The 144,179-nt window shown below is 40.1% G+C and overlaps 3 protein-coding genes across 4 annotated transcripts; 2 read left to right on the top strand and 1 right to left on the bottom strand.

The window, feature by feature from the left end:
• Positions 1 to 26,279: 26,279 nt before the first annotated feature.
• Positions 26,280 to 41,388, top strand: CLUL1 (clusterin like 1). Of its 2 annotated transcripts, none has more exons than XM_057397597.1 (9): positions 26,280 to 26,480; positions 27,699 to 27,808; positions 29,296 to 29,444; positions 31,949 to 32,116; positions 33,960 to 34,404; positions 35,635 to 35,772; positions 37,633 to 37,847; positions 38,890 to 39,060; positions 41,169 to 41,388. In XM_057397597.1, exons 1-8 carry the CDS (start codon positions 26,407 to 26,409, stop codon positions 39,055 to 39,057), a joined length of 1,467 nt encoding a protein of 488 aa, XP_057253580.1. In that variant the 5' UTR covers positions 26,280 to 26,406; the 3' UTR covers positions 39,058 to 39,060; positions 41,169 to 41,388. The 2 variants fall into 2 exon arrangements, with proteins under 2 accessions (XP_057253580.1, XP_057253581.1); XM_057397598.1 differs by lacking the exon at positions 26,280 to 26,480 and adding an exon at positions 26,643 to 26,804.
• Positions 41,389 to 43,487: 2,099 nt separating this feature from the next.
• TYMS (thymidylate synthetase) lies at positions 43,488 to 51,913 on the top strand. The gene is made up of 7 exons (XM_057397599.1): positions 43,488 to 43,822; positions 44,547 to 44,620; positions 45,831 to 46,005; positions 48,166 to 48,267; positions 49,389 to 49,564; positions 50,404 to 50,475; positions 51,380 to 51,913. The coding sequence occupies exons 1-7, from the start codon at positions 43,672 to 43,674 to the stop codon at positions 51,515 to 51,517; spliced, it is 888 nt and encodes a 295-aa protein (XP_057253582.1). The 5' UTR covers positions 43,488 to 43,671; the 3' UTR covers positions 51,518 to 51,913.
• Positions 51,914 to 67,869: 15,956 nt separating this feature from the next.
• Positions 67,870 to 118,861, bottom strand: YES1 (YES proto-oncogene 1, Src family tyrosine kinase). Its single transcript, XM_057397595.1, has 12 exons — positions 118,656 to 118,861; positions 86,571 to 86,843; positions 81,568 to 81,667; positions 80,343 to 80,441; positions 76,829 to 76,932; positions 76,301 to 76,450; positions 75,929 to 76,084; positions 74,475 to 74,654; positions 72,116 to 72,192; positions 71,612 to 71,765; positions 70,944 to 71,075; positions 67,870 to 70,161 (listed from the first exon to the last, which is right to left on the bottom strand). The coding sequence occupies exons 2-12, from the start codon at positions 86,833 to 86,835 to the stop codon at positions 69,953 to 69,955; spliced, it is 1,626 nt and encodes a 541-aa protein (XP_057253578.1). The 5' UTR covers positions 86,836 to 86,843; positions 118,656 to 118,861; the 3' UTR covers positions 67,870 to 69,952.
• Between the last annotated feature and the right edge of the window lie 25,318 nt (positions 118,862 to 144,179).

Below are 144,179 nucleotides of genomic sequence, written 5' to 3'. Positions count from 1 at the left end.
CTTACACTTAATGGTATGAGGCACATTGGATTCAGCACTAGGACTAAGGTTTAGAGAACCTGGCAAGCTTTCCTCTTAAAAAACCCAGACATCAGGCTACACCTAACAAGCCAAAGCGTACATCTTTGGGAGTTTTGCATCACACTCAGAATTTGGTCTCTGAATAAACTGCACTGGTTTAATGGAGCATCTTGCTGGAGTAATTCTGCTCACAGGCTTGTGCTTTTCATCACTGGAACTTGTATGAGCTCTGCACCCATTTTCAAGCAGGCTGTGCACAGTGACTGTGATATTACAGAAAGAGATGTATTCTTTCCATGCTATGTTAAGCAAGAGCTACTGTAAGCAGTACTGATGGAAATGAAAAAAGCAACTACATTAACCGCAGCTCTTAAAAAGTTTCACAAAGGGAAATATGGGTCTGCATCTTCATGCTGGTGATGGAAAAAAGAAACATCAAAGTAGTTTCTTACATTCAAAGAGTGAGAGGTGGGAATTTGGGTACCCTCGTTCCCCAGTCCAGCACCCTTCCTATTACTTGGCCATGATATTCAATGTATATGTATGGGTTTGTAATCCCTGGAGGTGAGCCTGCACTTCAGATACACCACATCATCTGCCTTGTCCTGGAAGTTAGTCAGTCAAGTCCTCTGTGAGGCTCAGAGGTTTGAAGGTTAGGGCTCTGAGACATCATGGGCCATGCAGAGTGCTACACCTATGATGCTGCACCAAGGTTGGTGTCCCTATTCAAGAGCATGATGAGCTCTTCAAAGCTTGCTAGTATGCCATATTGCTAGGTCTTGGTTTCTACTGACAGAGAGTTGTGACATCTCAGCTAAGCAAACCCTTTCCTACATGCACTTGTCCTAGTGCCACTACTATGGCATTACATTCTAGAGCAGTGAGGCTGCTAGACCTTGACTCCCTGTATGGTCCTAGCCTGCTCTGTGAGGGTCTCAGAAGAGCCATGGTGGGACATACTTAGGCTGTCCACTCTAGGCTTTTAGCCTGAGTTTCATGACTCCTTCTACCCTTGAATATACAGGATGCAAAGGCTTGTCAGGCTCAGGTTGTAGGTTATCCAAAGGGCTCATGAAGCTCTTGTACTTTGACATTACAGTGGCACCGGTGTCCTTCTTGAGCACTCTAATAGCATCTCTGAATGTGGCCCACATGTCCCTTCCTAGCAAAATGATCTGCAAGGGTAGACCTTTTTAATCAACATTATACATTCACAAAGAAACTAGTGGGGCTACATGTGAGCTGAAAAGTCTCAGCTCTAAATAGCTAACCCTTATAAACCTTCATAGCCATTGCGGATGTTTGTGTGAACATAATACTGCACCTTCACAAGGAAGGCTTCTTTTCCGCCTTTACTGTTCTGAACATGTGAAATACTTCAGATCATCTGTATCATATAGCAGGGTCAAGCATTTTAATTTATAGAGGGTCACAGTTGCTACTCCTCTTAAACACCAATGGAATTTTTCAATATCCTTGAAGTAAATCCCTTTTGCAAAACAGTAAATGTTAGTATGACAGTATGTCAAACATGGATTTGTTCCGAGATTATTTACTTACAATTAGACAACTGTGCTGGCTCTCAGTGAGACTAGTCAGCAAAATCAACATTATTTGAAAGAGCAGCGGGATGGCCAGTGTTTTAGAATCCAAGGAATGTGGTTTTCATAAATTCCACAGCCTGGTGAGATGCCACAAAACTAATTTGTTCTTTAAAGTTGGAGGAGGTGCATTTTAAAGGGTTTCTATTTTGTCAGGAAAAAGCAAATAGTGATTTCTCCATTTTAAACTTTGTGAGATGAATATTTTCCCATTAGGAACAAAATATTTTCCATTGTTTTTATTTTATATTTTTTCTTGACATCTGTGTACATCTACACACTTCTTGGGCAGGGCAGAACAGGGAATTGGCTAGCAGCAGCTGCCAGGGGTAAGATTACTGAACACAGCAAAGCAGTTAGTCTGTTTGCAACTCCAGTCTGCTTAATGACACCATCAGTACTTGTGCATGCTGCAGTTCAGACTCTTCTTTGAAACTGCTCTTTCTTAATCAGCATTCCATGTAAATCCTTGCGGTGTGGTTTGCTCTCTCCTGAGCTGAAAGCAAGAGGTAGAGCCTGACTTACACACAGGGAGGCAGTTTTTAAGTAGTCATTCCTGGTGTATGTTTTTAATAAAATCTTAATTATATTATTTACTGAACTGGTATGTTTCTCTTTGTGGACACACTGTAGTTCAGCACATGCTTTTAAAGCAGGGCAGGGACAGCAGAGAAGCTATAAAGCCCACTTGGGAGTTCAAAAATGGCTGTTTGGACATCTTTTACACACACATTTTGGGGCTGGCTTTTGGTTTAGCTCAACTGGACAGGGTGAGGGCAAAGCAGATGTGGAGCAGCTCTTTGCCTGTGCCAGGGAAAGTAGCAGGCAGCAAAGCTGAGAGCTGCTGGGGCAGAGCATCTGCATGGCACAATTATGGTTACTTGGGCCACAGCTTAGAACAAGCAGACTTGAAGCTGACTCTGATACAGGCACCAAGGAGGCAGTTTTGGCAGGGACAGCCCTCCCTCCCAGGGAGCCCCAGTAAGACCCCTTCCCCTGGTTGCATAGGAGCAGCTGCTTTTCCATCCCCTTGCTCCCCACACCAGCCCTGTTCTTCCTCCCTCCATTTTGGGACCATCCCTGCCCTCTCTTTTTTGTGGCAGGCTTGCAAAGCCCTCAGTGCCTCTGCTTGGTGCCACGTATTTGCATGAAACAGCTAAAGGTGCTGGTATGACATGTCTCTATGAGGAGGGGGAAGCTCTGCACGTCTGTGCGGGATGCAGATAATCTTACAGGGATGCAAAGTTTTGAAGGCGAAGGTCATCAAAGAAAATGTTTTAAATGTCAACCTACCCATACTACTGTGCTTGGATTATCTCTGCAGAACAAGGAGCCTGTATCCATTGCATGATCGGCTCCAAATATAAGCTTTATTCTGGGAGTTCCCACTGTTTTTCAGCTTAATTTAAAATAATCATTGAAATCCTTGAAGTCTGTTTACAATATCCCAATGAATTTAACTTGGTCTTTGCAAAATTTGCCTGAGAATTAAGATCTGACTTCTTTTATTTCTGGTTTACCTCTTAGAGATGAATTCTGTGAGGTGCCACATTCCCTCCTTTCCTACAGCCACCACCATCAGCAAGGACTGGAATCCAAATGCATATAAATAAAGTATCAGACAGCAATGCTTCAAATCAGGTGTGTCAGGTAAGGAGTTAAAAAAAGGGAGAGGAAACCATGAGTTTTTCATGCATGTTATGAGGCGCAATTCAAGCTCATCCTGAAGGGGAAAATGGTCAAGGAAAAAGACAGTAGATCTTAGGGATTTACAGATTCATATTTCCTTGATAAAGCTAGGTAGAGTCTTGCTAAAACATTAAAGACATTTTTGCACTCAATGTTCACATAATGATGTGGAAACAGATGCCAGAAATAGTCTCCAGGGGGGACAAAGAAACAGTGAACTAGGAAACCAGGCTCCTGTTAAGGCAGATAATTAGAATATCTAAAGAGTGACAAAATTCCAGTGCCAAAACAGCTCCATTTCACATCATGGAGGAGGTGCCAGGAAGACGGAGCATAACTGAGACCTCAGAAAATTTCTGCTGGTTGCTGTTAAACCTGTTGCAAAGAGCCCATCCACCACGTACTTTGCATCACAGGCATACTCCCTCCCTTCCTAGTCTATTTATTCAGTTTGTGCCTTCATTCCTTTAGTGTCTGCCCTTAGAAACTTTGTACGTAGCCACTGCCCACCACCAAGAGCATGTGAAATTTTAGGTGCACCAGAACTAAGGCACGCAGAAGAACCAGACTCAGACCAGCACCGGAGCCGGCTGTAGATGTGGGGAGAGGGTCAGCACTGCTGCAACCTGCCTGACATCTACTCATACAAGTCCAGTATGTTTTGCATGAGGAGACATGGGGGTTCAACAACCATAAGGACTTATTTTGCCTTCAGGACAGAGAAGCCTCCTAGTGCTGATACTCCTCTTTACACTTGGTTGTGTAAGTAAAGGGGGAGGAGGAGGCATCTGGCAGCAAGGAGCACAAAAGCAGGAAAGAACAGGGGATGTGTTTTGCTCTGCTCCATGTAGTAGCCCTGCCCTGATCCATTTGTTGTGCAATTTAAAACTGCCTGTCAGCAACATTATTTATGGCAATGCACAGGCTGAGTCTCAGAATCAGGAAGCCAAATCCAGCTTCCCTGATGTCATTTTCCACCCAGGCTATTAGATTTTTAGACTTATTTCCTAAGAAAATGATTCCTACGTGATTTTTGCAGCCTGTTTGCATGACAATCTGCGTGTCTTCTATCACTCTTAAGAGCTTTGCAGCACAATTCCAGTTTCAATCAGATTCAGCAGAAGGGCAGAGGGCTCAAAGCTGTTCAGTTTCCAAACGTTTGATTGAACCATTTGTCTGCACAGAGAAACAAGAGCCAGAGGAGCATCTGTTCCTCAAGGGAATGCAGACAGAGCTTTGCCTTTATTCGGACTGAGGGTGGCCACCCGACCCATTCCCACATGCACATTAGCTGGCCAGCTGGCATGCAGGCATGCCCCAGCCAGCCACAGCTTGTGCTGCCAGAAGATTTAGGGGCACTGAAGGACACTGGAGAGGGTTATTCGTACTGCAGTGGTGGGAAGCATCAGGGACATGAATGGAAAGGAAGGCATGGGGCAGAACGGTATGCTCATGAAGACACAAAGAAGAAATGAGATGATTCACAAAGAAGACTAGTGGTTATGCAGTGCAAGTCTGTGGTAAGCTCCTTTCAGCCCTTGCAGAGCACCTCAGCCATTGCAGGGCTCCTAGGGTCAAGGTGATCTTGCACACACCTAGCTGAAGTCTGAGAGAAGTGACACATTGAGAGCAGAACCAAGCACTCTTCATGACATTCTGTGTATTTCTTGGCCTAGACAAAGCGCTGGAGATAAACCAGATGATGCATAAATTCACAGATCGTAGTTTAGAAACATTAAAGAAATAGGGCTTCATGAAAGACTCAATGGAACCTTAAGGGTGGAAATGGAAATAGAAATAGGACAGGTCCAGAGACATGCTGATAGCAGAGATGATTGCATTCCTAATAGCAAACCAAGGGGCTCTGATTTTACCTATGGAATGACCAGACACAAAAGGAATTCAAGTGGAATTTTCTGCCTGCAGAGCAGTGGATAGAACATGCAGGAAAACTGAAAGAAGAAAAAGGTGTCATATGCAAGTATGGGCTAAAAAGTATTGTGGATTTTATCTAGAGACTCAGAGAGGGCCACACTTAATTAGAAAGGACTCCTAGTTTCTTTCTGCCCCACAATGTCTCTCATTTGCTATTAGCAGCTCAGCAGGGGTGGTATGATACAATTACTCATTAGGTAAAGGAATTTCAAACCTTTGCCCTAAGAGGAGTCTAACCTTGTCACTCAAACTCAGTCTTGCATCTTTTCATGAGCCTGAGCAATACTTAAACAAGGATCACAGAGCTGGGCTTTATTTTGGTTTGTTGTGAGTGCTCAGGGTTTGAAACAGAGGGTTTGCTCCTGGCTGTATGTGCTGTGCTATACTGCAGCTGTCCTGCACACCCCATCCTCCTGCCTGCTACGTGAGGCTGAGACACCCTGGTCCTATCTGACTAAACTCATGTACCTCATGAAATGTACCAACTACAGCCTCTCCTTTCCTAACAAAATCATTAGGTGTGAGTGCAATAACCATATATTTTATTCTGGGCAGAGGGGAAGATGCAAACAATGAGGTTACACAGCTTCCTGGCCATGTCTGCACGAATGATTAATATTTTGTACTGTAATACTGGTGTTGCTGTAGCTTTTGTGGTTTGAGGGTACTATCTTTTATTAAACTGAATGACTTAACTGGAAAAATGGCCAAAGCTTTTAGCTTTATGTCCCTTCCTCCCCCCCCCCAGCAGCTAAGCTAATAAAAGATATTTCCTCTCACTACAGATCTTGCTTTTCTGATAAAATCTCTACAAACTAAATACTGCACTGATGTACAGCACATTCAGCATTATCCGCGTGTCACTCTTTTCAATAACTAATAAATAAAAATATCAAGTGAGTGTACATCAAAGGCATTTAGAATAAAATCTTCGAATTAAACAGGAACATATGTAGCTCACATATCTTTATTTGAATAAAGAATATGGAAAAACTAACAAAGTGTACTATTTCAGCTGATCTGTTTTCCTCAGAAATCTTTGCTGAGTAAGACACTGAAATGTTAAACTTTGTTTCTCTTTCCATTTCTGTTGCTTAAGGAATTTTCTACAATACTGTGGAGCGTGTGTGTGTGGAAAATAACATGGCTTGAACTTTTTTTTTTTAAGTCACTTTGATTCTCTTTTGTTATGCCAGAGATTTACTGTTTCTTTTGACATCATAGCAGCTGTTTTTGCAAGGACTGCTTGGGACAGCAGCAAAGAAATCTTGCTTGCTTCCGTCCACATGTACAGAACAAAGAGCTATTACACACCAAGCAGTTTTGGTTGCTTGGTGGATAACAAGGAATGAGCAAAATCCCACAAAATTCTCAGGAAGAGACTGGAAAAAAGAAGCAAAGTTATGCAGAAATAACACCATTTAGTTTGTGACCAAACTGAAGAGCAGTATCTTGGGTTTCTTTGGGAGGCCACTGCTTGGGATCAGGTGCTCCTACAGGATGTAATCTGCAAGCCAGATCTTCTCCCTGATGCTTGTCTGTGGGACTGCCTCTGCTCTCCTCAGTGGAAATACCACCCAGCCTGTCCCAGGATTTAACTTACTACCACTGATCGTTTAGTGGGTAGGAGAGCTATTTCCCCTAAGAAAGCAGGTTATCTGTCAGCAAGCAAACCACCCCTTCTGCAAACACCTGCCCTTTCATAGCAGGGCTACTTCTGTATGGATTCAGATGATTTCCACAGAAATCTGCAGCAGGGTATTTCCCAGACAGTGGACTGACAATGCTCTTTGCTCAATATATCAAAATCCAAGCCCAAGCCTGGAGAGCAGGTACTTTCTGTTCCTAAATACTTCCTTTTGTATAACTAGTTGCAGAGACATTAGGATTCAACCCCCTTATGACTGCCCTGCAAGGTTGTTACAGTTAAAGAGATATACACAAAAAAAAAAAAAAAAAAAGAAAAGAAAAGCAGATCTTGCTTTTTAGAAAAGCAGCTCAGTTTTCAGCTAAAATGTATTACCTCCATGATCCGAACAGACAGAAAGCAAGCACATATAGAAAACACCATGAAGAAAGCAGTGAAGCAGGTGGCCTTAAACTTGGAGTTATGGAAAATGCAACAATAAGCAGAAATACCTTTATTTCTGGCACTTTAGACAGTGTAACTCCTCCTGTTCTGACTAACCAGGAGGAAGCTAAAATTAAGTTGGAGCTGGGTATACTAATCAGTTATTGATGTGTCACAGCTAATACTCCAAACAGGCACTCACTACTGGGATAAATACTTCTAGTCCTTACTTAGATTTGTTGTGTTTGGTGTTTTGCTTGTGTAGGATTAAATAAAAATAATATGCAACATAATACACCACATACCAAGTGCTTTCGAGGAACAGAAAGCATCTGCCTTACTGTGACTGTATTGCCAATATGCAGCCATTGCTGTGTACTAGCATCAACACAAAAGCATTTAGAAGCAGGATGGTGCAGAAAACACATTGTTCAATGTAAGAAACCAACCAAGCTAGGCAAAGACAATATATTTACCTGTATAATGGCATTTGGTCAAAACTCCTCATCCCTTGTGAAGACTTCTCCTTCACAGGTGAGAGACAGCACAATCTCTCACAAAGTGGGTGATACTGCCATTGCTGCCACCTTGACTCAAATCATTTTATAAGGGTTAAAGGTAGGAGATCTTACAAGCACTCCTCCCAGCCCCAGGATTTCTCCAGGGAAGCCTCCTTCCCCAGGCAGTCCCATCTTTGCCATACCAACATGATCAGCACAGCTTCCTTTGGCTGGAGCTCTGTGTGTGAATCATCCTGCCAGTGAAATTGCAAGATGATTTATAGAGAACATTTGAGGAGAACTTTCGATTGGTAAGCTATGGAGATATCTTGCAAAATCTGCTTTGGCAAACAGCCACATAATTGGATGCCTCCAGTTGCATACGCAAATAAGGTTTTTCTATAACCATAAAGTTAGAGCTGTCTGTCAGTCAATCTATCTCTTTCATTTTAACATCAGTTTCTTGGCTACTTGTAACACAATGGAAGATCATGACCATAGAGGACCCAGATGAAAAGTAAGAAATAGAAAAATTATGTGCTAAGGATACAGACCTGGTATTTCTGGAAAATGTCCACATTTAAGTGGACTTTTCCCATGATATGGATAAATGGTGTGAGCTGCTGACAAAATTTAACTTTGCTGTTTTATCCATGACATGAAAAATCCCTTTTCTGTTTGTGCAGTATGTCCAAAAATAAGGCTTACGCGTAGCAGCAAATGCTATTGAATTACAAGCAAACATTACAAACTTGACTAAGGTTTACGTGGAATTTTTTTGTGCAAAAAGCAACTGCTTTAAGTGCATGTAACAGAGTGAATACAGCCCCCAATGCAACATCAATGCTCACCTGCTCCCACTTGGAAGACTGCTGGTATACATTTTTCTTTAATATTGACCGGTGTTGAATTAAGTAGATTGTAAGGCTTTATTCTCTAAATTGCTCCCTGCTCTGACAACAGTTATAAGTCAAGATGTGTGAAGAATAAGTGAGCACTTCATATGACTATTTCAGTCCTAAATAATGTTTGCTGGATTGCTAGAAGAGCATACTGCTGGTGGGGTTAAACATTTCAAGATTCTCCTGGTATAGAAGATAAACTCATGCTGGTTGCTCGTGGCCTTTAGGCAGAAGTAAAAGCATTTTGTTGAAGAACTTTTTGCCAAAATGTCTCTATACTCATTTCTCTGATCAAAAAAGAAATATCATCTATTAGCTCAGAAGCTAGAAGAGGAAGGAAGCTCTTGCTTTAGCTGAAAGAAAAGGAAAGAGAACTTCCTCATATAAAATTAAAAGCAGGAGGTAATAAGGAGAGTACTATCAGGAACTGTGAGTATAAAAACATAAAACTTTTAAAAATTGGAATGTTTTATTTTTATGCCTGAACACTAAAAACATCTACAGGATCACTTTGTCTGAACGTGTTTGTATCTCTGAACACACTGCAAAAGGAAGTACATATCTTTCATTACTAAACCCACTTCCGTTCTTCAAGAAAACTGGAAGTGGGTTTTGGACACAATCTGACAATTAAAACAACTTCTATTTTCTAATACTGCTTTATGTCACAGAGCATGAGTTTGTATTATCCTTTCTTCGGTAGCTGGTCCATTCTGAATTACATGTGAATATGTGCACTTATTTAGTGACCGAAAAATCCTAAATCTGTTTGTACATGTAAGAAGTGAAGCCTGACTTAGACACTACAATACTTGCCATGTGTAGTGAGAATAGAGGTTAACTGTGATTTCAGTAGTGGTAAGTCCTGTGTTAACACAGTAACCTGTAAGAAAAGTAGGGAGCTGCTGCTACTCACTTATGTGGTAGCATCTCTTATTAATCCACTGTGCCCTTACACATGCAACTCTTAAGATAAATATTTCAGTCAGGTGGGGAATTGTAGTCTATTTTTTTCTCATTGATGTTACCATGAATTATGTGATGGATCTGATCTCCTCAAGGTCTCAAGTCATGGAAATTTAGACCTGTAAGAAATCATTGCAATAAGTGATTATACTACTAAAGGGAAAGTATAGATGCCAGGAGATGGCAACAAAGGACTGTGGCAAAGATTGTTACATGATTTTATTGAAGCAGTGAGATCTGAGTGCCCTATAGCTTTACAGTATTATGACAGTTCTTGGGAAGATGGGGATTATTTGTCCGTTTGACACTTCCATGTTCCTAACATGAGGAAATGTTTCAGTGGTAAAGTTAGCATTTTTGAGGTATGCCGACTAAAATACAGACTTTTCTCTTATGTCCTCATACTCTGGGTGGCTTAAGCAGCTCTTACATAAACCCCAGATACTTGTGACCGCAGGATGTTTGTCCTAGTTGTTTATCTCTATGGTTTTGGCAGTATATTGATAGCAGCTCTCAGTTGCAGTTTGTTTCCTCAGCTGGCGGCTAAAAGCAATGCCTAAATGTCAGTCTCAGGCCTTTTCTCTTAGGTAAAGATTTTGTTGCATTATTGTTTGTTGGGCTAAAGATGCAGAGATGAACACATTTTCCTGGGAGAGCTGAGAATGCTCCTGGGGAAGAGTTTTTATTAATGAAACTGGGTTTTTCAGTAATGCTGATGATCACTAAGAGAAACTATGCACAGAAATATCTAAATTTCAACTCCCTCCTGGAGCCATAGACAAACACACAGGTTAGAGCTGGAGAGAAATCAGTCACAAAAAAACCCCCAAAGCCCAAATCCTGTCAGTGGATGCTGTAGTGCTGACTCAGCTTCTTTATACAAGGCACTGCTGGATTAAGTGATTCATGTTATGGATGAAGGAAATGGTGAACAGCAATAGAATAAGAGCTCTCAGGTAATAAAATATATCTTGGGTGTGGCTGATAAATTTGCATTTACTTAATTTAATAAGCATAATAAATACGACAATATTAAGTTATATAACAATTTAAAGGCTTTAATTTATTAAGTAAATTTGCATTTACTTCATAAGCCACTGTCCATCTTATTTGAAAAATCATGGCAGTCAGGTGAAGCTCCTGATGACTGGAAAAAGGAAAATATAGCCCCCATTTTCAAGAAGGGGAAAATGGAAGACTCAGGGAACAACAGTCAGTCTCACCTCTGTGCTTTGCAGGATCATGGAGCAGATTCTCCTGGAAACCATGCTAGAGCATATGAAAACCAACAAGGTGGCTGGCAACAGCCAGCATGGCTTCGCTAAGGGGAAATCCTGCCTGACCAATTTGGTGGCCTTCTGTGATGGAGCTACAGAACTGATGGACAGGAGCAGAGCAGTTGATGTCATCTACCTGGACTTCTGCAAAGCGTTTGACACTGTCCCACACGACATCCTTGTCTCTAAATTGGAGAGACATCAATTTCATAGAAGGACCACTCGGTGGATAAAGAACTGGCTGGATGGCCGCAAGCAAAGAGTTGTGGTCAATGGCTCAATGTCCAGCTGGAGACCAGTAACGAGTGGTGTCCCTCAGGGATCGGTGTTGGGACCGGTCTTGTTCAACATCTTCATCGCTGACATGGACAGTGGGATTGAGTGCGCCTTCAGCAAGTTTGCCAATGACACCAAGCTGTGTGGTTCGGTTGATACCCTGGAGGGAAGGAATGCCATCCAGAGGGACCTTGACACACTTGTGAGGTGGGCTGATGCCAACCTCATGAAGTTTAACCATGCCAAGTGCAAGGTCCTACACCTGGGTCAGAGCAATCCCAGGCACAGCTACAGGTTGGGCAGAGAAGAGATTCAGAGCATCCCTGTGGAGAAGGACTTGGGGGTGTTGGTCACTGAGAAACTTAACATGAGACAGCAGTGTGCGCTTGCAGCCCAGAAAGCCAACTGTATCCTGGGCTGCATCAAAAGGAGCATGACCAGCAGGTCGAAGGAGGTGATCCTGCCCCCCTACTCTGCTCTTGCGAGTCCTCACTTGGAGCACTATGTACAGTTCTGGTGTCCTCAGCATAAGAAGGACATGGAACTATTGGAAATGGTCTCTAGATAAAAGCATTTCTCGTAAAAACTCAGGGTAGACACAACAGTGAAGCACCAGATATTTATTAACATTGCAAAAATGGGTGTCCTAGTAGGCACATACAGCAAAGGCAGAGCTTTGATTTATATTTCCTACCCTGTCTGCAAGTTCCCTCTCTTCTTTCTCCATTGGTTGAGTACTCCAAGGTTTACAGCTTGTCCGACACATATAATCTACATGCTAACTGTCCCACCTCTGGTTACAGCTCCCTTTACTCAATTTCATAAGCGCCTTCCTCTTATTTATTTATCTCCTTTTATGGTTTGATTTCATAACTGTCTGGCATACATGTGGTACCCCAACTTACTATTTAACAACAGAACCAGTTTTCACCAGCTTAGTTTCATACGTTGTACAAATACAGCATTCTTTTTTAACCACAGAGTGTGTCTGTCGCCCAAAATTGACATTGTCTTTAATTACAGAGTGTATCTGTTTAAGTCATGGTATTTTAAACCCTTTGTTTTGTTCTCTTAGTAACCTAGCCCCAGCCCCAATTGCAAAGTCTTAATATTGCAGAGCCCTATCCTCAGTGTACAAAACCAGCACTGTTTCTCTCAATGGATCTGTTGGAAGAAGTCCACAGGAGGGCCACAAGGATGATCAGGGGACTGGAGCACCTCCCATATGAAGATAGGCTGAGGAAGTTGGGGCTGTTCAGCCTGGAGAAGAGAAGGCTGCGTGGAGACCTCATAGCAGTCTTACAGTATCTGAAGGGGGCATACCAAGGATGCTGGGGAGGGACTCTTCATCGGGGACTGTAGCAAGAGGACAAGGAGTAACAGGTTCAAATTTAAACAGGGGAAGTTTAGATTGGATATAAGGAAGAAGTTCTTTACTTCAAGGGTGGTGAGGCACTGGAATGGGTTGCCCAGGGAAGTTGTGAATGCTCCATCCCTGGCAGCGTTCAAGGCCAGGTTGGACAGAGCCTTGGGTGACATGGTTTAGTGTGAGGTGTCCATGACCATGGCAGGGGAAATATAAAACCTGACTTTACCTCTCTCTCAATTTTATGCCAATTTTATACACATTTACTATCAGATTGCATTTAATAACCCAGCTGAGGCATGATTTGTCTGAGAAATAACCTTAAACAAGATGAGCAGGGCACATAGTTTGACTACAGACATGATCATATTCCATGAGCATGACAACATCAGACTCCACCTAACCAAGTCATAACAAAGCAACTGTCCTCTTGCAGAACACAAAATAACAAAGTTTTCTGAAAGTCTCAGTTTTTCATGTCCTATTTTGTTCAGTAGGCAGAATACTCCTTCCCAGAATGAAGAAATATGAAGTAAATGGCAATTATTGTATTTTCATTTTGGAAAAATTAATCTACTTTAACAGCTTCTGTATGGATTTATGTACCTGCCCCCAATGTTCTAGACAAAGCTTAATGGAAAAATGATGCCATCTTGGCTATTAATAGAAAGAGTTCAGCTGATTAGTCAAGCTTAACCTACTTGTTTTGACAAGGTCTTTGAGTTTACTTCTGTTTAAACAAGAATAGAATGCTTCTCACTATTAGTATGAAACCATGTGTTTCAGTAACAGCAGTGAAAAAAAATAAAGAGTTCAGAGGTGCCAAACAAACAGTTTAAAGTATACTTTGCAGAATAAGTGACTCTATCTTGTTTCTTTCCTCAGATGTACTGAGAATGCTCAACCCATGTAAAAATAGAAGGCTTTCCAGCATCAAATTCCTTTGTTAGGGGGTGAGAAAGAAATACTATTTTATGTATTTATTAGGTAAAAGAATGAGTATTATTCACTGTTAAAAAATGTAGTTCAATGTGAGAATCTGTATTACAATGGGGAAGGTATAAGTTGCAACACTTTAGTAAATCTTAACTAAATTTTACTTGATCTTGAAGAAAAGAAACATAAACTTCACATGTTTGTCAGGTCAGATGCAAACCAGGCATTTAAGAATTCAAACCGCCTTTATCTACTGAATTAAATGTACTGGCCAGATACTTTGTTATCTACCAGGTTTTCTAAGACTCTTTCTCAGCTATAACCTTCTCCCTCAGACAGTGACAGCTAAGGAGGCAATTAACCCTTAATGGAGGAATGTCACTGAGGCAGGAGAGGACAGGAGCCCTTTCATTTAGTAATGCAGAACAGTGGTTGCAGAAGACAGATCCCCCTGGAGCTATGGCTCTTAAACTCAATCTGCAGATGAGTTTCTGTGAGGCTTCTGCAGCTGTTCCTCATCTCCTTTGGGATCATCACCCAATTAGTGAAAGTTTTTGTGGTAAATATCATGATGTGATACACCATGCTTCCCCATATGCATTTTAGTTCACACCTGGGCACATATCCTAGGTGACAGTTCCCTGGTTGTGTAGGCTGTTTAGGTTGTGCAGGCATGTCAGGGCTGGGTAGACAGGGAGCATGGCTAGCTGACGCACCCCACTAATGTCAACCTGGAAACAGAGCCTGGACTGAGAAACTGGAAGTGAAGACAGCTCTGATAACTTACATATTGCCCAGGCATCCTCATCTGCAGTGAAAGCATCAGTTATCAATCTGAAAAGACACATAGCTCCATAATGATCTAGTTCTCTTTCAACCACAGCACTGAACTATCAGACTGCAGCTTATCTGTCCTGACTCATAGTAACAACCAGTCTGGTGGGGTGGCACCAAGGACCACGGGGGACTGGCTTTCAGGTCTGGTGGGACTGGGGGGAGGGCAGAGGAGGAGCTGTCTGCAGAGTCAACCACAGGCGACTCAGCTCGTGGGAGAAGCTTGCCAGAGGCAGTTTCTAACATCTGGTTTGAGAAACAGCTGTAATTTGCTGATCTACATAATTGAGATGCCTCCCTGGAATTAAGTGTCTCCAGAGGAAATTCAGCATCTGAGCAAATAAGACAACCGGGAAGGACATGGTATTAAGATACATGGAAGTTGAGTTTCCCATCTCTTTATCTGTGTGCTAAACATCTTTTTTGGGTACCTTGCTTCTTCACAGGAGATTGATAATGGGCAGTGTCAGTGCTGCAACCTCCCAGGATTGCCATGTGGAAGTTAATAGCTCATGACTAATCCTGTGTCTCTGCTTACGGTATTTGAGCTGACAGACATGCATCCTCTCCCTGACAGTGCAGAGTTCTTGCCCAGGAAGTGCTTCTAGTCCTTTGTCCAGTTTCTATCTTCCAACACCAAAATTTCCCTTTAGACTCTATTCCAGTCCAATAGAGCCAGGATATTTCCTCTTATATTTAGGATAATTTTTTTGCTCCTTTGATCTCTTTTCACTACCCCACACTTTTCTGCTCTCTCCTCAGCTGCCAGCCCCTATGGCTATGGTCCAGCATTTCTCTCCGCACTCTGGTATCAAATGCTCAATTTCTTCTGTTAAGCCTTTTTTGAAAAATCCTATTTCCCTTAGCCTCTAATCAATGCCTATTTTTCATGAAACTCTGTGGGAAAACTTTTTATACGTATTCCTGATAAATGGCTCCCCTATCCCAAATGCTGCTTTGAGTAGTGAGGGGAAAAGGAGACATAGAGGAGGCAGGGATCAGGAAAAAGGCAAGAAACAGTAATAGAAATATTTTACATTCCCCCAAATGCATGAAACTGTGCCTATTATTTCACAGTTAGAAGAGGAATTCAGCTGCCTTTCCCCAGAGCATTTTGAAATGACAGGCACAGTTTTTGCAGTTTGGAGAGAGCCAAAACATTTCTAAAATATATCATATAGCAAAAGCAAATTTTGCTGGATTTTTTTACCAAGATAATTTCCTGTGGCAGCTAATTTCTTATTAAAAAGCAAACACATCACTTCTAATTGCCTTGAGTGCATGCCTCAGACATAGATGAACACTGGTATTCAACTGTGTGTGCCAAAGTCATAATTTTTCAGGAAAAAGCAACAATTACAAATAATATAATTGAAAACAAGTGCAAACAGAGCACAACTTACCAAAAACCAGGGGAAAACAATCCCTTATGAAAACAGGTTATTATCTTAGCCACAAGTAAATTTTCCAGGTCAACCATCTCTCTCAAATACACACAGCCCTGCTTTCTGAGCAGCTACTGTATTTTACACCATATGTACATACTTAGTCCTTTGTGTTTTCTACTGGTTGCTGTCCCATCACACCTGATGGCCATGAATGTGGTCTCTGCTTGCCTGTCCACAAGGCTGAGCCAGAACTTGGGCTCTCGCTTGTTCTTTATACGAGGACCAGATTTTCAAACTATTTGAGGTGATGCACCTTCAACCTCTGCTAGGGCCAGGGCAGGCAGCTCCAGAAGACGATCCTGGGTGCATCAGTACTTGTTAACTCTGGGGTCAGACTTGTGCTTGAGCCTGACTATCAGATTGCACACACTGCCTACATGAGTTTTCAAGCTCCGGCTGATGTCCCAAGCAAAGTAACAGGCTGACAACTAGAAAAGCCCAGGAGCCAGGGAGGAACTGGCCCTTTCATGCAGACAAGTGTAGAAAACAGCACTTTGAGTCACAGTTCGGTAAATTAAAGTCCAAATTTTGGGGTGGCAGAATAGATGGAGCCAAGGAAACTTAGACTCTGGAAAAGAAATTTGAGGCGGTTAGCACATCTGATAATTGGGTTCTTTGTTATGATGCCTGGCTAACCAGCTACCTTCCTAATTTAATACACCCACATTGAGAAAACTGACCCTAATCCTTATATGCTTTAAATTTCTTGGTCTTGTCTATGGGAATTTTGAATTGCCAAGTAGAGTAAAGTTATATCTCATAAAGTCCTGAGCTTGTTATATTCCAAGAACAGAAAGTGCAGAAGACAAATCCACCCACAAAGACACAAAACCATCATACACAAATCTCCCTTCTTGTGACTATGCATAAAGTCAATAATGCAAAGCTGTCGATATGTTTGTGTCACCGCTGTTTGTAAAAAGTGAAATTTTCCTCATTCTTTAATTAATATTCCTAAATATCTTATTTAAATGGGGTTATTTAAATGGCAGACACAAAAATGCTATATAAACACCTCTTACGATAATGGTGACTTAGTTTTGATGCAAAGACGCATCTATTTCTAATTCTATATCATTGCATAAACAAACCCATCCTATTATTTAGCAAAAAGCCTAAAATTTAAAGCAGGATCATCTCTGCCATGAAAGACATAGGCATCTTAAACTCTGATATTTTGGGGAAAAGTGCACAGTTAAATATTCCCAGCACTCTGTTACGCCTTGGGTCTAAAGCTAAGAGCTGTCATACTGAGACCTGCAGGAGCTCTGGCTTCAAACTGCAGAAAAGTATTACTGCTATGAACTAGATCCTTAGGGTTATACCAGCTGTGCTTCTGGCCCAGAGCATGAGCCTTTTCTCAGCCAATACTCATGTAAATTATGTGGCCTGATCTCAGTTTCATTTTGGGAAATGGACAAACTGTGGTGAAACAGCTTTTCTCCAGTGGCTGAATCCTGCAGGGCCCTATAGCCTGTGCTAAACTTCTGTAAGTAACTTTAAAAGCTTTTAACTTCAACAGACCTTTCATAGAGAAAGCTGAGAAGAATCCCTTGTGCAGATATCTTTAGCTAACGGAGCATTCACACATTCAGTTTCTGTGAAAGTGCTATTACTAGTCCTTTCTGAATAGCTCGGCTTGTGGTCATTTTCGCACGTTTATTTACTGCAAGCTGAGCTGCATTCTTTCTGGACTCCCGTTGACTCGGACAGGGGCTGTAGACTGAGTTGAAGTCTTGTTCATACAGAGTGAAGTCAGTAGGAGTATTTCCAGGGACTCACTCAGATGGGATTTGAGAGGCCCTAGCCTAGGACAAAAGTTTATGGTGCTTGGAGCCAGAAAAAAAAAAATAAATAAAATGAATGAGATCATCTGGTCTGATCTGTAGCTAATCACAGGATATGTAAGTTTTATCCAGATATGCCAGTAATGAAATAACACTTTCTTCCTTAGGAAACTAGATGTGCCATGTAGAGGAGAAATGGAGGTCACTTCCTCACGGCATGGCACCTGGCTGCTGGGACCTGCTCAGGTAAGATGCTCCTGGGTGACTCCAGCTCCATTGCCAGCCACTGAGATCCAATCAACTCACTGCCCAGCACAGCAATCACTTCCTTCCCAAATCCTGAAGGAAGCTCAGGATTGTCAGACTACTGCAGGAAATGTAATCAATGCTGTTTCATATCAAACTCATGAACAAAGGTCATAAGCAGAAGTCAGGCTGACATACTTTAGAGCCAAAGACTGCAAATACCAGCCAGCCTAATCCTCTCATGATATGGGTGTATGTATAACACAATATTGAAAAGAAATACAGTTGTACAAGGTTTAATAAAAAATATGTCTAGACCAAACTACTTTCAAAAGTAGATATGCTTACAAGAAACACAAAATGTGGGGCAATAAAAAATAATCTGTCTCATAATCAGTCCTTTAGGAACCTTTTGAACCGGAGGTTGGACTTGGACCAGGATGCTGCAATAAACTGGTGGAGGGACATCTCCTCCAGGAACTGGCTATAGGGAGGTTTTTAAACCATTGAATTTACTCTCAGAATCTAGATTAATCCCCTCTTCCTTTTAATATATTTTCTGCAATTATAAGAAGTCTGTGTGAGGGTAAATCCACTTCCTTCTCATAAACTGTCTCAATATTTTCCTCACAGCTATGAGGAAATGTCTTATTTCAAGGCTGAATTTTTCCAGCTTCCTGGTGCTAGATCTTACCATGCCTTTTGTCAGCGCACTTAAAACAGAGGATGGAAAACAGATTTTTCTCATTCCCTTCCTCTGTTTTACTGTATCCCATTTTAAGTAACAGCTACTCAGATTTTTAAAATCCTGATCCACAGGACCATTTAATCTCATGATTTACTTTAAGTACGTAAGTAATCCCATTGACTTCAATGGGACTATTCTCAGGTTAAAAGTTACATGCATGGTTAAGTGCTTTTCTTGAATAGTATTTAAGTTCTTTCTAATTTCTCATATGCTCTCCTTCCTTGCTCATGATACTTGATCTGTACAATGTGTTGGAAGTGCAGACTTTCAAGTAAATTGTTCAGCATGGAATCACATAGGTTACAACACAGCAATTTCCATTGCAGCTTTTGTTTAGCACTGAAGGAATCCTGACTGATGGATACCAAGGGCTTTTTTGATGTTATTTTCTCTGAGGAACTAATGCTCTTCATTCCTGTTAATTCCCTCTGCTGCTTAGTTTATTTGTTCAGCAGTGCCCTAAACAAGAAAGGTTTTCTTTAAACAATAGGCTGCTTTGCACTCTGTGTGTGTGGTTTACTGAATCCAGACCTAGGAAAATATACTGGTCTTCAGCTGGTATGAATCAGAGTTGTCTGCAGAGATGAAGGAGCTATGCTTATTTACATCAGCTAAGGATCTGACCTATTGTCTACTGTGTTAATGTATAAATATGTGTATGTGCGCAGTTAAACATGTAAGACCTGGGCAGAGGAATAACCCTTCGACATTCTGTTCTTGGGATATGAGATACAGTATTAAAGACATGAGGGTGAAAGCCTAAAATGAAAGCTTATTTCCTCCTGAGGTCAGGTATGAAAATACATAATATGCGATTGTCTCCCAGTGCTAATAGCAAAACACTTTTCAATAATACTTATACATAATTACATCTGTACTATGGACCTCCAAAGGCTTTCCACCACTTAAGGTGTTTCAAATGAATCTGCATTATTTCAGAATGTTAAGTATTAGCCACTTACCATTCTTGTGTCCTACATATGCGTGACCAGGGGACTCTGGCTCCTTTTGCAAACAATGTGAAGAGGCCGTTTCAGATCAGGCAAGCTAGGAAGTTAAGTATTGCCTAACTCATGTTTTCAATTATTTTCTGAAGGCTTCTATAGCTGTCTGTTGACCAGATGTGGAGCCAAACTCCTTCTGTAAGGTGTTTAGAATATACAGCGAGACTACTCTTTAACATAAAGTACTACTCCAATACTCCAGATTTTTGCCAATATTCCAGAGTAAAAACCCTTTGTCATTAATTTTGTCAATAATTGCTTACTAGCAATTATTATATCTACCTTCTTTTAGTTTAAAACCATTACCCCTTGTCCTGTCACTGTAGCTCTGCACTGGACAAATAAAGCGTCTCTTTTACAGGGGAGCCCAGACACAGGTGTGGCCTGACCAGTGCTGAGTAGAAAAGAAGGATCACCTCACTTGAGCTGGTAGCACCTCTCTTCTTAATGCAGCTCAGGAAGCTGCTGGCAAACACAAACAAGCCACATCTTGCTGAAAACTGCATGCCACATCAATGAGATTAATTTGTCCCAGCTTTAGAGATCTACATTTAAGTTGGTTGGCTCTGTTCACTTTCTAGTCAGGGGAGAAAAACAGGGTCTTCCAAAGTGAATTCATTAACTCTGAGGTCAAGGTCTACAGATCCAGGTAAAATACAGCTTAGCCCAGAGCTCTTCTTTGGCTACAGAGATAATCTACATCACTCATTACCTGAGGTGCACACACTGTGTACACTCAGATCTGGATTGGTAAATCCCACCATTCTTTTCATAGTATTCCACAGTGCCTGCACATGTATTAAGCAGCTTGAAGTATGTGCAAATTACGCCAAGTGCAAGGTCCTACACCTGGGTCGGAGCAATCCCAGGCACAGCTACAGGTTGGGCAGAGAAGAGATTCAGAGCAGCCCTGCGGAAGAAGGACTTGGGGGTGTTGGTTGATGAGAAAATGAACATGAGCCGGCTTCAGTGTGCGCTCGCAGCCCAGAAAGCCAACAGTATCCTGGGCTGCATCAAAAGGAGCGTGACCAGCAGCTTGAAGGAGATGATCCTGCCCCTTTGCTCTGCTCTCGTGAGACCTCACCTGGAGTATTGTGTGCAGTTCTGGTGTCCTCCACATAAAAAGGACATGGAACTGTTGGAACAAGTCCAGAGGAGGGACAGGAGAATGATCAGGGGACTGGAGCACCTCCCGTATGAAGACAGGCTGAGGGAGTTGGGGCTATTCAGCCTGGAGAAGAGAAGGCTGCGTGGAGACCTCATAGCAGACTTCCAGTATCTGAAGGGGGCCTATAGGGATGCTGGGGAGGGACTCTTCATTAGAGACTGTAGTGACAGGACAAGGGGTAACGGGTTAAAACTTAAACAGGGGAAGTTTAGATTGGGTATAAGGAGGAAATTCTTTCCTGTGAGGCTGGTGAGGCACTGGAATAGGTTGCCAAGTGAGGTAGGTTGTGAATGCTCCATCCCTGGCAGTGTTCAAGACCAGGCTGGATGAGGCCTTGGGTGATATGATTTAGCATAAGGTGCCCCTGCCCACAGCAGGGGGGTTGAAACTAGATGATCTTAAGGTCCTTTCCAACCCTAACGATTCTATGATTCTGTGATTCTATGTGCATCTTCATGGGCTTCCTACATTACTGGTTTTTTGCAATGACTATTTAGCTGATGGTAGATAATATGAAAGTGTATTACACTTCATAAACTTCCAGTTGGAGAGACTGTTCTCATCAATGTCCCCTAACATTTTGGTATTTTGTAATCTTTCCTATCTCACCTCCATTTCCCTTTCTGCCTTTTTGTCTAATTTCCAATTCTCATTTGCTCTGAACTCAGTTTTTCGTTTTTATTCTCCTCCTATTTGTCAGGTATCCGTAACTAATGTTTTTCACAAGGCTTTAAAAGCTTTGAGTACTGAGGCAGATGCATGGGGCAGTGTACTGTTTATATAAAAGGACAGCTGTAAAAACATGTGTGATGGTAATTAAGTGAGAACTCTTACAAGCATGAAGTCATTAATTCTAATTGCAGTAAGGCTCTTCTTAGAAATTGTCCCTAATATTTGAAATGGAGAAAAAGTCAGCTTCAGGCAGCATTCCAGCTTTATTTCCTCTACTTCCATGCTACAGCAAGCAAGGGGATTGCATGTGTCTTGTTATTGGCTACATTGAGGAACCTTTAACTTCAGACATACGTCTTTGGGCTTGCTGTCCTACAGGCACTGGAGCAGGTTCCTCTTTAAATACAGCAAAAGCAAGAAGCCAAACTACCAGCCAGAGAATTATTCCCCAACAAAGCAGTTTCCAGTTTCTTCATCGAATATTATCAAGGCTGTATCCTACATGATTCAATCACTTTTCAAGAAAGCAGCAGATCAGGGCAGTTAGCAGCATCTTCAGGAATTGCTCAGCACCTCACAAACTAATAATTCACCCTTCTTAATTTCATTAAACTCCAGAGTTGTTTCCAACAAGCAGCCACTCTTTTAACTTGCTGATATAGAGCTGAATGATGGAGATCCGCTTAAACAAACCAGATGAATACACACAAGGAACCTGTTCCTTTCAGTTGCAGGCTGAAAGCTGATATATTACATGTCTGCATGCAATAAAATTTTTTGTTTTAATGTTCCTAGGGAAGCTTGAAACTAAATCCTTGCAAAACATCTGGTTCAAAACTGCAGCATTTTAATATTAAATGCTTCCTTAAATGTTTGTGTAGCTGTACCATGCAGGTTTGCTTCCTAGCTTTGTAATAAATTGTTTCTAACTCATTTTGTTATCCTTGCACTGACTTTGATATCTCCTGCTGGTAACATAACATCAGCGATAGTGCTACTCCAAGTTCAATAGTTAGTTGATATCCCAAGCACAAATTCTGAAGACAAACACATAATTTTTGGGTTTCAGTTTTGTATTGTGTTTTAGTCAACTCCAAGTTTTTAATATTCTGTTCCTTAAAATTCACTAAATTTCTTTATGTCATAGATTTGTCTTCCCAGACTAGCTGTTCAGTATCACAACAGATCCTTCTGCAAGGTCTCTGGATGAGGTGTGAAGATACTCTGCATGCCCCTATGAACAACAGTTGTCACTACTGGGACTGGTATTTAGAAGTTTGTGACAAGGCCCTTGAGGGCTTGGAAAAAAAAATAATCAGCAGTGAAGTGGAAGATTTTTTCCGTACTTAATTGTCATCCTGACGGTCCATGGATAGACAAGCAAAAGGAAATCAGAAAAGGCTCATCATTTTAAAGCATGCTAAGCCTTGTGAAAATGATCTTGCTGACCTCAAATGCTGTAGCTTCATAGTTCCAAATAAAGCCACGTAAAATCTTAGTGTGATGCTCTAGGTTATGCAGGCTGACTTCATGCCTTCAGCTGGTTTCATGTTTGTGCTGAGCATAGTGCAGAGTCCTGACCTGGCACTGCCTGACCATCCATCAGTCAGGGTAATTGTGTCAGCTGCAGGGCTCACGAACTTTGGGATCCTGTCACACTAACACAGCTGTGCTACTTTTGGGGCCTGAGCTGGTATTTTTCAAGCCATGTAGCTTAGACTAACTATCCAACTTAGGGTAGCCTCAGCTCCTTAGTCTGAGGCCTTCCAGCATTGACTGAGAGCATCTCAGGAGCTTGCCTCTTTCTCTGGGCTAAAGAAGGAGCCTTGGTTCCTAAGTTCAGCTATTCAGGTAGGGCTCAAAGACAGACTGAATACAGATGGAAGAAGGTCTCCAAAAGCCATTGAAATACAGGGAAAAGCAAAAACCAAGCAGGGGCTCCTGAATTACAAGAAAGGATTAAAACCAAACCAAACCAAAAAAACTTACACAACAAAAGTTCAATTCTATAGCATAAAACCCATGCAAACTGTCAGCAAAGCTTTGTGCATGCTTCAGATAAGCCATGCAATTACAACATAAACCCCCACTAGGATTTAATTTCAATTGGAACCAGTGAAACTAATGGTGTGCTTACAAATAAAGCTGATTAAGATTTTGTAGGACTAGGAACTATTTCATACAGATAGCAAGAGATTTAATGCCAATATGTAGCAATTTGCATGACTCGTAGAGTCAACAAAATATGCACAGGTATTTTCAGACAGATCATTATATGACTGGCCTAGCTCAGAAAGAAATGTGTAAGTACATAGTATGAAACAACTCCCCAAACAGCAAATAATTGTGTAAATATATAACTGGAACAAAATCCTACAGCTGATGTATAACACAGGAAATTCCATTTCAGCATATTTCTTGATGCTTAATCCTGCCAGGTGGAATGGATCAACAAAAAGGGAGAAGTCGGAGTACATTGTGAAAAAATGTTATACATTTGTGGGGGTCATCCAACAGGACAGAAGAAAACTCCATAAAGCAGCTACAACTCTCATTGCTCAAGTTCAACTGGGGTCAAGCTCACTCTCTATCTGTATCATTATAATTACTTATGTTCCAATTTATCTGAGCCTTGCAAAAAGCCTATTTTTACTGAAATCTGTTTTCAAGGTATTTCTTTTAATTTTTTCCTTGTTTTTATATTTCATATATACATATGAATTTCAATTAAAATATAACAGCACTGGAATAACAGTTGGGATGGGGAAAAACACACTTTCTACAACTTGCTCACAAGTTAGACTGTCTCCAATATGATTCAGTGTTAGAAGAGTACCTTATGTTTCGCTACAGCATTAGTGAGCACTGAATCATACTGCCTGTGTTAGACTGTGAAAAAATGAACATATCAGCATAATGTCATGACAGGGTAATACTGTAGCTGATTGAAGCACTCAAATTCAGAGGAAAATAAAATATTAAGAGGAAACTATTGAAATGGCAGCTGAGATAAAAATTGGAGATCTCCACAAAAGGTCACTGCAAATCAGATTTGGAATGTTAAAAGAAAAGAGAGTGGATATTAGATATGAAACCTGAAGGTATAGTTGGTGATATTTTTGTCTAATTAAATTCAAAACAGAAATGAGAGAGGAAAAGATTTCCACAGTGAGCACAACCACTGTGTCTTTCAGGAACAGTGTTGGGTGCTTAAGTACACTTCAGAGGTTAAGCTTAAGCCCAAACTTAACAGGCATACTAGCTCTAGACAATTTTGTCCTCAGGTTCCTTAGACCTCTTCTTTCATTCATTAGATGAAATAACATTAGAGCAAAGAACTAGGGTTTGGTGGTTTTGTAAAAAGAAATAGATACATATAGCAACTATACAGTATATATAGATATATACATAGTAATGCCTATTTCCATGTGGTTACACAGTGGTCATAATAAAATGTGAGGAATAACATCTAAGACAATGCAACACACATTGCAATGCTCAAAATCAACTGAATTGAGAAAAGCCTGACATACACCAGTGTGACATGTCTCAGCATTAGCTTCAGCACAGATTTCCCTTAAGGACTGGCTTTGCCAGGTGTAAGAGTGTGCTTGAACAGACCCCCACCAAAGGCACTCAGAAGATGGGCAATTCTGAATGCAAGTATTGGGATCTGTGCCAGAGGCAGCCTTCAGCCTCTCCACCCTGGGGTAGGGGTACTGCTCTCCCTCCCTGCAGGGCTGAGGCTGCCTGCTTTCTTGCAAATCCCTGTGAGCTATGTTGAAACTGCCCTTTATGCTCTGGATCAAGTAAAGCTTTGTCTATATTGAGTCAGGTCCAGAAAGGCCAGCAGTAACTTTTGCTAGTAAATGACTATTAGCAAACATGAATGCCAAAAGAAGGGAGGCAAAGCCTTGCAGTGAAAGATTAAAGTCTTTGTTAGGATTCATTACACATGTAGCCCAATAATACGCACTTCACAAGTGTCTGTAATAGATTTGTCTTCCTTTGTTCAAATGTATTTTCCATTTACTCTCTATCTCTAGCCAAACATGAGGCCCAGAGAGAGAGACTACCCCTTTTACTTCAGCCCAAGCCCCAAGGGTGCTTAACAAAGAGTCTGGCCAGGGGATTGTGAAGTCTGCAAGGGTGCCTGCTGGATATTGCCACAAAAGAGAACTTGAAAGGTTTTGCACAGGCAGGAGTCTTGGTCAAGGAGTTAGCAGCATTTTAGTGAGCCAGCAATTCATATATATTAAAATAAAATACATATTCCACTCCCATCCACCATTTTCAGAAAATGAGAGTGGAACTATCTTAATTTTTAATGCAAATTGAGGATTTGCAGTTCTCATTAGAGCTAACAGGTTCTCCACTCTTCCCGATAACGTGTTTAAAAATAAACCCTTCAAATCTCTTGCCTAAGCAGCATTAATCATGCTAGATCTTAACCACCAATCATCAATTGGCTTTTATGAGCTATGAGGTAAACAAAAAAGAATGGGTTGTTTTAAAACTGCTGTTACAGACCACAGGCTACAGACATCTGCTTTCCCCCATCTCCTCTTTGAATTCAAGGGGATATTATTCTGAACATCACAAGGTGGGATATGATTTGCTAACAATACTTGTCTATATTTTATATCAAGCATCTGTTAGTGTTTAAATATCTCATTTCAAAGCATCTAAAACTTCATGCAGGTCAAATTCCAGGCATATTTTGCACACGTGGATTAACTGAAGAAAATCTTTAAAAGGGCAAACTCCCAAAACATCAGCAAGTATAATGATGTACAGAATGCCAAAATTTGCTTATCTCATTTCAGACTCTAGTCATATGCCAGCTTGCATCTGGATTCCTGATTTTTTTTCCCCTGTATCTTCAGAAGATAAATGAAGAAGGCCATTATGTAATACTGTGCTTTTTATAGCAAACTAAAACTACACTGAAGAGACTCGATGTTGGAAGCTACTTTTAGCCAAACTAATTGCAAGAATTTCACTAAGAACATAAGCTGCAGATGTCTCCCAAGGTAAAAAGCAAAGCAATGGAAGAGCTGGTCAGCGGAACGGCTACCGACTACAGAAAAATAGCAGAACCAAATTACGCTAAATGATGCAATTCTGCCCAACGCTCCCTCTAGTGGTTTTGCCCACAGGCATGAGCATAGAGTCCCATACACTCAGAAGTCCTCCAGCTTAATGACAAAACGTCCGTTTAATAGGATTAAGTACGTTCTCATCAGATAAGTAGAACATGGCAAAATCCCTGACACTCCAGCAATTAGATCAGACACAGCCCGACCCCTTCCTGACGCGGGGAGCAATTTTGCAGAGGAGGTGCTTCAGTATTAATGGTAAATGTACTGGGTTTTTTTTTAACTTTTCTTTGGTGATGGGTCTGTATTTCATTGTAAAGTTAAATGGTCTTTTGCTATAAATGTAAAGATACAATATGCAAGTAATTTACTATGGAAGTAAATCCAGGCTATAAATAAATCCAGGCTCTTAATTTACATTTGCACTTGCAGCTGGTAACTGCATTTCCATGAAGGCTATACTGGTTAACAAAGTTACTTAAATACTGTGTTCACTTAATCAGATGAGAACTATGAAATAGAGTTGCATGGTTTCTAAAAAATAAACCTTTCACTTCTAATTGTTCTTGGGTGGCAAATAAAGCAAAGGGCATTTCTTTCCTTTATTTTGCAGGAATTTCTTCCAGTTGCTGATGTGTTTGCTTACAAAACTGATCTGCCGTTTCTTTGCACACCTATTATTGCATCTGCTACATTAAGTATTATCCTGAAGTATAAGGAATGGAATTGCATGTATGGAGACAAGGAAGGGAAAAACAATCTAGAAATTTGCCTTTTCAAATTTGGCAGTAATATTTAACATGGATGCATTTATAATATGAAATAAGGACAAAGTGTGAGAGCAGTACATAAGGAAGAAAAGGGACAGATGAGATGCATAAGCTTTTGGTTTTATATATATGTCCTGGTTCTGTTACACCATTGTGCAAACTCAGTGGAATTCATCTAGTTAGTCTGAATAGATAACTACAAATGAGGTCAAGCTTCTTACTTATGTGTTTTCACTAACAGTAGCATTTAGGTGCATGTCAGAAATCTCAGAAACCACAGTTAAAGTAAAAATTAATGGTATCTTGTATAATACTCAGTAAACATTTCACCTAAGCATATGAACATCATGAAGATGCTTACATTTAACTGCTTCTTTAACAGAAAGAACATGAAGTCCTCTTGGTTACTTATAATATATGTGCTATGGCTGAATGGTCATCAATGTGCACCGACAAAGCAGGAGGAAATGAATCTTCGAGAAAACCTGAAGCGTATGTATGCTTTTCTTACCAGGGGTGTGCTGGAAGCCCCTGAGCCTAGGTCTCCAGTCTCCTGGTACATTTTGACCTCTGTCAAGAGGACCTGCTTTTATGTATGGAGCTTAGAAGCCATCATAGAGCTGACTACATGCATCCACACACACACAGTGCGGAGATAAGAACAACTAGGATGAGAAAGTAATGGGATTAACAGATAAGCATCCCCTTGCAAAAAAGTATTAAAGCACTTTCATAAGTTATTTGGTCTCTTATAGATCATTAGAATATCAACGCAAAATTCAACAGACCTTGAATTATTTTGTTTGTTTAAATAATCTTTGAAAATGTTTATTGTACAATTAAATAAATCACTGGAAAAGATGGTTATTACAAATAATTGAAGCAAAATTACTTAATTTAGAAAAAACCCAGCTATTCTGCATATAGTCACCTTTAAGCATGGCTTTATTTTGTGGATAAGAATTCCAAGAGGATCAGCAATGAAATATTCCTTTGTTTCAGTCCATATTAACAATATTTCCATAACAAAAAGCTAGGGGAGGGAAAAAAAGTTATAAAGGAAGAAATGACTGGCATGCTTTTGGCAGTCTCAGGGTGTTGGGTTTTTTACTTGTTTTGTATAGCCCCGGTGATATTCAGGGTATTTCTGGAAAGGGAACAGATACAGATGAAAGACAGGTAATCACAAAGAGCTTCAAGGTGCAGCATATGGGCCAATCTGGGCTTTCACCAAAAATCTACAGTCATTACTTCACAAGAAGTCTAGAGACTGTATTCTTATGAAAGCAGCTTGAAGGCACCTGTAATCTACATTTTCTAAATGTAAAGGAAAATTATCACGGCTTTTAGATAAAGATAAGTATAGAATCATAGACTCATAAAACGGTTAAAGTCAGAAAGCACCTTAAGATCATCTAGCTCCAGCCCCCCTGCTATGGTGAGGGACACCTCACACTAGACCATGTCCAACCTAGCCTTGAACACTGCCAGGGATGGAGCATTCACCACTTTCTTGGGCATCCTGTTCCAGCCCCTCACCACCCTCACAATAAAGAACTTCTTCCTTATATATATGTTACGTCATCAGAAAACTGATGAGTAATTCTTGGAGACATCCAAAAGCCAGGATGAGGTCCTAAGCAACCTGATCTAGTTGACCCTGATTTGAGCAGGGGGAGTAGACTCAGTCTCAGGAGTGCCTTCCAGCCGCAGTTGTTCTGGGATTCAGTGATCAGCAGCGGGACAGCTGGATATATAGCTTGAGTTACACACAGCTGATCAGTGGCAAAGGCTCTGGGTCAGCTTCTTATCTGATGGCAACCGTCTTGGCTCTGTGTTATTCAGCGTTCACTATCTAAAGATTTGGCTCTGCAACTGTAGGGAGACACAGAGCTGTTTCATTCTCCATCATCAGTGCATGACAATTTGTGATAGTGTTAAAATCTGATTAAATCACTGTATATTCTGGCTTTTTTTAGTATTATCTGAAGTTGGAGAGAAGTATGTAGATGAAGAGGTAAAGAAAGCTTTGATTGGTATTAAGCAGATGAAAATTATGATGGAAAGAAATGAAGATAAGCACATAGATCTGATGAAAACCTTGAAGAAGAGCAGTGAAGAAAAAAAGGTAACTGAAGCGCATCTGGAATTTTTTTGCTTGTATTTCTGTTAAGTTGTGGCTATTTTTAATCAAAGATGAGCCAGGTTGTATATGGGTTTAGTCTGCCTCCTGGAAGTAGCAGGGCATGCCATTGTGCTTAGGCCAATAAGCAAGCCAGCAGGGATCCTTTGGTGTCTTCCCTTTTTTTGGAAAGAATGTAAACCACAGTGTATGTACACTCTGAGCAGCATACATCTCTTTATGTGGTCACAGATCAATAGGAAATCTGTTTCTGCCCCTTTCTCTCACTAGCTGAAGAAAACTCTCATGGCATCTCCACAGAGGCTCTCACTGCCTGTATCCTGGAAACAGGAGCTGGGCCAACAGACATTCTTTAATAGCCTATCAGGAACCTACATGTTCACGTTTCAGAAGTTAAAACATTAGTTTATATTTGCCAATTTCTTAAGAAAGAGCTTGCCTGCTGCCAGGACCCTGGCAGACTGATGCTTCAACCCTAAGGGAAGCTTTCAGACTGTACTGGAATTAAGCACTGAACAAGAGCACTGCCTGCCTCACTGGTGCCTCTTCCAGATTGTGTGGTTCTTTTGAAAGCTAGAGGTGAAGAGTTTCTGTCTTTCCTCAGAAATACAGCTTTCTAACAAAGTGGAATACCGTTAATTCTTCCCTGTGGCAGAATGTCTAAGCTATTTTTTAAATGAAACAGAAAGAGTGAGCACTAGACAAAATACAGCTGATTTACCACTAGTTAGTGAGTTACCTTCTCCCAGCCCATCCTGGTTGCAAAGTAAAACGCATTATCTGACACAGCCTTCCTTGAGATTTGAGCGCTCTCATTTTATTCAGCAACTGGGAGGTAACCAGCAGCAGCCTAGTCAAGCTGATGGTGACCACCATGTAGAGGTACAGAAGTTCTGCAGTAAAAGGAGATATTAAATGCTGTATGTGGACTCAAACATTACTTTGGAGAGAGAACCTGAGTTTTGTAACATCCGGGTGCCAGAGCTGCTGTAACAGCAATGTGTTACTTCAAGTATTGCACTCAGTGCTTATTTCTAGAAATCCCCTGCTTCACTGAATTCACACCAAGGCAACTGCAAGCAACCATATAAAGGTATTTTGTACAGAAGCTCTGCCCCGCATGTCTTTATACACCTCAGGCCATAAGATACTTCCCAGCTTGCTTTGCAAACTTCAGACCTGACCTTCAGAAAAATACCAAAGCCACAAGTGTTAGTGTGCCCTAGAGAAAGTACAGGGTATCAGGGGAATTTCCAGTGTCCTAGTGCAATGCCTAGGCTCAGAGCCTTGTGCTCAGATGATCCTGAGAAATAGATATTACTGTATGTTTAAAAAAATACAAAGATCCTAAATCTTGCTTTCAGTGAAGCTGAAGGAAAATTCCTTCTTGGCCCACCATGTGGTAGTTTAAGCTATTTGTATTAGCAAGCCAAAAGTGACTGATACAGCTTTCTAACATCTTTAGGAACAGTAGTCCACTCCCATGATCTATGCTGTTGACAGCTCTTACTGGATGATTTCATTTACACAGAACTTACAACTACAGCAAGAGTTCAAAAAACACTGAATAAATGTATTAGAAAGATCAGAAAATAATTAAACATAGACTATGAAGCCCAAAGTTACTGTCTCCACCAAGCACATTCTGAAAGATTTCTCTCTTGTGAGCCTCTTCCCTATTGAAATGCTGCCAAAAAGGAGCAAGACTGACAAATTAAAAGGTTTCTCTCACACTTAGGAACAACTTGGAACACTGTTTGGAACATTTTTAAACTGGTAAAATATGTTGTATTTGCAGAAAGAAATTCATGATGTGCAATCTACTTCAATGGGAAGAACTCTTCTTTCTATTGCTGAGTCATCTAAGCCATGATGTTTCTGAGTTGTTCAGCTTTGTGCTCTACATGACCCAGTAAATAGAAGCAGTGTTCCAAAATGCATCTTGTTTCCCTTCAGTATGGTGCCTCACACCTCCACAAGACCAGGAAGAAATGCCTTCACTACAGTCTTTTGATTAGTATAATCCCAGAGGAAATGCTGTACTTTTACGTATTTCTGATCATAAGAATTTATGTATGACAAGTCCCTAGCCTCATGAAATACCAGTCCCTTAATGAATGGAGCAGGAACAGATGAATACTGCAGATATGATAAGGAGGAAAAATTATATGAATAGAGCACATGACCCTGTGAGAGGTTCAATACTTCTTGAACGGAAAGATGTGTAAAAAGGTTTTTTCTTAACCTCAAAGATCCAGGTAGAGATCCATTTGGTTTTGTAGGCTATGCCCTCCGACATGAAAAAACCCTGTAACAAAAAGGTTTTCAATTTTCAGTTCCCTCCATATGTGACTCAGATGAGAAGACTATCTACCCTTAACAGTTAATGATTAGCAAAACCAGGAACCAGAATGAGTGATCAGCACTGGGATAAGTATTTAGAATATTAATCTGCAAATTGCCCTCAACTGAATCTTTTTCTTACTTAGCAAGCCTTGAGACTTATGGATGAAGTAAAGGAAAGATTAGAAGAAGAAGAAAGACAGTGTCAAGTAACCTTGAAAAATCTATGGGATGAATGCGAATCTTGTTTAGAAAGTACCTGCATGAGATATTATACAACTTGCAAACATGGTTTGTCAACATTTAGAAGAAAGGTAGGAAAAAAATTTGTATCTGGGAAATGTTCCTGGATTTACCTAACAGTTTTAGTGAGAACATGTCTTACTTTCTCAATACCAGTATCTGCCAGTTGTTATGTGGTTACTAATATTAATTTGATTTGGAGGGTCTGGAAATGTTTCATGTTATATGGCAGAGATTACATGCGACTATATTCATTGAACAATGAACCAAAATGAATTTGACTGCACCCTGGTGTGACTTCATGGACATTGATTATTCCCCTGATTCCAAGAGAGTCACATCATATATACAATGTTGTCTCTCACATTAAGACTTGCATTAAGATGCTGAAAAACTGAAAAATGCCACATAAATTCTTTATGGTCCATCTGAAAATCAGCAGAGTTAAAAGTGTGGCTATAGTTAGCAAAATTCCATGGGGAATAAAAATCACCTGCTTATACAACATCATTCTTTCCTGTATTTATTTTATTTTAAATCTTTCCTTTGAGGAACAAAACAGCTTTAAAAGGTTTAACTTTTTATTTAATAAAGCAAACTGTCAACAAAGGAGAGTCCCCTAATTCTACCAGAAAGAAGATACGCTTTCCTGGCTGGCACATTATTATTTCAATATTTAAGAAAATTGTAATCACACTTTTTATTTGGGCATATGCTTGAAGTGCAGCTTAAAAAACGAAACTGTGCAATTACAAAATATAGTAACTTAAAAACTAAACATGGTGTGTTTCAGGAGTGACAAGGGTTAGAGCAAAAGTGTTTAACATTTGTGTGTATTCTTAAAATTATTCAGGTAAAAATGTTGAAGATATTAAATTTAAGACAATTGATGATAGTTTCAGCTTTTTAGATATGTCTCATGGATACCTCAGATGTATCTCTTGGGTCTTTCAAGGGTCTGTGGATGTCAGGTTGAAATCACTGCAGTAAAAGTTATACACTGCACTGTCACTGTCGTTGACCTTCTTGGTAATTTCCTCAGTGAGCTATATGGTTTGTTTGAAGCATTCAAAGTAAAAAACGTGCTGTGACCTAAATTGTTTTGAAAAAAGAGGACAAAGATGGTAGCTGATGACACACAGGCATCAGGGGCAATACTGGCTTACTTAGGCTGTTCCTGCAGCGCCATTTCACAATTCACCTTCCCTCTGAGCTGCACTAGTGGTCAGATCAAGCAGCTGATCCAAGTAAAAAAGAATAAAAAATAAGCATATGTATATCTATATGTGTGTTTGGCAGGGTGCTTCTTAACACTTACCAGTTTTCTAATGCCAGGAAGCGTGGCTCCACAAAACACCATCTGCTCACACAAAGGTAGTACACTGAAGCACAGAGTAGGGAACCAATGGCTGAGACCGAGGAAGTGGGAACTCTATAAAGCAGAGTCGACACTCTGTCTCTTCCATCATCAAACCATGGACTCGGAGCCACTGTTTCATTGAGTGTCAGATTGCACAAGGACATGAGGGTGTTTACAGGTCACAGCAAGAACAATCACCTTCTGTTCCCTAAACTGTGTATAAGTACCACAGAAATGTTTCCAAGATAAAGTCCAAATTGTTTGTTGGAAGAAACCCAAGTGCTGATACTAACTTTGAGCCTCCACAGGTTAAAATACAACTGGGCAATGCTTTTACTCCAGATCTGGTTTGGAGCTAATGATTTAGACTGAATGCACTTTCACTCTCTAGAGTCTAGTGTCATAAATTACTCTGTAGACAATACTGTATTTGCAGTTATTAAGAGGGCATTATTTCTATGGGTATTTGAAGGAGAAAAATTAGAGCCACCTCTCTGAGAGATGAAAAACTGATAAATTGTCGGACAGCTCATCCATCTCCTTCTTATATACAGGTTGAAGATTTCTTGAGGAAAATACCTCCACTCATTTTTCCTTTTCATGAGGATCAAGGAAAAGACATCCAGTTTAATGAAAAGCCTGAGAAAGAGGATACCCAGCTAGTAAAAATGGAAGATTTATTTAGCCAACTGTTATCAGACATGGGCTCCATATTTGACAGAAGTCTGATTTTTTTCAAGCGGATGCAAAAAGAATTTGATCAATCTTTTCAGACGTATTTCATGTCTGAGCTGGACTTGACTGACTCCCCCAGCATGCCAGCTTTACCTGAGGTCACCACCAGAAATGACAGCTTACAGAAAGGCTGGGATATACCTGTCTTCTTACAGGTAGTTTTTGATTTCAGTAAGACGGTGTTTGAAGGTGTCAGCGAGGTGATTACTGAAGTATTTGATGAATACAGAGATAATAGAAGAGATGTGCCAGAACAAGCTAAAGGTAAGTGTTAGAAAATGAAAATCAACTGTCAGTGACACCAAATATCTCAGAATTGCTAAACTATAGCTAATGATTCAGTTTGCTGTATGTTAGTGAGATACTGTATGGAAGATCTGGAGGCTTTCTTGGTTAAACAGGCATGGGTCAAGGATAACTTTATCAGTTAAATGAAAAGGTACAAATCACCTAGAGATCAGAGAAATGTCACATGGGGACTTATAGGTCCTACACAGCCTGATCTTCATGGCAACTCTCAAACTATTTCCAGGAGTCCCTCAGGAGCACTTGAATTCATGATGGATGCAGGTTTTCATAAGGCTGACTGACAGGTCTGACTTCAACACCTGTCAGGATATTATCTGTATTATGTCATTGACATGCCCCAAATTATAAAAAATTAGCATAGGCATATCCCTGCCCTTGCCAAATGACATTAAGCACAGCCAGAGAGCTACAAGCCATGTTCCAGGCTACTGCAACAATGCAGTGTACCAATCAAACACAGACCAGCCATCGGGTTTTCCAGTGACCAGAAAAATTCTCGGCATAACATTGGTTTCAGGTGATAACTCTTACTGGAGTAAAAAACCCATGGTCAACTTTTAGAATACAAATAAGCCTTATTGTTTTTATCTTACTAGTGCAGATAAAACCCAAGCATCATTCAAATACATGCTGGTGCCTGTCTATAAGAAGATCACAGTAAGCATATGGCATAATTGAGTGGCAGGTGACATAACCATTATATGGTGATCAGGAAATATGAAGTTAAGTGATTCAGTGTTTTTTTATTTTTTCCCATGTCATGACCCATGTTACCTCCTAAATAAGCTGTGATACTTGCTCTCATTTATCTGTACATGATTCCGAAACATCCTGACTTCTAAGGGCCAAAAAGATCCCACCAGCACTTGCATGTTGTAGAAATATCATGTAATAATATTAGCAATTGTTTGGCTGTTACTGTGGAATACACTACTATGCCTTTATGAGGGAATATACTATAGTGGCATGAATTCCTTGAAAGAAAGCATGATTTGTATCTTCTCCTGACTTCTATTTTTTAATGTTTTATTGCTTTTGGGGTGAGGGACAGAGGGAAGCATTTAGGCCAGATATTCTGGATAAAGAGCAAGAAATCATATTCTAGTACACAGAGCAGGTGACAAACATGTATTTATCAAGACCCTAAGCTTAATGGCAGTCTAAAAAAACTGTGACTTTTTCTAGATCCTGACAGAAGTGGCATATTCTCAAAAACTGTGCCAGGGCGCCAGAAACCTCTGTGCAGGGAGCTTCGGGAGAACTCCTCTGGATGCCCCCAGTTTCATGAGAGATGCCAGAAATGTCAAGACAACCTTTTGCATGGTAAATAGCTATTTTCTGATTATGTGCTTTTTTCTGTAATGCACTAATCACTGGTTTGTGGATTTTGAGGCTGTCACTCTCTACTGTGCTGTTTCCACATTTTTGGAATGAAATATTCAGTAACTGAGTTTTCAATGTAACTGTGGATACAAGCACTATTCCTCATTCCAGATGAGTTCAACTCCCTTTCCCCACTGTCTCCACAGAGGGTCAGTATAACTCAGTTGTTAACATACCACTGGAGGTCCAGTGTTCTATATCTGTAACAAAACACCTATTTTGTTTGTGCTGCCGTCCTGCAGACAAGCAAGACGCTAGGCATTAACTGATCCTGCCTGGGATCAGCAGAAGTGCGAGCAGTAAGTAAGAAGCCCAGACTCCTGCCACTTGCTTCGCCTGCAGACAGCCAGGCATAACTTCAGGTAGCACTGAGCTACCTCACAAGGAAAGCAAACACTGAAAAGCCTGTAATTATTCTTTGTTGAATTATGTCAGGAATCAGGCCTGACATGAAGGACAGAAAGGGGTCTGCTTGTCAATACATAAGGAGATGGCAAAACTCTTGACATTCACCCTCCATGGGCATATGGAAAAACAATCAGACTGCATCAGCTAGAACGGGTCTCAGGACACCCACAGCAGTTTAAACCATCTGTATTTCCAGAATTATTTATGTCTTAAAAGCCACAGAACATGCTTAAACCCAAACAGCTTCAGAATATCTACAGTATGGCAAATATTAATGATCCAATGACACATTTTGAAAAGAGTATCGGACCACTTCCATCTCACTAAAAATATCTTTTTGTCTTAAACTGAGTATTACAGATAACAGTTTGTATCCGTGGGTACTGTACTATCAGCCTGAAGGTGTCCCTTGATAGTTCTATTTGACAGAGAATAAACTGAATTTTTCCACAGCAATTTGTGTATGTTTCATGTAATATTCTTGTTCTAAATACATATTTCAGTAACGAAAAAAACAGCCATCTTCAGTTCTGAATTCATGGCAGTTGATACTAGTCACAAACTAATGTCTAACTGTTAGATAAATACTGGGCCTTAACATTCGGCAGGAAAACTAATACAGACTGTGGACTTCCCTCTTATAACCTATATAATAGAATCATAGAATAGTTTGGGTTGGAAGGGACCTTTGAAGTTAGTTAGGTAGCCCAATCCCCCTGCAATAAGCAGAGACATCTTCAATGAGACCACATTGCTCAGAAGCCTGTCCAACATAGCCTTGAATGTTACAAGGAACGGGGCATCTACCACCTCTCTGGGCAAACTGGTTGCCTTCGTGGGTTGTGAGTGCACACTGCCAGGTCATGCCCAGATTTTCATCCACTGGTGTCCCCAGGTCCTTCTCCACAGGGCTGCTCTCCTTCCCTTCATCTCCCAGCCTGTACTGATACCAGGGGTTTGCCCAACCCAGGGGCTTGTCTTTGCACTTGGCCTTTTGGAAGGCCTTGTAACTTTTTAAAATATGAGCATTTAAAAGCAAAATATAATGTATAAGGAGATTATGAAGTTGTTATATGCAAAATCTACAAGTTCTTATTTAACATAATAGAAAATATATTGCCATGAAATATAAAATAAGCTAAAAGTACTTGGTAAGTTATTGTACTACGACAAATATGATAATTAATCCATTTAGTCATTATGAGCTTAAACTAAATCTACCAGAAGAGGTCAGCAAGAATTACTCTTTTTTTCTTTAGCATTATTTAAACACCAAGCCAAAACATGCCCCTTGCCAGACTTTTTACAGTATTCTACATTTCAGGTAGAAAAGATGAAGTACAAGATTTACTAGTTTCATATAAGCTTCATGCTGGCTGTCTTTTCTAACAGATTGCCCAAACATTCCCGAACTGCATATAAAGTTTGATGAAGCTTTTAAGCTGGTTAATCTCTCAGGGGAGCAGTACGAGCAGATTCTCCAGGTGGTTCAGCATCATACAGAAGACACTTCCTACTTGCTGAACAAAATGAAAGAAAGATTTGGGTGGGTGTCTGAGTTATCCAATATGACCATCGGACCAGAAAATGTTTTCAATATAGTTAAGGTAAGGGCTGTCTTCCAAACAGTGCTATCTTTGGTCTAAGGTTTGCTCATACACATGTTCCTGGGGACTGTGGATGTCTGTACATGTATAATGTTTGGTTTCAACAACACAAAGTTCCTACTCATCTTGAATCTGAAACTCCAGAGATTAGAACTGTTTTCCTCTAAATCTTTTTAGTCTGATGGATGGCTGACAGGCTAACTTGAATCACTGTCTGATAAGAGTAAATTGACACTAGCAGCTTTGATTGGCCTCAGATTACCTTCACAGATAAAATTCACTGTACCAGTTAGTAACACATCCTTATTAGATCACTGAACACCTACCTAGATGTCTATGTCTGCACTTACATATCCAAAAGCTCAAAGAAGGCAAATGTTATGCACATTATTGCAGTGGAAGCTGCATATCTTTAAAAGCATTAGTCAATATTCCAATAAATAACTTTATCTCTCACACTAGAATATATTCAAAGTAAATTAAATCTGGTTTCTTGGGCAAGAGACAAATCCTACCCTCCCTTCCAACTCAGAAATTCAAGGTACTACTATTACTACAAGAACTTTATACAAAATGATTGTGCAATCCACCAAAAAAGCTCAAAATCAGGAACAAGGTAGCAGGCAATATTTAAGCACACTGTCCCACCTGAGGCTATGCGCTCCAGAAAAATAAAGCTACTAAGTCTGGTTTACAAAAACACACAGAAATTAGTAACTTCAAGCACACAAACTCTGTCTTGACAGTAGTGGGACGACTCACACAAGTTTTCATTAGGAGAGTAGAAGTTCTTTATAGGTTTAACATGCAGTTCTTTAATATGGTCTCACAGTGCCATGTCAGCTCTTCCAACCACCTACAGTAAGCTTTGGCATAAATGCAGACACCCACTGTCTTTACAGAAGAAAGTAAGGAAAGTAGATAAGCTTAAAATATTCCTTTAATTTTCTCTTATTAAAGACAGTAGGCACAGAGGGTATAAACAAAACTAAAAGCACACAATAATTTGTAGCGTCTAAAGTACTGATTCGTTCTCTTCTAGGTGGTACCTGGGGATCCCTCTAGTAAAAATGAAACTGTGGTAGACGTGAATATCCTGACTTCACCTACTTTCACCATTAAAGTTCCTCCCAACTTAGACCCAAAAAGTGCTGAATTCATTGAATACATAGCTGGGAAAGCACTGCAACTATATAAGCAGAATTTTTAAGTGGTAAGTTCATTCTTCCTCTTTTCATAGAAAATTCTTTACGTTTCAATACCCTTTAGTTGGAACAGGATTCAGTCATGTAATATACAAGACCATCTCCTCTGCTGATTGAGACAAACACAAGTGCAGGAAAAAAAAACAAATGCTCAATGTTCTAGGCTGTGAAACACAGACATGACAGTATTAAAAGACTTATTTAGCTGTGAAAAATTCGATCTTGAAGTAACATCTGGGATCAGGCAATGTGATCATAAATATTCCTTCAGAATAGAATTGCCTCAGAACCACAGTCGAGAGCCTTGGCATGTCTCTGTGCTCATCATGTTTCTGTGCTCATCCATCATGAACGAATTGGAATTACCACTATTATGTTTTTTATTTTTGGTGGTGTTTAAGAACATGTTTAAGAGCATGTTCCACATTATTTTGATGATAAAGCAGTGCAAAATTAGAATCGGCATGAGAATTTACGAGAACATTTTCCCATTAGCTGCACTCTGCTTAGATTAGTGGTGTTAATAGAGTCTGCAGTTTGACTCACAGGCACAGAGACAGATTCTTCTCATGGCCTACTAACCATTTTTGTAGAAAGGGCCCACAGAGGGCTTTCTCCATGCTTGACAGATTTCTGGATGGAGATGGAAGAACCAGACTGAGAGGCGGGAGAAAATGGTGGTTCATATTCTCTAATCTCACAGAGAATCTCCAGGAAATACAGGGTGGTTACAGGTGGCATCACATTGCTGTGATGCTAGCCAGTCATCCAGGGAAACCAAGGGGGCTCTAGGATGTGCAGGTCTGGTGGCCTCTAACTCTCACAGTTGGCTCTCCCAGGGGCCAGAGCCACAAGACATACGAGACCTACAAGAAAATCACTGCAGCGTCCCCCTAATCTGAGTAGCACTAGCTTCGGACACAGCTCCTCTTTAGGTCACGGGTGTCTGATATCCTCATCTCAACAAATAAAGCGTGACCTGAATGCACACAGAAGTCTCAGGAAGGCCCTATAAAGGATTCAACACTAACAAAGTAGATGAAGAAAATTTTAGCATTTTCATAGAATCATAGAATAGCTTGGTTTGGAAGGGACCTTAAAGCTCATCCAGTTCCAACCCCCCTGCCACAGGCAGGGTCACCTTCCACTAGAGCAGGTTGCTCAAAGCCCAGTCCACCCTGGCCTTGAACACTTCCAGGGATGGGGCAGCCACAGCTTCTCTGTGCCTCACAACCCTCATAGTGAAGAACTGCTTCTTAATATCCAATCTCACTCTACCCTCTTTCAGTTTAAAGCCATTCTCCCTTGCCCAGTCATTAAATGCTCTTGTAAGAAGTTTCTCCAAATTTCTTGTAGGCCCCCTTTTTTAATATTATTTTACATTTACTCTGATTATTTATTTGAGGTCAGACTCATAATTTTTAAACAGATGAAAGAAATCATTTCCACCAGAGAGGCTGAGGTGGGTTGCACAATTTAGACAGAATATAATAAGCTTCACCAGGAACCTGGTGAATATTTACCTGCTTAGGTAAATATTGATGAAATTACGTTTATATTGTATTTAAAATATATATGTATTTATATATATATTTATATCTACATATCAAAATAATCATCACAGTTTCCCTAGTTTTTCTTCAAAATCCTCTGTAATTTATACGCAGTTATTGACGATATATACTCTTTTAGATAATACAAGACTAATCTTTAAGGCCAAACAATACGATATTAAGTTCCTTAGTCTGATTATGATTTTTGGCCTAAATCTTAGTCTGATTTTCCTGGGTAATGTATCTCATGTAGCCATTCCATACCTGAGAAAAGTAAGTGACATTAATTTCCAAATCACAATACCATTTTACATTCAGTTCGCACGACAGATTTAGGGTACATGAAAGTGTGATGAAAGTAGAGTTAATACTCTACAAGGAAAGGGAAAGATCTTTAAGAAGGGAAAAGGAAAAAAACCAAACTGTTTCAGTCTGTTGTTTTGTTTTTTTTTTGTGTTGTGCTTCATAGCAGGGCACTTATACATTCCACATATACTTATTTTTCTACCTTGTTTTCTGTCCAAATACAAAATACTGAATATTTTTCTTCTTTTTTATTTTAGGAAAAGATGTGTGAAATCTTTCTTCCTGTAATCCAGTATATATTCCAGAGGTGGAATATCCCTAAGCTCAATATACAGCTAACTGTTAAATGACTGTGGTTAAAATAGTTGTATATCAATAAAATTTTGCTGAGTAAATATTGTGACATATGAGCTAGCAACTGAAAACTGTAGAAACTTTTAAACTAAAAATGAAATCAATTTTAATGTTCATTTATTTTAAAAAAGATTTTATGTTGCAAATTGGGCAATTTTTGATAACCAGATATGGCTCTGGTTATGCAAATATTTAAGAAAATAATCAGCTATAAACACACAAGTAATACTATTTGCATAATTAACTCCAAGCACATTCTTAAGCCTTTTCAAGATTGGTCCCTACAGATGTTACACATTCAGCTAAGTCTGAATCAGCCACATTTCCATATACAAGTACCATATCATTTTCCAATGAAAATGTTCCATTTCTTTTTCCATTTGCTTTTGATGTTTATCACATACATTAAACGACTTTTCTGAATATGCAGTAATGAGCAAATCTTCTGCCTTTGGAATTTCTTATTTGTAGTTCACCTCTGGAATCAACTTTTAAATTAATTAACAGGGAAGCCTTTATCAGAAAATGTTTATTCTTTCCTAAATTATACATATTAACTTTCAATGGTATCTGCAAATCACAATAAAGGTTGAGAACTGATACATCTCTCAGAAGCAGAACAGCAGGTAATTCAGTTTCATTTGCTGTGCCTGGCATTTCAAAGTATTTTTTGCACACAGTTATATTCATAATTTCCAACTGTATCTCTGCTAAATAAATTGTATTAATTTCAAAGTGTACAAACCATCTATATTAGCTGTGAGTATAGAAAAATAACTGTACCCTAATTATATCACACCTTTTACTTCTATACATGCAAGTGAGGATACAGATTTATATAAGAAAGAGGCCATTTCATTGTTTTAATTAGTGGGAAAGATGTTTTCCTGCCTGCTGTAAGGGAATGTAACTTTTCCTAACCCACAGTCCTCTGTTCCATTCAACCTCCACTATATATGCCTGTATTACAGGCTCCTAATGATAGATTAGCAGTCATAACTCTTGCAACCACACCAGATGTCAGATAGGCTTTATCTGAGAGATAAGTGACTCCTAAAAATGCCTGACTTCTAAGATATAGTAACAGATAAATATTCAGAGAAGAGTCAGTTTGTTTCCACTAACAAAGAGAGTATACCTAGAAAATTTTCAGATGACACCAGAGTGGGAACAGTTGCAGTCAGTGTTGAAGACATGTCAGGACTCAAAATGACACTGAGAAATGGGAGAGAAGCTGAAATCGACAAGATGAAACTCAATAAAAGCAAGTGCTGACTAGTACCCTTAGTGAGGAAGCCAATGTGTAAATAAAATATGAAGCAGTCTGCAGCTGACAAGGCATGGCACAAAAGGATCTCATCTTTAAAAGAGCAGGTCACGGTAACACTGCTGCAACAAAGAAGGTGAGCCTGTGTGTAAAGGTGAGCCATGGCACTGCAGGAGCACCACACCAAAGATGAGGGAGGCTCGCATTAGACTGCATTCCGGGCTTCTGCATTTCAGGATATCCTGGCTGCAGGGATCCCTCTCAAGACATATGTGGTGTGCTAGGCCCAGCCACAGTCTTTGCCCTTTTTCAGCTCTGAAACAGGATGATTGAGGTTGCAGAGATAAGAAGGAAGATCACAGAATCATAGAATGATTGAATGGTTAGAGTTGGAAGGGGCCTTAAAGACCATTTAGTGCCAACCCCCTTGCTGTGGTTAGGGACACCTCCCACTGGACCAGGTTGCTCCAAGCTCCGTCCAGCCTGGCCTTGAATGCTGCCAGGGATGGGGCAGTCACAACTTCTCCGGGCAATCTGTGCCGGTGTCTCAGCACCCTCACTGTGAAGAATTTCTTCCCAATAATCTAATCTGAATCTCCCCTCTGTTTAAAGCCATTCCCTCTTGTCCTATCACTACATGCCCTTGTAAAAGTCCCTCTCCAGCAAAGTTTAAAAATGACAACAGTACTTTCCAGCACGAAAGAGGCTGGGGGGGGGGGAGGTGGGCAGATGAGTTGCCCTTGGCAGCAAGAGTCAGTCAGTATGGAGTGGAGCATGGATTTAGGTTAGGGGATCGGGCCACCCCTCCGTCAGGGGGACAAGCCCCATAGGGTGCCGCAGAGGGTGGCTGTGGAGGATTTCCAGCACCAGGCCAGGAAGCTCACAAGCGCAACGCAGGACCAGGCATACGCCACCCGCTCCCCGCTGCTTTGAGGAACGGGACTGTCGCAGCCAGCAGGGAAGAGGGCGGGAGGGAGGCGGTGGCTTCCCCCGCTCTGCCCGCCCTATTTTCGCTGCTTGGCGGGAAAGGCAGGTAGTTGGCGGGTTCGCAGGAGAAGCGCCTGGCGGGAGCAGGACAGCAGGGCAGCCGGAGCACATCCCAGCCAGGAGGGAACCTCTCGGGGTGTTTCTCGGCCGATATGCCTGCCGAGGGGGAGCTGCCGGAGGTCGGTGAGCTGCAGTACTTGCGGCAGGTCCGGCACATCCTCCAGCACGGCCACCGGAAGGAGGATCGCACTGGCACCGGCACCATCTCCATCTTCGGCATGCAGGCGCGGTACAGCCTGAGAGGTCGGCACCGCTGGGACCCGCGGGGCGCCCCGACCCCCATCCTCCGCGGCTCCGCCGGGCGGGACGCCATCTTCTCCCCAGGGCTGTTCCCCCACTCGCCCGCGGAGGGCGATGCTTTCCCCCGTTCGGGGCCTGGGCTCGGACACGCTGCAGGGGCTGTAGCGGGGTTTCAGCCCCCCGTCCTGTCAGCTATTTCTCCCTCTCCCCGCTGCCAGCCTGCGGCAACTCCTACCCCTCTTCCCCCTTCGCCTAACGGCCTGGCTTGGCCAGGCCCTGCCCCGCCCCGCCCCATAGACGTTACCTGGTGAGCAAACGGGTTAGATCTTGGGAGAGCCTGACCTGGTACTTCCTACCGTTAAAACATACTAGGAAGGATGGTTGTGATTTGCCAACAATTTTATCTTAAGCTCCCGTTTCCCTTGTGAATGCCTACTCGTACATCCTCATGCTGCACCGTGGCGCCCTCTCGGTAGAGTTCATTCAAGTCTCCACGGATAATTCATCTTCCCCTATTGTCCAGGAAAGTGATCAGGCTCTTGCCTTCCTTGCTGTGAATATGGGAATTACACAGTCTTTTCCAGCTTCTTTCTTTATATCCAAAACTCTGCATGTCAGGTGGTGGCATTACCCTCTATGTGGATAAAAACCAAAGGCTGTTCACCCTTCCTTATGAATGGCTGCTTACCTTTGACACTCCGTTTACACTCCGACAACTGTTTTTCAGATCAGTTTCCACTGCTGACAACAAAGAGGGTATTCTGGAAAGGAGTGCTGGAGGAGCTCCTGTGGTTCATCAAGGTTCAGTATTGGGATGGCTCTGTGGGTGGTGTGCCTGAGTGGTATTAACAGAATGGACTAGTGTGAATTAAGGAATTTGGGGTAACTGCAGATGTTTCCATTTATACAACAGAGCAGAAATGCAGCCAAATAATATTTTGACTACACGTGGTAGTCCATTATCTTCAAAACATTCTGTGAATTTTAGTGGAGACTATTGCATTGTTACCAGTCAGGAGAGTTTTTCTGCTATTTCTTTTTAAGGGAAGTAATGTGAAATAGAGAGTTCTTTTGCTGATCTGACTATATCCCACAGTTACAGAACCTTGTACAGTCTTTTATTAGTGTTTGAATAAGAAATAATAATATGAAGTAGACTGTAGGCAGCTTAATGATCTGCTTTTTAATACCGAGATACCTTGTATTGATTTGAACAGAAATAAGCAGTGCAGAACCAAAGGTGAAACATAAGACTGATTTAAACACTAGGCTTTTTAGTAGCAAACCCCCGAGATCTAATAGAGCTAATAGCTGTATTTAGAGTATTAAAATTCAATGGTAGATAACACATTATGAGGTAAGTGTTCCTTTTATATGTAGTGGCGTTATGCAGGTACAGGAAAATCTGTTAAACCATTCACTAGACTGCAGGACTCATATACACATTCATGTTCTTAAAAATATAAAAGACTAGACACTCCCCAAAACGGAACGCTTTCTTGTGTTGGATTTTTGAGTGTGCTGACTTGGACACACTGACTTGGAGTGTTGCAGAAGCCAGTGAAATTACTCAGGGTCATTTTGTTGTTTTTGTCATTTTTGTCATTTTAACAAAGGGATTTTTAAGACCTTAAGCTCATTGTAGATATCTTGGCAAAGGCAACATTGAGGCCATAAAGTTTTTTGTCTTTTTTCATCCATCTGTAAAGTAAAATTTTGTTGTCTGCAAATGTGCATTATAAGTTGACCTTTAGGCTGTACTGTTTGTGCATTCACAAAATTAGAAGAATCCCAAGTTGAACATAAGCATGGCACTTCAAACTTTATCCTAGTATGTTGCTCCTAAATTTTATTCTATCGTGCAGTATCCTCATCCTGTGCATAAATCAGACTGTTCATCCTTTATAAGCAGAGAAGTACTGTAGACCAGCAAAGCTGAATACAGATGTTTCAGGTCATGTCCTTTGTGTTGGAATTAGCAGATAGACTTCTTACTGTCTGTGTTTTGTAGGGCTCTACAAATGCCAAAGAGCTCTCTGCAAAAGGTGTGAAGATTTGGGACGCTAATGGGTCACGTGAGTTCCTGGATAAGCAGGGTTTCAGCACCAGAGAGGAGGGGGATTTGGGACCAGTTTATGGTTTCCAGTGGAGGCACTTTGGAGCAGAATACAAAGATATGCACACAGGTAATTACATACAAATAAAGTCTTGATTGCTTAGTGAGACAACTGTGACACATCAGTTCCAGAGGCCTCGGTGGAGTGGACTGTGGTTAAAGGGACTGTTCACAGTGTGAATTGATAGCCAGAATAAATACTGTTGGAGAAGGGTAATTTATTTTTTATTTTTTTTAATTCAGTCTAGCTGTCCTGAAAGATGTAGCTTTGTATATCGTAGTTTGGAATTTATGGCACAGATCAGTCACAAGGCATACATTACTTCTTTTACTTCAGTCTAGAGCATGTATGGTCACTGGTAGCTGGAAGGATGTGTGTCTATTGCAGTCGAGAGATGTGAGCTAGCTCTGTTTGATAGCAGTGGAACGCAGGCTGCCATCTCTGAATACCAATGCAGGGTCTGAATTTCCATGATAAATTGTGCTGGCAAGAACTGACATTTGTGCACTACATTCATTGAAGACTGTGAAAGAAAGATTTTTCCATTCTGCAGCTGGAACAAACTAGGATGTATCCATAGCTGATGATGCTGTGGACAGAATAGCTGTAGCAAGTTATGATGTGAGCAGTACCTATTAGTATTATTTTCAGTAGAAGTGGCTCATTAAACTTACTCTGAAGTGTCTTGACTCTTTTCTAACTCACTGAAGGAGTGGACATACGAAATGTTTAGAGGACTGCTGTTAAAAAAAAAAAAAAGTCAAAAATAAATGTTCGCTATTTGGTTGGTGTGATTTTTAACTGAGATTAGCAACATGCTTAGTTATATTTTTTCTGTTGGGTTTTCCGTATAGTCTCAAAGTTCACATAGGTTACAGATGTTAGACTTACTGGCATGTTGACTGCTGCCAGAATACAGTTCTGTACTAACACAAATGATGCAAATTGTGAACTGACACATCTAACAAAGTTACTAAAACGTTTCACATTCCCAAACATAAAAGGTCTGAGGCATAACATAATTTGGAAAAAATGAACAACATAAATTCCTGTAGGTTTCATTACTAATAGATTTCGTTCGGTTGCATTACCAGTGGTTAGGTAATTAGCTTCAGAAGCCAACATAACCATTTGACAAGGCTTCTGGCACAGTATTGCTGGCAGAAAAGTTCCCTGAGATGCTAATTGAGTATTAGCATCCTTTGTTGCAGCTTGGGTCTTCCTGTGACTTATTTGGTGTTGCTTTGCTATAGGAGTTATTAGAAAAAGTTAGTTACAAGCCATGCTGATTCACTGGCATGACTCAGAACAATGAGTAACAACTAATGACTGTTATTCTGGAATCCATTCTAAGGTTCAGTTAATTCCAGTGAGTTTGTTATATAACTGGTATTGAACCTAAAAATCAGACTGCGAACGTCATCAGGTGAAGTGTAATATCCTGTGCTATATGTGATTAAAGTTCCCTTCTGGCACTAAATGCCATGGAAATTTAGTTTTCACACATGACCTTGTAAGTGCTAGATGAAGGTGTTTATTCATCTGCCAAGAACTTCCTCCTTTTGAGCATGGAAAGGATGCCAGCACCCCATGTTAATGGTCTGGGCATATTGTTTTGGTTTTTACTTTTTGAAAGAAAGAGCACTGTAGCAGACACGTTTAAAATCTAGGAAGACATCTTAATCCAGAAATGCATTGAGCAAATCAGTTTAAATACTATGAATAACTAAGTAGTAATACCTTGCCCATTCCAATACAGCTTTTGTCCTATCTAGGTAACAAGTCAGCATGAATGATAAAGTAAAATACTTCGTCCAGCTAATTTTTTTGTATTGCAGCTTTTGTCTCCTGGGATGTAGCGTTTATGCAGACTTCTTATTTGGTCTTACAAAATGTCAAGTTATTGAGGCTTGGAATAAAATGTTTTAAATAGGAATGGTCCTATTTTGGAGAGTGCTAAAGGTACTCAAAACACACAAAAGAAATGGGGAACATACAAAAATACCATCATGAAAATTTCACAAGCCTTAGAGTATGCTAAGGAAGGCCAAGAATAGCTTACATTTGGAGGGTGCCAACTGATAAATTCAATCACTTTCAAAGTTACAGTAAAATCTTCAGAGGTTGTTGTTTGGGTATCACTTTTCAGTGGGATATGGGCTGGGCTTTAAAACCAAAAATGTGACTTGAATCTCTCTGGCTTAGATCTTACTTGGTATCTTTCTTCAGATTACTCCAACCAAGGAGTTGATCAATTGCAAAAAGTGATTGAAATGATCAAAACCAATCCAGATGACAGAAGAATCATTATGTGTGCTTGGAATCCCAAAGGTATTGAACAGCAGACATTTAAGTAAATGCAGTTGCACATTATCTTGCTTTATGCTAAACTATGTTCTAATCCTGTGTCAACAGTCAGTTCCAGTTGGTGTCCTTGCTTACTCTCAAAACTTTTGGACCATTACTTCAAAGTTTTTCTCCTCACATGAAAGTGAGGGATATACCAGGCTACCAGCATCTTGGACATACAGTCTCTGTTTAAAGACAACAATTATTATTTTAAAAAGGTTTAAAAAAACAAAACCAAAAAACAATATACCAGAGCAGTGTCTGTTTTTTAGCCATATAATAAATTGTAAACTTAACAAAAACCTTAGAAGTAGAAAACTATTATTTGTGTTTCAATCATCTCCTTGAAAATAGGTTGTCTAGGTAGCCATTCACTGTATTTCTTCTAAATAAGAGCTACTGCCAAATAATGTTTAACAGCAGCAGCAGTAGATCTATGCACAAAAAAAAAAATCATCCAGAGGCAGAGCAGACTCGTGTCTCTGAAAAGGGATGCCACATATCATTGCTGTGATTTTTAAGGTTAAATATTGTCAGATATAAGGAGATAGCTGGATAAAAGTTTTTCTTACTAAGCTATAATTGTAATATTTTCACTTATAAGTGTGGCTAAACACACAAAAGATCTTTTGTTTTCTGATTATTATTTTTATATTGATCATTACTTTTATGTCTCAACAAGTGGTAAAGGCACATGGCAATAGGAAGAGAGTAAGATGAAGCAGTTGGAAGTTGCTTTAGGGTATGTGCTTAATTTTACCCTCAGTGTCCTCCATTAGGGAAATCACCTGTCTCACTGAGGTGAGTGAAACTAAACTGCTGTGCAGCATTATGGCATAAATCTGCTCTGTGGAATATCTGTTTATGACTTTTCTGGGCATATAGCCCAGGAGACAGTGTGTCATGACCCGGACTTAATTGCTTAGGAAGCAGGTGATTTTAAACAAGAGAAGAAGCAACAAAATGATAGTGCAGTTGGATTTTTGCTCTACTGTCGCATAAAGTGCTTTTTCAGGTTTTGCATCTCCTACATTTATAACACTAATGCTGTTACAATATTTTTTTTTTTATTTTTACTCTTCTTCCTGTACTGCAATTGCTAGATATTTCTCTGATGGCTTTGCCTCCATGCCATGCCCTTTGCCAGTTCTATGTTCTCAATGGTGAATTGTCGTGCCAACTCTACCAGAGGTCTGGAGATATGGGACTAGGAGTGCCTTTCAATATTGCCAGCTATTCACTGCTTACTTATATGATTGCCCATGTCACAGGGCTAAAGGTATGCTATTTAATCATTTTACTTAATCTTGTCTGAGAAGTGGGGGACTTAAGGCTCTTCATGCCATCCATGTCCAAGAAAACTAGAATAAACATACTGTTCAAAATCTTGCTAAAATATGTGTAAGAGAGGGCCTCATGAATTTAATGTGAGTTGTCTCGGATTTGTACAGGTGGTTAAGATTGGTAATGTAAGAATTCGTGAATTCACATCAAGCAGACAGAAGATCCTCCATGTCTTTCTAACTCAATGTCAAAACTGACCTGTTCCACTAGTATACCTCTTTTAGAAATCTGAACTGAGCACTTGTCCTTATGAGATAGTAACATGTGAGTGATTAAATTTTGTAGCATGTGTTTTTTATTGGAATCAAACAGTAGCTCAGTGATTGCTGTCAAGGTTCCAGTTTGGATATGCTGCCCATTTAACTTCCAGCTATAATTTCAGCTAAGTATTTTTTGCATTTTCTACTGTATATGATTATGTAGAGTGGTAGTATATGCTCAGATATCTATTGTCCTGACTCCAGAGCTGTATTTTGTAATTTGGAGGAATAATTTAAATGCACCACAGTCTTGTATAAGTGAAACCCCCTTTTCTTTAGAGCATGTAAAATAGATAAACTAGTAGAAATTTCATGACATTTTTCATCAATTATGCATTAATCTGGGAAGATAGTGTCCTTCAAAGCTTGCAAGGTTATCTTGATAATTCAGTACAGAAGCTGCAATTCCACATTAGATGTAGGATGCTAAGAATCAATACTGTGAGCACTGTAATGTTTTTCTTTCTTGAAACCTGACTATTTGAAAAACACATGTATTCTCCTTTCTCTTCAGCCTGGAGAGTTTATACACACATTAGGAGATGCGCACATATATCTGAATCATGTGGAACCTCTGAAAGTTCAAGTAAGTACTTAATCTGTATTCTTGTATCTTTCTGTCTTCCACAATGGTTATCCAATACAAAGTTATCTTGATACATATCTTATATAAATATTACTTTTGCAAATGTTTGTCAGGCTTTTCTTCTTATTTCTAGCCTAATAGTTGCAACACCTTAACCTCTGTTCAACTTGGGTTGCAAGCAGAAATACAATACAAACATGACTGAAATGTACATCAGTGTACTATTCTAGAACCAAATTAGAGATCCAGAGTTTGTACCCCTACTTTTGACTTCATCGTTCCAAAACCTTACAAAACCACTCTGCCTAACACAGATAAGCACAAAATAAAATGTCTTTGTAGTATATCAGAAAAGGATAACTTATCGATTCACAGAGTTAACCAGTATTAGTATTTGGCTGAATAAGGCTACATTTTCTTCACAAAGTAATCTGTTGCATTAGGAGCAAATCAGATTTGGCTCACACTGAATGTCCTCACCATTCTTGTGGTTCAAAACCACCCAGAGAACTACTTGCTGGTTCAGACCTGAATGTTCCTTTAGGAAACTGCAGCACATCTGATACACATCTGGGTCAGAATTTCCTGGGAATTTAGTTTCCTCTGGAAGGAATCTAATCTGTAACCACCAGAATTGCTCTGCAAACTGAATATGCTTGCATTTGGATGATTAGGGAATCCTCTTTAAAATTATGCTACTGCTACTGCTCCCTATCAAAATACTAAAGTAGATTCTATTTAGCTGTTGCTGTGGGTTTTCTTTTTTTGAGTATAAATCTTCTTGGGAAGGAGGGAAAATCTACGTAGTGTAATCTGACTTGAGAGATTATTGAGATCTAGTGTATAACATAAAATCTCTGCCTTCAAGTATTGGTTTTATACAGTAAGCTTGCTTTTATTTCAGCTTCAGAGGGAGCCAAGACCTTTCCCCAAACTCAGAATTCTTCGTAAGGTTGAAGACATCAGTGACTTTAAGGCAGAAGACTTTCAGATTGACGATTATAATCCTCATCCACCTATTAAAATGGAGATGGCTGTTTAATGCTATAAACCAGCTTCTATTAATGTGAAAATGTACCTAAGCTATTTACCTTTCTCTGTTTTTAAAGTTATAGGGTTTTTATATACTTCAAAAGATACATATTTTATTACTGAAAAAGAAACAGAGTTCTGCCTTCAGTACCAAGCTGTAGTTGTACAGAACAGATGATTATTTATTCCTGCTGTACATTTTCAAGTTGCTAGTGAGATCATCTTCTACACATTATTTCAGTTACCAGTGGCCACCTCTGTTGCCATTCAGTTACTGTGTGTGAGTAGCATTTACGTGCTTTATTTAGTACTGAAAATGAGAACTTTTACATATGATTCCTTCAAGGTTGTGTAAGTGTTGAAATATGTTCTAAAGAGTGTATCTTTAATAAAGCTTAAAAATCTTCTGGAGGGATGATGCATACTTAATATAATGTTTGTTTATAGCAGTTGTAAATGGGATGCATACTTAATATAATGTTTGTTTATAGCAGTAGTAAATAAGAGTTGGAAAGCAAAGGTAAATGCTGTTTTACTTTAGGATCTTAGAGGGTGAGAGCTAGCAGGGGAAAAGAAACTTAAAACTGCACATGGTCTTCATAGGTGAATCAGCAGGAAGAGGAAAGATGTTAATGGAGCCTTGCCTGAAATGCAATCTGCATAACATCTCTCTATCAACTTTTTTTTTAATCATTATTTCCTAACCCTACATGAATGATGAATCTGCTGTAAATCAAACAGACCTGTGGTTAAACAGCGGTTATCAAGTAGTGTTAGTAACAGTCTGCCAACATTTAAAACCAGATCCCACAAACTTATGGACTAATTTTGTAGCCTGGAGCAGTACAAGTTAGAGATAGTAGTATTTGTAGGATTGGAGCCTATTAATTAAATCTTGCCAGAATTCAGTTTTCATCTCTCCTTATCCTTGCAACTTCCCCAGTAACTTCAGTCCGTATAAAATTCCTCTCCCGGAATTCAGTTGTGAATAGATCTACGGTTAATATTGACACATAGCATATTCAATACGTATTTGAACACATGGAGAAATGCATGGGTTTTTTTTATTAATTTTGAAGTCAGTAAACTGGTATAACTGAACAAGATGTCCCAGCAGCTGTCTGTCCCATGCACGCACCAGCTGATGACTTAAAGAGCTCTACAGGTGGCATTAGAAGTCAGTTCCTTAGCAGCTCTGCCTATCCATAGCATTTCAAGTCCTTGCTGTTTGTCCTGCTGACTGCTACTCATTCTCTCTCATGATTTGGCCTTGAAGAGTTTCCTCCTCTGAATGCATCCTTTTAGCATTTCCCGACTTCCCAAGGGCAGTTCAATAGACTTGGAGATAGCATAGAAATTTCTTACCACTATGCTCAAATATCAGCTCCCTCTATGATCTACTTTCTTAGACAAGCATTCCTAACCCACATTATTTCTGACATGATAAGTTGCAAAATTTGCCTTACTTCCATACCAGAAAGAATATTAGTTATCTGGTTATGATAGATGAGGGGTCAGAAAAGAAAGAACTGTTTCTGAATTTTGAGATGAACACCCACCTGATGAGCCATTAAATTCAATAGTCTCTTAATTAATCTGATTTGGTGAGCTTGCTACCGTAGTGACTGCCATCTGTGAAGTGTGAACGTGGAATGCAGCCCAGGTTTCAAATACCTTTATCAAACCCACAAACTGTTCACTTTCACCTGCTTGAAGTTTAATCCACACGTCTAACTTTCCTTTGTAGCCCACAGGTAGGTGGGCTTATAGGTTAAGACAAATGCATATGGTGACCACCATGTAGCAACACCTTTTTTAAAACAAAAAAAAAAAAAAAAAAATCACCATAGTAATTTGCTACAGGAGTATTTTGTGTAACTAATCTGCTTTCGAGGCTTTCAAATACTGGGATATAATCAAATATTACCAAGTGCTGGACTGATTCACAGAGAGCCCCAAGTCCATACTAGAGAAAGACAGTGCTCAAAACCAAGGCATCCAAAGCCCTTAGATGCAGCCCTAGAGCATGACATGAAACAAAAAAATTACACAGTGCATGCAAGCTTATGCTCAGAAATCACAAGCATGACAGCTGAAGAAACTATTATCAGACTGGCTTGGAGAGTGGAGAGAGAAAGATTTTTTCATTACTGCTGTATTTTGCAGAGCCTTACTCTGGACCATCAGCAGCACAGGCAAGTTTTCGTTCACACATCCCAGCTTGCATTTGTAGAGAACTCAAGGCCTTAGTGTGTAGAAGCTGTGTTAAGTATCACTCTGTTGTGGCAGTGTAAAGGGAAAAAGAAAAAAGACCTGAAGTCTCCCAAATTAACATCTTACAAGAGCTGCTCACAACTCATATACAAACATTTGTACAGTGTCCCTCTTGTGTGTCTCAATAAATCCAAATGTTTTAATCTACAGAATCACAAAAATTGTTAGGGTTGGAAGAGACCTCTGGAGATCATCCAGTCCAACCTCTCTGCCGAGGCAGGGCCACTTAAAGCAGGTTACACAGGAACGTATCCAGGTGGTTTTTGAATGTCTCCAGAGAGACACATGAGAATTTGGATGAAGTGAAATTCAAGAATGTTGCCAATATTAAAAGTAATCAGCTTATACTTGTTATGAGCACAACACCTGACACAATGAACTGAAATATCCTCTGTGCAAAATGGCATAGTTGTACTGGAATGAGTTTGGAAATTACCGCCCTTTAATTGAATGTTGAACAGCCTGGATGAAAGTGAACCAAAAATGGCAAATGAAAATGGCTCTTCCGTTCCAGGACAAGGACAGGAGCTTAATGCAAAGGTGATGGAATTTGTAGTGAAACCATTGTATAATGCTCACATTAACTGATTGGGCAGCTCTGCCAGGTAATTAACAGACTGCCTCAGAATCTTGATTTAGGCTCCTTTAGGAACCAGCTCACCCCTTTTTGGTTCCTAACCATGTCCCCAGGCAGGGACTTGGGGTACACTGGGGACTGGACTGTCTTAGCTCCACTTCAGCATGCTCGGGACTACACAGCTTTGGGATGTGCTTGCTTGTGGGATGGGCAGCTATTCCCATTTTGAGACAAGCTAAAGTGATTATAGCCATGATGCTGATGTAGGAAATCATTCCTTCTTCTGGAGGCCTGTCCAACCATATGAGAGATGGCCTTGCAGACAAGACACACTTGGATAAGAGTCAGGATTCAATTTCTAGCTGTGCTACAGATTTTGTATCTGGAGCTTGGCTAAGTTGTTCAGTCAGTTCAGGGTTCATACTAATTTCCTGTGTTTGTAGCACAGATAATAGTAATCCCCTTATTCATGGGGGAATTCTGTAGATAAATACATAAATCTGTATGTGGTTCTCAGATGTTATGGTAAAAGGAAGAAAAAGGTTATACAAACCGTGAAGTAATGCTAATATTCAGGACTGGCCTTTACTTTGTAAAGCAAAGCTATGCTAATGGGTAATTCAAACATAGCCTAATAGATGTTCATTAAGACATCAAATTAAGTGTCCTGTCCACTGGTAGACAACAGCTGAGAGCGAGAAGCACAATAAAATATGTTGATAGCAGGGCTTGGCATGAGGAACTGGCAGCAGAGAAGCTATGTTGTATGCTGTCACTGTTGTCTCCAGTTGCTGCAGAGAACTGAGAATTTGTTAATTCACATTGTTTGGCTCTGTAGATTTGGTGTCAAGTCTTGGCAAAAAGATGGGTGCAATAAAAAACAGTTTAGGTTAAAGGCTGGTATTCTAAAATGTGCCAGCCTGTCAATTGATTTGGAGAAAACTCCAGGAACAAACTTGCCAACAAAGTTTTCAAGTTGTCAAGCAGGTATTCTTTATTGCGGTGTGGGGAGACACGGGGGATAGCTCCTCCTAACGCGTGTCCCCGTATTGCTACACAAGCCGTCCTTATATAGTCCCTGGGCATGCATACATATTCATGAGGCTACATACGGATTACATCATTTTCCAGAAAGTTCCCCCCATGCGTACAGAATTGTGGTGGTGGTCTCTGAGGGTCGTTTACTTCTTCCAACAATCTTCATCACTTCTGGCTGCCTTTGGAGCACGCGTAGTAGATGCTTATACCAGCTTAATTGGTTCATAAACACCGCAGACATAATAATCCTCCTGTACTCCCACTTATCAGTTAGTTTAACTGTAGCCCATCCTGGACACCTGCCGTTCCCAGATACTCCTTATCCCTGTGCCTTGTCCTTCCAGACTTTTTTCCTTAAAACTATGTCAACTGTAACGATTTCTCTTGTACAAGAATTCTCAGTATGTTCTCTATCTGTAGTCTACATTTTTTTCTGTGTATCATGCACCTCAGTAATTTTCCATTGCTACTGTTACAAAGCCATCAAACGTAACACTAGTTAAAACTGATTCTAAAGGTTTATATTTCATTTTGTAATTTTGTGCTCCCCCTTGTCTCACTATTGACACCTCAGTATTTATGATACATCTGTGAGTTAGTTCTGGTCCTTGGGCTCATTAAAAATATTTCATGTGAAAACTATTTAAATATAGCTGATGGCAGTGACTTATTACTAATGCTAACAATGGGTTTCCCTGGGGGAAAGGAAAGGTTTCAGCCTTATAAAATAGCTGCATACACACCAGCCAAATTCCTGATTTCAGACAGGGCACTGAGTGTATTGACAAGTCTCACTGTGTCCAGTCTCACCTGGGGCCCACACCCTCTGCCCATCAGCCTGAGTTTCTGCCTGGGCTGCACTGCAGTGTACCTGTTGGTCCATGGCCAGACACGGCTGTGGACATGTCTGGCCATGGACCAACACCCTGGCCTGGCCTTTTGACTATGGCCCTGCTCTGCCATGTCCTGCCTGGACAGCCCCTGCACTGTGCCTGACCTTGGTTCCCCCCACCATGCCTGATCCTGAGCCATGCTCACACACTGCTGCCTGGCCTGGCCTCAGCCCATCCCTGTCCTTGTCCCCAGGGGGGTGCCCAGGGCCTGGGGCTGGGGCTTGGGTCCCCTGTCTTCTGCGGACCCTGCTCCTGTCTGGAGGTGGGTCAGGCCTGCCTGGGAGCCTTCTGCCCCACAGCTCCCGGCCCCCTGGGAGCAGTGGCGCCTGTGGCACCCTGCCAGCTACCTCTGGCTTCTCAAGCCATAAGCCAGAGCCAGGCACATGGCTACACAAGGCCTTGCCCTACAAACCTGGCCTGGCTCTGGGCTCTGACCCTTCCACAGCACTAACCCAACTAAACCCAAGTTTCTGAGTGAACCCCTCACAGGGGGGGTTTGGCATTCTTCAGGGACCATCTCACATTGCAACTGTGCCGAGACATGGATGTCACTGATCCAGACCCTGCACAGCAGGCTGATGGCCCAGCTCAACCTGGTCTGGGATCACCATGGACAGGCTGGCAGTCACTGGGCTGTGTCCGACCCTGGTTCCTGTCACTGGGCCAGGTGGTGTCCTCAGAGCTGTCTCCTCACCATGAGCTCATCTGGCAGCCTTCTCAGCTGGCCCTGGCTGCTGCCCCCAGACATGCCCTGCCAGCCACGCTGTCAGCTCCTGGCTCCCCAGCACTTCCTGCACCACTGACAGTGCTGCTGGTGCCACGGAGAGGATGAGCTACAGCTTGCTAACAGACGGTTTTATGGGGTTTTTGATGCAGAGTTGGGCACAAATAGAATTGATGCAGGAAGAGGAGCCAGGAACCTCACCACTCTCAAACTCACTCCTTCATACAGCCAGTGCAAGGTCATGTCTGCACATGAGCTGCTGTGCTCAGCAAAACACTTGCTTGAGCACCAAACCTGCAGAGAAAAATAGGAGCTGTGACCATTATCCTTGGGCCACAGGGGATATCAATTTCAGCAGCCCTGCAGCTCTCTACAGACCACATTGTCCACCCTACACTGTTCTGCACAGATGTTATCCAAGTTGTCTTACAGTGGTACAGTGTGCTCTATGGAGCAGTGTGGAATTCTTGTACCTTACTTCTCTACATTTCATACAGGCAATCATGATCATGGGTGCATTCTTTTATATTTCTCACTGATGTGACAATATGAAATTTTAGCAGATACTCTCATAATAATAATAAAAAACTCCAGGTATTTCCAGGTTGTTCACAGAAATTGTGTGTGGGAAGAATGAACCAGGGAGACAACCTAAAAGGAGGTAACCTTAGCAGGGAATAGCTGAAATAGAAATCAAGTAAGTTTTGTCTGTAGTATTCAACTTTAGTGAGAAATGCAAAGGAGTTTCGGCAGCAGCTCCACAAGTTATGCAGTAGTTGCATTAAACAAGCAGTAATTAGGAAAAAGCCCAAAGCAGTTATACATGTTCTCTGATTGCCACACCAATTCCCAGTAGTGCTAAGACCTGCAAGAAAACAAAAATTCAAGACTTGCTTCTGTTTTTTTAATTCCCAACAGAGTTACTCAGTGGCATAAAGGCTAAAATAACGCTTGATTCAGCGTACTGTTTTCTACGTATTTTATAGAAAATGTAACACGTTATACAACTTTTTACTGATTTCTTTTTTCTTCTTTCTCTGCTCTGGAAGCGATGTGAAGAATTACATGCCAGGGTGTGCGAAGCAGTAAAGAAACGCACATACAGTATCTCTGTGGCTTTAACGGTGCATGTTGGGAGCACAACATGCTTGGAACTGAATTTCCAGTTTCACTGGAAACCACACATCTTTTTTTTAAAGTTCATTCTCGTTTCATACTAAATGTTGGCTGCCTTCCTCATGCAGGCATTACAGTCCTTTCACATGTTTGGGGTTTCTTTAGAAGCAAACTATTTCTTTAAACTTAAGGGAATACAGGTGCAGAATCTGTGTCAAGGTCCTGTAGGAAATACACTTAATGGCACTCTAAATGTTCAAACTAAGCTCTGAATATGTGAAGGAACAGCATCAACAGTGCACGACAGTACTGAACAGAGTCACTGTATTATCACTGAAATAAAAAAAAAAATAACTGTCCAACCTTTGAAATAGTTGCATGTCCCATCTGGAAAACTTGGCTCCTTAATCCATCGGGGTTTAAACTCATCTGGTTTAGTGACCCACTCTATTGCTTCCTTTACTTCCCACTGTTGGTTTGCATCCAGCATCTGGGGACAAGGAAAATAAGAAACAAATATCCTGAATACTGAAGGATTCCATTAACTTTTTTCTGTCAAACTCTCATAAAAAGAGCAGAAAAATTCATATGAAGTGGTAGAAATTCAGGAAATAAAAAGGAAATGAAAAGCTGGAATTGCCATTCTGTATGTTTTGTGTTTTCGGCCACTCTTAACACTGAGTTGCAATGGCTATAGAAGTATCCAGACTAAGTTTGAACCAAGCAGATCAGGAGCTGTAGGAAGCAGAGCAGAGTCTTCTGTGTGAATGAGTATATATTGGCAGCAGATACTTGAGTAAAGCATCCTAAACCATGGACATGGCTGCCTGAAATTTTCTGCAGGAAAACTTCTTGACAAAAAAGTACAGTAGTTTAAATAAGATGAGTTTCTCAAGCATCAGTTCTTTCCCACACATGGGAGAATTCTTGCCCCTACAAAAAGTGAAACATCTGAAAAGAACACTGCCATTCCACTGCAGGCTCTTGCCATCCTGCATTCACAGAGACGGTTTGGCAGCTCATGATATATGGCATCCCATGAAAGCTCCGTGCTGCACTGCCATACCCAGAGTAGGTTGGCAGCTGTGGCCATGTCAGGGAACACATGGGGCAAAACATCCAGCCCATAGAAGTAACATTTCCAAATCAGAATGTATGACTTCCAATTAACTATTCCTTTTCATTCAAATATTTTAGTTTGAAAAACTTCTTTTCCAGTTTATTTTTGGCCAAACACCAGAGTAAAATATTAACAGGCCTCCCTCTGGAAACCTCCCTGGACATTAGAGGCACTTAAAATTTTCTAGAAGACAATCCTGGAAGTGGGGTTCCCCCAAAGACTTACATGGAGGCCTGGCACAGAAATATAGGATAAAATTCTTAGTAATGCATCTACTTGGGTCATGTCTATACTGCTTTTGTTGGCATATGTCAACATTTGTTGCCATCATTATTTAGGATTTGAAAAAGGAAGAAGAAAGTATTTGCCAAGAAATTTATATAATGAGAGATACTTCATCTAATAGTTTTAAATAGAAAATAACATAGTACAATAGCAAAAAGTGATATTCACCGTTATTTTCTATAAATCTGCATCTGCAAATATCATCCTACAGATCTGCACCCACCTTTACTTTGAACCTAGACGCATATTTGGAACAAGATATAGATCTCTTCTGAATGATTAATGCAGCAGTAAACTGGAATCCATCCACTGGATTGTAAACTAGAATATACAACTTCAGCATCACTGAAAAAATATTATTACTTCTCTTCCCTTGTGAGCAAGCTTCATCCTACACTGAAAATAAAACAGCAGTGTTTGGTGTTTTTTTTTTTCATAAATCAATGGAAACATATTTATCTTCATTTATGATCAGCCCTCAGCTTTGCCATACCATTACTGCTTTCCTGCAATGCAGCATTATGCAGTAGTAGAAAGGGAAGTGTCTGAAAGAGAGATGGAAGCGAAGTCATCACTGTCCATATCATAGACCTGGAAAAGTTTGACTAGGTCTAGTCCATCTGTTCAAAGCATAAAACATAGAAGAATAACACTCAATACAAGTGCTTACTATACATTGCCCAGCCTTCTCTCAAGGCCTATGTGTGCAACAGCAAGCCAAGTTACATCAGTGATACATCTCCAAATAACTACCACACTGTATCTAGAATAATATTAATTTGCACATTTTCACAGTAAGAATAATCTTTTTTATTTCTTCCTAGGAGGTTGCAGAAAACCATCAGAAAATTGTATCAGGTATATCAATAATATCCAGCTGAACCAAACTCCTCAACCCAACTAACTGTAGCATATGATCAATTTTTCTAGTGCAGGTATATCCCATGACTTGGCAACACTATTTCTAGATAAACCAAGATATATATTTCCCAGAAGATAAATCCCAGCTGATTTAACTAAATCTGACACCAATAAACTGCCCAAAGCTTTCACAATATTTCACATAAATATTTCCTGGTGGAATACAAAGGGATTGGTGGTGTTATGAATTCTTTTTTGGTTGAAAGCCATAATTCTAATGAAATAGATAAATTTTGCTAAATTGGAGAATTTCCCAAGAGAAACAAGCATAAATATCAAATTACTGAACAACAACTTCTCCTCACCCTCAGATTTCATCATTACGATTGTCCCTTGGTCTTTCAGGCTTGTGGTGTATTCCTGAGTGAGCTACTTCCACTAAAACTAATGAGCCAGTTTAAGGATTAGGAAGATAGAGGGTACCAAAGTCAGATTTGAAGGAAAGAAGACTTACCGTAAACTTCTTCATTTGTTAGCACATCAGTGAATATATCTGAAATCCATGCAGAATACAAATTGTTTGGCATCCTGACTTAAGGAAGATATATAAAATTAAAAAAGAATAACATAATAAAACAGAGTTTAGTCTCTTCTTCCAAGTAACAAGCAATAGGACAAGAGGTAACAGCCTCAAGCTGCACCAGGGGAGGTTTAGATTGGATTTAGGAACAATTTCTTCACCAAAAGAGTGCTCAGGCATTGAAACAGGCTGCCTAGGGAAGTGGTAGCATCACTGTCCCTGGAAGCGTTCAAAAACCATGTAGATGAGGCCCCCAGTGACATGGCTTAGGGTAGACTTTGCAGTCCTGGGGTGATGGTTGGACTTGATGACCCTGAAGGTCTTTTCCAACCTAGTTGATTCTATGCTTCTATGATGAAAAAAAGACAAAGTAATGCTAGTCACTTGAGGAATGGCTGTGAGTCTTTCTCCTATTTCTCTGAAGTGAGCAGGGATTTGAGAGACTTTGTATTTCTAACCTTTCCCCCTAGCAGCCCGCACTACCAAACTTAGGTGTGCCTGATTTCATTGCTGTAAGTAGTCGATAAGAAATTCTTTTCACCTTCCTTATAAACTCTATCCAAGCAGGAGTAAAAGATTAAACAGGAAAGCCAAGTCACACTTTTCAGCTGTCAAATTAAGACAGAGAAGCACCCCTGTTGTCACACCTCCTGCTCTCAGGAAAGGAAAAAACAGGTTATTTTAGAACAGGCTCTTTTAGATCTTAAACCGAATAGAATTCTCTTCAAATGACTCATCACTTCAGCAAGGAGATCAACACATAAGGCCTAAGCATTTGCTAGCAGACAATGGTAACATATACAGTTCAATTGCTGAGATTTTAACTGATTAAGGAGTTATTTTTGAGAAAAAGCCCCCAGCGACTGAAAAAAAAAACAAACCCAACCCCAAAAAACCAAACCCTCAGTTATACAGATTTAAAGGAAAGCAGCTCCTTGGCCAAATCATAAGCCTACAGATGAAAGCAAAATCTTTAAGTACACAGCTTCCTATTAGCAGTAGACATCGGTTCCCACTGTCCTCTGTGACATTAGAGCCAGACAAGACAAACAGTACAACTTCTCCAGAAGTTCATGTGGGATTCTACCAGGAAGGTCTCAGAAAGAGAGAGGCTCCATTTCAGATAAAAACTAAGTCGTTTTTATATCACAGACATTGGAGGAAGTAGGACATTGAGAGCAGCTAGAATATGCTATTAATTTCTGCTTTTCATCTGTAACAGACAATAGATGATGCTGTTTTCTGTTCCTTCAGGGCAGGGTTGTTTTTTTTTCAGACTGTTTTCCACCTTCTCAGGTGATAAATTGCTGTTACAGTCTGTTGTTTTGCACTTATCAGTGGTATCTGGATGCCTCTAGTTTCTAGGTACCCTGGCTGTACTTCAGAGAGGCCACCTGCACTTTTCAGGGATGTTTTCTTTATGGTTCACAGGGCTAGTTCCCAGCCTCACAGTTCCAAGGCAGCAGCCCTTTCTCTCTCAGTATTTTTGAGCAGACAATATCTTTTGCTCAGTAATTTCGCATTCTAACCAGGCCACCTTTGTGGCTGCTCACATCACTGCATAAATCAGTTATTTTTAATATCCAGTAACGTGTTAAGTGTATAAGATTTGGCTCCCAGATCAACAGCATGTTTGGTAAGGAAATGGTTAGAAGATTAAAAGCTCAGGTTAAAACCTCCAAGTCAGAAAGATGAAATCAAGAGAAGGACATACAGAGAAACATCAGATAGGCAAGGCTAGACAAAAATCTTTTCTTTCAGAAGTGCCATAACTCCAACAAAATGACTCTGAAAGGTTCCGACGAATTCCAAGCACTGTGCAGTTGCTACAATTTTTCATCCTGCAAAAATGAAGTGTATGCAGCATGTCCAAGAACTCCGCAATGCCTGTGCTTTATTTGATACTTTAAAGCTAAACATATGTATAAATTACTGCAAAATCAAGACCAGATGTGCAAATGGGAGCAACCAGGAGAGGGAATCATTCACTTTGCACCCAGGTCTGGGTGGTGACTGTCAGTTTAGTTGCATTACCATCTATGTTTCATCTTATACTTTCCTGTTTCCAGATGCTGATCCCTTCCTCAAAAAAAAAGAATTAGAATGGGTTTTCAAAATGAAGAGTTGCTCCTGCATCACCTCCGACTCCCTAGAGGAAATAAAAAGCCACCCTAGACCAACAGCCCAGAACACTGTCAAAGATCAGCAGCCATCAGATCACATCTCCTCTGCAGAAAAGAGCATTTCTATAAATGAGAGAGCCTCTGCATACTACTCCTTTCAAGCAACTGCTCTGTCTCCCGGAGTTGTTTTGGTACCTGAAATCATGTTCAGGTTCTCATTACCTCCGGCAGGGAGGTAAGCACTTGTGGTCCAGCTGTTTAAAGTCCCCAAGACTCAGGGCTGAGGCTAAATTCTGCTGCATACCACTTACTACCCAACATGAACATATAGTCCCAGCAAGGGTTTTTGTTAGGGTAAACCATACGCACATCATGTCCAGCAAACTGCAGAGTGCCAGAAAGAGGACAGACACAGTATGAAACCCCATGCCAATTGTGATTTTTTTTTAGTAACATGGAATAAAGAGAGTCTTCAGAAATATGAGACCATGAGTGCAGTTCTGTGAGGTCTCCCCTGCGCAGGGTATTTGCTTGAGATCTGAGAAACCAGTGTCTGAGCCTCAGTTTTGTAAGAACTTTTTTTGTATGATTCTAGCTAAGACACTTGCCTGTGTCTCAGGTCCTCTGCTGTTCCTAGCTACACTGGGTAAGAAATTCCATCCCACTTTCCTTGGATGTCATAAATCACATACTGGAGCGGCTGAGGTTAATTGTGTATCTAGGCAGGCTGGACCAAGCACATTTCAATCATGACAACAGAAGGGCATTCAGCATCTTATAACAGACCAGGTGATACACAGACTCCAGTCTTAGGGTGACTAAAGATAATGGCTTATGCTTAGAATAACTGAGTATGTAATTTCTGGATTGCCAAGTGATATAAAAAAAAAAAAAGGAGAAAGAAAAAAGTAGAGCTTTCTGTGAGAAGCACTTGCAAAGGTAGATAAAAGGAGGAAAAAGCATGATATCAAGTCACCAGTTTTGTGCGTGTTCAGTTGACTGCTAGAGGGTTTTGACATATTCAGTTGCCTTGAATGGCAAAGAAGGAATTGCTCATTCTGTGGTCTAGGGCACTGGCTGGCTGAAAGGGCACTATAAAGCCGGTCTGCAAATGTATGGAAGTTACATCTGGTATGAGAAGGGAGCAATGAGAACCACAGAGGAACTCGTGCATGTGCTCACTGAGCGCTGCTCATAGAACACCATCACAGCCACATCCTGCCATGACAAACGGCTTTGCCTAACAAAACGCTCCTCCCTGCAAGGCCGGTGTGTGCCATAGTGCCTGAGATGCAGCTGTCCGGCGAGCTGAGAAGGTGGATGCTGCTAACAGTTCCTGCCATCCTTAGAGGCCGAGGTCAAGCACTTACCCACACGTGTCTGCGTGGTGTCTAGCTGCACTCCTGGGCAACCTGGGCTAGCCCCAGGCTGAGCACGGTTTCCCAACTCAAGCTCCACACTGTCTGCACATAATGGTTGACACAGCAGTTTTGTGGGCCCACGGGTTTTATCCATGTTTTTACATTTTTTGGAGTAGCTCAGAGGTGGCCATTGTGTGACATAAGAGGAAATAACTGCGGACTTTTCTTCGGAAATCATGTAGACCAGGAGTTGAGGTTGCTAAGCAATTCTAAAAGCTGCCCATCCAAAAAGAAATTTCAGAAAAGATTCTGGCTATGGCTTGGTTATGGTCTTCCATTTCATCCTTAATGAGTCAAAATACCTCTTCTCCTCTTGCCTTAATTTGCGATCCAGAGATAATGAAACTGATCTCATTTGTGAGGAATTTGAGAGTGAGAAATGCTATATATTAGGCAAAACGAATTGTTAGGTAAGACAGCAGATGCCTTGGGAACCCCAAAGAGAGATGCTGTGCATCAGCAGGTTTCTGCCTATTGTCTGGCATAAGAATGTCTGTCTTGGGACTCAGAAGACATTGAGCTATTTTGTCAATAAATCAAGAGCACTTGCACAAGGCAGGCTGGCCTGTCGAGGTGGGTATGTATCCCACTACCTTCCTGAATGCCATTTGTCATTCCCAAGCTAGGGAGGGTTTTCCTTCTTACCTTAACAATCAGTTGACCTCAGGGAGCGTATCTATTGCTAAGTATACATACACTTGCTTCTCAAAACACTTAGTAGTAGTCTGAAAAGGCTCAGCCATTCTAATGGCAGTGGCGCCAGAGATTATATTTAGCCTATTAGTAATCTACTTATTATAACCTTAAACCACTGAAGCTATTGATTGAGATTCAGGTTCATATTGGAAAAAAATTTACCCTTGCAAGTGGCAGTCCTTAGATAAAGGCAGCATGATTAAATGCACAGACTTTGATGCAGTCACCTTAATAAATAACATTAAAGTGTAAATGATGGAAACTATTTCTATTATACTTGCAGTCTTTCAGCACAAAAGAATATACATTTTATGCTAGTCATAAGCCAAGAAAGACAGAGCCATTCCAGAAGTGAAGACAGTAATACAGAAGGAAATCAAAACTCCAGTGGAAGCATATGGTATGCATCTCACCTTGCCCTAATAAGGCTGCTCTGCTAGGAACCAGTTAGGGTGAGCTGACCAGAACCACCACAGAGAACACTGTAGCAGCGCTTGGCATTAGCCTTGCTCCATTTCCACTGTTCCACAAGGGAACAGATGTTCCTCGGTTCCCCTGCATTCCTACCTCCTTTTCAAACTATGACAGAGAGAACAGATGACACATGCTATGCCACATCCCACCTCACCACCTGCTTCCCTCTGCCCAGTGTTAGCACCTCAGCTGTTTACCTCCATACTCCTGTCTTTACGCTAAGGGAGAAGCAATGAAGTTGTTTATGTTTCTCCAGCTAATGCTCTCTCTGTGTCAGTATGGAAAAGTGCAGAGGAACCCCAAAACACAGCCCTCAACCAAATGCTTAAGCCTTTGTCCTGCAATGGGTTCTGTTCCCCACTCTCAACAACCTCTTAAGGGTCTCTCACAGATGAGAACTGCCTGTGTAAGACCCACCAGCTATCCAGGATTTTTGATCAGAGCCCAGATTTTACACCAAAGGCCGCTGTAACAAAACCAGATAAAACCACCCCATTGCCATCTCCTGACTCTTCCCACCCTGCCCTGAAAAGGCACAGAGATGTGCATCATGGGGGTTCCCAGCCCTGCACTGACCTCCAGGCTCCTGCCATGCCAGGAAGCACAATGTCAGTCTCATTCCTGCATTAGGATGAGGCTGAAGGAGAAGCAAGGTGTGTGATTAGGAAGGCACTTGCACTTCTGGGCACTTAACACAAGGAGTCTAAGTACCTACTGCACAACACAATAGCTATTGGATGAATCACAATTCTGGACTCAGGCAGTTACCCACCCAGACCGCTTATGGCGCCCAAATCAGTTACTCAGATTTAGTCCTAAATTCCTTAGCAAGGTGTGAGAATATGAGTTTCCCATTTGCAATGTACTGTTCAGCTTAAATGAATGCTTCTGTGGTTTAAACCCAACATGACTGTGTAGCTCTAAGCAGTGTCGCATTTTGGAGGCAAGTTGGCACAAACGTCTAGAGCTTCTTCACAGAAAACTTAAAAACTAAGTTTATTGGATTGAACAGATTAAATAAATAACAAAAGTGGGGGCTCATTTAGTTGCTTATATTCATTTATACTCATTTCAGCTATGAATATGCATTTTAAAATAAACAGTATTGTAGGTGACGATGGGTGACATGGCATTCTGGCTTATTTCTACCCATCAGCAAACTCTAGGAGACTGAGGAGAAAAAAACCCCAAAACCTTTCCAAGGCTACTTTTCAGTGGCAAGAGCTGTTCATGAGCCCAGTGGCTGCAAGGGTAAGAACACATAAGGTTCTTTTCATGCTAAAATAGAGATGTATTCTATCTAAACAGTAGGATCATACACATTTTTATGTCTGCAAGGTTACTCAAAAACCAGTATGAAACAATTCTTACAGTACCACAGCTTGAAACAACACAGGACAGAAACAATCTGCAGGCCTAGCATGCAGAATGGGCATCACAGGGCTCTGACGGACACGGGAAGAGCACAGATTACCAGAAATAAAATGACTGTTGCATTAAAAAAATATGTAAAACATTATTACACTACAGGAAATACTAAAAATACAGTAAACTTTGCAGTCTGTAGTAAGAATGGTTTTACTGTTGTACTAGTTATTACTGAAACTCAAACTGTTCTAGCTTCTTAATCTACAGTGGCAACGTATATACACATGAGGATTTGCAGTTCGAGTTGGAGTGGTCACCGAGACAGGTTAACATTCAATGAAGATAAAAAAAATCAGCCATCAGAAGAACAAATGTGTAAAATTCCCTGAAAAACTGCACAGAAAAAGTCAGCAGTGTCTGCTAATGCCAGATAAAGCAAGAGGGAGGAAACGTGTCTGCCCTGCAGCATGGCACCGACTGCCAGCTGAGAGTCTATGTTGGACTTGCTCTCACAAGAATCTCAAGTCTGTGTGTCTGCCTGTCCATCATGGGGGTTAGTTCTAAGTCCAGACAGAATTGTTCTAGCCCATTCCTGCCAAGGACTTCTGCTCTAGAAAATGTCTCCCTTTTCACAGCAATAATACACCACAAACTCAGCATCTTGTATGGAAGTACATTAAAATAGTTTACAGAGGATAAAACCACACCCCAAACTCATGAAGGTTTAATTTCCCCCCTTTCCCCCTCAATATGAAAGCTACTCTGCTTTTGTCCCCCTCCCATCTCCCTCCTCCACCCCTCAAATAAGCAGATGCAATCAAGGAGAAATTTATTTTGAACCAATTCTGCAAAACAGTTCAACAATGCCATACTTTATAAAAATACTTAGTTACATAATTAAACTTATTACTATTTATATAAAAAGTGTGAATGTGAATTTTAAACTCTGTTAGGGTAAGAACCACATCAAGGTCTTCAGGTGAAACAAATAAATTTTCATAAACATACAAACTCATTTGGAGCAGTTCTATAATACACAACCATTTACAATGAACACGTTCATTAAGTTAGTGTTTTATTCCTTTGCTATACAAGTGTTATTACAATGAACTGTTCCATTCATTAATTAAAAATCCAAACAATGCCAGTGTCATTTTTGGCATTTTTTGTTATAACTGTATTAATACATAAACTCATATGAATGTGTTATTAATTTTAAAATATTTAGAAAAATTAAAATTCCATCGTATTTTTGGGTTGATTTTTTTGGTGGGGTTTTTTTTTTGTTTGTTTTTCTTACATAAAGCCCTTTGAAAATGTGATAACCACAGATGTACAGGTGATGAGAGATGATGAAGGAAAATGACAAACGATGGCACTGTTCTCACAAAGATCTGTTTGGTAGTTGGATTCCACATAGTGTAAACCCATGAAGAATGTTAAGTTTAGTACCAGAACTATATTACCAGCTTTTCTGAAATTCATTTGTAGGATAGCTTTACGATGATAATATGAATTCCAACCTGGTAGCTAAGTAAGAGTTTAGTGTTTCAAAATTAAAGTACTTAAGCTTGATCAGAAATTCAAGAACCTCATGCAAATCATTGAGTAAAAGACATGATGTTATTGCTTGATATGTCAGTAGCCAAGGAAAATAAATCTAGATGTAGTGTTAGCTGGGCTGAATACCAGCAAATTTCAATGTCAGTATATTTGGACAATATTAAATACATTTTATCCCTTTAGTTTTTAAACTTTCACATTTTCTTTTGCTTGTTTTTATTTAAATAATTCCGTAGGAAGGGCAGAAGTGGGAAGAGCAACTGTGTGTAAGTGTGTCTTAATAGTCAAGAAAAGCAAAAGTGCAATCAAATCCCTGAACTTGTGACAGCTAGCATTTATGGCACCCACCCTTGTTAACACACATAAGCCACTTAAAACAGTACCAAACCTGTCTGAAAAAGGACCTTAAAGTGGCTGTTTACCAGCTTCAATCTTGCTTCCCTGGTGAGCTTTGTTCAGGTAGTCTTCCCATACAAAAGCTCGCTGTTGGACTGGAGCTTAAAAGTGAAAGGCTTTCCCCCCCTGATTGTATTACATAGCTTCAAATATCATCATACTTTATCAACACAATTTTATAAAATATTACCTCATTTTCTAGTTACCTTCATTATTCTTAATTAGCTATGCAGAAAGAATAAAAGAATATGCTACTTTCCAGTTACATTAATACAAGTATTAACACAGTGCATTATGCTCTCTAATTTCACTATTGAGGTCTACCATTTAGATCAAGTTCGTCATTCACTGTTCCAATTTCTCTTTTAACCTGCCTACCCTAATTAAGTCCATGCAAGAGGAAGCTTAAAGATCAAGACTATGTATCAAATACAGTGGTACCATCTTTTCCTGGGGGGTGGGGGGCACATATGTGTAATTTGAGCACAGGGGGTTTTACGGAACTGGAATAGAATTGCTTGGTCCCACAAAGTTCTTCTGCTTTAAAAATGTCTTACCCCAAGACGACCCATTCCAGACAATTCCCTCTTTAGTAGGATGATTATCAAATGTCAGCAACATAAAGGATTTGAAACACTGTTTTTTCTGCTATTGTTCACACCAACACTGGTTTTTCTACCCCGTATTTTCAGTAAGCTTCCTTTGGACCCTGAAAATAAGTTGGGAAAGAGGAAAAAATAAAAACATGTCATTGGTAAATTAGATTATAACACTTTAAAAGTGGTTTTGTGCAACTGCATTATGAAATTCCAGTTTGCCATTAAGAGCATGCAAAGTAGCGAAGATTTTCTTTCCTTTGATTCCTTATAGATGTCAGGAATTCTTTGCAAGTCTTTTACATTTGGCAGATTTGTGCATGTTATGTAGACTGTTGGCTTATAAATTGTCTCCAGGCTGGTACTGTGGTTCTGTAGCAGTAAAGTAGTCCTCCAAGAAAGACTGTATATATTCAAATGTTGGTCTCTCATCAGGGTCCTTCTTCCAACACAGTTTCATTAACTCATGGAGAGACTCTGGGCAGCCTTGTGGGCAAGGCATCCTATATCCACGTTCCACTTGTTCAAGAACTTCCCGATTTACCATCCCTAAAAGAAAAGCATTTTAGCTCTGAATGACATCATGCAAAGAACAGTTTCCCAAAGTAATGCAATGCACATGAATCTACCAGAACAGAACCTTTAATGAACGCACCTTATAGCAAATTAATTTTTCACATTTTGCATTAAATACATTTCTGAAAATTATTTTATCACACTGGTAATGCTTCAATACCTGATCCTTTGTCCATTTGTATGTTACCTCATTCATTTACTTTCCCACTGCCTTGGGCCTGTCCTTTCGAAAAGCAGACTCAAACAGAAATAACCTTCTGCCTGCCTCAGGTCCCATTCAAGGACTACTTAATTTGAAATCAGGCCCAGAAAAAGGCATTATATGAGCCTATCAGGACTGCCCTACAAATTCCATCACAGCAAAATATTTGACAAGATAGGCTACGTATGTTTAGTTCAAAATCCGGTCTAGCAGGTTCACTCTACTGATGCTCACTGTAGTCTGGGAAAATATCAAAAGCAGAAATTTCAGGGAAAGACAGATAGGAAAACATAAGGATACTTAATGACTTGAAGTGAATTATCAGTCACATTTACAAAGCTATTATCTTAAAACACTTATAAAAATATATATAATAGTTAATCTGTAAATAAACCAAGTAGCTTTGTGAACAAAGGAACCAGTGAAGCATGACTAAGTTTTTGTCTCTGCCTGTCAACTGTGGGCTCTGAATGAAGGCAAGAAGCACAAAAGGTAACCTCAGAAGCATAGAATACGACAAAGAGAAGGAAAAGCTATTACATTTGCTTCTTACCTGGATATGGCACTCTCCCTTTTGTCACCAGCTCTGTCAGTAAAATTCCAAATGACCACACATCCGACTTGATTGTAAACCGACCATACAACGCTGCTTCTGGAGCTGTCCATTTAATTGGAAATTTAGCTCCTACAAACATTGGAAAGACAGATACTTAATTTTCCCTTGCTTACGCTTCAAAATATTTCGAGAATACTGCACTCAAAAACTTCTTACATTTTGCTTTGTTGATAAAATTCAAGGTGGTTTAGTATTTTAATATTTCAAACTGGAAAGATGTTTCCAACTAGGGCAGCAACTACTGGCTACAATTTATGGAAGCACTTAAGCCATCTGGGATTCATAATTAAATATGTTTTAAAGTGGGATGACCTTCATAATGAGCAACCTCTCTGGAATCTGAGCTCTCTTCAAACTGTAGCAAGTTTTACCCTCCCAAAATACCTGATAACATTTTCTGAAAACATAAGCATAATTTTGACCTTTAAAAAGTTTACTAAAATTTCACTTAGGTGAGGGTGGCACCTAACTATAGCTGTAAAAGCAGTTTTATGCATAATCTTTATTCATGCCGCCAGAATACAGACACTTTCTGCTAAATGTAATAATTCTAAGTAATCTGAAGGTAACTGGTCATATTTATTCAGTAAATAAATAGGTCTTACCTTGTCTTGCAGTATACTCATTGTCCTCTATTAACCTTGCTAAACCAAAGTCTGCTATTTTACACACAAGATTGTCTCCTACGAGAATGTTAGCTGCCCGGAGATCCCTGTGGATGTAGTTCATTCTTTCAATGTAAGCCATGCCATCAGCAATCTTAAAAATAAAGTTTTATTAAAGATTACTTTTCATCACTATATCAATTTCTCCCAAGCATTAAGCTGTACCCCTTTATTTTAGCTCTATTCTCACTGTATAAGTATAGGATGTATAGCACAGCAAGAGCTTGTGACAGCAATGATTAGAGTGCAGGTGGCTATACAGTATCTCTAATTGGGAACTATACTGTTTCTTTTTGACAAATTCCAAACCTACAACAGAAAATGTTAGTCAGAACAGCACCCAATAGCCAGAGCATTCAGTATTTACATTTAGTTGATGTCTGATATAGTTTTAAATCTCTCCTCTAAGGACAAAATAAAGTTTTCTTGGTTTATACAATGTACCTGAGCAGCCATGTCGACCAGCTGTGGGAGTTTTAAGTATTTCCCTTCTCCTTCTTTAAGGAAGTCTAGCAAGCTGCCTGTAAAAGAGAACACATTTTGGGAGAAAAAAGAAAAAAAAAAAAAAAGATGTGATCTGAAAACATGAATGAGATTTCTTTTCTTCGTAGACGTATGATTTACATATTCATCTCTCAAAGACTGTATTTGAAAAATCAGTCATTTACCAGAATACATGACTCAACGACTCCTGGTAGTTGTCTCTGTCCTGTAACTGTAGTGACTGTAACTAGTCAGTGCAAGTTTTATCCAAGTACTTTGAAATCCATTCCAATAATTCAGATAACTAAATACTAATGAAACAGACTGCTGCTTGATGACTATATGGCAATATGTAAGGATTGTTCCCAGTAGTCTTGGTATCAGTGCTTTTCCTAGCTGAATTTCTTTCCACAGTGAAATTTATAATTAAAGAACAAATAAACCTCCTATCTGTGATTTATTTCATTTCCTGACAGTTCCAATTATACAATAGGAAAATTATTCTTAAATTGTTGCTTTTATTTTATTGCAAGTGTATTCCATTCTTTATGATATATTATCTTTTCCCATTTATATAATGCAATCATGTCCAGAATGTTACAACATAAGCAGTACTTGAAATCAGTTCCAAGGATCTGCACTTCTTTCAAGACAGTAAAACTTTGATGTAATAGCTTTCTCTACAGGTGCTATTCTGCTATAAGGGTATAGGAACATGATCTCTTTCTTAGGAAACTGATGAAGAGTGGTAACTAATTAGTCTCATCTCAGTCATAATTACAATGACAAAAGTTACAAGTGTGATGCTGGGGAAAAAAAACAGTGATCTGCATACCGTGCACTGGATTCATAGCTGTAGCTGTGAATTGGATACCTCTGATGTGGTTACAGTCACTTGCTGTATTTTTGCAATGAAAGTTAAAGTATGGCAGGCCAGACCAACACTGATGCTGCTGTTTGACATGCGTGTTTGCACAGACTTTTCCCCATCTTGGCTCATGAGTTCAAAGGAACAAAGATTTCAAACTCATCTCTAGTAACCTGTTTATACCAGAAAAAGATTTTGGGTGCTGTGCAGTTTTCACCTCTTTTCCTCGTAAAAGCAGAAAGAAAGACAAAGAAAATACTTGTTCTACTAGCTTTCAAGTATGAACCACCAAAGAACCAAAGAGGTTTTGATCTTTGGTAAAATGTGAGAAGTTTTTCAAATTAAAACAGAGGCTTCCAATCACATTCTGAATTCATCATTTAGACAAACACTCAACTATTTCTCCAATTTTTCACTTCTGCTTTCGGAAGGTAACGTCCTGGTTCTGGTTTCAAACTTTATTTTTTCTTAGACAGAAATCTATAAAGCTTTTAATTATTTTTTATTTTTCTGATTGTCCTGCCAAACTTGATTTACGGACAATGAAAACTGATTTTAATTGCAGCTTTTAAGAGCTGACAGAAAAAGACTGTCTAGTGTTATTCAGGAATACCACCACCACAGAAGGAACTTCTTGGAACTTCTATTCTTTTCTACCTTTTCAAAAGTATACAACACCTAAAAAACCCCATGCAAACAGGACACCACCCCAGATAATTTTGGCAGAATACTGAACAAAAGTAGCCACTCTCTTTGGACTTTAATATTGCTTCTATTTCTTACCAGGATAGCAGAACTTCTCTGTGAGGTGAACAGAAGTCTGCATTTTTTAAAAACTGGAATAATTGACTTGAAAGTCTGCTGTTTCTTAACACGAATATGTTTATGTTTATTTCTACATTAAGTCTAAATCTCTGCATCTGTTTCAGCAGTGAGGGGAGAGGGAAACAATACAGAGCAAGGAAAGAAGGATGAAAGACTAAAACCAAGGAAATAAATGAGGTAGTCTGGGAAAACCCCTCCACCTTCTTAAAATTTACTATTACACTGATGGAAAAGGAAAATTAAAACCAACAACAAACAAACAAAAAAACCAAACCCTACTGATTCTGCCATGGTGAGCTTGACCTTTCTACAGGCAGGCATATTCTCATATTACCAGCTATACCATCCAATTTAAATGTAACAGCGCACACTAAAATTGAGGACAGAAAAAGCCCAATCTTGTAAGATTAGCAAGGGTGACACAGATGTGCAAAAAAATCATGCCTCTACCCATGATCTAAATCAGATCTGCTTCAAGTAGGTCAAGCGTTGCTCATTTTAATTTAATCAAAATTACCACTTATACTCCAGTCAGCTTAAACCTAACATTAATTAAACATTTAATTTGCATCTGGTATCTTAAATAATATTTTAAATGTAGTATCTTCAAACTATTCTGTCACACACCTTTTGTCATGAATTCAGTGACGATGTAGATTGGTTCCTCGGAAACAACTGCATAGAGTGGAACAAGCTTGTCATGTCGTAATTTCTTCATTATCTGAGCCTCCTGCAGGAAAGCTTCTGGCATCATTGTACCAGGTTTTAGTGTCTTGATTGCTACTTTTGTGGTTCCATTCCATGTTCCTAGGGAAAAAAAAATCATATTCTAGTCTTCAGTATAATACCGAAGAGATTTTCTACTGAAACGTTTGCTTTTATTTTCTTAGCTAACGAAGTAATTACAATTATTTAATTATAATAACAGAATTATAATAACAGAATAAACTAGAACTATATTGAAAATTAATTTTACCTTTACATCTCTGATCATAAGCATCTGCCCCCTCCTCAATTCTTTATCTTAGAATCATAGATTCATAGAATAGTTAGGGCTGGAAAGGACCTTAAGATCATCTGGTTCCAACCCCCTTGCCATGGGCAAGGACACCTCACGCTAAACCATATCACCCAAGGCCTCATCCAACTTGGTCTTGAACACTGCCAGGGATGGAGCATTCACAACTTCCTTGGGCAACCCATTCCAGTGCCTCACCACCCTCACAGGAAAGAATTTCCTTCTTATATCCAATCTAAACTTCCCCTGTTTAAGTTTTAACCCGTTACCCCTTGTCCTATCACTACAGTCTCTAATGAAGAGTGCCTCTCCAGCATCCCTATAGGCCCCCTTCAGATACTGGAAGGCTGCTATGAGGTCTCCACGCAGCCTTCTCTTCTCCAGGTTGAACAGCCCCAACTCCCTCAGCCTGTCTTCATACGGGAGGTGCTCCAGTCCCCTGATCATCCTTGTGGCCCTCCTCTGGACTTGTTCCAACAGTTCCATGTTCTTTTTATGTTGAGGACACCAGAACTGCACACAATACTCCAGGTGAAGTCTCACAAGAGCAGAGTAGAGGGGCAGGATCACCTCCTTCGACCTGCTGGTCACGCTCCTTTTGATGCAGCCCATGATACGGTTGGCTTTCTGGGCTGTGAGCGCACACTGAAGCTGGCTCATGTTCATTTTCTCATCAACCAACACCCCCAAGTCCTTCTTCCGCAGGGCTGCTCTGAATCTCTTCTCTGCCCAACCTGTAGCTGTGCCTGGGATTGCTCTGACCCAGGTGTAGGACCTTGCACTTGCCATGGTTAAACTTCATAAGGTTGGCATCAGCCCACCTCACAAGTGTGTTGAGGTCCCTCTGGATGGCATTCATTCCCTCCAGCGTGTCAACTGAACCACACAGCTTGGTGTCATCGGCAAACTTGCTGAGGGCGCACTCAATCCCACTGTCCATGTCAGCGATGAAGATGTTAAAACAAGACCGGTCCCAAGATCTTCTCAGATCCTGATACTGATTTACTTAAAATACTACTACTGTGACATGTGCATCAACAACTGAAATGTGTTAAGCTCTTACCCATCCATACTTCACCAAAACATCCTTGGCCCAGCTTAACTTCCAGCCTCAAAGATTCTCTAGGGATTTCCCAGGCATCTTTTGCTAGTCCCTGTGTTTGTGGTTTCACAGTGGGACACACAGTTGTTAGCTTATGACACAGCCCATCAGCATGTTCTGGAAAACAGAAAAAAGCAGCTTAATTGTAAAAGAGGGATAAGACCGTGACAAAACTAATATCCTAATGCTGATAAACAGAATTAGTCCATTTACTGTTTGTCAAAAATCAAGAGAAATATTATAGTTGTGAATTCTAAAAATAAGCTATGTACACAGTTTTTCTTCCTTTCAATAGGCACAAGGTAGCATTAGGACACTAGAACTTGGGCTTACCTCTGTAGTGTTTCACAAGCTTCTGCAGAGATTCAAATTGTGCTCTGGTTGTGATATAGTATCCACCATTGTCAAGTTTTCTGATTTTGTAGTGTTTCACATTATCACCTCTGACCTCATCCCAGTCACGTATAGAAAGGGAGTAAGCACCTAGGAATCAAGTCATACTTGGTTCTTCACCAAAAATTTACAGATCTATTTAACATATCATAGAATCACAGAATGGTTTGGGTTGGAAGGGACCTTAAAGATCATCCAGTTCCACCCCCCCACCACAGGCAGGGACACCTTCCACTAGACCCGGTTGCTCAAAGCCCCATCCATCCTAGCCTATTACAAATACTTCTTTCATTAACCTAAATTAAACCCCATAAAAAATCATACCCCCCCCCCCCCCCCCACTGTCATGATACACATACGTGTGTGCACATGCATACGTATAACGTGACAGACATAAAAATCATCATTACGTCCACCTTGGTGGTAGCGGAAACTGGAGAGAGCAGACACATACGTAAGTAGACTTACCTTTAGTGGTTTCACTCTCTCTTACTAAGAAAATACCACGCTGGTTCCCAGGATTTAAAAGTAGCCTTTCTGCATCCTTCCTGCCCATCTTACCAAAATACCACCTAAAAATGTCAAAGGAAACGTGTAAGTAAAAGCCTCCTACACTTTGGTAATCATATAAATACAAGATTCAGAAATCTCAAGCATTGACTGGACTACTAATATCCCAAAGCAGTTACAGATCAACAAAGGTAATGACAGCCAAATACTCAAAAGATGACCTAGCACTAAACGGCTTTCATTTCTGTTGTTTGTAAAATACATGTAAAGAGGCCTCTATCTATGGAATACCATGATTTTCTGATGGTTTAACAATGGACCTCAACAGTACTTAACATTGAAAGTAACACCCTCCTGGTTATGAAGTTCACAGGTCAAGCACACTCAAACAGCATACTCAAACAGCACACTCAAACAGCACACTCAAACAGCACACTCAAAACACTGCAGCTGCTGAAACCACCTTCTATGTGTTAGAAAACAATATTTAGTACAAAGTGGGTGTGCATAAATATCATTGGATCATGGGTTCCTTCAAGTTGAAAGAGGCCCTCAGAAGGTCTTCGGTCCAGCCTCCTGCTGCAAGTAGGGTCAGGTGTGAGATCAGATCTGTTTGCTCAGGGCCTTGTCCACTCTGGTCCTGAAAACCTTGAAGGATGTATCCTGCACAGCCAATCTGGGGAACCTGTGCCACTGCCTAGCTGTCCTCAGGATAGAAAGGTTGCTTCTTACATACATGCAACTTTTATTGTATCCTATCCTTCTCTACCTCAGTAGACAGAGCACTTTTTTCTAGTGATCGTTTAGAAACAACCAGGTATCATTTACTTCTCCATCAGTAACACTCCACCTTTGTTGCATCATTCTGATACCAAAAAAGAATCTGCATTTTTTCTTGCCTTCAGTTCTCTCACAAAAAGGATTTCTTCTTTGACGTGCCCACAGAGCGCTCACCCTGATGAGCAGCCTGCACACAGTTCTGTCTTGAGCCAGTGATAACTTTAAGGTCCATCTCCCAGTGAATCCCCAGACTTTGGAATAACAGTTACTTCTAACTACATTTTATTTTGACTGCATGCCTCAGAAGTGTAAATTTCAAGAATTTCCATTTGGCACTGTCATAGTATCAAGTAAATCTGTCCTTCATGAATGCTGGGAGAAGAAAAGTAGCACTGGAAACTGCTACAACAATGGTTTTGTGGGAGAAATGTTTTGTGGGGGGAAAGTATAAGTACGAAGAAGGTCTGTGAAAAGAATGGCCTGTGTAACCACTTGGGAATTTGAAACTTACTCTTTATTGTATTTGCAGTTTGACTGCTTATGTAGATGTGCAAAGTTAGAACTGGAGAAAGTCTGGATGTAACCTATAATTTTACTGACGCAAACTTGAACCCTGCTTAATTACCTCACATCCTCCCCAGACTACTACAATTTACAAACTATATTGTAAAGTGCCATTTTATTTCATTACCTGTAAAATAACAGTAGGGGTTACTTAGGTTTTTTAATGAGTATTAAACATCTCTATTATGGTATCATTTAAAAGGCACATGGATAATATGGATCTTGTCACAAGCAGTCTGTGATATAAAATACCTTCAGGATTAGAAAAAAATCACTTAAAGAAAATCCTAGCAACTTGGGGCTGTGTATTGCTTTTGCTCTTGTAACTGCAACCCCAAAACAAAACCCGCAAACCCTATCAAGGCCTAGGGCTAACAAATGAACTCTAAACCAAATGAACTCTATTCCAAATGCAGTAGTCATGCTTTGCCAATCTTTAGGAGCCATACTTGCTTTGCAGAAACTTTGTGTTCTTAGTTTGCAAAGGGCTATCATTTCCATTTTACCACCATGCAGCTGTAATGGCAATATGCTTTTATTGCATAATTTAAAATAAAACAAAACCCCAACAAACCTCAACTTCTCTTCAAAAAACTCTGAAGTCAGTAAGTTTAAAAGCAGGTGAAATTCAAGGGCATAAAAATAACAGTACATCTTTGATACCATCACTTATTAATAGCAAAGAGCCAGGTGAGAGCAGCAGCAACATGCTAGTCTCAGCTTGAGATTCAGGAAAAAACTTTGAAATCAGGCACTTTTCCCAGAAGTGCAGTAGCAAACATAGAATTGCGCATGTCAAGGAGCTGCTCATTGGCAGTACCATGCCTGTATATTGAAGCAAGAGGTGCAGAGGTTTATATTTCTAGTACAACAAATACAGTTAACCCCTTGGAACAAGTATAACCTGAAACTGTACTCCAAGTCACAACTCCCACACGAACTCTATGCAATTCTGCAAGTGCTCTGGGATCTTTGTAAATAAATGCAGGAAGTAGTGGTACCAAAAGCAAGACAATTTTCCCAATTCATAGTAGTCCAAAGAGTGCCTAACAACTTTGTCACCATGAAGTTATTACAGATTAGCAATAACCCAAATGGGTATTTTTAAAATATAATATTAGATGCTGCCAAGGATATAGTTGAACTTGAATTAGGTTTGGCAGTGTGTGCTTGCAGCCCAGAAAGCCAACCGTATCCTGGGCTGCATCAAAAGGAGCGTGACCAGCAGGCTGAAGCAGGTGATCCTGCCCCTCTACTCTGCTCTTGTGAGATCCCACCTGGAGTACTGTGTGCAGTTCTGGTGTCCTCAACATAAAAAGGACATGGAACTGTTGGAACAAGTCCAGAGGAGGGCCATGAGGATGATCAGGGGACTGGAGCACCTCCTGTATAAAGACAGGCTGAGAAAGTTGGGGCTGTTCAGCCTGGAGAAGAGAAGGCTGCACGGAGACCTCATAGCAGCCTTCCAGTACCTGAAGGGGGCCTACAAGGATGCCAGAAAGGGACTCTTCATCAGGGACTGTAGTAAGGGGTCATGGGTTCAAACTTAAACAGGGGAAGTTCAGGTTAGCAATAGGGAAGAAGTTCTTTACTGTGAGGGTGGTGAGGCACTGGAATGGGCTGCTCAAAGAAGTGGTAAATGCTCCATCCCTGGCAGTGTTCAAGGCCAGGTTAGACAGAGCCTTGGGCAACATGGTCTTGTGTGAGGCATCCCTCATGATGATGATCTTAAGGTCCTTTCAAACACTAACCATTCTATGATTCTATAAGCAAAAATAAGAATAAAAACCTAGAGCTGGTGGTGTGTGAACTCTTTAACCCATTATTTTTGTGTTATATGAATCACAATGTTATGTTCCCCAATTCTCACCTTCATTATTGTATTCTCCTGTCCTTTTTCCTTTAGCCCATATATAGCAACAGGCATAAAACATTTGCATGAGTGTATCTCACACTTACTACTAATTACACCTTTGACATTATCCAAGTAGCATTGCTATCCTTTAATTAGTAGTATTACCCTACCTTACCCTTGCATGTTACACATACTGAATTAAGGGAATAGTGTCACCACAGGGCACAAAGGATAGAATGGATAAGAAGAGACTGAAAGGATGTGATGTCTTACTCTTCTGCTTGAATGGAGTCTGCAGGAGCTACATAATTGCTTGGGATGTAGCCTGTTTTTCCCGTAGCAATGGATCTTGCTTCCCACCAGTCTCCTTCTCTGCAATGAAATATCAGTTATTTCTTCCACATATAAATAATGCATCATTCCCTAGCACCTATAACATCCTCACATATGAGAAGTTAAATTTAGGTAACATGTTATTTTAATTATGAATGTACCTAAAGTAAGTTTGTCTGCACCTAAACACATTTTTCTTTTCATTGTAAGCAACACAAACGTCTCTTAGTGGAATTCTTAATTTTAAGGGTTTGGATTTTGGTTTTGTTGCTTTTTTTGTTTGTGTTATTTTTTTTGTTTGTTTCTAATATAAAAATAATTTATCAATATATGCAAAATGTAAATCTACAACAAAACATCTTATGGCAGACAAGTGTAAACAAACTTCCCCGTTCTCTGGTCTTCATCTGCCCCTCCCACATCATTCTGCCTGTATGCTGACAGTGAGCCATAAAGGAAGCAGGAGATCAGCTAATAAAATTAAGAGACCTGGACAAATCAAAACTTCTGCATGTATGAATTAGAACTATTACTGCAGCCCAAAGATGAGTGCAAAGAAATCTCCAAGGTGAACAAATTATTTCATTATCAGGAGACTTCTAGAAACCAGGCTGTAGTACTGTAACACTGCTGGAATCGAACTAGAACAGCAAACTACTCATAAACTATCTGAGCGTGGATTTACTGCAGAGGCCAGCTGGACCCACTTCCATGGTGAGATGTCCCTGCCTACAGGCTGCACGCTTGCCTCCAATGAATGTACTTGCTTCCCCAGAAGATACAGAAAACTGTCAGGTGCAGAGCCTGGGATGGGACAGTATGTGTCTCTGTATCTGCTGCCTGAAGTGGGTAGCTGTGTCTTGCTGGAGCAGGAAGTGGAAGGATACCACCTAACCCACTGCAGAGGGGAGGCTTGGGGCCACCCCAGTCACTACAGTTCTACACTTACATCCAAACTCTGACTTCAGCCTGAAGAGTATTGTCTTACCAGTACCGATATTTTAACCCCATGCTTGTTAGAGCACCATGTGCATCCAAGAAAAGAAAAAAACAACAAAAAAAAATCTGCTCTTCACTGAACTAGGATACACAGATTTCAAGAAGAGGTGAGGATCTACTTATACCCAACAACCATCAAATGAAGTCTGTGAATGAGAACACTTACGTGTTATTTATTATCTGGAACCGTTCACCTTTCTTAAATGAAAGGTCATCTGTAGTTCTGGCTTCATAATCATATAAGGCCACAAATACAGTAACACCACCTTGGGAAAAAGAGAAAAAAAAAAAAGATATAGCAATAATGTTGCAACACTTGATTTAAGGACTTGTCTGTGAAACAGCTCATCAATTTTGAGTGGGAAGCAACTAAACACTCCAGGTTGCATCTCATTTTGAAAGCCGGACCAATAATCAGCTCATTTCTTAAAACAGAAGAAAGCCTGTAAATAAACACTCTAAAAATATGCTTTCACGCCACAAAAGGCAACTAAATACATCACTGGAAGTACATTAATATTTAGAGCAGTTATATACAGAAACCTGAACAGCACATCAGCAGTAAAAAAAGCCAGCTTCTTGGTAAGAAATGCAATTCTAGAAGATCCTACAACACCACAAGGGTGAACCGTGAGCCACTGATTTTTACAGAACTAGTTTCCTGTTGAACATAGTTATGACTGATTTATTCCTAACTTTCTGAGGTTAAATACATCAGATCCACTCAAGGAATTGAGCCAGAAATAAAAGTATTCTGCTGGGGACAAAGACATTTCTCTGCTTTAGGACTAATAATTCCATCAAGTTTCCCCATCAGCAAAGCAGACCCTTGATGAGGATAATCCAACAGCAGAAAACAAGGATCGAGATGACGTTACAGGACAAGCAGCTCCACTCCACCAACTCCAAGGGATTTGCTTCTCCATCCCACTTCTGGTACAGGGCATGTTGTTGAGCATGTCTGTGCTGGACTTGGCTGGGATAAAGTTAATTTTCTTCATAGTAGCTGGAACTATGTTTTGGATTTGTGCTGGAAACAGTCTTGATAATACAGAGATGTTTTTGTTATTGCTGAATGGTGCTTACAGAGTCAAGGCTTTTTCTGCTCCTCACACCACCAAACCATTGAGCAGGCTGTGGGTGCACAAGAAGTTGAGGGGGGGACACAGCCAGGACAGCTGACCCCAACTGACCACAGGGATATTCCACACCCTATGGTGTCATGGTCGGCATACAGAACTGGGGGTAGAAGGAAGGGAGGATGTTGGGAGTGATGCTGCTTGTCTTCCCAGTAACCATTACATATGATGGAGTGCTGCTGTCCTAGAGATGGCTGAACACCTGCCTGACCATGGGAAGTGGTAAATGAACTCCTTATTGTGCACGCATGGCTTTTGCTCTACCTGTTAAACTGTCTTTCTTTATCTCAACCCATAAGTTTTCTCACTTTCACCCTTCTGATTCTCTCCCCCATTCCACTGTGAGGTGAATGAGCGAGCAGCTGTGTAGGGCTTAGTTGTCAGCTGGGGTTAAACCACAACAGTGTCCCACAAACGTGTGTGAGATGGATGGTAGGGAAGCTCCTATACTTATGATAGAAAAACTTACACTGTAGTTAAAAGGACTAATCTATGAAACTGGGCTAAAAGACAAAGAGGGAAAGGAAAGCAGGCTATATGAGATGTAAAAGATACAAGTGAAAATAAAGAAGTACGTACCATAACTAGGAGAAAGTTAAAATAGAAAACTGCAGACAGGCAATCCAGAAAGACTTTTTAAGCTCTAGAAATGCTATTTCACAGTCTAATGGACTTTTAGGAAGCATAATGATAATCTAAGCAATAACTTATTTTTAAATGTATGATATTACATCTCTAACATGTGCATATATGTACCAGAATATACACAGAAGACCAGCAACAGAAACATGCTGCATCTAGTTTCAGATTGCTTCTAATTTTAGATCTTATAATTAACATGACAGTGATCAGAAAGGAAGAATACATAATGAAATGGATATTGTCTACATCTAATATTCTTTTGCAATGTACACTTTCTGACATAAGAGCTTCTAATCATTTAAATATGTTAATTTGATTTAGAGTTGTCGTCTGATTACAGTCTCTCACTCAGCAGGTATCAGCCAGAAATGAATTTACAGTTCCTCTAGGAAAAACAGAACAAAAAATCCCTACAGGTGGTCAGAGTAATTAAGGGGGAGACGGGTTGAAGTGTGATTTACAAACTGAAAGTTAATTAGAATATTCCCAGAAGCTAACAGTTTCTAATCCAAGTTAAAAAAAAAAAAAAAAAAAAAAAAAATCAATACAGTTCTATCGATTTTTGCCTGCATTACTACATCACTGTGTTATTTTGATGACACAAACTGCTACACAGAGCAAGAAAATTGTGGGGATACATACTACATTCGCACAAACAGAAATCAAGTGTTGTGGAAATAAACCATCTTCACAGAGTTGTTCAGCAGATGAAGAAAGTAAATACTCTTATGTCACAATATCACAAAAGTTTTTAACTGTATATAAAGAAACTGGGAGACTTCATGAACTTGGAAACAAACTGTACAACATCTAGAAAGATACTAACATGGGCACAAGAGAGAGAATAATTCTTCTAGAGTGTGTAGCACTAGCCAAAAGTAATGGATTCTAATGTAAACCATGCAACAGGAGAATTATCAGTAATTATCAATATTTGTGTACTCTTAATTATTTTAAAGAGATAATTGGAAAAGCTACCTTACAATACTTGGGAAGTTTTGATTTCAACACTTCAGCTATCATAAAATCTCTTATTATGCTCACACACAAGTGTTACCTATTTCATAGCAAATAATAAAGTACTTACAGAAAACAGCAACAGCACGGAGAGTTTTAAACAAACAGATACTGTTGAAATGATTTTGAAGTCTCTTGCAGCTGTTTTGTGATTTAGTTCAGCTGTTCAAACTATTTGTGGTCATAACATTTTCCCTTAAAGGTTATCCTTTCATTAGGTCAGTATTCCCATCCTCTTATCTGGAGGTAATTTTGGAGAGACTTTGCTTTTTTGTTCAGCATGAGGATTACAGAGTGTTAGTGTTTACATACCTTCCTAGAAGGCAAGAACAGTGGTCCAGTTTTGTCCGATTTTTCAGTAATATTCTATGAATTCAAAGTATCTGATGATTGAGAATGTGTAATACAGGGGCAGTGTTGACTAACTCGGATTTATTTTCCTTTTCTGCTCTAGAGGAATAAAAGACGGCTCAACTCTTTTCAGCCTCACTACAGGCCACAATGACAACCATATCATCTTTCTGTCAGACATCACTGAAGGACTAAGTACTACTGACACTTATGTCCTGTTCAACAAGCCCATCTATTCTCCTCTCTTGCAAATCAAAGGGCCACAGAATGCAACCCAGTGTTTTATGTGTCACAAATACAAAAAGCTTACAGCCAGATGAAGTTTGTCATCTTACTCATTCACAAAACCACCCAATTTTGATTGATCTCAAAATTGGTACTGAATGTAACAAGCAATTGCTGGTGTATTTCTTATTTATCTACTTATTTTTCAAGTGTGTGTGTTTGTGGATAGGCTGGTTTTACAAACTGAGAAGGCATAATTACATATGCAGTATCATTTTACCTGATTGCAAAATGATGTCTGCTGATAACTGATTTCACACTGATGAGATATTAGACTATCTTTTTCCATGCAAAATCTCTCCTGTTGACTCTGGTCCAAGATGTAACATGCTTAACTACCAGTAGGAATACGAACAGGCAAGAGAACACCCCTTCTGGTCTCTACAGAGCAGGTTTGTGGTACCTGGTGGGGGGCTACTTCCCTGATGTCTGTTAATGCCCAGGAGTGCCTGCACACACTGCTGGAGACTCCCATGTAAATAAGGAACGAGATCTAGTAAGAAGACATGCACAGAGATTCTTGGGGGAGGTGAAGCCAAATAAATTTTCCTCAGTGGAGATAATGAATGTAAATAAATGCTGCCCTTATTTCATTTCTGTGTATGTTCATCCAAAACAGGGATTCTGAGCAGAGTCAAAATTCTGAGACAGGACAGATGCTCATTTTAATTATTTGATTTTTACTGGATTCCCAAACTGGGAATATGAGGTGATCATTACCTGTCAACTTATATTTAGTTTCCTGAATTACTTATTGTCAAGGTCACAGTAGGTTTTCATGGATCTCAAATTTCTTGTATTTAAAAGATTTTAAATGCCACTGTAATGAGACATTTAAGCACTGTAATTGTGCTACCATTAAAGGTCTGTGGGAAAACTAGAAATAGACTAATAAGAAATTATTTGCTGTTTTTTGTGAAGTGTCTGTGCAAATCTTCTAGAATAAATTACTCTTCTCTCTCAAAGCTTCCTCTCAAAAATATCTAGCAAAACTACCGAAATTAGCCATGTGAACAAAATCAGTATTTTTGTAATGAAGTTTTAAGACTCTGCTATAAAGGTAGGTTTATAACATCAAACTTGTATGTTGCTTATAAACTCTCTGAAGATACAGTATTTTAATCTTAGCTAAGGTCTTTGCACCTTGTAAATTCTATTTTTACATTTTCAACTCTGGATTTAATATGACCACCAACAATGAGAATTCTGATATTTGTTTCACACATATTGTTCATACAGTAAAATACACAGAATATACTGCATAATCTGTTTACCTTTATAAATGAAGAGATTCAATGCTACATTAATATAGGTAATTTACAGCTAATCAAGTAAATCTGAAATTGGTTAAAATCCCCCAATTTTTTGAATTTGAAGTTTTTTTCACTTTGCACCTCTCTCCAAAAGTTAATGGCCATTATCCCATGTGCATTCCTTCAACAACCTAGAGCTTTCAACACAATTTGATCAACTATTCCCATTATTACTTTTAATAAGTCTTAAATTTCTCTGTGCTGTGATTGTAATCCCCCTCCAAACCAAAAGCCAGTCACTGCCGAATATGGGCTGAATTATTACCTGAGTAATAAAGATACTGAAAATCAGAAATCCCAAAAAGGTAATTTATTTTAAACTTGCAATTTATTTCTGTGTGGCAAGGGATCATATTATTTTTTAACATGACTGTCAAGCTTTAATAATAAATTATAATAACACCATTTTATGTAACACTCACCTGTTAAAGTACTAGGATATGGACTTGGCACAGCTGAAAATGAAGATGATGCTCCTCCAAAGGGTGTCATTCCTGAGGGCCCTCCAAAAGGAGTCATGGAATGACTATTAAAATTAACTGCTGATCCCTTTATTGATGGTGACTGTGTTGCTTGGCTGGAGTCTGATCCATAATGGCTGACATGGGAAATAACAGGTTCTGGAGTATTATCAGTTCTGTATTTCATGGCTGGACCTTTATCTTCTTTGCTTTTGATGCACCCCATGTTTGCTCCTGTAAGAAGGAAAGGGAAAAAAAAACAAAAAAGAATTCACCTCCATGTTGTGTCGTTTGATAATCAACACAGAGGATTCCCAAAAGGTTACTAAAAATGCTGATTTATTACTGTTTAAAAAAGCACCAAACAACCCACAGCAATTGCTAATGCATGCAGACTATAAACTCCAATGAGTGATCTGGAACAAAATCTAAACCATTCCCAGAATAGAGACGACCCCATTATTTTCCCTTACAGCTTCACATACTAGCAGCACATTTGGATTATTCTTCATCCCAGTTCTTTGGTGGACTGCAAGTGGTAAAAGAGAAAAGAGGGGGAAGGGGGGAGAAAGAGGGAACTGGGCAACAGATGAGGTGAGGAAAAGACACTGAAGACTTCAGTAGCAGGGTGAAGGGGGAACAGATGTGACAAATCCAGTCAATTATCCAAAGCAATTAAAGAAAAGAAGTGGGGCATTCCCACTTTCTTTTTTAAGCACCTGTACCATCAGGTCCTGACCAGCTGGTGGTATTACAACTAGGGCATCTGAAGATGCAGAGAAAAGTTTTCAGGTACTGCCAGCCCCCCAAAACGAAGCTCAAAACCAAACCTGGCATATTCATGACCACAGGAGAGCGTCACGCTTTAGTCTAATCCGAATTAGAAAAATAATTTAGAAAAGTAATTACAACATCCACAGTGGTTTAGAAACTGAACTCTACCAGGACAGGTGACAATTTATAGCTGACAACCCAAGACTGCCACCAGCTCCCACTGTGCCAGAGCTGTCTACTAGGGGGACACCTATTCCCTGCTGATGCAACTGATCAGAGAAGAGACATATCACCAACAATTAGAATTACTGAGTCTTAAGAAATCACCACCTGCCATTCATCAGCTGGTGACAATGGATGGCAGGCATTCTCTGGCTTATCTCAGACGGGAAACAAATCAGGAAGTAAGCAGGAGTCTCTATTAGATGCAGTGCTAGTGTGGCATGAAATTATTGTATTCTTGCAGGGGGAAAAGTTAAAACTCTACTTTAACTCTGAAAGGAGAACCCTCCACAAAACCAGGAAATCAGCTGCTCCACATTATCTAACGAAACAGACAAGAAAACCACAATTAAAACCAACCAACCACCACCAAAAACCAGTCTGAAAGCAATAAAACAAGTGTTCTGGTAACTATAACAACAGTTTCACATGGTCTAAATAACAATAAGGGAAACAGTGTTTCCCACTGTGTGTTTAACTATTTTTTTCCTTTTCAATTCCCTCTTACCTTGTTAACTATTACGCACACAAAAAAATGGAAGAAAGTAAATCTTTCTGAACAAATACTATCTTAACATTAAGTCACACTGAGAGAAATTAATACCCTTGTATAACCAACTGTTACAACAGAAAAGATACTCTAATTTCCTCAAGAACTGTGAATCAGAGTTACTGGAAAGAAGGAGGCCCATAGCTGGTGAAACATCATATGAAATTTACTGCTCATAAAGATTAAGAATATTCACTCTGCCAAGTCAGCCCCTAATGCTGCAATATAAAACCATTACTGGTGCTGAAACAAGCACGAACAAAGTCAAATAAAGGCATTTTTACAAATTTCACCTGAGAGTTTTACACAGAATAATGAATCATCACAAAAATAACACTTTTTTTTTTTTCCACTTCTGATGCTACTATTGCCCATTTACTAATTGTGCAAAAACATCAATGGAACAAGACTCAACTGCATGCATGAAGAATGTAATGTGTCTAAATATCTTACAAAAGGCACCCTACACTCTACAGTAGAAAAGCCAGTTATCAATTCACGATACAAGTCGATCAAATGCCCAGTCACATGCTTTTAATCTCTCTACCACTACAAATAGATTCTGTAATTTGAGCCACTTCTTTTTCTTGCCATGTAGTTGCCTATGCTGAATGCTTGCTTCACTCAGAGGCCCATTTCTTTGGCTCTGTAAAACTGCCAAGTTTTCTGCTAACACTGAGTAAAAGTCCAATCACCTTTGCAAAAATGTCTTCGATAACAGCACCTACTCATTGCCTTTGGCTGAAACTTTAGCATCATGCATGACTGGGAAGTCCAGTACACTATTTATATTAATAAAGTAGATTAAAAGGGAAATGTATGGATATTTGTATGATTAAATGTTCATCACAAATATTTTTCCTCCCCTAGTTCTGGCATTTGGTTAACCTGTAACAGGCTGATAAGACTTCAAGATTAAAAATAAATAAATGAATGAATGAATGAAACCGTTTCCCAAGTCCAGTAAAACTGCTGGATTCTGCCCACGGTATTGCTTATTTGGCCAAATGGCCAATATCAAAGCTACCCTGCACTGCAGTTACAACTGCTATTGACAGTTATGTGCTCACCCACACAAGCTGTGATTAGCAGCAAGAAGTTAGCATTGGTACACTTGAGTGCCACACAAAAAAGCCCTTACTGAAGACCTGAATTCATTCTACAGAAATAGCCTCTCCCTTGCTTCTCCCCTCCCCAGCCACTTCACTGTTAAAGTAATCTTCTTTCAGGGGTTAATGAGATTAACAACAGAGATTTAATCAGCACTTCAAAGAGAAAGACATTCAGAAATCCACAGAGAAAAATTTAAAAGCTCTACTTTTATAGCCACATACCCACAAAACAAAATTAAGGAAGCAAACTCCTTCGCTTTTAAAAGGAAAAAAAGTAGGTGGAATTACTACAAAATACTGCGTATGCATTTATAAAGAGAAATTAGAAGAATGAGGGGAGGGAAGATGACATAAACCAAACAAGACTGATTGGTAGGGAAGGGAAAAATGATTGCCCACCCTATGGGGGGAAAAACCCAAAGACTTATTACTGTTTAGTCTTGTAATACATTACTGGATAAGGAAAAAAAAATAATCCCTAAGCAGCTGGTATGGAATGTTGGATTTGATTATTCTGGTACTGCATTTGTTACGAAAAAATGTATGTAACTGAAATAAGTTTGTAACTATTTTTATCACCCTTTGTTTGACCAGCAACAAAATATAAATAATACATTTCTGTCATTTAATTTCATGGCACTCTTTCTAGAAACAGATACATATGACAAGCTCCTCTTTGCTCTGTAGAAGTCCATCTATTCAAAGAAACACTGGCCCAAGGTAAATTATTCCCAAGCCACTGATTTCCCATTAGTTAAGTCATTATTTTAGACCAGACTGGTGCCTGAATAAAACTACCTGATTAACTTCAGCACCTTGTTCTTTCTTTGAAACAAATACTCTTAGTCTACTGATTCTCATCAGCATGTCTATGCGTTTGGTGAAGGGATTAGGAGTCAGCCTGCTTGAAGTCTACCAGGAAACCATGTTCAGAAAGCCATGGACTAAAAAGCACAGATCTTTTGTTCTGCTTTCTAGATGAAAACAATCACATGTTAGAAGATTTTCAAGAAGAAACAGTAGTTGAAAGACTACTGGAAGGACATCTGAAGGTTAGCAGATTGCCCACAAAAATCAATGAAAGAATGACAGTACTCCAGGAAACAGTCATCAAATGAGACATCTAATTTGACTTGGGCTTTTTGGAAAAGTCATACAAAGGGCAAAAGTTCATTGTTGTTCAATACTCTACAAACACCTGAGACAATGCCAGAGGATACTTAATAAACCTTCTGCCAAACAAGAGATCTCCAAGAAAGTCAATGCTGCCCTCTTATCTTCCCAACTCCTTTTTATAGCAGTGCTAGATCACATGAAAAGCTTTGTTCAGCAACAATTGAAAAGTGTACCCAGTAAAGTCTGTGTTTGTTTTTCTTTTCTCTTTCCTTTTAGAAGGATGACCTACCAGCCCACGAAAGTTAAGTTTTTCCTCAAGAGCCATCATATCCCAGGATACCAAAAACTCGGGGTGTCTGCAGACTCAGCCACCAAGGTCTGAGAGGTGGGTGTCACAAAGGAACCACTTGTTCATTCAGTGTGTGCTTGCTCTTTCCAGTCGATAGTTACAGAAGTTACCTACTCATTGGTTCTCCTTGGGACACAAAGAAAGATCTCCCACTGGCGTGAAGGAAGATGCTAGAGCTTTCTTTGAAAGAGGTGATTTTAACACAGGTGGATAAACTGGCAATCTGTAACAGCCACCTGCCTCAGAGCAAAGCAGTCTGCAAATGCCTCTAAACACCATATTCATTTCCTTACCTTACTCTACCCACCAGCATCAAGATTTTGAGGGCTAGATTTTAGCCACTGAAACTCTGAAGACCAAAAGCTGTGAGAGCCTCACATTTGTTTCACTTGCTGCAATTAATTTGGTAATAAAACCCCTTCACTAGGAAAACAAAACAAAACAAAACAAAAAGCCCCACAAACAAACAAAACCTACCAAAAACCCAACAAGCAAACCACCAAAAACAACACAAGAAAAATGAGGACTTTCCACTTGGGGCCAGCTGGAGATACTCTTCTGATCTTTCACTTCTGTCATGATAAAACATGTGCCCAGATGCTTCTGGAGACTTGGTCATGATGTAAGGCCAGAAACGGTGACCGCATGTAGCCATTCTGATATGCCATAAAGAGAAAGACACTCTAGGCAGTTGTTCTCCTTTCAGCCTCTAAACTAAACCAGGTACTAAAACTGTACATGAACTAAATGCAAGAGGAAGGGCAAAAGAAAAATCACTAAGGGGAAGGATGGGTTGCAACATTTTTTTTTTCCATTCCTTCTGACTACTGAAATTGTACACATATGGCCAAAAAGAGCACACAAGTAATTTTTCAGTATGATGAGTCGAGTTAAAAGAACAAGCAAGTCAAGTCTTTCTAGACAGATAAAGCAAGACTGCAAATATTCTCCTGCCTAAAAAAAACCAACAAAAAGCCAACCCTCCATGCTACATAATACAAAAAAGAATTTGAGCCAAAATTGATAATAAAAAAAAAATTCAAGATTTCCACTACTCTACCTTCACTTCTCAGCATTAGCAAAAGTAAGTATTTCTTTTTTTCTGTCAAGAAAAGAGGCATCCTCACTTCTCAAGTGTGAAACAAATGTCTTCAAAACTTTCAACTGAAGTCATGATAGAAAGTTATTAAAATTTCATGTAATGATGAGGACAGGATATCTGTGGAAAGTTAGCTAATGGATCTATTAGCCAACAGCTGACTACTTGCTCAAACAAGTGCGAGCTGACTCCATATGTCACTGGAGACATGCAACCTATATACCAGCTTTTTGAACACTAGGCAAACAATTCAGAGCATCTGCCAAACAGCTGGTTTCAGGCTGTGGTATTGGAAACTCATTTATTAAAAGTGACATAGACTGAAAGAAATTAAGATAACCAGAAAAGAGGCCAACAACCCCTCTGGCCAATACCATAATATACAGCTAATTCAGTCCATCTTTAACAGGTCACTGCTTTGGTATAAAAATATGGGTGAGCTTTCTTATCTAAAAGGCAACCCAGCATGTTTTTAAAAGAAAATAAAGAATTGCCTTGTGTTCTCTGCAAAGCATATGCAATTTTAAAAAATGATGCAGTTTTTATCATGTGATATAATTTCAGAGCTGCCAAATTATAAAGTTTGCTTATTTTACCATGAACAACCTATGGCATTTCAAAGAATGATGTTCTACTGGATTCAGTTTTATACTTAGCGATAACATTAGTGTAATGAGACCTTAGAGAGTCTGTATCATTATGCATTTAAAGTGCAGCTGACATGACCTTGTAATCAATGATCTAGTAAGGAGCAAAAAAGTGAAGGAAGAAGCATTGAAAAAAAAAGCAAAAAACAAAGACACCGAAGCAAGGATTTAGGTCACCAGAATTTCAACATTTACCACACATCTTCAGTTCAACCCAGAAAAATATCTTCATCACCGACTAATGCAATCTGAGATTTTTGATTCTAATGTTTCTATAGACCAAACCATACTTTTATCATGTCTATAGAAACATATTCAAGGAAAAATTCTGTGGCTGCTGTGGTAATGCTTTTCATTTCATAGAAGCATCACAAACCCCAGAATGTTTGCTAATCAAGCTACAGCTAGCAAACCCAGAGGACTCTGTACAAAGAGAGAAAAACGAGTATAAAATTGCTTTTCTAGTTGGACATTTTGCATTTCAGAGTTAAAAGCTGTTGGAAAGATTACGTATTTCTGTTTAAGTTTTATACAGGAAACAGAATTTTAAATTGGCATTAGATTAGACATTGAGACTGATCTTTCAACTGAAGGAGCTAGCTACCTGGCTGACAAAATCAGTACAACTGTGCTCTGCAGGAACATCAGACCTCAAAACACTACCTGGAAAACAGGATTAGCAGGAACTGCATTTAAGTGGTTAGCGGCAAATGGTAAGGAAAGACAGACTCCTACTACAGCAAGCGTACTGCAATTTTAAAGACTCTTCTAACCAAAGATGTTCTAGTTCAGTATCCTTTCAGAGTGGCCTTTGCCTATAAACAGGAGCTCTTCCGTCACCATTGTCATGAACTCTGACAATGAGTAAGGTTGTCTCTCTGTAGAATAAGTAACCAGCAGGAAATGCCTTAGAAGATGAGAGGAGCAGGATGAGCACAGATAGCTCCGACTTCCACCAATCTGTAGCTCAAAGTCCACAGCCAAATGGAGACTAAGGACTCAGTTGCTCAACACCAGCAATCTCCACCTCAGCTTGAAACTGCCTTCCCTGTGTGCAAGGCAACAGAAAACACAAAAGAAAAGTGATGCTGGGGAGAAAAGAAAACAACCCCAAACCAGAACATTTTGCTCCCCACCAAAACCCTATACCCCAAACCCAACTGCAGTAGGCACAGCGCCTGCTGGGGGTACCTGACTGACAGCCAAAGGGAGCTGCTTCGAACTTCCAAAGCAGAACAGAGAAGATGAAATATGTAAAATTTAAATGGTTACACTTATTTTTTTTAAAAAAACCCTATCAATGGCTAAATAGAACTTCTATTTTAAGAAAGTTTGTTTTCGGGATCTGCTCTGGATTTTCAGTGAAGTTGGCACACTGTTCACATCCACAAAGAGTGAAAAATAATTTGTGCTTTTGTATATCCAAGAAAAACTCCACTGATGAACCTAAGGCAGATGATGCAAGATATACAACACTGATAAGATACACAACCTGATGGATTAATTTTCTTTATTCCAGCAATCAAGGTCACAAGGGAGGGATTAACTAAAATATCAGACTTGCAAAAGCAATTTTATGTGCTTATAATATATAATACATACACGTGAGACCATTTTTTAAGTTAGAGTTACAATGTCTAGCCATACAATTTCAAGCCTTTACCACACAAAGACATTTTCTCTGACAACAGATGATATCACAGACAAACAACCGATATATTGTCTAGACAGCATTACTGGTGCTCCATTGTCCTGAACAGTTTAGTACAGAGTCAATAAATAAATGTAAGCAGAAAAGGACAATTCTGGGTTTTTGTTTCAGTGTAATAGCCATTTTTAGTATTTTATAAATAATAATTATATTGAAAACTAAAAGGCTCATATATTCAAGAAGTCTTATACATTCAAGATTGTTTCAGATGACAGTAAGATGCATGTCATACCTTGCCAAAACTATCTAGCCCATTTCAGACAGGATTTAGGAACTAATTTATAAATAGAAAAATTTTGTTTCCATTAAATCCTATTAGGGAAACAACAAAATGTATGCTTGGTACCACAGAACATTTTCATACATTCAGCTTTCAACTGTTCTATTTCAGTGTATTATTTCCAAGAAAAGATAACTCCAAAAGTTATTCGAAGAGCAACTTCTATGTTCTGTTTTCTGGGTCTCACAGCAGCAGGAAGCATGCAAACTGCCTTCCCAAGGGACATCTGCATTACAGAAAAAGTGAAGTAAAACTTACATGGTAAAAGAAGAATTTGCTGCAATTTTTGTTCTGAAAAATTCTATGATAATTTAGGAAGCAATTTCTTTCAAAGTTCATCTGTGAAAACATATATGAAAAATGGACTACAACATCTGCCAACTTTCCAAAATTCAGAGATACTGAAATTAATATGAAACTACAGTATTTTTCATCTTTTCAGCTGGGGACAGAGCTGAAGTAGCAATTACATTTTAAGATGACAGAGGAATTCAGTATCAGCAAGAAACCAGTTGCAAATTCATTTAATCAACTCAGAAACACAAAGGAAAGGAACAGTCACAGGAATTGGGACGATTAATCAAAAAAAGACCTATAATAGATGATTTATATCCACCCACATTATAGCACAGGAATACTGCTAGGGAATCTCATGGAACTTCGAAGTAATTTATTTGGTGTTTGACATGCTGTTACTTAACATTCGCACATACCTGCTTTGTTGAGATGAATTTTCTCAGCTACTGTTTGCCAAATGTCACACTAAGTTGAAAGCAAATTCCCCTTTATTCTCAATGCTTTTTTTATCCGAATATAATTGACATTATTAGCAAGTAAAGAAAAATCAGTAATTAAAGTATTTAAATCCAATTACTGACAAAATGCTGCCACTCATTTATTCAAAGGCCACATACCCAGATCTCCTTCAGCAATTAGCTCTTTGCTGAACAACAGGAATTTCAAGAAGCCAGCTGGAAAATACCAGCTTTTTGACTAAAATAAAAAGTCAAAGTATGTATAAACAATTACAACCACACATGTACACTGTTCTTCACGATTCAATAGCTTGTGTTTTCCTTTTTACATAAAAAAACAAGTGAAAAGTACAATTAAATTGTAAAGAAATTCAAAACTAAACAAAAAAAAAACAAGTAAGACAACTGTTAAATAACATCCTTATTAAAATGGAAGAGCTGGATGATGTTTTAACTAAACAAGAATTATTACCCTAACAGCTATCATTACTGCTATTGCACTGCTTTCCATACTGACAGATATAATAGCATTCATAGACAAGAAGACCAGGAGAAATTACCTTAATTAGCTTGTCAGGCATCTTGCACAATAGAGGCCATATGGCTGCACTAAATTAATTTTTCTCTTCATGGTTTTGAATGCATGCACATGCTCAAATTCGTTCAAAGTGACCTGTATGAAAAGTTCACCCACACTGGGCAAGTCCACAGTAGCCACTAAAAGTACATGCCTTGTGTCCCATCTGAATTTAATGCAAATATCCAGCCAGCAGTCTTGTTACACCCTTGCCTTGGAGCCCTGACACCACCCTGTTTCTATTCCCTGTGTAAGCAGACCATGGGCATGGCCAGGGACATCTTTCACTGATCAGGTTGCTCAAAGTCCTGTCCAACTTGACCCTGAACACTTCCAATGACATGGTATCCACAACTTCTCTGGCCTGTTCTGGGGCCTCACCACTCTCATCATAAAACATTTCTTCCTCATACCTAATGTAAATCTATTCTTTCAGTTTAGAACTATTACACTTGTCCTGTTACTACAGGCCCTGATAAAAGGTCTCTCTCCACCTCTTATGTGCTCTCTTTATATATTCAAAGGCCATAGTAAGTCTCCCTGGTGCCTCTTCTTCTCTAGGCTCTAGCAATCCAAGTTCTCTCAGCCTTTCTTCATACAAGGGGTGTTCTATCCCTCTGGTAATTTTTGTGGCCCTCTTCTGGATGTGCTCTAACATGTCCATGCCTTTCTTATACTGTGGACACTAGAGCTTTTGCAGTACTCCAGGTGGCATCTCCCAAGCAGAGGGGCTGCACCTCCCTGAACCTGGTGGCCACACTTCTTTTTATGTTCCCAGGATGCAGTTGGCTTTCTGGGCTGCAAGCGTACAGTTCTGGGTCAGGTCCAATTTTCCATCCACCAGTACCCACACTCCAGGTCCTCCTCTGCAGGGCTGATCTCAATTTGTTTCTCCTCCAGCCTGTATTGATACCTGGGATTGCTGTGACCCAGGTACAGAAGCTTGCCCTTTACCTTTTTCAACTTCATGATGTTCACATGGGCCCATCTGAACCTCTAGTATTTATTTTGGCAGCAGCCACTGTCCCTAGAACAGAAATTCCTACATCCTGAAAGCACAGTCCACATCCTTCTTGCTAGGAGTACAATAATTTCGCTGTATTAAGCAGGCATGACTTAACTAATCCAAATTAATCCAACAGTGGAGCTGTGAGACAAATTTTGGGGGGAAAAAAGCACCCCAACAGATCTATTGTTCATCTGAAAATAGAAACAACAGGACACAGTAACAGTCTCACCATTACCCTACCCAGGGTATAATTATCTCCAATACTCCATTCCCTGTTCATCATCTATGCTGCAAGCACTTGGCACTGTGTTTTGCAACATACACGGAGCTCAGGCACGCAGCAGCTCTACCTACCAAGGTCATCTGCTTCTGCAGGAAAGAGACATTTCTGCTGCACCTCAGCAAACACATTGCAGAGGGAAAGCACCTGCTTTCCTCTTGTCTTGGGAAGCAAAACTGGCTTATTTGTAGGTTACAGTCAGAAAACTTTTGTTCTGAAGGTGGACATTTTGCAAGTGATTTTGTAAGCCTGCTTCCAAAAAAACCCCAAAAGTCAAGCCCAAACTAAATTTCATTATTTTTTTTCCAAAGCAAGGTGTTACTTTCTCTCACATTCCTGTTGTCTCATTTGCCTAAGGAATCATAAGACTGAACTCTTTCCAGTTCCAGACTAGCAATTAAAAGTGACATGTACTGGGTGTACCAAACCTGCAGTGATGGCATGTAATGGAAAACCACACTGCATTCCCTTCCTAGTGGCTTTCCTTTAGATTCTTCTTCCCTTGATTTTTCCTCTACCACTTAAAACTGCTGAAAGGGATTTAACCACAGCTCATAAAAGCATTCCTGAAAAAGAGGTGAAAGACAAACTTTTCCTGACGGATGGAGTGAAACAAAAGGGAACCATCTCAGCATTCCCTGTGATGGGAGGTTTATTAAATACAGCTTGAAAAACATTGAGGTCTTCAGACATCTACATTAAGGATGACATAATTTTTCTGTTCACCTTTTTTAAAGGTTTTCCATATTTGGCAATGGGCCTTCCCTCTGATTTAGCATTTTCTAGCTCATATTACTTCTTACCATACACACAATGCAATTCAAGCACGAATGAGCCAGCGGCATGTAAAACACATTATCAGTCACTACTCTCCACACAATCACACAACCAGTGAACACAACCAATAGCTTTGATAGTTAAGTCACTCTACAGGATACAAAATAAAACATGAATAGATGAGAGAAGGGTGTGAAGAGGAAAGTGAAGAGATGCTAAGACAACAACTAGAGTGCTACAAGTTCTCTTTAAAGAAGGATCAGAATATCAAAGACCAAAGAAAAGAGCAACAGTTTTGTCATATTTCATGTAGGTAAAAACTGTTAACCTACAACAGGGTACAACCCAGTACAAAGACATCCTGCAGTTCTCATCGACAGGTTCAGATAATGCTCTATGAAATAGGTATGCAAAATGCCTTGGCCGGTTCATGTTCTCAATCATTCCGGTACTTTATTTTGAGGAGTACACAGTGTATACTTAAAGACTCTCTCTGGGGTAAATAACTGCCGTTTAGTAGCAGATCTTCTTGTTCCTGACCAGTAAGAGGAGCTTTTAGTAATACTCTTTTGACTCCAAAAGTATTGCCAGAAGGAAGCACAATTTCCATTTTAATTAAATGTTAAATTGAAGGGTGGGGGAAGATACTAGGGATTGAGCAGCAGTGTGCATATCAAACAACCTATTCTTCAGTAACTTCCACGAGTTATTCAAATTTTGGTCACATGTCAGAAGAATTTAGGTTATGAGTAATAATGAAAGAAACAACAAATTAACAATACTTGAATAGAATTGATGCTGCCTTATAGAACCATTACAATGGCAGAACTTCTTATCTACAAAAATAAGCAGCATGCTTAAGCCAGCTAAAATACATACTTTGCTGAAGATCTGACAGTTCCAACTGAAAATTTCAATAAACCCAACTATTCACTGAAAACAAACTAAAAAAAAAAAAAAAAATCAAAAAAAAATTATTTTACCATGTTGCCATAAAACAAGAGAAAGGGGAGAAAGCCTGGCTCCGCGTTTCTCCTGGAGGGTGGGGAGAGGTCTTTTAAGTCCTTTCACGTGGTTTTCCTATTCATTTGTGCTCTGGTTCATCTTATACTATCTAAACCAATGGTTTACAAACATGTTAAAACTCCTACTTCTCACTTTGCATAGGCTTAAATAGGAAGCTGTATCTGAGAGAAAGTTAAAGGTGCTCCCTATCTACCAGAAATTGGATTCCTTTGCTAATCTTCTAAACTTTAAAATTGCTCCAAGTCCTCACCAGTTTTATAAACTTAATGCTTCCAAATGTCATCTTTCCAGAAGGAAGCAATTCAATACGATCATCCCACAGGTTAGCTTTAAGAATCAATTTCGCATATTTTTAAACATTATTTTCTAGACTAAACACAAAATGAATCTGCTGAAAACCAGTTTCTGTTGTTTGGAGTAATTTGTGGACTCCTTGCTGCCAGAATCCACTGCTATCCACAAATAATACTACTAAGAGTGACAGCCACAAGGGTGAGTACAATTAGAATAAATACCTTTACCTTCGGCTACCAGAGTAAGGCAGAGTCCACCGGTGACTGGTGTAAAGACAGGTAAGATGTGCACAATACACAGTATATCCCAAATACACAGTAAAAAGACAAGAAAAAACAGCGGCAAGTAACTTCCTTGGGACAATCTTACAGGGAAGGAGTAGGTAGCACTTCATATTTCTACCAAATACTAGTTGTAACTAGTTGAACAAAGGGTATTGTCCCCAGGCAATGTTCAGTATCAAGTGTAGGGCTCAGCAATAGCTCCTTAACTCACAACCTGACAGGTTTGCATTTCCTGCTCCTACAATACCCAGCATTAAACTGTCAGAATAGCGGTGGGGAGAATTATTCAGCCATTCCCAACTGGTAAAAGACTCATAGGGTTCTTTATGTTCCTCTCTTGCAGGCAGGTGTTTTTTCTAGGAGTGCCTGGCAATTTCTATTTGACAAATGCTCTGCCAGTGTTAAGGGCTGACAATGTGCTTCATCCATCCTCCTGTCTTCCTGCAGCATGTCACAGCTGTGACTTCTGACTTTTACTGGTTTTGTTAGAGAGCTGAGAACTGTTTACATCTTTTTGGGAACAAGTGAAGAGTCCAAACAGTATCTGTACAGCATTCTCCCAGTTAGAAATCCCAGTTCCAAGTTTGCAACCATTGATTTCCCCTAAATTCCTAATGAGGAACTCCTTCTTATGTTTGTATCTGGTGGAGGAAAATGTTTGAAGGATACAGGTTTCTATGACACACATAACCTTGTTATTTTCTAATTCCATGCTATTTTTCCAGAATGTTCAGGCTGATATAGGAAATAAAAAAAATACTTTAATGTTTAAAAAAATCAGCCTTTGATATATAACTGAACATAAGCATAACAGGATAGAAAATAGGATAGAAAATACAGACAATATACAATACAATATGATACAAGAGAACTGGGATTGTAATAATTTCTTATTTTTAATTCAACACAAGAGGTTCCACTTAAACTTGAGAAGAAACTTCTTCTCAGTGAGGGTGACGGAACACTGGAACAGGCTGCCCAGGGAGGTTGTGGAGTCTCCTTCCCTGGAGACATTCAAAACCCGCCTGGACGCATTCCTGTGTAACATTATCTAGGTGTTCCTGCTCCGGCAGGGGGATTGGACTAGATGATCTTTCGAGGTCCCTTCCAATCTCTAACATACTGTGATACTGTGATTCAGGTGTAAGGATAGAGTCTGATAGCGGGATTTGATCAGTGTTATCAAGAGAATAATGTTGCCATGTATTATGACAAAAAAAGCAGAGTTCCCGAAAGAAAGAGGAAAGAGGAGGAGATTGCCACTGACAGGAATCAAAAACTATAAACAGGAAAAAGGGGGTGAGGGGGCTGGTGTGTGAAGCGTTTTCAAGCATGGCAGAGTGAGGAAGCATGGCACAGCATGGAAAGTACTTAAAAAGGATACCAGCCACTCCAAGTGCCTGCTCCAGACAAACAGAAGCAAAAATTAAGGAAGGTATCTAAACTGGTTACCTTTTTGTCCTGAAAATGTGAAGGCTGGACCACCTTACACAGGTTTGCTGTACAACCAGTGGAAAGCCACAGGCTCCTCTAGAGGAGCAATGATTTTAAGGACACCAAAATTATATTTTTTATCCCTAACATTTAACAGAAAGTTAAGAGCAGAAAAAAAAATTGTGTTATATGCCCTGCTCTTCTCATTACACTAGTCTCTGTCGTCATCCCTGCATCCCAAAAATCAAACCAGTTGGCAACAAGACTAGTCAGCCTCACAGAGCTAGATGCTTGGAAATTGGGTAATGTGAATATATCCTACTTGTTAAGTTTCAAATCTGCTGTAAAAGAGCAACTTCAAACAACACAAAATATGAAACAGGCTAGAGTGCTGATTTTCAATGTCTGAAATACAACTTGTGGAAATAAAAAGTAGACTTCTACTCAACTGCTGTGCCAGTCAAGCTAGCGTCCTTTTAAATAATTCCCTAGTTTAAACTAATGACATTTATAGTTGGTAATGGACTTCAGGTGGAATTAATCTTCCAAATTTAGACATCCATCTGGGGGTGAGATGAATCATGCAGTGAAAGTGCTTATTTCTCTCCACTGACTATAAAGGGAGCCTACAGAACTAGCTCATGTATAGGCAGCCAAAGCTGCTAATGTTCAAGTTTACTTTGCATGGCATGCTTAATAGTTGTCATCTTCTATGACTGAATCAACAACAACAACAACAAAAAAAGCTAGTAAAGTTTTCCTTCAACAAGGTGAGAAGCAGCACTGTTCTAAATTGGCATCTGGAATTAGCTTAAGTTGTGTGTGCAATCACTAGCACAGTTACTGTTTTCCCCTTGCACGACATTAGAAATGTTCATGGAAAAATAAGCACACCTTTTAAATACGCCCCCCCCCCCCCCCCCCCCCCCCCCCATCTTACATCTTTGTACAAATCTTAACAATGCAACCACACACAGAAAGCTATCCAGAATCCAATATTTTCATAAAATGATGCGTAACTGGATGAAAATATATTACTAAGTCTACTAACTGCCTATACTCAGCCTAAACTCTACTAATATTTCTACATAAAGAGGGGACTTAGAATTCAAAAATCAGTGACACAGTAAAGCATACTGCTAAATCAAAGTAATTATTAAGATTAAATCAAACAGTAAAACTTCCTCTGACTTGCACAGCTGACACCTTAAAAAAAAGGAGCAGGGCAGCAACATTAAATAGCAGCCTCTTGTTTCAAATAGCATGAATCTTCTCAAACACAGTATTTGTCCAGCACAATGTCCTCTTAATGTTACTTTCCATTTACAAGTAGAGAGGTATCCTGATTATTTCAATAATCTTACAGACACAAAGAAGTATATTTTAACCAATAATCTCGTCACATACAACAGAGAGATACAGGGTCTTAGATTGTCTGGGGTAGGGAAAGGCAATACAAAAATCACCTCAAAGGAGTCTGAAGGAAAAGCAGAAATTACCAGCCTACAGACAACCCAAACCATGCATTTGTTTGATAAAAATTCACTGAAAAAAACCTCTTTCCCTAAAGGCACTGTATTGCGTGAGGAGCACATGAGAGAAAGGCGATTGGAAATGCATCCATTACACGACCAAAAAAATACTATACATCAGTAAGAGGATGAGGTAATACAAAATTAAACCATCGACTTACACGTACCTGCAGTCCTATCCCTGCTCTGAACACAATCCTTTCTTCATGGATATTTTATACTTTGGTTTCATACACCAGCTCACAGAAAGAAAAGAATATGTAACCAGTGGATTTAAACACCCTCTAAATAGGTTAGCACCCCATTTGGGGCCAAAGTTTAAGTGCTACTGCTAGAAAGGATTCTGGAAAATGAGAAACAGAGAAATAAATTTAAAAAAGGGATGGGATTTACAACAAAGTAATGTCTGTAGTGAGCAAGACCCAAAGCTCCAAGTCCATTCAAATACCCTCTCACCAACAGCACCCAATAATAGATACCAAGTGAAGCATGTAAGAACACAATAAACATGTAGGAATATTTCCCCAGAATACTCCCTTAGCCCCCAACAGTTTGCAGAAGCAGGATTTCCTGAACAAGAAGAGGTATTTTCCTTTGATGATTCTTCTACCATGCAACAGCAGTTTCCCTCTGCACTGATGTAATGTTTAGCTTCCTTAAATTCCTGAGGCAAGAAATTCTATAGCTTAATAACATGTTCTGTCAAGAAACACCTTTTTTTGTCTGTTTTCAATTCATCAGCTGCTGTTTCATTAGATACCTCGTAGTGCGTGTGCACTAAAAAAAAGTGAATAAACACTCCCTATTTATGTCCCATTGACCTGCTGAACACTTTACAGGATTCTGTGACACTACTTCTTGGTCACTTTTTCTACAATAATGAATTCAGCTGCTTTTCTTACAGATAATTGCCACAGATTTACTCTTCCTTAAAACTTCAACTACATTCTTTTTGAGATGATGACAGGGAGAGGAGGGATCAGGGCAGAACTACATAAGATAATTCAAGTATAATCATTATTCTTTCTTTCATTCCTAACCAATTCTAGTGGAAACAGTCAGCTTCAAGCTCATTATTTTTTAGATGAGAAGGCAAGCTTGCTCCTCTGCACCTCAAAATACATCATGTGAAGCAATTTATGAGAAATTTCATCTGCCATTTTAATGACATTGCTCAGCAACTGGCCAAGTCCATGCGCAGTGGTCTGCCTTGCATCTGCTACCCATCACAGTAAAGGCTATGAGCTCACTTTTATTTAATATCCTTTATTAACTTGAACGTTCTCCACTAATATAACTCTGGAGAATTGTTACCCTCCACCCCTCTCTACTCTATTTACTCCAATTCACCCTTTCTTGCATTTTAGTCATTAATGTAACCACATGAAGTCCTCTTCCTCTATCCTATGGCTGCTTAGTTTCTCCAAAATTCTCTGGTGGGGGCTATTGTCAAATGCCTGTTGGACATCCAAGTAAACTATTTCTGTCAGATCTTAGTTAATTCATGTGCTTGCCTTCAAAAAAACCTCCAGCGAATTTGCAAAACGTGACATCCCTTCACAGCAGGCTCTTAAGTTTTCCTCAATACATCTTGTTTATCCACGTCATCTTCATTATTATTTTGACTGATTTACTTGGAACAGATGTCAGGCTTACTGATCTGTAGTTCCCCAGATATCTCCTGATGCCTTTTTTGTTTTAAATAAAAATAAAATCAGTGTCACATTCAAATTAAGACATTACAGACCATACCAAATGATTTTTTATCTTAGCTAGATGTTGCATTTGTTGCTTAGTATCTATGGTACAATAATCCTTACTTGCTATTTGTAAAGCCGTACTTCTTCATAAGTGCAAAAGCAAGCCTCTCTAAGTAAGTGGGTTTTGTTTCATTTCCCTAGAAGGTTTAAGCTGTGTCTTTGGGAAGATCAATAAATGATAAAGATTTACCACAAGAGTAATACTACAAATATTTAGTTGTAGTAAAAGAACTCTCTTATCTTTCCACTCAGCTCCACATATATATGCTCCTACGCAGTAGTAGCCATTCAACTGTTTAACAGCTGTCCTAATTACCAGAAAACACAAATGAGCTTGTGACAACATAGTTATTCATTTGCAAATGAGACAGTATTCAAAGGGAAGTATAACTTTTAACATCTTGCTAGACAACTGGAATTGATAACTTCTGTGGAAACTACAACCAGTGAGCAGACAACTTGAGACATGGACTAAATCAAACCAATTTTCAATATACATAGGTATTTTTATCCTCACCAATTGTATGAAGTTGCAGGTTTGTTTCACAAGGTTTCTAAGTGACCTGTAAATTTCATGTTCAAGTTCACACACTTTTTCCTCAGCACAGGACTGACTTTCATCTTATTTTTTACTCACAAGTCCAAAGACGAAGAGCTGAAAATAAGTCCTACCTTAGTAAACTGATCAGATGCTTTTCTGTGACACAAGCTCAAATTCTAGGTTTCATTATGACTATATTTCTATTGGTAAGATGTTAAACATAATAATGTGTTTAAATCCATAATCAACTGTTTCAGCTCCTTTTTCTCCTCTGTATTTTGTATTAGTCTAATGGAAGTCCTTATTTCTAACACCAACAGAACAGCATGAACTCATCAATTCAGTATGCTTAGTCAAACGTATGAGAGAAAAAAAAAAAAACAAACAAAACACACCACCTTATCACCATTACTAAACAGACCATTGAAGCAAACATAGAGTTCACATCCTCAGGTTTTACAGCACTGAGAAAAAAATGATCCTATTGCAGATGTTGAAAAAATATCTTTCCAAATAAGAAATTAAAACATTTCCTTGACTTAAAAGGCTCTGGTGCTGTTCAGTCTTCCAGGCAGCAGAGAACAGTATCCTCACCACTGCTGCCATGGGAGTGGGGAGAAGATGCAGCAGACAATAAAGCCAAACACATACTTGATATTAATAGCAGAAAGCTAGGAAACCAAGAGAACAATGCAGCTGGCTAAGAGTCATCTCCCCCCTTCCCAAGCTGTCATAAGAAAGCTGACAGAAAAAAAAAAATAAAACTCTGGCTGCCAAAACAAACATACAAAAATATTCTGCTTTTCATCACCTGTGTTTTGTTTCATTTCAAGTACCACGCTTACTGTAGTGGCCCTCTTAAATCCTTTCATGAAAATCACACAACAGCTGAAGTTGGAAAGGACTTCTGAAGGATGCCTACCTACTCCAACCCCCCTGTTCAAAGGCAAGTCAATGACAAAGTTGCTTAGGGCTGTGTCCAGTTTTTAGTTATTGCCAGGGACGGAAATTCCACAATGCTTTTGGATCACCTGTTCCAGCATCGTATCACCCTTACAATAAAAAACTCAACGCTTTCTCTTCTTATGTATTACAATTTGTACTCACTGCCTCTTGTCCTGTCAGCTGACAGTCCTGAGAGGAGCCTGGCTCTGTCCTCTTTATTCTACCCCATCAGGTATTTATACACGTAACATCCCCCTGACCCTTCTCTTTCCCAGGCTTAGCAGTTCCAGCTCTCTCAGGCTTTCCTCATAGAAGAGATGCTACAGACCTTTCAGTCTTCTTTGCAGCCCTCTGTTGGACTCTCCAGTATGTCCACTGTCTCTCATGTACTGGGAAGTAGAGAAGCAGACGCAGTAATGCAGGTGTGGCCTCACCAGGGGCGAGCAGAAGGATCACTTCCTAGACCTGCTGGTAACTCTTTTCCTAATGCACCTAGGACTTCTCTGGCCTTATTCATTGCAAACACACATTGCTGGTTCTTTTACATCTTTTCCACCAGAACCCCCAGGTCCTTTTCTCCAGAGCTGCTTTTCAGTTGGTTGGACACTATCACATTCTGGAGCCTCGGGCTGTTCCTCCCCAGGAACAGCACCAGGCTTTTTCCCTTTACCGAAATTCACGAGTTTCCCATCAATTTCTCCAGTCTGCTGAGGTCTGTGTGGATCGCAGCACAACCCTCTGGTCTATCAATCACTCTACAGTTTTGTATCCTCTGCAAACTTGCTGAGGGTGCACCTCTGTGTAACCACCTAGGTCAGTAATGAATGTGTTAAGCAGGACGGACACTAGTATTGAGCCCTGGGGTACACTAGTAGTGACTGGCCTCCAGCTGGACTGTGTGCCACGGATGACAGCCTTTTGAGCCCAGCAGCTCAGCCCATTTCCAGCCACTCTCAGTGTTCAATCACCTGGCATGTACTTCATCAGTCTACGAGGATGGTACGGGAGAACATGCTGAAAGCCTTACCAAAATCAAGATAGCCAGTGCTCTGCTCCCATCCACCCAGCCAGTCACCTCATCACAGAAAGCCATTGAGCATGATTTCCTCCTCATAAATCCATGTTATGCTGACAGCTCCCAATCAACACCTAGTTTTTCATATTTGGAAATTATTCTAGCTCCTGATCTTCACTTTTTCCAATATACTTACTCATTAATAACTGCACATCTACCAATTGGGATAGCCTTAAAACAACTAACAATTCCATGGCACTGCTTAACAAACTATTGATTCCAGCCAGGCACTGAAATAACAATGCTCCTCTTTTCTCCACAAATGTATCTAAACTAGTAGCAATGCTGTTGCAGCTGTAATAGCCTAATGATGTCAGAGAAGCAAGGAAAACACCCTCCTCCCCACCCCCAAATATACCCGCTACTTACTGTTGGCTGTGAAAATACAAGTTCACCAGACATACCATGTAACCATCTAGCCTATAAGAATTTTTCTCAGTTAAACTAAGCATTTTGTTAACAGCATCCTTTCTATGCATCTATTATAATCCCAGTATTTTGTCAGACTCTTGACAGAAGCAGCTCCTTCTCTCAGATTTCCCACCTTCCCTGGAACAGAGACAACAGGAACTTCAGGGAGCATCTTTTACTTAACTTTTTTCACTTTCTCTCTTCCTTTCAGAAGTGCAGTGAAGACTCATCAGATGCCAAACTATGCTAAGAAAAGGCCTGGGCTTACACTATTGCAGAAGAAAGAATACACAGCACCAAATCCTCTGCATTCAAGTGATCGTGTACCTAGAAGCCAGGGACCCTTTCAATCTCCATTAAAACCAGAAATGCATCAAAACATTTTGGCTAGCAAAGAAGTGATACAGCTTACCTGAATTCTGTTCGGTTCTAAACATTCCCAGGTAGTAGATAATCCAGTAGCTGGTTTGGCTAAATGGTTGTTCAGCTCTGTAAGTCTTACAGTAATGGCAGGTTGCAGTTGTGGTTTTACACTGTTTTATACATCTAAGTGCTTCAAACACACACTAGCATTAAACTGAACCAAAAGAGCACATTACAACAAGAATCCCATATTCTTTCACCAATTTAGTCATGTACTGCCAAAAAAAGAGTCCATTTTAAAAGCAGTTTTGTGCATTTGGCCAGGACACGTCCACTGTAGTTCCAACAGACCAAGGACAATCATCTGACAACAGTTTCTTGGATACTAATGCTCTCTGCAGCCAAGTGATTGACTAAAATACTTTAAACAAATTTGGACATACTCCCAATAAGATTATAACAATTTCCAGGCAGCTGAAGCCCTGGGCCAATGTTAGTCGACAGCATCCGTTTAAAAACTCTTTCACACTTGTGCAAAGTTAAATCAACTTGGCACTCTCTCTGGTAGGCAATTGTCTCCTTAAAGTATGAGCACTATTCATCCAAGTGAATTGCTGCATTAAGGGGACAGTTGGCTGGCATGGAGAGGACAGGACTGATTGACAATGCGCCTTAGTCACAAAGAAGTTGCAGCAAGACTTTCTAAAAACCAAAAAGCAGTTAAAACCATGAACAGACGAAGCTAGCTGAAGATGACAAAAGTACAGGATGTTTCCAGGAAGATGCTGGTGGTTCAATAAGCTTCCTAACTATGACTAATCTTAAAAAGTTCTTGCGTCTTGTTTTGTAAATTTAGCACCTCAAGTGTTTTGGAGAATTTCAGTTTAGTACTTAACCCGCCAACACCAGCTAAATACTGCAGTAGCAGTTATTTGTGGAGGGGATTTTTGCACAGCTATGTATGCTAAACAGCTAGGAGCTCTGTGGATCTGCATTCTTCCCAGGGAGAGGATTTTATTTCACATGCGAAATGTTAATAAAGAAACGTGGAGCAGCATTTAAGGACTCATTCTCAAATCATTCTAAGGAGATTACAATGTTCCAGCCCCACTTCCCTTTGTGAGAGTTCAAAGAGAAAGTACAAGAAAGCCATACAGTGCTTAGGTCAAAATAATCACAGGCTTGAATTACTTCATGATTCCAATACATATCAGGAGCACTGAAAGAAACATATGCTAGAGTGACAAATGATACGTTTTAAAGAAATACAGCAGACTATTACGTAAGTAATCACTGTATTTGAGTTAATTTTTCAAATACTATTTTTTCATCGTTTGTGTACACAGTACCACTGTGTAGAGCTTAAAAAAAAAGATGCCAAAGGAACTACTGTCTACTGTGGAGATCACTGGGATTACTCCAGGAGCAAACACACAGGATAAAATCCAGTCCAACTTCTGGTGTAAATGAATTGCCCTCTTCCACCTCAGCAAGGCTACAAAAAGCCACAGAGGATGCCAGCCTGATGCTGAAAATACAAAGACGTCCAAGCCCCATGCAATTTGTCATGTAAAGCCTAGTAAAATTTAAACTGCTTGTTGACCCCTTTCAGCTACTTAAGGATAAACTGCTTTAACATTTCTAACAGTGTATAAGGTGTTTGAGTTTTCTAATTCTTATGCCACAGACAAGAGAGTTTATAAACAGATTCGAGGTTCTGTAAAATATCTGTAGTCAAAAATAATCAACATCTTACTCCCTGTTCAATGCAGTGAATTAGTATAACTACACTACTGAGTTGGAAGAAGGGAAAAGTCTTTGATTCAACTAAACTACCCTAGCTGTTTGAGCTAACAGATCCAATTTCATCGCCTGTAAAGGCAAGCAACACTTCTTTGTCTTCATTTTATACTCTAATGAAGTCTACTTCAATAGAGTTGCCTCCCCTTATCCCAGAGGACAATTTGGTCTTTTTGTGTAAAACTAATCCAGCTCTCCCTGAAGTCAAGGGGAATTTTGCACTTGACTTTAGTGTGAAAAAGGATCAGGTCCTAGAACAGAAATGCTACAACTTCTGTGAATAAAAATAGGTTCTGATTTTCCACATCCTAGTTAGCTAAAAAAGAAAAAACAACAACAACAAAAAAACACACACCCCCACCCCCCCCAAACGATTTGATGAAACAAACATTTTTTAAAAATGGAAGTATAATTTCCATTTCAGGATAAAGCATGTGAAAAATTGTTTTATGTGGCAATTTTTCTAAAAATGATAATACAATTCTATTCAAATACTGTGACTATAAAACTACACTATCTGTGGCATCTGTCTCATCTTTTCAGTTTCAGAGGAACTGAGGGGGAAAAGTATCAACTCCTCAGGTCTAGGAAATACTTTTAAGAGAAGCAACAGTATCGTTGCACGGTTTCCAAGCTGTAGAAATCATGTAGCAGTAACACAAACTTTTCAACTCTCCATCAGTGCTGTTAGGGTTCCCTCAAGAATTTCTTATTCTATGATCACTCCACTAGCTCAAAAGTTTTGGCAGGTTACTATGCCTAAATACAATTTGATTCTGTAACTGAAATTAACTGGTTACCTGGCTATAATATACTACCTATAGTGCAGTAAACAACATTTACTTCTAAGCTGTATAACAGCAAAAATAAAATACAGACCGGCACAGACTAATCATATGTTGACTGACCACGTGCATGTTACAATTGAAAATTACCCTTCTGATGGCGCTTTTTTTTAATATTTAAAGCGGGGGGGAGGGGGGGGAAACACCTATATATTGTTACATCAATTTTTATTTAGATCCAAATTTACTGTTTGTATAACCTGTACTAAGACAAAAACCTATTCAAACTACATTGTTAGCTATGAAAATTTTAAACAAATTCAAATCGCCAAACAAGGAGAGCTCATTCAGAAACACCAGGAATCAGAATTTGAACACCAGAATACATAAAGAAATATAAGCTGTTACAAGTGTAGAGGATTGCCTTGCCCCCACTTAATATTATTTCTTATCTGTTCACTAGAATATGAGAAACATTTGGAGAATAAAAGACTAAAACACAGAGGATACGCATCGAGTGTCGTGCTTGTTAGTGTAAGTCACTTTGTATTAACTTGGCTATGGTTTCACAATGTATGCACTGAATTTCAATAGTCTTCTGAACCTAAGCTAAAGGGGGGATGAAGGAGCCCTAGATTCAATAGGCAATGCAAATTAATTCCAGAATATTTAAATACACCTACTTAGTATGAACAAGTCAAACGTTTCCAGGGAAATAACTTCTCATCTATAAACTACCACTTGTCTCATTTTACGTACATCACGATAGCCTGAATCAATTTGTTCTACAGGTTTCTACAGCACAAGCTAAGAAATACTTCCTAAAATGAAAGGATCGATATCTTTGGCAAATTACATAATATATATAATTATCCAGTAAGCTATTTTGAAAGCTTATCACTTTAAATAACCTCAACCACTACGATTCATAAACTGTGTTTTAAGTGTATAACTGTACTTAAAATACAGTACAAAACTGTACCTGAGAGTAAAAAAAAAATTACTATTGCACCTTTGCTTCTAAAGCCATATAAAAATCAGCATTTATTATGTCTTCTGAAGTTGAGAATTTCGTACTTGCATTTTGCTCATTCATGTGAAAACCAAGGAACTAAAAAAATAAAAATCCCCATAAAACAAAACCAAACAAAACCAGAAAACATCCCAAACACATAACCCTTTTTTCAGCTCCTACAGAATATTATTACAATTCTGACTTTTCAGGCTTAAAAAAGTGTGGCTGCTGAGAAAGGGAATTTACTCAGGAAAATTTCCCCAACTGGTTAGTAGTAACAGCTCAGGAATTATCCTGGTTATCCCTTCGCTTTCCTTCATGAGTAATTGCATTCAAAATGAACAGTATATCTCTCCATGCTGTGTTTCTGAACAGTGTGTTTAACTTTACTATGAAACAGAATTAAACATGGATGTCCACAGTGAGACTAGTATACACTTTTTCTCTCTCCAATGCATGTTTTTCAGTTAGTTACAGATGAGCTGATCTGGCCAATACTATTAGAACCTTTAATAATATTTAATAACTTTTAATATTTATCGTTGGTATCAGTTAAACATCTCCCTCTCTCTGCTTTCAGGACTTGTCATTCTATTAATGTATCTTCTACCTAGAATTTATGGCAGGGGGAGGCTTAGGGGGATGAGCCCAGAAAAACCAAAATAAGGAACACATATTGGCAAAAAATCCCAGATATCACACGCCTCAGAAACCAGAGAGCACACTTACATTTTCAGGTACTACTGCTGGAAGAAAACCTCAACACTTTTTATTTAAAACAAGCAGAATCAGAACTGCCATCTGTTGCTGAAAGAACCCATTCTGATACTTTCACTAGACTTCAAAAAACTTTTACTTCAGACATTAAAAATTTCTCCTGGATGGAGGGAGAAAAGAAGTCCTAGATGGACTTCTGGTCTGATTTACTACAGTTGTTCTTTTAGTAGGCTTTATTTAATGAACATGTGCATCAAACAGGAGAAGCCCTGTTAACATTTATGAGGAAAAACCTCAAACAAACAAGAAACCCACAAGCCTTCCATCTCCATGCAGTATGGGACAGCCTTCTCACAAGAATGATACACAGCTCACCTGGGTTAGTCATCACGAAAAGCAGAGAACGGCCTTTGCCCTACGGATCTTACCCAAGCCTTGCACAAATTTGCATTACGAAAAAGAAAAAAAAACTTTATTTTTTTTTTCAGGTTCACTTATCACTGAAATATTGCAAGATTTTCTATTAAGAGAAATTAGCTACAAGTGTGTACACTGCACTATTATTACATGTTTTCAGCTTCATCATAGCGCCAATGTTAAGTTCATATCTCTAAGGATATGTGGAATGCTTCAGATGAACTACTGAAATCAGGGCTAATCACAAATACCAAATAAACACTATGTATCAACAAAAAGACCAGCAGCAGTAAAATATTCTGCTGGTACATTGTGTTTTCAGTGAGAGAAGTTAAGGGAAAGGGGACATAAACCACTCACTTTTATCACCATAAGCTTTCCTCCCATTTCATCGCACCCTTGCTTAGTCCTCACATGAATATAAATGTCATGTCCTTACAGATTTACAAAATGTGAAGTTTACTATTAGGTTTGGGCAGATTTTTAATTTTTAAGATGTTTTTAATTTTTTTTACCCGAAACACTACAAATTTTGGCTGTTAATATGCTTCTGAAGATCTTGGTTTGGAAATCAGTAAGGTAAGGTTTCAATCTCAAACTGCACTCATGCAGAAAACCAGAATCAGAATCAAGACAAAGAAAGGAGATACAAGAGAACTGAAAAAATAACTTGGAAGATGCACTACTAAACTTATTGGTTTATGTTACACACTTCACAATGAAATACAGATCTTTGTATTTATGTTTAAATTTCCTTCCTCAACCAGCTCTTTGTATAACATTTTCTTTCCCACAGTTTGGCAAATGAATGCTAGTTTCCAATAAATGTAATTTTGAAAACAAGAATACTTTTTAGACATTAATTCTACATTAATTTTTCAGTGAAGCATACTTTGACCAAAACCTTGATAGTGTTGTGCATCTCTGAGGCACATGTTCAGTAAGTTAAGCCTACTGGAAGACCAGTTGTTAAGAACTGGAGCAGAAGTCCATCTAACCCAAATACCTCTGAGTCAGAACAGAGGTTCACCACTGGTCCCTGCCATCCAAGATGCTGGGTAATACTCAATCCTCAGGAAGGGAGCCTAATAATTAGGAAAGCCTATGGCCACAGCCCTTGGCACAGTCTTCTGGACTTTGAAGTACTGTTGCTGACAAAATAGAGTATTTATGTTGAACAAACCAAGCTGGTAAAAACCAACCAGAAACAGGAAGAGTGTGGAAAGGAAGAACACAGTATACAGAAGGACTTCAGAGGTTTTTTGAGGTTTTTTATTCTTCTGTGGTTACAAGTGTTGGTCATGATTTTACTTTCCAGTAAAACATTCTTGAAAAGCAAGAAGGTACAACTCAGACCTGTTCTTCTTTTATCACATTTTAAGCATAAATATTAATTTTGTTATCTAACCATACTTAAAATAACTTATTAAAACTGGATTGTTCACTATTAATTTGTTTTAAGTCTTCTTTTCCTGGCTGACTGCCAAAGTAGCTATAACCATATACAACTGAAAGGCCCAAGAGAATCATAGTACTCTCTAATTACTCTTTAAATACCTCACATAAGTCCTGCCATTTCTTACAATCACGAGGGCATTAAGTAGGGTTGAAAATTTCAAAACCTTTAGTCCAGATACTGTGTTTTTCTTCCTGAAGCTGAACTTTATGCCTGCCATCAATGGGTTTGACTGAATCATGGGCAAACATTTGGAACGGGACTGAACATGAACACCACCTTCCACTCTGACCCTTCTTTTGCTACAGGGCCTTCAGTCCTGGTAAGCATACCCGAGACCTGGCTGCATATATGCTCTGTCATTCACATCATGAATAAAGCATTATTACTGTCTCAGTTTTGCAAGATTAAAAGGTGCTTTGGGCATGTGCAAACAAAGGAAATTCACCTCACTGAACCAAAGTCTTCCAATATGAAGACTGACTTTCCATGTCTGATTAATGCCACAAAATGCTCCTGAAAGTTTTCCCAAAACAAAGTTAAAGACCCTGATCTACAAAGATTTACTTATGTGTGTTTACTCAACTCCACTGTCAATGGAAGTAAATGAAGTTATTTGCTTTTGTAAGCCTCATCTAGTTGATCTTAATGTCTGAACTGAAGGGATGTTTCAACATTTCTGACAAATCATTTCTTTTTCCTAGACTTCTTTAGACTTCTGGTGTGAAGAAAGCCACAGAAACATGTATCTTAAGCCACAGTTGTTCATCCCCCTGAAGTACCAATTTGAAAGACAAATGAGTTTAAGTTCAGTAGCACCATCAGAATTCAAAATTTTTAAGATACAGATGTAGTCAACATAGATATTTACTAGTTTCATGTAACACTATTATAATAGCATTTGCCTTCCAAAAGTACAAAGATAAAATACAGCCAGGTTAACAAAAAAAGTTGTCTTATGTACTATGTAACATCTTAAAGCACCCAAGTAGTTGAAATATAGATGATGCCAGTCTGAGGTTTTAGTGGCCATTACTTCCTGGGCACTCTCCTGTAACATTACCTAACACTACAGTCAAGAAAAACTGAAACAAAACTACAGTCTCAGCTGTAACAGTCAGTGCGGCCTTGGATCCACTTAATGTTGATCCCTATGGCAGTATCCTGCTGGGCTGTGGAGCCTGGATAAGCCAGAGCTAACAGTCCTTGCAGGAGACTCCTCAGCTCGAGGCTTCCTTTCAGCAGAGCACAACTTTGACCCACTGACACTTGAGACACAGTGTGAAACCAGGTGCTCTATGCAGGTGCCTACCCAATGTGACAACAGAAAAAGCATCTCCCATCCTATTTTCAGTTATTCTTTACATTTTTAAAGAATATGTGTTTAAATCTAAACAGAACAAAACTCATGCATAAGTAACAGCATTTACTTACTAAATTTCTGACATTAATGTTACTGTCATTGTGACCTCTGGTCCTGCAATCAGCCATGCATGTTCACTTTACCTCCGGGTGCAGTCCTGCTTATTTCAGTAACTTGCTTTTGTGACAGCTTCTGCTTTGATGCATGGGCATCAGTATGGATAAACCTTACAGGTGGAAAAGGCAGTAAGAATGACCTCTTATTAAACTTGCCCTACAGTTAGTTGACAGCATCTTTGCAATATGACTTTTTCCCTAGTAAATCCAGCATACACACGGGAATCTATTGAGGTTTGCCTTCAAAACCTGGCAATTGATACCACAATCCTGAACCCCAAGGCCCTAAGTCATTGGTTTGAACACAGCTGGGGACTGTAGTGATTGAAAGAAGTCAACATATTGCAACCATAAAGCAGTTTGGATCAAAAAAAAATAAAAAAATAGTGGCTACCACATTATAAAATCCATCACTATAAACCAGTATCCTACTGGCATTCTCAAGGAGAACAAAAATGAAATAAATTCTGAGAATGTGCTATCTACTTGGAGGTGGTTCCTCCAAGACAACAACTAAACCATTCTGTTACAGAAGTTTGAGAAACTACATTTCTCACTAATCAATCCGTTCCATCAACTAGCAGAGGACATCCAGTACTACAAGCTCAAAACCTTTCATGAAGGCTTCACAAACCACAGATTCACAGGTGTCTTGTCTGAAAAGGGCTGCTTGATGTGATGCAGCACAATAAGGACATGTTCCTAAAGCTGTCTAATACTAGCTGTGCTAATACTGACACCAATTTTTAAATTAACATCAAGGTAGCTTACTCAAACTGTGATCAAAGCATGAGGCAAAAGAGTTGGATCCAAGTAGGGAATACAGATGAAAGAATGTACTTCTTTTAACTAACAGATTGCACTAAGGAATTATCTATTGAAAATATACAGCTTTTGCCTCCAGACAGCGCAGAAAGAAAAGTAAAACCATGCAGCTACTTTGTTCATAACATAAACTTTGACCACATAAACTGACATCTGCCACAGCACAGATTTTCATATCACTGTCACATGACAGACATAATTTATTGGAGCAAACTGAGTGCTGATTTCATTCTTCAGGTGCAGCAGAAGTATGCAAAGCTCAAAATAAAGAATATTCCTCTGGTGCAGAAGTGCAGGTCTCTGCTCTGTTACACAAATATTGATAAAAACCCTAAATTGTGAATTGCAGGCTTTCAATAAATCTGTTACACAGTACACAGCACACTAAATATTTATGAAGTATTTTTCTAGCCATTTCAAATAACCTAGCAACTTAAATTTTCTTTCAATTTTGTTCACTTGTTTCACAGCCAAAAATGCTACTGTTAGGCAATAAATATTCCCCTGAAAATCTATCTTTATAATACAAAATACAGATTCAAGCTACTTTGTGTTCACTACTCTCATTCCAAATTAAGTTTTTCAGATTTCAAAGAGCAGTATTGGTGTCCAGATATTAAAAACTTATCAAAAACTGGACCAGTAGCTCTCTGGGCAGCAAGACCAGGGAGGCCCCACTTCCTGCATCAATTTCCAGCTCGAGATAAGTGTTGGCATGAACTCTCCAGTGTGCCGGTTACGAGTTCTCTCCCACCTGGCTTCCTTACTTTCACAAAATTTGTAGAAACTGCTCACCTGGGAGACCACTGCTGCCAAATTTGTCTGAAATGGGCTAACAGTCCGAAGAGTTACTAGAGGGGCTGAGGGCACAGAGACACTGCAATTGAGCTGACCCTCTTGAGGAAATAAAGCTGCAGCACCTCCTGAGGAAATAACAAAACTTGTGGAATAATCACTGGTGATCCCTGCTAACTATTGTCACCCTTTCACGTGCCTGCTATCGCTGGATCTTTTTGCTTGAAATTTAACAGAGCACCAATGCTGCTCTCCTGTTGCCATCACAAATGCTATTTTGTCCCAAAATTAACCCCAACACCCTGGCTGTGCAAAACACCCCCATAAACCTCTGCTCCATGCCCATGTTCAGCAAGAACCTCCTAGACCTGAATTTACAAACAGGCATGCAAAACTCGAGTGGAAGTACAAGATTTTGTTGTTTGGAAAGGAACAGTTCTTACAGCTATGAAGCCTGCAGAAACATACAAGTTATAGCAAAACTGTTCTATCCACTGACAGAGAAACTGAAGGTGCAACTGACAGGGCCATTTTATTAGAAATCCCTCCTCAAAGGCCAATGTCCAAAAAAAGAAAGAAAAAGACTCTGAGGCAAGCTTTCGTATCTTGCTTCCCTGAGTAAAGGTCAATTTTGCCTGAAATTTCATTCAGCTATGAATTATCAACAGAAAGACAATACACTGTCCTTGGCAACATACTCCAAGTTTTACTCTAGTCTTGGAACATTTTGCCAGTTCAAGTAAATCCAAACATTCACTTTTAAATTAACGACTAGCCTCTGCTTAGGGTTTACTTCAGCAGGTACATCTGAATATGCCTCCTTAATCACAGGCGGTTCGAAATACTTCTACCCCAGTTTTCCCAGTGTGAAGTGGTCTTTACCCACATACATAGCAGATATTTGTCTGGTATGGCCCAATTTGAAATTAAGTCAATAAACTTGTATATTTATAATACTGTATAATAGAGGAGAAGACACCCTAACCCGTGGCCTGCAGGATGCACGTAACTTCCCACACAGCAAGCCTGCAGGTCCACACAGCGCAGAAAGTTACGTGCAGTCCCCACAGGAACAGGGGCCTCTGTGCATGTCCAATACATTTTGGTTTAGCCGTATTAAGACGAAGAGGCATGATGAACCGTGATGATTGAACATTTAAATTAATGACTCAGAAATTTAAAGCAGTCGTGTTCCTGCACGACGCAGGGATACAAACCAGCACAGTGAGGGGAAAAAAAAACAATAAAAAAACAGTAGTAAAAGAATAGGAAATAATTCCACGCAGGCCAAGCTACAGCGACTCGAAAATCTGTTTCCCGAATTTTGCCCCTTCACGCCCCCGCTGCCCCGGCCGCCGGCCCCCGGAGCCGAGCCAGGACAGGAGCACCAGAGCGGGCGGTGAACGCCAGCACCGGGGAACGAGCAGCCGCCCCGCGATCGCGCCAGCCAGGCGGGAAGGGGCCGCGGAGGGAGCCCGGCAGCGGCAGCCTCCCCTCACAAACTTACTTCCACGCCGCCCGCCCCCCGCGGCCAACCCAACCCAGCCCAGCCCCGGGCGGCGCGGAACGCCGCGGCTCCCGCCCGACCCCTCAGCCCCGCGGGCGGGGGTTCGGGCCCGGAAGAAAGTTGCTTGAGAAACTTTCTGCGGAGGAAGGGGCCGGGGGTGCGGGACTCTCCCCCCCCACACCACCACCCCCTCCCGGGGGGCCGCCCAACGGGGAAAGGCCGGGGCCAGGCGGCCGGGGCCTAGCGCCTCGGCGGGCGCCGCTGCCGCCGCCATCGCGGCCGCCTCTCCCGCGGGGTGGAGAAGCGGGGACGCGGCCGGGTCCTCACCTGCCTCTCCTCGGCGTGGCGGGTGGGAGAAGGAGGGGGGGAGGGAAGGAAGCGGGGCCCCCCCGCTCCTCCCGGAGCCGCGGCGACCCGGGGAGGGAAGGGGGGAGGAGGGGAAGGGAGGAGGGACGAGGAGCAGGAGGAGGGAGCCGGTTGCTCCGGTGCGTGCGGGAAGCCAGAGCCTCGCTGCGGGAGGAGGAGGAGACTTCCCCGCCCCTACGGTCGGGCTCCCTGGCGGGCACTACGGCTCCTCCTCTGTGGTGTGCTTCCCCCCGCAGCCGTCCCATGCGCCCGGGGGCAGGCTCGCCGCGCCTCCCGGCTGGGGCGGCAGCTTCACTCCCGATCCGGGGGCCGCGGGGAGGAGCCGGACTGCCCTCGCGGAGCCGGGCTGGCGGTGGCTCCCTCTTTCTCCGGCTCATCTTACTCCTTCTCCTCCGCGCCGCGGCGCACGGAGCCAACATGGTGGAGACGCACGGTGCGGGGTGGCGGGGAGCGGGGCTAGGTCGTGAGACTCTTGTCGGGTTAAATACGGGGGGGCTCGGTGAGCCTCTCGACAGAGAAGCTACACCTGAAGGATCCCAGCAGCGGAGCCCTTCGGCGTGGCGTGGTATGGGAAAAGCGATGAAAAATAATCAGGTGGGCTACGGCTTAGGCTTGGTGAATTTCATTTCTCTGGGTCAAACATGCAGAAGGATCCTCCCGAGGCGTGGGGACCGAGGGGCTGGAGGGGCGGGCGAGAGCGGCGCTTGCGGCTCGGGAAAGCCCGGTGCTGTCCCGCGGGACAAACCTGTGGTCGTGACACAGAGCATAGACAAAGCCTAGGAGTAACGCCCCAGTAATTCCGTGGTATTTTGTCTTACGGGTTTCCCACTCGTCGCCATTCCAGAAGTCAGCGTTTAGCGATTTAAGAAATAAAAATCGGGATTTATGTCAAGGTGGGCTTCACGGAGAAAGGTCGTTCAAATGCAGTCTAGCTTTCACAACTGCGGACTGCAAGAAGCGAAAGGAAAGGAAAAAACCCTAAAGAACCAAATACTGAAGTTTACATGGGCAAATCAGCAGTTCTTATTCGTCATTATCCTTTACTGTTCCAGTGCTCTAATAGTCAAATTTGGCACTGGAGTAGCGTTTGTCTCTTGCCTCTTTATTTGGTGCAAAGAATATAAAGCAGTAATTGTATTGCTCGCTAATGATAATGTATTTTATTCTTTAAAACATTGAAACAGGATATCCAGTTTATCCTTCAGGCAGTGGTGTAAAGCCATTCTGTGTTTTTTGATTTAAGATAAAGCAAATAGACATATTTACCTTTATGGGACCATAAATATAGAAGCACTCAACAAAATACAGAAAAGCAAAACTGTTTTAGATATAGAGACTCCTTACCATAAATTGCACTTACGTAATCTTGTTTGGTGGAGTTTATCATATTCCTGTTATGTCAGGGGCCTAAATCACATTATACAGAATTGATTTTTAATTTAGAAATCAAAAGCGAGTTTTGCAGATTGTCCTGGGCGATGAATTATTTAACTGAGGAGTGTTTGCAGACTGGTTGGAGCTCTGGGTGTGCCATGGCTTCACAGCACTGGCTGGGCTTAATAGTAATCATGAGTGAGGGCAAGGTTTGACCTCCACTATTGATGGTGATTTTACATGTAGGCAAACATTGCTGCATGCTTAATTTTACAGTGCAACATGTACATATCTGAAAAGCAGAATGGGCTCTGTCATCATCTTCATTATGCTTCAAAGTTACTAATTTTTCTTAAGAAAATTTTCAGCATTGGGTTACAGCTTCATAGTTGAAGCAAATTGGCTGTTGCCAGCTGTCCCTGTAATTTGGCTTCCAGGTTTCAGGCCTGGGGGCAATGGATAGGGTTACATAGCTGTCCTTTCTCCCAGCGCCTGGCTATGCCTGTGTGGCGCTAAATGCTTTGTTGGGATTCTTGGTCCATCACACCTCTCCCATTGCTTTCCCTCCTTAGTACTGCTGTAAGGAATGACTTGGTGGGTTTCTGAAAGACTGAGCCATTACCCATGGCCCTCACTTGCTGTTTTACATGTACATGTTCTGCCAGCTGCCACGGATAGTACTGGGGCCACACCAGTGATTGACTTTGGTCAATAGAGAGACTGGCATGCTTAGTTTCAAGCACAGTGTGATTAAAATAGCAGACCAGTTCCATAACTGACAGCAAGCTCAGACCCATACCATATGGGTGTAAAAGAATAGATGGGAGTTTGAGTCAGGAGTCTTGGAGGCTAGACATGCTTTTACTGCAGTGGAAAAATCGGCTGCTGCTTAAATTGTCTTGCACTTGTCACTGGTAGTCTGAGTGTTCCACATATTTATAAGAAAATGTTGAACAGGTGACTTAAAACCATCGAACTGCTGGTGGTTCAGTATGTGTTCATGTACTGGAGGGGACTTGGGGTGTCATTGCCACTTTTGGCTTGTGAGCCAGCCTGCAGCGTGTCACCACATTTTACCTAGGTAAAGCTCCCTCATGCTGCTGCACTGCTGTTCCAGAATGAGGTCTCAAATCTGTGGCAGTGCTGTGAGTGCTATGAGCTATGCAAGTTGTGGCGCTGCTCGGTACTTGTTCAGGAGGCATCATCTGAAACTGGCACGAGTCTCAGCTGCAGGTCAGCCGAGGCCAGTGCCTGATTTTAGGAATTTCCCCTCCATTTTTGGTTTAAATTAATATTTTTGACTTTCTCAAATGGGGAAGGGAAGGGAGGAGCTGCCCTCATAAGCTTCAGCATTGCATTTGTTGGATACAGTTAACAAATAGCCCTTCAAATAGGCTCAGCATTCAGTAACTCTGCAACTGTGCTGTATTTTTAGATGGCATTAACATAATCTTAAGAGATTTGTGCAAATACATGGACAATGCCTTTGTAAAGGCAGGCTATCTTTGAAAAGATACCTTTTTTTTTTCCTCGTGTATTTGAATTAATTCCTACAAAAGGTGATCATTTATAAAATCATTAATGTTTCTTTTTTTTTTTCCTCAAATTACTCAGTTGGTAGGATCAAGTGAACATTATGCCAAATGAAATATTTTTTAACGTTATAAGGAGGAATACAGGTGTGAGAGCAGAAAGAAGGAACAGAGGTGCAGTAAGGCAGAGTAAGATATTTCAGGCATAGGTGTGGGTTCAGTGATTTGTGTTTGGGGAATACAGGACTTGTATCCTGAGATTTTGAAGGAGATGAGCAGATTGATTTCCTGAAGAGCTTTAACAGTACTTAGCAAAGGTTACTTTTTAGTAACTTGAAAACATTGAGACATTCTTGAAAACGGTGGGATGGTTTTACAATAAATTGGAATAAACAGAAAAATATTGTACTGGTTCATGGTCTCCTGCAAACGTTTCTCTTTTAAGAGAAAAAAACTTTTTGCTGGACCTAAATTCATTCCTTTATTTTGAGAAGTAAGTATGGTAGTCAAGGTCTCATCCTACCCATTTTCTCTTTAAAGGTGTGGGAAGCAATGATATCTTATAGCAGCATCTCCTAAAATTCATGTGCCAAGTTCCCATTGCTCATTGTACTGTGTAATCATATTACAAAAGGCATTTTTTCTTTGAATTAATTATTATTAGTAACATGCTTACTTTTAAGCACTTGCATCAATATTTTTAAGAATAAGGAGTTTAGCAAAGCTTAGGTACTTCTTTTGAATCTGAATATTCTAATTGTTAGTTAAATGGGTAGTTTTTTGTTTTGTTATGTTAATTTCTTCAGGTGAAGCTATTAATAAAATAACTGATTTTTAAAAGTGAAACACCTTCCTTGGATGTAATGTGAATTACACAGTAGTAGTTCAGTAAGGAAATGGAGTGCTCAGTCGCTGTGTGATGGACCTGTTGTTGTTTCCTATTCCAAAGCTTTATGTTAAACTTCAAAATGTTTTTGTCACAAATGTCCCATTTTACCTTAAAATGCTTTTGCATTCTCCAGATGGCTGGGGTTTTTGTGTTTTGGTTCTCACATCTATTTGCAAGGTTAAATATTCCATTCTTTCTCAAATAGCATTTCTGTTTGATCTTGTGTAACATGAATAATTACTTACACATATTACACTTTTAGCAAGTATGTGGAGGGTTCTTCTTTGAAAAACATTGATTCAAACAATGTATTTGGAATTATTTAAAGTTATTTTTGAAAGCATGCTAGACTTCATCTTGGTAACTCATCTTGGTACTTCCAAACCTGTTGCTATTTACATTTGTGTCACATCCAGTTATATCAGACACACTGGATTACACTGTGTAATGAAAGCCTTATTGCTGTACTCTAATCTTTATCTCTTTATATCCAATCTCCTTTGAATTGCACATGAGTATTGCTTATGGTTACTTAAAATAACTACTGTTTTTGTTTCAAGGGCAGTACACTTGAAAGTGCACTATGATGAGCACTTAACGCTCAGCCCTCCTTTGGCAGCACTACACATCCTGTATCTTTGGTTGTCACATGATTTAATTTGGAAGCTGCACCAATACATTCATTTTTTTTATTTAAATTTCATATTTGAAAATTCTGAAATGTGTGAAATCATACATGTCCAGAAAGATTTAATGCATTTACCTAGTCCATTGAGAGATTTCGAACATGTGCTCTCCTCCTCACGGAGGTACAATGTGGCCCTGTGGGACTAGTCTTTCCTAAGTGGCCCTGTGGGACTAGTCTTTCCTAATCAGCCTCTCTTCCATTCACTCCATCATTCTTGTCCTTGCTGTATCTCCATCTTTTGTCCTCCTCATCATCAGTGTTTAGTTCTTACGCTCAGCCTTGCTCAAGGCTCTGTCCTTTCCTCTGAGCTCCCAACCTGACTAAAGATGGCCAAGTTCCTCAGACAAATGTGTTGGTGCCCTTTATTATGCATTACTGCTTAACAGATCTTCTGAATTTTCCATGACAGGTTGTTGCTTTTGCCATAATGTTTTGAGGACAATAGTCTCTCACAGCCCAGGGCACCAGGAAGCCTTCTTTCTTAATGTAGAAATGAACATGATGAATTTAATTATTTTGGTAATGATTGCAGGAACAAAGTCATCCCTGCAGTCTGGGATTACAGAGAAATCCTTAGAGTGGAGCTTCAATCCGGATGGGGCTGTTTGTTGTTGTAGTGTTTCAGGTGGACATGACTGTTGTGCACCATTTAGAGATCTCAGAAAACTGGACAGTTGTCAGATGTTTAATTTTTTTTTCTCAGCATACCGTGTATCTCTGTTGTTTCTCTCCCATCTTCCATTTTCTCATCACCATTCCTTCAATGGGAGGTTACAGTCCTTTCAGGTCTGCTGGCATAACTGCAACTATATTTTTTTTTTTTCTGTAGCTTTGCCGTCATGATCTTGGTCAGTTTAAGTCTCAAAATATTTTTTTAAAATATGAAATTGTGTTGATGCAGTTTTGCCAGGGAGTGACATATATACAGTTGTGCTCACTGACATGAGGAGAGAGGTAACACTAATTAAGGAGAGACCAGTTATTTCTTATCCCACCTCAGCTGCAGTTAGAACAGGCTGAATTTTCAGAACCTGGGAAACACCAATGTGGTTGCATTGATAGATGGGGAGTGGTGGTGGTGAATAGGAAAGAATAGATGGCTCTGTTTTCCTGAGGTGTAACTCCTGATGTGGCTCTGCATGCATGTTTCTTAGTTCCCACCGCACTCCAGATAAATACCCTTTGGTTTCCTTATCACTATCTGCTTTGCTCCCCTGAGGCAGCCGTAGTCTTTTCCTTTCTTCCTTGAGAATCTATGTCAGGGCAAATGAGAGTCATGAACAAGGCAGCCAAGGTAACAACCTCTCAAGAAGAGGCAATTGAGGAAAAGCTAATTTTTAAAATCTGAAAAACTCATTAAGGGCTGCAGGAAGCCTGGATTTATTAAAAGCAGAGCCAGTAGCCTTTCCTGTGGTTGGTTGCTAGTACAGTTTGTAAGAGCTTTCAGTTGCCTGTAGTCACCCAACTTCAGCTTCTGAGGCTAATATTCTTCTTGGTGATTGCCTGCCTCGCTGCTCTGACACTTGCAGCATGAAAATCTGCTGCTTTCTCATGTTAGAAGGAAGCAACTTTGCCAGCTGAGTTGTAGAGAAGCACCTCTACTTCCAAAGTGGGTGGAGTCATTTGAAATTTAACGAGTCTGCCATGCAGGTGTCAGGGATATGCCTTTTGTGTTAATAGTGTGTTAATAAGACATCCACAGCTGACCTGATGGTAAGTAAACCTCTGCAGTCTCACTTTGCTTAGGGGTTTAGTAGATCTAAGGTGAGTTCTCCCAAAACGCTATCTGCATATCCTCCCACAAGCCCTACTTGCCAAGGAGGCTGGAGATGCGCCATTCCAAGGCTTCAAAGGTTAAGCCAGCATTTCTTTGCAATTAGGTAGGAACGCAGAGCTGTAATGGACCTCCCACCATGCAACAGCTATTGTGGGAAAATGGTAGAGGCTCTTCCCTTTTCCACCTCTGGCTTAAAAAGAAAAAGCATACAGGAATGAATAAATAAAGAAACCTACTTCCAAGTTGCTCCTCTTTTTGTTCTGCAAGCTCCTGATTTGTCATGCTGTTTTATCACCATGTCTCTTGAGCATCTGGCTCTAAGGGGAGGAAAGGAGCAGAAAAGAACCCAACCTGAGCTCCTCCTCCACAAGTGCTGAAGCTGGTGATTGTAAGTCATGGGTGCTCAGAACCTTTTTTTTTTGTTCATATTCTTCAAAAGGGGAAAAAAAAGCTACTATAAAGGTTGAGGAGAACTAAGTAAATGCCACGAGTTCACAACTGGTAGCTATAAAAAAAGACAATTTTATTTTTTTATATATGCATATATATAAAGGAGAGTTTTTACCAACATCCATTTCTCCAAATTTTAAGTTATTCCAAGAAAGGGAGCTGGCAAATATTCCTCCCCGCCCTCCTTATTTGAATGTGCAAGTAATTGGTCCTGTTGTTTCAGAGAATTGTGAAACTTTAGAGGGACTATAAAAATCTTTGAATTTTTGAAAAAAGTGGCATTGTATTTTCACTGTTCTATTTCCTACATTTCGTTAAACAATTGTGGAAGCCAGATAAAACTGCATATCTGGTATTTCATTTCTCATGGAATAAATTGTAAGTGATGGGATGAGAAGATACGTTTCTCATTCTCATAATAATGGGGCAATGGTAGTTAATAATATGCAGACAAATGTAGCTAAAGAAAAGAAGAAAAATATAAGCTAAAGAAAAATACATAGCATTAAATGTTACATTAGTGTGGCTTACACGCTGCTTCCTTCTGCTTGTTTTTCCTTTCACTTTTGGTTAAAGTGGGATTTTCCAAAGCACAAGAATTTGCTTATCCTACTCTTCATTCTTTCAAAACAGAGTCTATTGAAAATCAGACTGTGTGTTCTACATTGTCTCCCATATTTTTGCTTTTGTTTTCTAATTGGGAAGAAAAATAGACCATGGAAACTTCACAAATATTTTGGTTTTAAAATGTGGGCCTGGGACATCTTTGATGCATCATCATAACCCAGCTAGAAGGGACTCTATTGTTCTTGATGGAAAATGTAATCCATTCAAGAACCCCAGATGACAGGAGAAATGAGGGACCTAAACCATGACAAACTCATGATGAGTAATGACAAACCATCCTGAAGCAAAACATTTATATTTGCTTGGACAGTTCAAAACACTTTGGATTCTTTTTTATTTTCCCAATTACATTGTTTTGGCATAACCAACTTTTTCCTGTGGAAAAAAGTCAGTATTGCAGAAACCACTTTTATATTAAAAGCCATGAACAGAAAATTCTGGAGCAGCAATAGAGGGAAGCAGTCAAACCAAAACCAAGAACGTTTGAAAATGTCATCCCTGGAGAATCATATGGCAACTCCAACCTAGCAATAAGAATTTAACGTGAAGGTATGTACATTTCATAGGCACCAAAAATAATGTGATGAAATCTATGTGGCGTGACTTAGTATATTTCAGCACGTTTAAAATGTGATGTTTCACAAGGACACTTGAAAACTCTGTTTAAAAATGTGAAAGGACTCTGGTGGAAGGCTTGGGCCTTTGAGGTGAAAAATCACATCTGAGATTTCAGAACTGTTTTCCTAGAACTAGGCATTTTTAAAAACCTGAAAACTGCTTTTTAAAAAAAAAATAATCTCTGTCCATCAAGCAAAAGCTTGTATGTTTAAACCGTACTTTTAGCTTTAGAAACATAGAGCAAAATTCATTATTTAATGTTTAGAAACATACTGCTAAATTTGGTACTAAAAAATGGGCACAAACCTCTTTTTAACAACAGCAAAGTATTTGGGGGAAAGGTAGGATGCAGTATTCTTCCTGAGTTTTTAGTTAGGATAACCTGCCATGAGGTTATCCAGGCTGTGAGTCACTGACTTTCTAGAACTGGTGGTCATATCAATGTCTGTTTTTCAGGGCAACTTATGCTTTAAATGTGGCAAGGTTTGTCTTGGCTTCATTTGAATCAAGGCATGTTTCATCTTGACAGTAGTGGGCAGAAGGCGCAGCCTGTTTTTTCCCATTACACAAGTAAATCACATGCTCTTCTGAGTATAATAAACAGGTGATTCACTGAGTTTCAGAGCAGAGGTGACCAACAGACCAGCCAGTATCAAATGTTCTGAATATCTACCACCACTGTTCATATTTCACCCACACTTGAGCCCAGTCTCTTGTGCCAGACCAAAGTATTCCAATAGTGGTAGAAGGCAATGAGAGATGTGGAGTGCACAGCGCTGAGTGCACAAGCTTATGGGACCAATGAGGAAGAAAAGCAAGCAAGAAACTGAATTTGGAGGTGAAACTGGACTAGACAGGTATTTGAAGAAGACTGTTGGTATCATGCCTGTTGGCACATGGATTGTTTGGTTGGCTATGTTATACAATCGTTCACCTGGTTCTTGGAGGCATATATAATTATTTTTGTCCTTTGTGTGTATAGGTTTCACAATGGGATGCTAGTCCCCATGGTGGGTCTGTTGGGTACTTTCATAATAAAAAGTACAGTAATTTAAACAACTCTTGCTAGTCCCATATGCAAAATAGCCACAAGCAGCTCTGAGCTTCATCACACTGCAGGGAATGTGGGTGAGCTAGTGAAGGGCTCAGGGTCATTGCAAATTTATGCTGGCAAAATCAGGAAATACTCTACTTGCTGCATGATGTTTCTGGGAATGTCTGGGAAGTCAAATTAAAATGGAAGTGTGGATTTCATAGCTGAGGGCTTCCCTTTGGAGCACTTGCAGCTCTCCACTAGCTCAAAGCAAAGAAATTACAAATGGATCCTGCAGAGGTTTGAAAGGTATTTTAAGTAATTAGGTTTTTTAGTCAACATTACCTGACAGACAGTGCTGTTTATTAATACATTCAGTGTGTTTCAATACATTTCTCGTCTTTTACTGCTCTTGGTTAGATCTGGGTTGGTATTTTCCCCCTGTAATTGTTTTGTTAGCCATTTCTGTAGGCAGCTAGGCAGCTGTTGCTGCAATCTTTCTTAGGGGCGGTTGGCTCGGGATTTAACAGTGCAAGTGCACCCTCTTGTGGAAGCTAGTACTTACGTGATTTTGGTTTCCTGGTACCCCCTGGTTTATGTTTTTCTGAACAAGTCAAATAAAACCAAATAGCAGAAGTGCCCTGGAGAACTTAAAAAGCTGCAACTTTGAAATGTCTGAACTCGGATAGCCTTTGAAGACAAACTTCTGCGGGGAAGACTTTCAAAGTCACCCTGGAAGACCTTCCTGTCCTTAGCTGTATTGGGGATCCCTATCATAATATATTCTTCAAGAGAAACAGAGTTGACATGGCTATATACGTAGAAAGTGTACATTTACAACTAAATCTAAGGACAGTAATTCAAGATGAATATCCATCCTGGACCTGAAAACAGTTGCTGTTCATTCTCTACATGTGTAATATGGCATGTTCTTGAAGGCAAATCTGCTGTAAAAGGGAGCAGGTTAGGCTCCACATTAAAGGTTTAACTTGGAACGCTTGTAAATCTCAGCATGTTGGGTTTATTCTGCGACTCCTGTGGACACTTTATTCACAATAAGTGCATTTGAACTCATGAACACATTTATATGCTGGTCTCTGAGAACTCCTTCAGCTGGTGAAGCAAGTCTGTTGGCATGTCCAACTCCCACTGTGCAGTATATGAGCTCACAGAGAGAGGGTCTTACAATATTTCCCTTGCAAAAAAAAAACAAACAAAACAGCCCACAAAAAAACCCTAAGAAAACAAGAAATGAATTTTGCTGCAAAAAATAAGTCTCAAACTTGGTTGTTTTTTTTTTCACAGTTAGTGTGAACACAAGGACTTCCTGACTAAGATAAAATGAAGAAAATACAGATTTAAAAAAATGGAATTCATTATGTTCGCCATAAACAGAGGGACTGATAAATGCCCCTAAAGTAACAAGATACTTATAAAGATACCACTTTCCATAAGTAAAATGTAAAACAGTGCTGAAAAATTATACATAGGTTTAATTCAAAGACATTGAACTCACGTGTAAGCAGCAGCTGGTTTTTATGGGCCACAGCACTGCTATTCTTTCTCAGAGCAAAGAATTAACCCAGAACTTGCCCTGATATAAATTAGAAAGCTGGAAGAATTCATCTTGCCTCTCTGTAAACGCTTGATTAAAAAGAAGAGTAACAAAGTAACTGTTATACAGCATTTGATCCCCTGTGTAGAATTTAATGAGGTGAGTTGATTTGCATTTTTATGTCTGAACATGTTCTTGGACTGCCAGCATGGCTCACTGAGCGGTGAAATGTGACCTATCGACAGCTCTGGGTGGGGTAATAGAATTCAAGATGCTGGTCTGAAAGTTGCATTTAAGGAGTCCTGGTCCCATGCTAAAATTGCCTTACCTGTGACAGAGCTTCTGTGCTTTCTGGAATTCCACAGCAATCATCACACTGTTTAAAATTCCTTTTTCTGCTTGCTTTTCCTTTGTGCTTTTGCTCTGTGCTTTAATGGGCCCTTCGCCATCCTCAGATGATACATGTTTCTGCAGTCAGTAACGCGGCAATTTACCCCGGATGAGGATATGAGCCTTATTTTAATATCTCTGTTGGATATTTGCACTCTGTTCTTTGTGTATTTCTGGCAGAACAGCAGTAAGCCTGGCACTGCGCCGGCTGACCCAGGAGGAGCAGCTATAGTTGTAGGTCTTCGTAGGGGGTGGCTCACACAGCCTGGCCAGCTTTGTGCTCCATGGGCTGTCATAAAGGGAAAGAAACAGGTCAAGTACTCTCATGACTGTTGACATTATAATTTTGTTACATCTTTCCATGGAGCATGCAAGTACACACAGATGGATGGCAAAAAGAGTTATGATCACCCTCATATATGGAAAAGCCGCTTGTTGGATCTCAGCGTGCATCACTTCATACTGCCAAACTCAGAAGGGCTCATTTTATCACGCTTCAATCATGGGAGCTTGCTCCTTCTCTAGAGTGAGTAGGGATGTGAAGTTCATGCAGCTGCATCCCTCTTTCAAGTTAATTATATCACTCCAAGCACTTCAGCTATGATCCCACACTGCAGTGCCTTGCGCTTGAACCAGCCTGCCTGTTTCCCTGGGCGCCTGCCACAGAGGTTACCTCCCTGCTGAAATCTTGGCACATTACCTAGTCCTCTGTAATCCGACTTTCTTTCAAGCTCACGTACCCAGAATTCGCCACTGTAGCCATGCTTCATGTCTCTGCATGATTTCAGCTGATTTCCCAGTCTCCCCTGGGGAAAGGAGCATGTCCAGTCTCATTTAAAAAAAAAAACCCATTGCTGAAAGCCAAGGATCTACAAGCAGATTCAACTACCTAAAACAGTTCCCACATGGCGCATAAATAATGAAAAGCCATTTTCAACTCCTAGTATTGATCCCCTACTTCATAATCCTGAGCATCTCTTATCAGATACAACCCCATATCCCTGGTACCAGCTCCTTGTCCCATACTCCAAATGTAGTGCCATTTCCAAACCTAGCTTTAAACAGAGGTTGACTTTAGGATGTACTAGGCTTGCAAGATGCAAGAAGCACAAATTTTCTGTCCTTCCCACCCAGAATCTGTGATCCCAGTCCTAGAATTGTGACAAAGCAGTGTCCCCCATTTCTCCCATCTCATCTTAATCAAAGTAAATGTGGCCATGACTCTCTTCTTCACCAGCCTTCTGGCCTTGGAAAGTCCACAAAGAAACCCAGCTCACTCTTTATAGGTGACCTAAGTCCTACCGAATATCCTGTCCCTCCTTCCAGCTTAAACATTATCCGTGAATCCCCACTTGTGCTCCAGTGTGCTGGTTTTGACTGGGGTAGTTAATTTTTTTCGTAGGAGCTAGTATGGGGCTGTGTTTTAGATTGCATAGTGTGAGGTGTCCCTGCCCATGGCAAGGGGGTTGGAACTAGATGACCTTAAGGTCTTTTCCAACCCAAACCAGTCTATGAGTCTATGATTTATGCTGGAAACAGTGTCAATATTTCAGGGATGTTTTTATTGTTACTGAATGGTGCTTACACAGAGCCAAGGCCTTTTCTGCTCTCCACACCACCCCACCAGCAAGCAGGCTGGGGGAGCACAAGAAGTTGGCTGGGGGGGACACAGCCAAGACAGCTGACCCTAACTGACCACAGGGATGTTCCACACCGTATGCCATCATGATCGGCATATAAAGCTGGGAGGAGAAGGAGGAGGGCATTTGGAGTGATGACATTTGTTTTCCAAAGTAACCACTGCACATGATAGAGCCCTGCTTTCCTGGAGGTGGCTGAACGCTTACCTGACCATGGGAAGAGGTGAATGAATTCCTCATTGTGATTTGCTTGCACAAAAGTGTGGCTTTTGCTTTACCTATTAAACTGTCTTTATCTCAACCCATGAGTTTTACCCTTCTAACCCTCTCCCCAGTACCACTTGGCAGAGGGAGTGAGTGAGCGGCTGTGTGGGGCTTAGTTGTCAGCTGAGGTTAAGTCATGACATCCAGTTAAGATAATTGGGTGGCTCTGACATTAGGCTTTGCAAAACTAACAGTCAGCAAAACTCCTTCTCAGCTCATTTCTTTTGAAACCCTAACTTGAATATTAGCCATCCTCTGCTAGAAGAAGCCTCCCCAAATCTTGCTGTCACCTCTTCTCACATGGATGCTGCAGGATCTTGCTGAATTTCTTCATTCCTTGCTGTTCCACTGAAATGGGACAATGGCTGGAGGTGACAGGAGTGAACAGAGAAGAGTCAATTCTAAGCCTAGTTTGAGGGTTGGAGTAAAGATTTGGGTTTTGAAAGCAAAGCATGAAAATCTGTCTTTATTGTCTATTTCTACAAGAACATTAAAGCTAGAATAGGGACTACTGCTGGTAGGGTAGCAGGACAGGATAGGATGTGGGTCCTTGGAGTAAACTGCAGCTAGAGTTTCAAATGGAAAGGTCTGATCCGGAAAGGTCTGATCCAGAAAGGTAGCAGGGGGTGGGAAATGCTAGTCGCAACTGCAGATTAAACTCTGAGCTCTGATTAAAGCTAGGGTTAGGGTCTGGCCCTTACTCAGGGCTTAAGAGGGCAGTCAGATGACTGTTGGATCCAAGACATGCATGGGGTTAAGCTGTGGACTGACCCTTGTAGGGGAAAATAGCTCACTGTTTGGGCTAGTGTTGGAGGGGATTAGCAAGATATATGTAAACCATGTAGTTTGGTTCGCAGGTATCTGAGGAATCCAGGAAAATTCCTAGGATCTTCTGAGACCCATAGGAGGAGAAATTAATCAAGGGTAGGCTGAATTTAAGTTCAGGGTAACAAAAGCTGGACAGCTTGATCTGTTCTGGGGTACAATGGACTTAGTCTTATATCAAGGATCTGAAATTGTGTTTGAGTTCAAGAAAACAAGAACTGAAGGGTTCAGTTTACTGCTGAATTCTGCAAGATGTACATGAAAAACAGTTGGTGCTGGCAAATAATTTACATCTCCTTCAGAGTTAATTAGGAGTTTCTGGTTGATGGTAAGGATTAAGACAGGAGGGCTAAAGCATTCTGTTTATTTCAGGTTAAGTGCAGCAGCTGATTTCAAGCAAAGGAATGATTTACACTTAATTACATTTGAAGTTAAGTGCAGCAGGGGTTAATTTCTTGCTGCTTTTGTACAAAGATTTTGGTTTCTTGCTGAACCTGGTAAATTTAGATGCTAAGATGCAGAGAAGCATTAGTCTAGTTTAAGGTTATTTTAGTTAGTGTTTGCTTCTTTCTGTATTAGCTTTGCCAAGGGAGCCAGAGACCTCCTAATGGGAGTTCAGCTATTCCATTTTTGGGGAAGGAGAAAAGAGATTAGGTCGGACAAAGCCAATTTTGATTATTTTAAAGCTAAAGCTGGTTCTAAGCGAACATAATTTGTGACTTGACCAATAAATAATAGCTAAGTATTCAAAGGTTTTAGTCAGATGTCAGGTATGCTGGCTAAAATGAGCAGGAAACACAAGCACACCTGTATAAAAAGCATTTGTGCAAATCAAACATTAACCAGTGTTCTCAAAGTCCCATACAGGAAATGCACACATACATACGTTTGCACACACAAACATATGTGGTTGATTGTGTGAGCTCTAAGAAAATCAAGGAACTGATTTCAGGAAATCAGAATACTTTAGCTCAAGGCCTAGCTACCAATTTTAGCAAAGACAGTGGCCACCACTCAATTAAATTCTCATTAAGTCTCAAATTCTCACCATCATAGAACTCAGTAGTAATTAGAAATTTATTTATACATTTTCCACAGTTTATTTGAAATTAAAACACATTCAAACATCTTTCTGAATATTCTGAGTTACATCGTTTTAACAATGATTCATGTTGGATTAGAAACATCATGCATAAATAATAAATTGCATAATGCATATTGTATAAAGGAATGCAGTAGCCTACACACTTATAAAAAAAAAGAAAAACAAAATGGCTAAATAGGTTTGGTATTTATAGAAAATCCTAGTGGCCCTGTAAATTTGTTTAATATTTCAATAACAGAAATTTACTTAAGTGCTTAGAGCGTTCCTTCATACCATAATATTTAATAGTACACTTTGGAGCTGTATATTCAATTTCACATGAAGACCACAAGTCAGTTTATGTATTATACCTCAGAACAGCCCCTGGTATCAGTTAGATTTCTTATAAAAACTTAATTCAAAAGCCAGAAGGTTTTTTAATCTTGCCTTTGGGGGGGGGGTAGTTACTTGTATTCGCCGGCAGGTAAATCCTACAGCCTGTAAAGAAGTCTCACCCACATCAGTGGTGTTCTTGAGTGAAAACGCTGTTGAGAGCATACCCATTAAGAAAAAAGAATGTAATTTCCAAGGTACCAGTGTGAAGTTACACCCTTACATGTATTGCATATGCTTGTCCTGTAGAGCTAAATGGCAGACAAATGCATAAAATAGAGGGAGCCCTTTCACATCTTTAAATGTGGAACAAGAAGCAGCTTATTGCTGGGAAAGGTGCTCTAATAGTAGAGTAGAGAGCTTGTGAGGGAGAGGGAACAATCCAGCCTCCTGTCTATCCGTAATGGCTCTATTTTTAAACACAGCCTTTGGGAGTTACACTGCAGGCTACAGTTCCCAAAATCTGCTTATTCCTTAAGGCTGTTTTTCCACAGAGCTTGCTGCCTGGGGAACTGCCACCACAACCACCCTGACACTGATTTCAGGTGGGAAGCCTGATTCAGATACCTGTGCAGGTCTGTTGATGTGGTACGGCATTGGTAATCCTGAGAGCAGGGTTTCCTCCCTGCCTCCATCTTTGTGATTTCCCCAAATCATGGGAATTTTCCTGTCAATCTGAAGGATGCCATTAATATGACTTAATTTTTTTTGCATGCCTCTGTGCCTTACAAGCTGCAATTATAAATTATAAATATCAATTGAATGACACACTTACAAGAGTATGTAATTTAATATAAAAGACACTTTCAATTTTAAGAACTCATTTCAATCGCAGTTTCCTCCAGCAAAAGATAATTAATGAAGACAAAAATATGCATTTTATCAGAATATCTCTAAAGATTTGCCCAGTTTCTTTTAAAAATCCCCCAAACTTCAAGCTGCAAAAATACCAGTGAATTGGTTTTTTTTTAATAAATGTGCTGAATTTCTAAATACAGTGGGTTTCTTCACATTCTTTTTTAATGGAAAGTTTTAGAAACAAATGTTCTCAAGCATCCCAACTAGCTTGTACTTCAAAGTGGACAGTCCAGTTACATTACAAGTTAGAGCCAAATACATTCCCAAAAGGAGAACCTGCAGTAGAAAAAGAGCAGTCAAAGGTCAAGCCTGCTTTTTAATGTAGCATTAGAGTGTGGAGGAAGAAATGCATTAACTAAAGCATTGTTTACATGCTGAGAGCCTCACTGGACATGAATGGAAACAATGAATGCAGGCTACACGCACAGCTGCTTCACTGTGGACCAGGACAATAACCAGCACTGGACAAGCTTAAAAATAACTCTGCTAAAAGTAAAGCCTAATAATACTTGCTCTGTCTGCACAAACCAACTTGTGCCTATTCTTGAAGATTTTGTCCTGGAGATGTTGCAGTTCAAGGAAGTTCTTGGTTTTGTGTGTATTGTTGTATTTCACAGCTGTTTCTCAGCACCTTGTGTCTGTCAGTCTTTTGGTCCCTTATTGTGCATAGGGCATTTAGAATCTGTCTCTGTGAATGCTTACAGATTGTTTCAGTTAGTCTGACCCTCCAAGAAGTTTCTTTTTCAAAAGCTAACCATTGCTTGTTGGGAGGCTGTTCTCTTGAGTGGAAGATGGCCCATGCATTGTGAAGGTCCTCTCAGGCGGTTTCCTGGAGGCTTCTTGGTCTGACAAGCTCTCTTTTTACCACTACTGCACAGGGACTGAAATTTTAACTTTTATAAGAAACTAGTATGAAAGTTAAAATGAAATTTAAAATTCCCTTTCCATGATTCAGAATTCATGTTGTTGGAATTGCTGGAACAAGCGGGATGAATCTGCGTCAATTTTCATATATAGGCAGGTGTAAGGCAAACTGAGCCCAAGTGCCAAGTGTCTGACAGCCTTTTGCCATTTCCGTGGTTTGTAGGAGACATCTTGTGGTCAAAAAGCAAAATCACAGAGCGTGCAGAGCGTAGTCTTTCTTCTGCGAAGCCTGAGGAGAATGAGCCGAATTCCACTGCATCCCAAGCATTTCGTTTGCTTTTTCACCGCCAGGGAATAAAGGAAATAGAAGTTATCCATCTGTCTGAAGGGGCTTTTTGAACTAGGGCAGAATGGCTGAGCTAGAGCTGAAAGGAGCTTTGAAGCTAAGAAGTGAATGTGACCTTGTCAGCCTTCTGTGCAGGGAGGACCCATGACATCTGCTGCAGCTTGCTTGGAGTCAGACATTTCTTAGATGAGGTGATGATCTTGCTAGCAATGTGTCTGCCTGCTTGCAGCCATCTCTCTCCAGCATGGAGCACTGACTCAGAGTGCTGCAGAGCATGGGAAACAAGGCAAAACACAGCGAGAGTGCATTCATATTTAACTTCAGCACACATTTTTTTCTGTGACACCATGAAGATGGACATCATTCAGCCAGTCACCTAAATCTCACTTTGTCCTGGGACACACTTACAGCTATCTGTGGAATTGGGATGCTACACAGCATTCACATCAGATAAACACAGAGGGGACAGTTCCACTGAGGAAGCCTGTTATTTAAAGATATCTGTTTAGAAAAAAATGATTTAGATTAAAAAGCATAAAAAAGAAGAATCAGGAAAATAAGACCACCGCAGGGAAGCAGAAAGACAATGCAATTCCAGATGTCTTTATGATTAGTAATAGGTATCTGTCTCTGATAATAATTACAATTATTGCACAATTATGTAATAGCATTTTTCAGCTGGCTTTCCTTGTGGTAGGTGCCCTTCAGACACTCACAGAAAATGACAATACTTGACTCAAAAGAGAGTACCAGCTATGAGACAAGATAGAGCAGATGAATGAGAAAAATAAATGAATTGTGTGATAGGAGACGTGGTAGCAGTAATAAAATGATGGGTGCAATTCTAAACTTACCACCATACCAGACTGTGCTATTAAAACCTTGTGAGAAAGCAGAGAGTGAGTGTCCATGCCAGGTGAGTTGGGAATAATAGCAGCAGCAAAAGGTAACTCCTCAAAGATGTGTAAGGAAAGCTGACTACAGAAACCATTCAGTAGAAGCTGTATCAGGCAAAGCAGTCTGGTAATGGGACCGTATATAATGGGATCACATTTGTCCCTGAGCTGCTATTATGCATGGTGAGCAAATCTGATTCTTGCAAGTGTGCAATAAAAAAAAAGCATGACCTTATAGACCCCATTTTTTATTAAAAGAGCCTTGCAGAAGATGGAAATTCCATTTGGCCACTTGTTCTCGTTAGATATGGCACCTTTAACTTCACAAATTCTACACAGTAGGGTATTTCATAAAGGATTAGTGTCAGGTCAACCTGGCTATTTCATTTTGAGATATGGAAATTTTAGATTCTATAATGAAATATAAAATTAAATGAATGGTCCTTTTGGGAAAAAAAAGAAGGAAAAAAAAAAAAAAGAAAAAGAAAAAGAGGAAAAGAAAAAAAGCCCAAACCTCAGAATATTTGACAAAAGGGCATTTTGCAAAAATTTCACAACTTGTCTCCTTTTTCTTTCCCCTTTGTTGAATGAAATTACTGAGGAAATTATGCTGTTTTGCAAATGTGTCAATGATAATGAAACTGAATTCTCTATTCCAACATTGTTTTCCCAACAAGCTCTAGTAACCAGCTCTCACTTGTCTTTCAGAGCTGAATTTGGTCCCTTTCCTTGAAAACTGAAACAAATAATACTTGGCACAACAGTATACAGCTGTACCAGCTCTGCACACAACCGCCTCAGAAGAGAGTAGCCCTTCTGCAATTGACATATGAGATCCAGTGCATCTCTGGCAAGATCTCCTCTTGGCACAAGACTGGGGAAATGGCACAAACACAGTCTGGTCCTTCTCTCCTTGGAGCTTGCTGTGGCCTTACATGCAGGGCAAGCCTGCCCTGATTAAAATCATAGAATCAACAACCTAGGTTGGAAGGGACTTTGAGAAGTCATCTGACCTAACCTGTTGTGGGAAGGAGAGCCTAGATGAGATTATCTAGCACCCCTCCAACAGTGGGGATTCTACCACATCCCTGAGGAGGCAGTTTCAATGAATGATTGTTCTCGCTGTTTAAAGTTTATTTCTTAGATTAGGACAAAACTTTTATCAGTGTAACTTGTGAAGAGAGAGCTTCTGTCCTCTTTGTAGCTCCCTTTAAGTACTGGAATACTGCCATGAGGTCCACCCTGAGTCTTCTCCATGGAGAAAAGACCCCATGAGTCTTTCCTCATGGGGCAGGTTCTCCATCCTTTGATCATCTTTGTGGCCCTCCTTTGGATCCTCTCTAGTCTGTCCATGTCTTTCTTGAATTGTGGGGACCAGAACTGGACACAGTACTCCAGGTGTGGCCTGATCTGTACTGAGTGGGTTGATCATGTCTCTATCTCTGCTAGTAATGATACAGTCCAGGATGCAACTTGCCTCTGTTGCTGCAGCAGTGCTCTGCTGTATCAGCTTGTTCCCATGTTCAGCTTGTCCACCAAAATCCACAAGCCCCTTTCAGCAAGACTGCACTCCAGCCACGTAAATCAGAGCCTGTATTGGGCATTTTAGTTGTTTTAAATCTCTGCTACATTTGCCTCTCTCAGTTGCAGAAACAGCTGAGAATGTCTGACGTAAGAGAAAGACCTGTAGAACTCCAGATTTGCCTCTTCTGAAATATTCCTAGTGCTAGGGGTCCCAGCAGAGGATGACCTGTGGCCTGAGGGCTTTTCTTTAGATTCATTTCATGTGTCTTAGGTGAATGTTGTATAGTACTTAAGTGGAATAACAATAGTCCTATTTTTCACAGCAGTAATGAATGTGTAAATTGATAATTTGTAAAGATTCATATGTAAATATGACCAGCTACAATACTGACTGAATTTTGCTTATAAACAGCCGTTGCTAACACCGTATTAACTGAGAATGCTAAACCTGATAAAAAAATTAACTTATATCTTCCTCTTGCCTGGTAAGAGATGTCTAGCCAACATCAGTTTGAAAAGCCTGGACATTATCTGCTGTTACTTCTCATTTGCCTCAGTAGCAAAACTGTAGTCTGAGTTAATTATGCTTGGCAGTGAGTTTTGAGTATGGCTTCAGGCCCCTGCAGGGAGCTTGGAACCAGCTTTTGGAGACTGCCCCATGGACTCTGGTTATGTATGAGGGACTAGTCACTAATGCTAATAATATGCAGATGAAGAATTCAATTACAATCCACAGAGGACAATTTTGTATTGCCCTGTATACCGGAGCATCACAGCAAGGGAATGGAATGGAAAAAAGCTTTGGTTTATGAAAAGTACTGAACTTTGAAATTCTAGTCACATTAAAGATGCTTTTGAAATAAGATGGGGGGAAGGGGGTGGGGGAGGGAGGGGTGGAGGGGGACACAGTGTGAATCTGAATCCAATCCAGAGTAGACACTTGATTAGGCACAACTCCCAATTACTTGTTTTGCATATCTAATGCAAGTCAAAAGTACAAAACAGTTCAAAATGCAATTAGACACATTCAAAGGGAAAAGTGAAATAAGGACAGAACATTAGAGTGAGGATACACTTGATATCTCAATAATTGCTTAAGTCGCAGACACCCAGAAACAGTAAGTGCATGAGGAAAAAGCATCAATATAGGCATGCACTGTTCTTGTCTTTCCTAAGCATTTGCTAGCAACTGCTGTTGAAGGTAGTCAATATGGGGTTGTATGTATTTTCATGCAAGTATCCTAAGTGCAGCATTCAGAGCAAAACACAGGAAGTTATAGCATTTGTATAGCATTTTGTGCAACTCCTCCAAGCAAATACCAGGGTGCTCCTAGAAATCAGAGCAGGGTATCAAACTTACATCTTAGCCAACTGAGATGTAAGTGTTTCTGAGATAAATTTCTCTCAACAAAACTTTGTCTTTGAGTAGGGGAAAGCCTAGATTTTGACAGCTGCCATTTTCGGTTGATGAATTACAAATGCACCTATCAAATAGAGCTATCACATGAGAACAGTAAAATTTCTGCGCAAAAGCTTGCTCACAGGAGACCTGTTGCTAATGTAGCATAAATGCTGCTAAAACTGAAGACCTGGGGTCACGTAGATTGTACTTATCTTGCTGGAAATTCATTTTATGGTCTTATGTGTATTAACACCAACAAGTGTGTGAATCCAAAAATGGGAAAACTGCTAAATACAAACTCTACAAAGTAACAGCAATATTGTATGAACTGGTGTATGGAAAAGAAGCCAACTGATTACTGATATTTTGCTTGAAAAGAGACTATTGAGGGACTAATTTCTGGTAATAATAAACATAGTTTAAGTAGATTTGACCCCTACAGATCAATTGCTGTTTTCAGGAACCGAATGCCACATGACATAAAAGCATTCCCACAGGAAATCTATTCTTCTCTACCCAAATGTCATTATCTAAAAGTGGATAAAGGTTATTTGCATACAGAATGTGAAGAAGATATTTTTCAGCTATTACAATGCCACTGGGATTAGCGCTTTCAGAAGAGATGATTTCTTCTTCCTTTTATTTTTCTTTTAAATGGAAGAATAAGTCAAACTCTCACTGTGGATTTTATTTTGTTTTTCTGTAGGCAAGCACCACCAACATTTTCTACTTTCCACAATTTTGTTTTAATGCAAAGGTATCAAAGACAATCTTTCTTTTAGGAGTGGCAGAAGCAAAATGGGGTTTTGTTTTTCTTTCTTCTGGACTGCCATTGGGGGCTTATGCTGCCGAATACACATGTAGTTAGATACTGTGTAAGATATATGGATAAGATACTGTTCATAGCTCTACAGTGCAAAAATATCTTGCTTTTAGCAGCAGTAGATATAGAAATCACAGAAATCTAATGTGTTAAGGACCTCAGTAAATCATCTAATCTAATGCTTTGGTGAAAGGCATCAAGTATATCTAGGCCACTGGCAAAGATGCTTGTCAAATTATTCATAAATGCCTTGAATAAAGGAGATCCCTCAGCATTTCTCTGCCCCTTGGTTCTGAGACTCACTGTCTTTCCAGTTAGAAAGCCCCTTACATATTTAACAGGTAATCAAAATGATGTCTTGTTGACCTTCTTTCACTGGTCAACAGCACTCTTGTTTGACCCAACAGCAGTTCACAGCCTGCCCCATACTCTGCCTGTGAATGCAGTCTTCCTTCTCAGTAAAGTCAGTAAGTCCAGAAATAAGGCTCTGCTGTCCCCTTACATTGACATGCTGACGCTGCCCCAGTGCCGCAGCACCATGAAGGGCTTGTCAGTCAGAGCAGGCTTCAGCCCTTGCAGAAGCACCCATGGGGACCAGAGGAGCTCCCTGAACTCCTGTGGCTGCTTCCCACTCTTGCTGTAGCCTCAGGGTTCCTATGTGTTCATTTTAATCAAAGAGATTGTTTAAGAAGCCCTTGCAGAGACGAGAAAAAGCTCAAAATTATCTTGCTCAGGTGGGACTGGAAATGTGGGAGGAGCAGGACTAGGCTTGGAGGGTCTCCAGCTGTGGCAAATGTTGCGCTGCTGATGCATTACTGAAGTGGCAGCATTGGGACCTCTCAAAAGCGTTTACCTCAGGGGTATATTGCAGCTTTCCTCAGGGAAAACTTGGAAAATCCAATGGGATTTGTACATATTGGAAATCCCAACTCATCTTCATGAAGCTGTTTATCTCCCTTCTCATCAGGTGCCGCAGGGGCCAGGGGCCCCTTGGGGACCATGGGAGCTCCCTGCAGGGTTCACCAGGGCAGGTCCTGGCAGCTGGTGCCTGTCCCACTGCCCCAGTTGGGAACAGGGCAGCTGGGGAGCACTGGGGCAGCCCCAGTCCTGGGCATTGGGCACCTCCCTGGAGCTGGGGACAGGCCAAGACTGGGCCAGGACATGGCCCTGAAGGTAGGCTCGGCTTGGCCGGGCCCATAGCCAGGCAGGGCAGGGCTCTGGGGAGCTACAGACTGACCCTGCTATGGTGTTGCTGTTGTAGGGACTCATGGCCTTAGGGAACTGACATGGATGGGGTCCTGGGCTGTGGGCAGGGTGGGGGGACTCCTGGGGGTGGGGCAAGGCCAGAAAGGGGTGGCAGTGCCTTAGGGCCATGGCACTGATTGAATTTTCAAGCTTTCCCACCTCTCCATTCTTCTCAATTAGTTGCACTTCTGGCACAAAAATCTGGTGAGCATGGGGGGCTGACCATAAGGCTCTTGAGATTAATCAGTTCAATAATGATCCTTTGGCATGAGTGCCATGACTAGTGAACAATTTCTACCTATGTTTTTTGAGGCAGAAAGCTCAATTTCCATGGAGAGGAAACATGTTCCTTTCAGTGCAGAGTTCTCTATGACTCAATCCAACTTTGAAAAACGTGAGGGATACTTTTCAAAACTTCTTTCTGTGTGTCACAAGAGATGGAAAGCAGAAAAGTGCAGGCTGGTAAAATGTCTTTATAGCCATGTTTTGTCTGAGATGGGTCACATTTCAGTAGCATGCAAAATGCCTCAGCAGCAGTTACAAGTTGCTCAGCAGCACATGTCCTAAGCGCACCTGAAGGCATGAAACTCACCTTTGTCTGAAAATTGTATGTGTGCTGCTCAGATGTTGTCCACTCCCCATGTCTTTCCATGAAAAACTGCTGAAACTAATGTCAAATGAGGAGTTCTGCATGTAGTAAGAAATGAATGCCATCACATTTCTCTTCATTGCCTAGGTAATTTTTAGGTTGTGTCAGATTTCTGTCAAGGTTTTGCCAGGATTTTTGCCATGACAAAGAGACGAGTTTTATGTTCCTGAATGTCTTCACACCAAACACAGGAGCATATCTGTTTCTTTGGCCAAGTGAAGTGAGGTTTGGTCAACTCGTAACTTATTAGGTTCAGTATTTGGCTAAGTGAGACTGAGGAAGTGAAACTGAACAACTGGCCCCTCTGGCGTGAAACAAAAGATATTAAAAAACGTGGATCAGAGCTGTCAAGAGCAACACTGCAGTTCCTCCTGCCCACTCGTGTGGGTATGAATCACAGTCCTTCTCTCTCTTACAAAGCAGGGGCTGAAGAAAGCCACTCGTGACTGCAGGGAAACAGCCCTCTGGGGGGGGAGAGCAGAACATCTCTCAAACCTCAGTCCTCAAATTTCTGAAGTTACAGCTCAAGGTGAGACACGGTATACTGTCAGCTGACAATTACTATTTTTTGGTCTCATCTCTGGCTTTTTTAGCTGAAATGAACTGGGAAACATCGAAACTCTAAACTTGTTGTTTACATTTACTTGAAAATAAATATCTTTCCTTTAGAGACTATTATATGTCTGCAAAGAAGTCTATTTTTTTTCCTGATGTTGCAAAAGTAATTTACCAGAATAAGATTCCTTTTTGTTTCCCGGAATGTGCTTAATCGTTTTAAGCAAATGTGGGAAAGAACTGTCATATGTCCTTTGCTTTGTAAAGAACCATTAAGCTTTGGACCATTAGCTTGTCTTTGGAGGTTTCATTTGTCGCTCTTTGTAGTTATATAATGAAATATTTATTGAAAAAGAAGGAGTAACCGTTAACTCCCTTCCATCAGTAAACAAGTGTCTCCTTCACCTTGTGAAAAAGGAGGATGCATGGTTCTTCAATTGAACAACAGTGAATACACGGGTTTGCTGAACACATTTATCTGAAAAGCAGAACATCTGTTCTGCCTCTCAGATTTCCTCAAGGAATTCCTCTTTCAAGCTATCACAGTTTTACATTCTGCCAAGGATTTTATTTATCACTCTGATACATTCAAAATTGCTAACCTGAGGTCCATCCAAACTATACCAAAGTAACCATGGTAGCTAAGGGATTTTATACTTGGTTTTCTACCTTAAATTTTGTAAGCATATGTTTTCCCATGAGTATGTACACAACTTAAGTAATTCTCTTGTGCCCTTTTTTGTCAGACCCATACAGAATTCATTTGTTAATAGTGTCTGATTTCCTTTTAGGCATTTCTGTTTTATGATTCTTTATATGTAGCTTCCATTCCAACTAACTGACACTGCAGTGTCAGTCTTATAGGCTTTTATTGTGAAATCAAAATTAAACACTAAAAAAAAAGGAATGCTAACTTCTGACACTTCAGATGCTTAAGAGCCTTTCAGCACATGCCCATGTCAAAATATTTCCCTAATAATGTGTTATGATTTATCTTTTCTGACATACTGTTTCTTCTGTATGCCGTTGAACATACTGGTTTTCAACTACTTACTAAGAGACAGATTATCAAGAGGATTCAGCACCCCCTTGCAAAAAGGTAATGATTTTCAAGACCTTACAAACTCACCTTTGCAGTGCTTTAGTCCAGATTTTCAAATAAATCTGCCACCCAATTCCAAGTG

The sequence above is a fragment of the Pezoporus wallicus genome, unplaced genomic scaffold (assembly GCF_028554395.1).
Source record: "Pezoporus wallicus isolate ANWC-B61680 ecotype Strahan unplaced genomic scaffold, APGP_CSIRO_Pwel_v1 contig_227, whole genome shotgun sequence".
In the NCBI taxonomy this organism is placed as follows: Eukaryota; Metazoa; Chordata; class Aves; order Psittaciformes; family Psittacidae; genus Pezoporus; species Pezoporus wallicus.
This window is presented reverse-complemented; position numbering and strand designations above follow the sequence as displayed.

What these genes read in the sequence shown, in the direction of transcription:
- TYMS (XM_057397599.1), top strand. Translation starts at nt 43,672, where the DNA reads ATGCCTGCCGAGGGGGAGCTGCCGGAGGTCGGTGAGCTGCAGTACTTG. An exon ending in AGCTCCTGTGGTTCATCAAG is followed by an intron (nt 44,621 to 45,830) that starts GTTCAGTATTGG and finishes TGTGTTTTGTAG; the next exon opens with GGCTCTACAAATGCCAAAGA. An exon ending in TGGAACCTCTGAAAGTTCAA is followed by an intron (nt 50,476 to 51,379) that starts GTAAGTACTTAA and finishes CTTTTATTTCAG; the next exon opens with CTTCAGAGGGAGCCAAGACC.
- YES1 (XM_057397595.1), bottom strand. Translation starts at nt 86,835, where the DNA reads ATGGGGTGCATCAAAAGCAAAGAAGATAAAGGTCCAGCCATGAAATAC. An exon ending in ATATCCTAGTACTTTAACAG is followed by an intron (nt 81,668 to 86,570) that starts GTGAGTGTTACA and finishes CTTTTTCCCAAG; the next exon opens with GTGGTGTTACTGTATTTGTG. An exon ending in GCTTGTGAAACACTACAGAG is followed by an intron (nt 76,085 to 76,300) that starts GTAAGCCCAAGT and finishes TCTGTTTTCCAG; the next exon opens with AACATGCTGATGGGCTGTGT.
- CLUL1 (XM_057397597.1), top strand. Translation starts at nt 26,407, where the DNA reads ATGTTGGAAGCTACTTTTAGCCAAACTAATTGCAAGAATTTCACTAAG. An exon ending in TCTTCGAGAAAACCTGAAGC is followed by an intron (nt 27,809 to 29,295) that starts GTATGTATGCTT and finishes GGCTTTTTTTAG; the next exon opens with TATTATCTGAAGTTGGAGAG. An exon ending in TGTGCCAGAACAAGCTAAAG is followed by an intron (nt 34,405 to 35,634) that starts GTAAGTGTTAGA and finishes GACTTTTTCTAG; the next exon opens with ATCCTGACAGAAGTGGCATA.